We start from the raw sequence: 114,058 nt of genomic DNA, 5'->3' as shown, positions 1-114,058 counted from the left end.
CTCTCTCTTCCAGGCAAACGTCCCCCCTCTAATCAACAGACTACGGACTAGATTAGCATTTTGGGACACTTTGTCAATTTCTTTAATTGGCAGAATCAATGCGGTTAAGATGATTTTCCTCCCGCAGATATTATATCTATTTTGAAACATCCCTTTTTTTCCATTTGTCAAGCACTTAGACTGCTTAATAGTTCCCTTTGTGGGGATCTAAACCCCACAGAATAAGTAAAAAACATCTCTGTAGGCCTTAACTTGATGGAGGATTAGCGCTCCCAAACTTCAGCATCAGTGATTCGGACCTTTACCTTCAAGCTGAACACATCAACACCACTGTCTAATTGGTGAAAACCGGAGTAGGATGACTGCCAACTGTAGTCCATAGGCGCAATCCTACTAGCCCCAACTACAATTAACAAGTTATATTACAATAACCCTATTATACATAAGATGATTCGCACCTGGAAGCAAATTAGGTCTAATTTCATCTTAAACCTGTATCCCTTGTACTGCCCATTACCAGAAATCCCACCTTTGTCCCCTCCAACCTAGACGGAGCCTTCCATACTATGTAGAAGGTGCCTTTGCTTCATTGATTCAACAACAGAGGAAATATGGACTGGAGAATAATAACTTTTCGCTATCTACAAGTTTGAGATGACATACGGAAATATTTGAAAGATTTTGAAAATGAAACGAAATCAAAAAAAGATGATTGTCTGAAACTGTCATCAAATGAAAGTAAGTGTTTTCCCCCCACATTTACAATACTACTACAATACTGCCAATTTATTCCATTGTGTATATTTCATTAACTATATCCGTCCATTCTTTTATTGTAGGGGGTCAGAAAGCCGCCAGTGTCTTGTGAAGGTTTTCTCACCAGCGGATATCAAAACCCAGAAGTTTTAGTTGAAGTGTCCAGGTTGAAAGTCAGATTTTCCGTTAAATAAAAGTATAAAATAGAAAGTATCTAGTATTTTGTGCATCTCAGACCTAAACTGTCTTATTACAGGACACTCCCAAAATATGTTCCAGTGTTTGCATCCCTGGCTCCCGCACAATCTCCAGCACCTGGGAGCATTTCCTGTAGCGTGTGCATAAAACCCTGAAAGTAAGACTGTGAGGTTTTTTTGTTCAGAATGAATGACCCAGTGCTGAAAGTAGTTTTAGGGTCCTACATGTCAGAGTTTAACAAAGATAATATATCCAGATTATGACTCTTATTTGATATCATTTAAAGTTTTGGATTCTTCTGTGCTCATCTGCTCAATATCTATTGGACAGCTAGTTTATTTAGTAACACACAGCCAAGCTACAGTAGTTATTGTTTAGTACATACAGTTAAGTATGTCAATTTACTTTTTATTTTATCTAGGGAATAGCCACTAGGGGGCACAACAGACATACAATCTCATTTTCCACTATGTAGAATTAGAGCAAAAGTCTGAACACTGATGCACTGTCAGACATATTGTGCAGCTGTTGTGACACTCTGTATTAATAAATGTATATTGCTTATACAGTCAAAGTTACATTCTTATATTTATTTATTAATTACATTCAAAGTTGGTTAATGTTCACAGTTATGACTGTATATAATTGCAACAGACAAAAATATAACGTAGCATTTATTAGTTTAAGTTTTGTTTCCCGTCAGAATCATTATTTAGTCCTTATGTCACACACACACACACACTTTCTTGCCGTGCCACAGATGTGCAGTAATAAGGCAGCATCCACAAGACTTGATCCATTAACTTTTAATTGCTCATGCATCTTTGATGGTGGTCATGCATGAAATATTGATTTAAAAAACATCTGATGGGTTTTTAGACCTGTAGATGTTTAGAAAATTGTGTCAAGTTCACAAATGGGTCCAGATTTGAAGAGTAAATGGTGAATGTCCTGCTGTTTGGTTAGTTTTTGTAAACAGTACCATCACTCAGGGCATTTGGCCTTTCATAGACTAAATAGTAGGTTAATTAAATAATAATTATAATAATAGTAATAATAATAATCAACAATCTGTCAACGCAGATGATGACTATCTCTAATATGAAAGAGGTTGTTTGTAGTTATTAACCCACAGATAATTATCACCAACTCTGAACTTTCCCTCAGCTCTGTGGAGCTTTTCATCTTCTCTTGACTCATTGTTTTGGTTCACTCTCACAGCTCTCATCAGTTTTCAGTGAGCTTTAAAAACTCAAAGGGAAAGGAATATTGAATATGACAGTTACTACGTGGACATCACCACGACTCCAAATGAATGTTAACGTTGCTCTGTATCTTCTGGATGTGTAAATACACGACACTTTGCTAACAAGCGTGCATATTATTCATATCATCTCAAAAGGTGATAATATAGGTCAGTGTTGTATTTAATGCACGCTCTGTTTCATGTGTTTTGCCCTCTTGAGGGGACACTATTGGTTTACTGCATTAAAGGAATGCCTCATCCGTGAAATGATCATTGTACATCAGGTACTCACCCTGTGGTATGTTGAATTCTTTGAGGAAACTTTTTCTTGCATGCCTCTATGATGAATAAAGAATGCAAAAATGAATTTAAGTCATAGGCAACTGTGTTTAAAAACAGCGAAACAATATCAAAACATCCGTTAAAAAACTTGCATACTATACTTGTGCAGTATAATCAAAGACTCATTTATCTAGTCGTATACTGAGTGCTTCCCAGCCCTTTCCAATGGGGAACTGAACCAGAAGTAAAACTTATCTATGCTGTCTTTAAAGCCAGACTCCATTGACAAAACCAGTAATTCTACTTCGCTAAACATGGGAGCTTTTCGTCTACCACTGCTTTGATCAATAGATTGTAATATTGTATAGTTACCCTTATAGCCCCAAAATGACACGATAATGTCAACTAACTAAGGGGCTGTGCATATGCTGTGTCTTCAATTTCCTAGAAAACGCATGGTCGGGCACTGGGTGCTACTCGTGTGCCTTTTCTGTGCCAGCTTTCAAGAGCGTAGCAGCAGGTTGCATCTGAAGCTGCTAAGCAACTTTAACAAGCACCATATTATTGTCTATTTACCTGAAATCCTGAATGCAGAGCTGATCTTCTTCTAGCTGCTGTTTTTTAAGTGTGTAGGCCTAAAATATTGTCCACGAGACAGATGTAAGTCTCAAGGTAGCCCTGCACTAAAATGATCAACTTCTTTTCCATATTTACCACAAACTGATATTTATGGATGGATTTATGGCCACAAAATAATAGAGATCTATGATAATCTCTGTGTTTATGCTCACCAAAACCAAGATTTGCAGAAGTACTTAAGGATCTAAATATGTTAAACTTATTACGACAGGTGTGTCACCTCGAGCACACTCACCTGTCCCCCAGCACAAGTCTAGAAGGTGTGATCCGTGTCTCACCTGTGGGAATTGCCAACCGTGTAATGGAATCATTTTGGATGTGAAAAATGAGCTCCACTCTATTATTTAATGAGGCTGTGAGGTGTTTCTCCACACAGTTTCCAGCTCTGCACACACAGTTAGCTGCTGTCAGTCTCCGCTGCAGGTTGGCTACACCTGCTGGGTTTCCATTTAAAACGTCTAAACAGAACAATACTGCAACTGCAAGGTCATCTCTGGGTATTTACTGTTTGTCTAATGAGGCTCGCATAGAGAAACCTATACCTTCATTAAATCTTTAGGGCGTCTGGTCTTCTTCTGGTGTGTCTGTGTGTGTCTGTGTGTGTGTAGTCTCCAGTAACAAGATGAGTGAGAGTGTCTACAGGCACTTCATTTGATGTGCTCCTTTGGTCATTTAGGAACTACAAAACACTATGAAGCCTAGATTAATCAAGCCACACTGACTGCTGTTTTACTTCTAAGAGTCAAAGACCTGATATGAACCACCTGTGTGACCCACAGCTGTATATGTAATGTAATTCAGAATAAAATATAAATGCCCCAGCTCTCTGAGAATAACCCAGCCTTTCTACCTTTTAAGCCTCAGCTGATCACCTTCAGTTTCCAGAATTCACTGCACCTATCTGAGAACACCTGTTGAGAGAGGGTCACATGCAGCAGTCGTCATAGTGACGGCACCGTCAGATACCTGAGTTGGATGCTGGCGGGGAGCCGAGGCAGAGGAGAAGCGACCTGCTGGGGGTGAGACTGGGTGAACGCTGCAGAGGACTCAAAGGAGTTTTTATTTTTCATCATGCCGAGAAAAAGAGACACGGATGATGGTGAGTGGAAGATGAAAGGATTAATTTGTTCTGTAGGTTATGATGATTTAAGTTGTGTAGGTGTAGAAAATTGTTTTTATCATAACAAATTTGTAAGTATTATTTGTGTTGTAACATTAACTTCACTTTGATATGGGCATAAATCACTTTAGTATTTTGTTATTGATCTTTAGCACCACACATTTAGGGCCCTGTGCATAAGCAGTCTCTGTGGGCCCCTGTCCTTCCTCTCTTGATCCATGCATCTCTCAAGCACCTTTACTTTCTGTCTGTTTCCCATTCTTGGGGAAAGACATGACAGTGTGCGTTGGTGCTCCGGCAGCAGAAGCAGTCGCTCACTCGGCTCTAGCTGCATTCAGAGACGAATCCTATTGCACGGGCAGACTAAGCCATTTTGAGCCTACCTGCCCTGTTTGGTTCAGTTCAACCGAACTCAAGTTTGTTTGCCCCCTAAGTGCGGTTCAATAGGCAGGTGTGAACACAGCAATCACACTCAGGTGCGCACCAAAACAACTGGACTGAGACCTTCTTGAAGAGGTGGTCTCAGTCTGGTTACAAACGAACTCTGGTGCGGTTCGTTTGTGGTGAGAAGGTGTTCCGTCCTGGATCTGAACCAGCTGCAGTCACATGACACATTGTGTGGGTTAAACATGAGCATGTTACAGTCCTGGAGGATTATTAATGTGCACCTCCTCCTGTACTGCCTTAATATGCACATTCAGCACATCCAATGCATCAAAACATTGTTTTCTAGTTGGAGCCGCGCCTCGTTTTCAAACTGCAAACAAAACCAAGGACCCCCCTCCTGCCCTGTGTAATTAGTCCCACTTTTCCCCCCACTAAACCACCCCTGCTACTTACAGACTTTGTACAACATTATATGCTTCAGTGCCAGAAGCGTATTCAAGTCATGTGACTTCTGGTACTTTTCCACGAGCAGAAACTTAATGAATTGTAACATAGCCATCATTTACAGGTTCTGCTTTTGTTTCCACTGGGCTATGTTGGGCTGAGTTCCAGGACCTAATGGAAATGTGAACTTGTGGTTATTAGAGGTCGTATACATGATATGCTTGGCGTCCAAGTTGTTAAGCAGTGAGAACACCACTGTTTGGCAATGGCATCTAGAAGCCACTAAGGCTAAGAATTTAGCAAGCTAGCGAGCGGGTAACGCAGGAAATCCAACAGCATAATGACAATGGAAAAAAAGGGGCCACTGGGAAAATCAACATTTTAGTCAGACGTGTTATGAAATTACAAAGAAAAACTTTATATGTCAAAAATTAAAATATCATAACACACCATCCACCATAAACTGTCAAGGTTTCCACCATTTCTGAAAACATCAGTAAGCACTTGTGAACTTGGAGCTTTCAGAAAATTCCTTTGTACAAGATCATTTAAGCACAAGAAGAGGGTGTTCATATGGACTCATCTTGTGAACACGGTGAACACTACATCATTTGAAGGCAGCTTAAATTTGGGCACAGTTAAGGATGATACTAAATGCAGGTTCCAGGTACTTTAAGGGGATTAGGGTTTAACAAACAAGTACCCAGTTACAGAAAAACTGCTCCGGAGCACAACGAAATGTGAAAAATTCCACAGGGAATACACAGTGACTGCTAACATGCTTCAGCAAGTTCAGCGTGTTAGCATGCTGCTAATTAGCACTGTACGCAAAGTAGGCTACAGCATGGTTAACGGGAATGGTATTAGTTCCTCAGGTTTTGTTCATGAGCAAAATTATTAGACACGTTGAACTTTCCAGCCTTTCTTTCATCAGTCTTTCTGAAAAGATGTACAATGTTCATGGCATTTAAACATGTCACAGTAATGCTATAACACCTTTTGTGACAAGTCAAAATGTTTGCTGTGAAAAAGACCTACAGAACTATATACTCAGTAACGATATTGTAGATATGTAGCAGTTAGTGTTTACTTTGTTTACCACTTTTTTTTTAAAAAAAACATGGAAATTTATTTTAAGAACATGGAAAGAAGGCAATGGACAACTAAAGAAGAAATGACCCAAAAAATTTGCAAAAATTGAAAACAAGTTAGTGGAAAAAAAATACGCGGAAAGAAAGAAAGTTAAAAAATAAACAAAGGAAAGAGTGCTTAATAATTCTAATACAAAATAACAAAATATAAAAATGATCATTATACATATATTGTAGTTTTTCCTGACTTTTTCCACCAGTTTTCAAAAAAAAAAAAAAATTCTAAATTTTTTTGCAATTTGTGGGACATTTCTTCCCAAGTGGCTCAATACCTTTTTCCCCATATTTTCTTTAAACAAATCACACCAATTTGCTCAGGGTTCAAAGGTTTAAATACTTGCGAAAGGCCAAAGAAAATGCAAAAGAAAAGTGATGTGACTCTAGGTTTCAAAGGGTTAAAGGGATTTCTGAACCAAACTAACTGCTTAAAATTTTTAAAGTTATTACAGTAAATCCTGCTGACAACATAAATGTCTGTACAAAAATTACCTAACATTCCATCCAGCAGTTGTTGAGATATTTCAATCTGGATCAAAGTGGTGGACTGACTGACTAATTGACATTGCCATCCTTGGAGCTACGGCAGTAGAGTGGCTAAATAAAATAGGGAACAAGTTTGTTGAAAATGTATTATTTTTTATGATTTACTGTAGAATTAATGTTTTTTTGTGTGTGTGTCTTTTCTCAGTTGAGATAGAGGTTGACGCGGACAGTGACAGTGATGGTGAGTGGATAAAACCACATGTCATGGAACTGATTTAAAAGGAATAATTATCTAATCTAATGACCCCAGTACCAAATAGTTTTTTTGTGTTTTATTTGGTCTTAACGTAGACGGCACCACCCAGAGGAGAACAAACAGAAGACAGGGAGCTGGAAAAGGAGGCGCAAGGGGAAGAGGGAAAAAACCAGCCAGTGAAGACGAAGATGAGGACGATGAGGATGAAGCTCCCAGGGGCCGCAGGGGGGCAAACAAGAGGAAGCCAGCCAAGAAGCGTGGAGGTGGAGATGATGATGATGATGAGAGTGAAGATGAAGCGCCCAAAAGAAAGCCGAAAGGAGCAGCCAATAGGAAGAAAGGAGGCAAAGCTCAGGACAGCGATGAGGACAGCGATGATGGGAAAGGAAAGAAGGGAAAGAAGGGGGGAGGAAAGAAAGGAGGGAAAGAGGAGGAGGACAGTAAGGGTAAGAAGGGGGACGCCAAAGGGAAGGACAAGGGGAAAGACAAGGACAATGACAAAGACAAGAAGAAGAAGAAAAAGAAGGATGACAGGTAAGAAGTCACTTACCTCTACCTGTAGAACTGTTGACTGAAGACTGACAATTCAAGCTTTGCTAGCTGGAGGGTGCATCGTTCATTACAGCCCATAATATGAGAATAATGTCATAATGACATTTGTTCATCCTCTGGGAAGCATGAACGTATTCGACAGTCTTCGTGTGTTTGAGAACAGTTTCCTTGCAAAGATTACTACCTTTTAGATTTTGATATTTCTGTACACAAATGGCAGTTTTTCCTCAATGGAAAGGTCAAGATTATTAGGAGTCATCCTCTGGGGAACATGAATACCCCCAGCATAACTCATGGAAATCTGGTTAGTAGTTTTTAGTATGCAAAGTGACATTTTTGGTCTAGGGGGAGTGCTTTCAGAAAACTCATACAGGTGCCAAAATAGAAAGGGTTATCATCTGGGGAGCATTAATATTGTGGTGTGTTGGGGCTAAATGGGTGGAATTTCCCAGCATGTCATGGGACAGTGTGTTTAAGGCCATGAGCTGAAGGAAACTGTGTTTGAATGTGTTCTAAATCACTCATATGTTACCTTTTACACAGTGATTATTATCAGTTATGTATTTCACAATGGGCGTAATGGGTTACGGTTAATGTTGTGTTAAAAGATATATTGCACCTCAAGTTAAGTTGTACACATGGTTCGTGACCTCTCGTCTGTTTAAGTATCACAGAGTCAAATGGGTAGATGTACTATGGACTACTATGGAGCGATTCGTGTAGAGTTCATCTTTCTGCTGTCTACTTTTAAACAAGAGACGCCAGCTTGCCACAATATACACAAGAAATTCCACGGCAAGCTACTCAATCATGCTAATAACAATACTTGCAGTTAACTACTTTCTTGACCTAACATTCCCAAACTGTTTGATGTGTGACCCCTCAAAGTCAGGTAATGTCTACTTGTGATCCCCCCAGGGTTTTTTTTAGCCAATGTAGCATTGTTGGTCAGTTGGTAGGTTGGTCAACAGTGATATGGATTGCCATGACAGTTTGATTTTGTTGTTTGTTTGACATTCATGGTTCCTAGAGGATACATCCTACAGACTTAAGTGATCTCTTGACTTTTCCTGGCACCATCACAACACTGACATTTTGTCTTTTTAATGAAATTTCTCAACAACTATTGGATGGATCGTATATAATTTGGTACCGATGTTCATGGTGCCCAGTGGATGAATCCTACCGACTTTAGTGCTCTCTTTAGTATTGCTTAAGCGCCACCATCAGGCCAAATTTCAAATTTCTCTACTTTGGTGTATAATTGAATGACATTCCCATCAGCCTCAGCTGTACTTTGTGTTTAGTGCTAATTAGCAAATGTTAGCATGCTACAGTAATACACAAGACAGTGAACATGGTAAATACTCTGCTTGCTAAACATCAGTATATTGACATTAGCATTTAGCGTAAAGCACCACCGTGCCTAAGTACAGCCTCGCACAGTTGTTAGCATGGCTGTAGACTCTTAGTCTCATTTTCTCTGTTTGATATGGCCTGAAGCAGTGAAACAAGTAATTCACAACTGTGTTTCTGTCTTCATCTCCATCTGTCTTCCCTCTTCCAGTTCATCTGATTCCAACACGGACTCCGAGGAGGAGGAGTCCATGTCAGAAGGAGAGATGGCTCGGCTGATGGAGGAGGTGGAGGAGAAGAAGAAACTCATCGCCAACATCAGGAACAAGCCGTGGAGGATGAAGCGGAGGCTCGTACACCTAAAGTAATATCTTACACTTGTCCTGGTTTCCAGCTGGATATGGAATAAAAGTTCTTCACCTCAGCCCAGAATCACAGAGCCGTAGATCAAGGGTTGATGTGAAAAAATACATAATTTTTACTCATATTTGGGGTAATTTTAGTTGTCAAACACACAAATACAGCTCTTTTTAATGGGCATTTACCTCACATGTGACCTTATTGTCTTCTCAGGGAGGCTCAAGAGTTTGTGGATAAGTTTGAAGGAGCTCTGGGCAAAGGAAAAGGCAGGAAGTGGTACGCCTACAAAGTGATGATGACAAAGGTTAGGCACAGAATTCAAAATGTCTCTATCCTCTGTGCTTTCTTCTTGTGTGTGTGTTTTACTTCTCTAAATTTCGCTGTTTTTGATCTCAGAAATGGATCAAGTTTCAGAGGGATTTTGAGAACTTCAGAACAGCCTGTATCCCCTGGGAGAGGAAGATCAAAGAGGTGGAAAGTAAGTACACACGGTGGTGTTTACCAGCTAAACAGCGACCCCCAGTGGACAGATGCTGAGCTTAAAAATCTTCTCAATGTCCTCAGGTCACTTCGGGTCATCTGTGGCATCTTACTTTATCTTCCTGCGCTGGATGTACGGCATGAACCTGGTCCTTTTTGGTTTCACCTTTGGACTTGTGGTCATCCCTGAGGTGAAGTGATGTCCTGTGTCTGAATTTAAAAGCTGAAATAAAATCTATTCATGTTATTTTATTAGTATAAAATGGAAATTATTAAAGATCCAGTAAAATATAACATAAATCAATTCAGTTCATTAAATAAAATAATCTTATTTATTCTCCAGGTCCTGATGGGCCTTCCCTATGGGTCCATTCCCAGGAAGACTGTACCCAGAGCAGAGCAGGACACCGCTCAAGACTACTCTGTCCTCATGGATTTCAATGTGAGTCTTATGTGCAGTATAATGATTTAAATGTCAACCAATCCATCAATCAAACGTATTTATATAGCACTTTTCACACAAACAGAATGCAATGTTGCTTCACACCATAAAAACAATAGAACAAACAAATAAGGATAAAAACTCAAAATAAAAAACAATTTTAAATCTGTCAATAAATAAGTAAATCAATAAGTTAGAATAAATAAATAAGTAACAAAACAGAAGAATATGCCAGCTAGAAAAACAGATTTATACATATAAATAGATAAATACACAATAACAATCAATACAAAATAAAAAAAGACATTAAGTTCAACGAAAAGCCATGCTAAAAAGGCAGGTCTTGAGTTTGCTTTTATTTGCTGTTTATGCCCAGCCCACACTGGTGTCAGTGCACATATTTTCAAGAGTCCAAAAATAAAGAAAATTGGGTCACATCTACAAGAAAGTTTATAAGTTTGTAATTAAGCATACATATACATTTGTACCCTACAGGGGGAATCAAATTAATACTGATTCAATAGTCCATCTTGCTCTGATATCTCCCCATGCGTGTATGTGCATGGGTCCAGTTTGTGCATGTGTGTGTATTTCAGGCCTGTGAGTGTAATGCGTAAAAACTAGAGAATGTGATTTCTGATGAAATTGCGGGTGTGAATGCTGCATGTTGAAAAGTTTATGCTACACTGCAATTCTCGCTTTAAATGTTGAATAATACCATTAATGTATGAATGCTGTGGAATATTTTAATATATCTCGTCTCAGTTAACAGTGAGTTCAATGGTTAGTGGTGTTTCTTTCACTTTCAGGCTCACTGTACCAAACGTCTAAGTCAGTTTTGACCAAAAATGATGTATGTAGAGTAAAAATTGTGGGCAGGACAGCGAGTTAAGGAAAAATGTTTAAGAAGCTCTCTGCACTCTGACAGTTGAGTCCCTAACTCTAACTTTAAACATTCCATGCAAGTCTGAATATTTCAGAAAGTTTAAATGGGATTTTAAAGTTGAATATAACCTAGAATGTACAAAAAAGGTGTGGAATATTTTCAAGTTTGAATGGAGTTTCTATGTGAATGTATGAAAGAGGAAACAAGCTTTGAAAATGCCTGAAACACCTTGAATTTTGTCATATTTGAACATTCCTCCAATCATTTGAATGGGGGAAAATTGCCTAGAAACTGGTGAAAGTTTGTAAGATATGTATAATAAAAATACAAGCATGCATATCCTAATTGAGCTGAATATTTTGATGTTTGAATGGAGTTTCTGTGTTGAAACTGTGAAGGGCGTAGCATGAAAAAGAATGGGCAGAGTGTACAACTGAACTTCCCATTGAGATCAATGAAGTATGTTCAATAAAAATAAAAGAAAAAAATCACTGTTTCATTTTAAATGACATTTAATTATCTAGAAAGTTCTCTGACATGTAATCCTGGTTTTCGAGAGTATCCTGGCTAAAATGGCAGCACAAATATGATGCACAAATGAACGAAGGCACTAAAGGAAGATGAGAGAAGGAAAAAAGTCATGATAGCATCTCTTCTTTTCTTAGGGCTACTGCAAATATTCAGTCCTCTTCTACGGATATTATAATAACCAGAGGACCATCGGCTTGCTGAAGTTCAGGCTGCCTCTGTCCTACCTCATGGTCGGGATCGGCACCTTCGGCTACAGCCTGATGGTCGTGATACGCACGTGAGTAAAAATGTGACAAAACAAAGCAAGACATAAGGTGTAAGGACATCAACATAAAATAACTGTGTGAATTTGCTGGTTAGTGATGGAAATATCACAATTAATTTTGACAATATGCAGGTCTGTCTGCCTACATGTTCATTAGGAAGTCTTTTTTCCCCAGAATGGCCAAGAACGCTGATGTCGGCGGTGGAGACGGAGACGAAGGAGAGTTCACATTTGCCTGGAAGATGTTCACCAGCTGGGATTACCTCATAGGCAACTCAGAGACCGCTGACAACAAATACGCCTCCATCACCACCAGCTTCAAGGTAACCAATGGCAACAACTTTACAAGAAACATACATGCACGTGTGCTGTATTTTCAGTACACCTGGTTTCATTTGAGCTCACTGCTATGCCGCTAACGCAGTCAATGGCAGATGAAGTTCTCTGCTGACTGTAAATCCTTCCTCTTCCTGTTTTGACAAGAACAGGAGTCCATTGTGGACGAGCAGGAGAACCAGAAGGATGAGAACATTCACTTGCGGAGGTTCCTCAGAGTCCTGGCCAACTTCCTGATCACCTGCAGCCTCGGCGGCAGCGGATACCTCATCTACTTTGTGGTGAAGAGGTCTCAGGAGTTTGCCAACAGGGACGACCTCAGCTGGTACGAGAAGAACGAGGTAATGATGGTCAAACGGTTCTGCATTGTTGATAATGCTGACGCTACTAGTTATTAAATAGATGATGTGAATGTTTTATTGGTGGCTGTTTTGGACAGTTGGAGATCATCATGTCTCTGCTGGGTCTGGTGTGTCCTCCTCTGTTTGAGACCATCGCTGAGCTGGAGGACTACCATCCTCGAATCGCCCTCAAGTGGCAGCTCGGACGCATTTTTGCCCTCTTCCTGGGAAACCTCTACACCTTTCTGTTCGCGCTGTTTGACGAGGTCAACACCAAGGTATGGTAACGACTGGACAGTTTCCAACAGATGGCCGTAGTGATGATAACTTTGCCGAACCCCATCAGACAAGCTTGGCCCAATATTGTTATTTTTAACTTCTGTATTTAAAACTTCAAAAGTGGTAATGTCATGAAATTTCCTCAGCACATCCAGGCACCTGATTTGGGACTCTCCTCTAGTACCACACATGGACCAATATGTCGCACAAGATCTCTTATACATTTTACACCAGTGGTTCCCAACTGGTGGGACGCAGGTCCATTCTGAATGGATCACAAGGGACTCGCAAACGTGTCAAGTTTGTGAAGTACAGTGAATTTCCTGCACAGAGCTTTCATGTTGAAGTGTCATTTCCTGCTGTAGAGTGAGTGACTAATGGACAGCTGATTGACAGAGACAGCAAATTAGCTTGAAAACATGTCCAAATGCCAGTTTGATGCTAAATATATTAAACTCTGTGAACCTTTAACTAATGACTGAGGAGAAATCTGGACCCCATGGATTGACCAGTCGGGAACCATTGTTTTAAACTATTCTAATTTCTGTAACCCAAAGATCTTTTCTTTTCCCCAGTTCTGTTTCCACTTCTTTTGTATTTGTTTATTTTCCTGCAATTACCCAGTGTTCAATGAGATTCTGCTTTTAAGGGGAATGTCAGTAGTGTTACCAAGCATACAGCCCCTTAAAGGAATACTTCACTCTCCAAATGACCATGTTGCAGCCTCTCTAACTGATAAAGGCTCAACCTGAGACCGGAACATGTGAATAGACGCTAGACGCGGTTTGCAGAAGAAAAAAAGCAAATGAAGTTTTACTATTAACAAAAACTAGTCCATACCCATTGGTAGCTTTGTCACCTTCTACCTATGCCAATCCTCAATGCCTATGCGCAGTTTCACATAGACTGACCACGTCAGTGAGTAGAAAAACGTGGGACAGACAGAATGACACACTGACAGTTTCTGTGATTATGTACAGCATACCATACCATGACTTAGTCATACCAAAAATTAGAAAAGAAAAAAACCATTGGTCCACAGGGGGAGCCACAGCGATTGGTCGCATTTTAGCCATTTTTAAGCATTTTTCTGTTGTTATAGCGCCACCCAGTTGCCAATTAGAGTTAAATTTCTCCAGTCACCTTGAGGCGTCCTGTTCTACATATCTACCAAGTTTAGTAAAAATCCATATGGCAGTTAGGCCTAGATAAGAAATTAGCTCTCTAGCGCCCCCATTTTGTTTGATGGGGTCAGTAATGGAGGGGTCCCTCAGATTATGTGTGGTCATATGCCTACAAAGTTGCGTGGTGATGGGTGAAACCCTTGAGATGTTATACACCTTTATGTGATGAACCACGCCCTCCGCAATATTCATTGCCTTATAGAAGCTCAGTTTGAGGAAGTTTTCCAACTTTTGCCAAGAGGGAACTTTAGATATTGGTCCCTAGATTATGTTCACCCAGTTTCATGCAGATCGCTCAAACTTCCTAGGAAGAGATGGATTTGAAGTGTTTTTTTAAAAATTCAAAATGGCGGAAAATCTATATAAGCGGAAGTTATGGGTTCTTGTGGCAGATTTGTTCTTCATGAGGAGAGGCATCTCTGTGCAAAGTTTAATGTCTCTATGACATACGGGGCATGAGATATGCCCATTCAAAGTTTGCAATTTCAATCGGTTGCTATAGCGCCCCCCTTTGGCCAATTGATGTAATATTGCTTCATTCGCATCCTCCCATGACCCTCTACCACTGTGCCAAATTTCACATGGATTGACCAAGTCTGTGAGGAGAAAAACATGGAACAGACACACACACACACACACCCACACACACACACAGACATAGTTTTCGTCATTATATAGTAAGATGGAACCATACTTACAACTCAAAGGAGGAAACAAAAGGGATTGGAGATCCCAGCTGAAAGAAGCAAAAGATGGGGAAGGCGGGCCCTCGGACTCAGCTCATCCCCGTAGCTACCTAAACTGAACTAAACTTAACCAAACAAATTCTGAAAACTCAACTACCGGTAATCTCCAACCCAAACTTAAATAGCAAAGCCCAACAGTCTAATCCATGTTGGGAACAAAATGGGAAGAAAACCATCCACCCCGCTCCGCCCCTGAGCTCCCTTTTCTCCCCATTCTCTTGCAAAGGGGACCAAAAAACAGCAACCACACCCACAAGGGTGGACAGTACACACAGTGCAATACAGGGCCACATGTAACAGTATATCAATTGCTCACCTCATGTTACGTTCAGTCCATGAAGAAAATGTGTTTCTCTCATGCCTCTGGTGAGCGAAGAATCCAAAAACTGAGAAAGCTCTTAATAAATTAAAGTAAAAGGGGTCCATGTTTAACAACAGCAAAACTATATCAGAACATCTGTTATCAAACTCTCACACAACTTGTGCAGTATAATCCAAGTCTCATTTATCCAGTCGTGTGCTCAGTACTTCCCAAACAGACACATCTCTCTGGTGGGGAACTGAAGAGAAAGTTAAACATATCTAGTCTTTCTATTCTTTCTTTAAAGACAGACTCCATTGACAAGAACAGTAATTTGGTCTACTGCTGCCTCGATCTCTTAGTTTGTTTGTGTTATCATCTGACTCTGGTGACTCCAAAGTCACACAATAACACCAACAAACTAAGAGATCAAGGCAGTGGTAGACCAGCAGCGCCCGTGTTCAGTAGAAATAGAAACTTGTGTCAATGCTGATTCCTTGACTTCTTTGTGTCTCGTAGCTGGTAGAAGAGGAGTCCATCAAGAACGCTTCCATCTGGGCCATGAAGGAGTATTACGCCAACTACTCACGTATGGTCAATGACAGCGAGGCCACACCACCCCCCATGGACCCTTCTGATGTCATCAGAGGACCTTGCTGGGAGACCGCTGTTGGCATTGTAATGAAAATAAAAACTGCTTCACTATTTTATATGAGACAGAAACACAAGCCACAAGTCACCTTCTGCCAAAGTGTTCTCAACAGTGTGCGAAGTGAGAAAGAGACGTCATGCTGTCAAACTTTTATGTCCCCGTTTCACTTCTCCTGAATGTGTGTCGTTCCAGGAGTTTGTTAAGCTGACAGTGTCGGACATCCAGGTGTCCTACCTCACCATCCTGATCGGTGACTTTGCTCGAGCTGTCATCGTTCGCTTCCTTAATTACTGCTGGTGCTGGGACCTGGAGGCTGGATTTGTGAGTGTGACAGCTGAAGCATTTCAGTTTTAATGGTTTACTTTGGGTGTGTCTAAAACTCAGTGAGTAGTGAAGGTTTTTCCAGCTGTGATGGAAAAGCTCTCCAACTTCTGTATGCACTGTGAGACAAGTGTCGACACTTACCAACAGTGTTTCTCACAGCAATCATTTTGACGTGTCATGGTAGGAAAAGCACAGGTGTTAAAGCCTTTGCACACTAAGCTTGACCTCTGGTGTGCCTTGGGTGCAGACAGTTTGAAAACCACTGGTCTGCAGTCTCCAAGTGCCCCTCTAGTTTATACCTGTGATTTCTCTACAGTTCAACATTTCAATTTGGCTGAAATTTTGGTTTATGACCAAAAAAAGAACAAAATTAATGACCATCTCATCAGCCACTGCAGCACTGTGTTTTTATTTTTAATTAGCAGATCTTAGCACACTAATAAGTTAAATTGTAAGTATGTTGCAGTGCATTTGCATTTAGTGCAAAGCACTGCTGTCCAGCCTCACAGAACTGTTAGCGTGGCTGTAGACTCTTTGCTTTGTTGTTGCTGACATGATATTGCTAGTCTTCTTGTCACAGGTGTAACACAGTAACTTCAGTTTCAGATCTCTACTGACCTGGGGACTCATTTAACTTTTCTACTGCAATCATTTAAACTGCAAATTAGGGACATTGGTGGCTTAGTGGTAGAGCAGGCACCCCATTTACAAGGCTGTTGCTGCAGCGGCCCGGGGTCGACTCCAGCCTGTGGCCCTTTGCTGCATGTCACTCCCTCTCTCTCCCCCTTTAACACTTGTCTGTCCTGTCAAATAAAGTCTAAAAAATGCCCCCAAAAATATCTTAAAAAAAGCAAATTCATTTTTATCATTGGTAAAGCTTTCAATAGATAGGAAGTGATCCTTGTCTCTGTTCACTTCCAGCCCTCATATGGAGAGTTTGACATCAGTGGTAACGTACTTGGACTGGTCTTCAATCAAGGGATGATCTGGTACGAACATTATTTCTACTTACACTGCACATGCTCAGTTGCAAGTGCGTTCCTGTGTATGCATGTGTGGTTTTACATGTTTATATGTATGGGTGCATGTTGCTGTTTGTATCTAATATCACCTAATGGCATCACTGAGCGAAACTATTGGTTGGATTGCCATGACACTTGCTGCACACATTATTTTTCCCAAAATACAAAATGTCCGTATGTCGTTCTCCAACTTTTTTTTTTTTACTTTGTCCCATTGCACTAGTTTAGTAAAGTAAATAAAAATAAAATGATATATAAGCAATTTTCCGATATTTATTAAGGATCAAACACCTGCAAGAATAATGAAACTCACCACTCTCTCACCACAGTCTCATTAATGGTCTGATAAATTACGCCGAAATGTGGTGATATCGGACACATTTTCAGAGACTAACATTAGAAACTCAATTCAAATTTTTATACACTTATTATGGCACTGCAATCAATTAAACATAATAAAAAAGCTTACATATTGAATTATTTGTTACACATAATCTGATCACTGTACATGCTGTCATGTTCTGGTGTTCTTCAGGATGGGTGCGTTTTATGCTCCTGGGCTGGTCGGCATCAACGTGCTCCGCCTCCTCAGCTCCATGTATTATCAGTGCTGGGCTGTAATGGCCACCAACGTCCCCCACGAGAGAGTCTTCAAGGCCTCCAAGTCCAACAACTTCTACATGGGTCTGCTGCTTCTCATCCTCTTCCTCAGTCTGCTACCTGTCGTCTACACCATCATGACCCTGCCACCTTCGTTTGACTGCGGACCCTTCAGGTAAGTAAAAGCACTTATAAACAAAACTCATGACAAATGATGAATTATAGGAGCATGTGTTGAGCATGCTGATGTTTGCAGTGGGAAGCCGAGGATGTTTGATGTGATCATGGAGACGATCGACCTGGACCTGCCGGCCTTCATGGGGACGCTTTTCAGCTACGCAGCCAACCCAGGCCTCATCATACCAGCTGTACTGCTCATGGTGTGAGTGCACATTGGATTGTTGTTTTAGAGGGTGTTTCTTTGTAGCAGCTAAACTCACAAATCCTGTCATGTCTCCTTCACAGACTGGCCATCTACTATCTGAACTCAGTGTCTGAGGCCTATCAAAACTCCAACATGGAGCTGAAGAAGAAGATGCAGATGGTGAGTAGAGTGTGGGGATAAGAGTAATGTACGCTGTTCCAAATCGTACAAATACAAATGTGATGTGACTCATTTGGATCACAATCTGTCCTCAGTGTGTTTTAAGTGCATTTACACCTGTACTTTCACTTTTGTGGTCAAGCACTATCTGATTCCAATCCCATCACCCAAAATGCATTTTAATACAAAGTGTAAAGGGATCAATAACAGCACATTTGATATAACAGTTTCGTGCCTCCTAATGATTTTCTCTGTCTTCCTGAATGTCTCTTTGTCTGTTTTTTTATGTCCACCTCTCTCTCTCTCTCTCTCTCTCTCTCCTTCTGTCTCTCCAGGCTCGGGATGAGGAGAAGAACCGGAGGAACAACACCGACAGCACCAACCAGGTCATGAAAGACCTGGAGGACCTGCTGCCGAACAGATCCCTCATCCCCCCTGCTCCTCCAGAGCCTGGTCAGTTAACTCCTCAGCAGCTGATCGTCCTATACAGATATTAAATAAATGCTATTATGTGTCTTAAGATCAAATATATTTTCTGTTTTTATTATTGTAAAGTGTTAAAATTAATACTGAGAAGTATCTGTGTATCTGTCTGAACAGAAAAGCCTCCAGAGCCGGAAGCAAAGCCAACAAAGACAAAGCCCGGCTCGGCTGGTAAAGGCGTAAACCTGCAGAAAGATGTGGCTCTGGCGTCTCCCAACCCCAACGCTCGAGGGCCGGTGAGCCGGCCGCCCGGGCCGAGAGGAGCTGGACCAGGGCCAGGTCCGGGTGCTGGACCGGGCCGAGGCCGTGGGAGAGGGCCCCCTCCAAGATAACAGTGTGAGAAAATCCTGCAGGCTGTGTTCAAGCCTCAGACAATCTCTGTTCATTTCACAGCTGGAGACATAAATAAGCACAAAACAAGCTGCTGAGATTGTGACCTTTGTTAAGTCTTCATATTTCCTTACTGCGTTCAAAAGTTCACCAGGGGTTAATTTTGAAAACTACAGCTCTATAAGCTTTAACCTACAGAGCAGTTTCGCAACACAGTTCTGTAAAAACCTCAATTTTGTCTTCAGTATCTTATTATGTATTAAGGAAGACTGTGTTTTTTATAGCAACAGTGCCTCTGATAAGATAAGCTACAGTCAGACAGAGCTTCATTCATCCCAAAGGAAATTTCTGTGCCTGAGATACACAGTATACACCGGAGCTAAAAAGTTTGACAACCATGTAGATGCCTTTGCTGGAGCTTTTAACACAGTCTAACACAGTCTTTCTCAGTGGACTGAATTTTCTCAGTTGTCATAATCACCACCCGTATATATGGCAACTCAGCAAACAATTCTGCAGAGGAATGAGGTGAGATGTGGCTGAAAGTCCCGTAAAAAGTTAGTAAGTAGACCTTGAGTTAATTTTTTTTTGTGTCAGGCTTATTATAAATTGTACACATAGTGTTTCTAGTAAATAAAAAATATATAAAGTATAAATGAAAGTGCATTATAAACAAGGAAAGAGAGATACAAACTTTGAATCAAAAGACCATTCAAACACAGACTATTATCCTTGGGCCATGTTGTAAGCACAATAGTACTAAAAGTAATTTCATTATCAAGACACCTCATTGTGTATTTTCACTTTCATATTCAATATTCATTACTCATGTTATTGTGTGGTCATGTCTGTGGTCAGGCTTTTTGTTTTCTGTTCTCTTTACACCAACTTTGTAATTCATGGTAGAATTCTGACGTTAAATAAAGTTTAAACTCTTTTAATAACATATTTGTAGCATCACAGCTTATATCCATTTAATTTTTTTATTGTATTTTATACAACTTGTATGTTATTTTTGTTTCTTGCTTAAATCCACAAAGGGAAGGGATGCACTTAGAAATCAAAGTAAAAAAGAAATTAATCAATAAGAAATACATTTTGAAACCGGGAAGTCCTTTCCCAAAAGTTCCTAACATTCCTGATACTTTGAAAGAGTACCCCACAGATTTAGCGTTGCACCTCTGTGACATTGTCACTCACAATGAGAGGTTGAAAAAGGACCAAAATCAACTCAGCAGAACCATAAATATTTTCTTCTTCTTCTTTTTTTTTTTTTTTTTTAATTTCCACACCATTTTTTCCACTTTTGTCCTTTTAAAACCTGAGTGGATTTCTTGAAAACTTGGTATTTCCAAATTTTCTGAGTAAATTGTTATTGCCAGTGATATTCGAGCAAAATATTGCTAGTAGCAATCAACAAAGCTCTACTCTCTAGGAACTGGGTTAAAGAAACACCACCAACAAAGGACCATTGGCTGACAACTGTGGAAGAGATTTTTTTAATGGAGAAGCTGACACACATAGTGAGACAACAAGAAGCACAAAGAGAAAGAAAATGGGAAGAATGGACTCTATACAAGACTCAAAAAGATGACGCTGGACTGGAATAATAATTTGTTGAAATTAAAATGTGATCAGGTTTTGGACCTTGTCCACCTTTGTGTCAGGAGACTGACTTGGCAGAGATGGCTGCCATCTTGTTTTTACATGGATTAGTGTATTGTGCTCTTACTACCACTAGATGGCACAACAAAGTGTCAACGAACGAGGACAACAGGTCTGAGTTAGGTAGAAGGTCATGTAAAACCAAAATGTGATGTCCTCATGAGGACGCAGGGTCTCAGGAGGTTATACAGGAGTACTCCCTAACAGTGTTGGGGTCTTACTTACAACAAGTAATGTATTACACATTACTTGTTACATAGCAAAAAAAGTAATGCATTGCTTTACTTATTTACTCCCTGTACAAAGTAATTTGTTACATTACCTTTGCGCTACTCTTTAACGTCACCTGACATGCACACTAACACAAGTAATGACATAATTGTTGTGGTTAGTAGATGTAATGTGATTACAACTACTTCTAGAGGCATTTACACAGATGTTGGCGTGTTTCCCTTTAGCAGAATCAACCAGAGAAAAATGCAGAACATCAGGTTCAGTCATGTAATTGTGTAAAAACCACAATGTGGAGTCTCAGCTCAGTATTTATTTTTGTTTACTTCACCAGCTCCTTTAAAAACACAAACTACAGCCAACTTCATCTCAGTTGTTACCGTTCCCTCGATGCCAGTGTAAATGATAAGTTGTTTGATTAAAGGGTGAAGCTCTTACAAATTACAATACAAGTCTGTGCAGAGGAGTCACCCAACCTGTCAGAGGCACCCGAACCTCTGGGTGTCACCTCGCAGGAATGCAGTCTCTGAGAGGTGGCAGACGATTGGCTGATCCTCTGGTGCAGGTGAAAATAAACCTGTCTGAAAACCATCTGCACAGTGATGGGTGGAGACACTGCAGGGTGAGGTAAATACTGCGACTGACACCTGAGAGCTACGAACTGGAGCGTGAAGACCATCTGCAGTAGCACAGGTGAGTTTTTTTAATATGTTTAAAGTATGTATAAACATTTAAATCAACTTTAAATTCATAATTTGTCTTTATTGTTTCCTTTCTTGCCTCTACAGCGACAGGTTTGTGGATCTAGTTATAACTTTCCATCCAAGTAAACATGTCCGTCTTCAAGAAATTCTTCAAAGATATCATTCGTGACAAAGACAGAGATGATGACACCGTCGTAGTGAGTATCAGACCACCTAGAAACAATTAGTCATGAGGAGAATACACCTGTTAATGGCCTACTGACAGCTGTCTGTAGCTCTGTCAACCTTCAGCTCTGCACCTTACCGTTCTCTCCTCCATCCTTCCTGTCACTCCGCCCTGTGATGAAACTGGAACAAATCAAAAATCATATTTAAAACTGTAAATCGTCCACAGCTTTGAGTTTCTGGTGGCTTGCAGCAGCCAGAGGTAGTAAAACTTGTATTTCTGGTTTTTGTTACAGGTGAAGGGGAAGGTGAAACCTAAGTTTTATGGAACAGTCGCCCCGTATCCGAACTTCAACGCCAGCAGTGATGCGTCCACTCTTCAGAGCGCCATTGACAGTAAAGGTGCGTGTGCTCACTCATGTTATCTTAAGAAAGTTCTCATGCTTGTAGGGCTGGGTCATTCTTTGCAGATGATGTGCAGTTTAAAGTTGAAGAACTCAGCAATACTTAAAGGAATACGTCACTCTCAAATAATCATTTGTATATCAGTTACTCACCCCATGTTACTTTGAAGTAGTTAAGAGAACTTTGTTTTTCTCTCATGCCTCTGGCAAACAAAGAATCCAAAAACAAAGAATGTTCTTGATAATTGGAGTCAAATCTATATTAAAACATCACACAACTTGTGCAGTTTAATCCAAGCCTCATTTATCAAGTCATTTGCTCAGTACTTTCTAAACAGACAGACATTTTCCAGGGAATGAAAAAGCCAGACTCCACTGACGAAATCAGTAATTTTAACTCGCTGAACACAGGAGCTGTTGGTCCAACACATTCTCACTCTGACCTCGTCACATATCGCTGCTTGGTCGTGGATTTTCCACATCAACATATGATGTGCAAATTAGCCTGGGTGCGTTGGTTGTTGACGTTGCAGCCTGTTACATGCATTGCGTCTTTTCAAAATACACCTCCGTTTTCACAGGAAATTTACAGTTTGCGTAGTCTCATTCAAAATTAATGTACTACGTAAGTACAACACTGCAAATTTATGTTTTTTTTTTACCTTCAACAACAAACACACATAGTTACATTTAGACACACAAATGTGGTTAGGTCTAGAAAAAAAAACAGGGTTTGGCTTTACATTCATACAGGAAGCAAATACCGGCCTCCTGGGTGAAAGCTGGTGATTGTTGGACCCATCTACCACCCCTTGCTTTCCACCTGCCCTACTTGGACTTTTCGCCCCGTCACTTACGTTTTTGTCCCGCTGCATTTCCCCTGATGCCTACTGGCGCCCAGCCTGTATGATGCTGACCTAAAAGGACGGCTTTTTTCATCAGTGTCTGACATGGAAGTCACTACCCAAGCACCATCGTCCGAATGGCACCCGCTTGGTTGGTCTACTGCTGCCTTGATGAGTTATGTTGTATTTGTGTGACTTTGTTTTTTAAGCAAACTACCAATCGAGGCAGTGGTAGACCAGCAGCTCCTGTGTTCAGCGAGGCAAAATTACTGTTTTTGTCAGTTGGAGTGATGAGTTTCGTCTTAATTTCAGTTCCCTGTTGGACAGGATTGTCTGTTTGGGAAGTACTGAGCATATTACTGGATCAATGAGACTTGGATTAAACTGCACGAGTTTTGTGAGCATTTGTAAACATATGTTTTGTTATAGTTTTGCTGTTTGGATTCATTGTTCAACATGGAGGTATGTGAGAAAAACAGTTTTCTTCATGAAGTCAGCGTGACACAAGGTAAGAAATTTACATACAAATGGTCATTTGGAGGCTGAGGGATTCCTTTAAAATATGGTTGATGTTTCCTCCATGAAAATGTGGAAAAACCTGATTGAACGCCATTTTGATCTGCATGCAAGTCAAGCTACCCCTCTGGTTTTCATCATTTTAATGTACTTAGGAGTCATAGATCTTCTTTCAACACTGCACATTTCTGATCTAAAGGCTATAAGCACTTTAAAGACTGTAGGCTAAACTACGACTTGTCCCTTTCAGAGGTGGACGAGGACGTGATCGCTGCTGTCCTTGTGAAGAGATGCAACGAGCAGAGACAGAAGATCAAAGTAGTTTATGAGGCGTCCACTGGAAAGGTGAGTTTCTCATCATCATTTCTCATTAAGACAGAGTCGAGTACAGTCAAATGATTATAAATCAGCTACAAGGTGAACACAAGCCTGGTGAAATACAGAAACAAGTCTGACAATCCTCCTCTGACCTCACTATGTAAAGTGCTTTGAGCTACGACGGATTTGCAACACAAATGAGCAACGAGTCATTAAATCCAGATCCACTGCTCTGAGTTAAAGGTGCTATTATTAGACAGTACCTTCACAATGGTATCCAAAAATTCCCATAACAAGCTGGGTCCTAACAGGCACTTAAGCAGATAAAAAATACTCACATAATGGTTTTAATTTTCTGCAGCAGTCATTTTGAAATGCTTGATTATGATCAGCAGTACCTCATCTCTTTGTGTGGCTGCTCTCTGTGTGTTACAGCGGCTGGAAGACGGTCTGAAGTCGGTTCTCAGGTCAGATTTAGAGGACATCTCTCTGGCTCTGCTGATGACGCCCGCACAGTTTGACGCCTACCTGCTCAGGAAGGCCACAAAGGTAAATATCAGAGAAAATGATTTCCACATGTTACTCTTCATGTCACTGGTTTGTCCGGCCAGCAGGGCCTGTCCAAGGTTAGTAATATTTTATATAATATTTTGCGGTAGGCAACATATTTTCGGGTTGTTCGTCTGTCCCATTCTTTTGAACATAATATCTCAGGAGCACCTTCAGGGATTTCCTCAAAATTTGGCACAAACGTCCACTTGGACTCAAGGATGATCTAATTAGAATTTGGTGGCCAAAGGTCAAAGGTCAAGGTAATTGTGACCTCACAAAATATGTTTTTGGCCATAACTCATTAACTAATTATGACAAAATTTCACACCTATATTTAAAGATTTGTTTACTGTCGTGGCTACATATGACTCTAGACAGACATGGATGTAAACTGTGACTGCAACTTGACTGGTTCACAGAGGCATATAACCACAAGGCAGTAATTCTAGTTTTCATCTACATGTCTCTCTTCCATTCAGAGATTTTTATAGCTGGGTCCTCTTCTCTACATTAACAAAATCAAAGAAACAGTGGACTTTGAGCTGACAACCTGGTCAAAATCTGGTGATTGGGCAGTGACTTGCAGCATCAGACACTGATGAAGAAAGCCGTCCTTACACGGCCAGTTGCCGCTCTAGTTTAATGGCGTTTGGCGATGTCAGGCGCAAACGTGGCGGGATAGGAATGAAAGTTAAGGTGCTGAAAGTCCAAGTGGGGTGGGCGGAAGGTGTGAGGGATGGGCCCACCAAACATCAACTTTCGTCCAAGAGAGCGTTGTTCGCGTCCTGTACGATTATAAAGCCAAACCTTGTTCTTTTTTCCCAAACCCAACCATGTGCGTTAGTTGTTGGAGGAAAAAAAAAAAGTCAAATTGCGGTGTTGTACCGACGTAGTGTGTTTATTTTGAAAGAGATGTATGTAAACAGCACATTTCCTGTTATAATGGAAGAGTATTTTGAAAGAAGAAGAACAAATGTTACCCTTTAATGTGTTAGATTTGGTCACTCCCTGCATTTGCTTTATTCCAACAGGGCTGGGGCACAAATGAAGACGTCCTGACGGAGATTCTGGCAACGAGAACAAACGAAGAGATTCGAGAGATCAAGCGGGTCTTCAAACAAGGTTTGACCCGATACAGTGCAGTTAGTCTGTTATTTATTTGTTGGTGAACATGTTGAGCTCTGACCTCCTGAAAGGTCTTCACATTTTACACAACATCTTAGGATGTTTACCAGACACTCTGTCGTGTCTCCGGTGCACACAGCAGCAGAACAGCACTGAATTCCCAGACAGTGCAGCACTGTAATCACCCTGTAATGAGGACTGTAAACCTCTAAACAACAGCTCTAAGCACTGCAGTCATACTGTGGTCCATTGTCTTACTGTAAAGTCTGTTATGTTTGTCCCCCAGAGTACGAAACAGAGCTGGAGGACATTATCAAGTATGAGACCAGCTCTGATTTCACCACGGCTCTTCTGGCCATGTTGAAAGCAAACAAAGATGAGAACACGGAAGTCGACACGGATCTGGCCGAAAGAGACGCAAAGGTAAAATAAAAAAATCTACGTATAAATGATAAGCCTGACGTCACTGAGTGTTTTTCTTAAAGGTATACTATGCAGGAATTATCAGGTACTACTTTGTAACAACCTGGCTCTTAGGCTGCAACAAGGATAGGAGACGAGACAAGTTTACAAAGAGTTAAATGAAGACCCTCTGCCTTGACGCGCACACCTAGTGGAGTGTAGGGGTCGTCACAACTTGTTAACACAACATTTAAACCTGGGCCCTCCTTACACTGCTTGTATGTGCACTGCAAGCTACTATACTATTGTAGGAACTTTACATTTGTTGTAATGGGTAAAGCTAATATTTTAGCAGGCTAACTAAGCTAACATGCATTGCTCTTTATTCCTATGGTCTTGTTCAGTGCTCAGCAGTGAAAGTTACAGCCACCGCCAGATTCACTCTTGCTTTGGAACGCGTTCTGTCTCTTGGCTGTTTAACCTCGCTATATTTGCATTTTCCTGGCACTGTGTCCCCGATTTTAACAGCTTCCTCGTGCTGCTGCTGCTACTGCTACCTTTTTCTTAAGCCCTAACCTTAACTATGTGCTGTTATGGGCCAGGGGCTACATCATGCCCCAGAACATCCCCAGTACAGCAAGTCTCTGCAGATAAATACACTTCTAATGGGTTATCAGTGATGATTGAGAGAGATTTTACGAGTCATTGTTTTGGTGAGAAAATCTTGCATAGTAAATTTTTTTCTACTGAGGAAGCCCCAAGCCCATTGGCACCAAATGAACACAGAAATATTAAATTTGGTTCACAAGTTCATAGTTAAATTTGAACAAAAGGCTCTATAATTTCCTTAAACAGCTGGGCACTGTAGTTTTTAATCAAACGTCACTCAAACAGGAGTGAACAATGCATTTGTTGGGGACTATTTCCAGTGGGGGATTGATACAGATTTGGTGCTCAAGTGAGTATTTGCAGCAGCAGGATGATCTATGTGTGATTGAGTCAAAGATAAACTACAGCGTGTGTGTTCATGGTAATGAAGGACAACACAGAATTAGTGTTGGCATTGTACGTTTCTGCAAACCACGACTGGTACATTTTTAATTTATTATGTAGGGAATATGTAGAAACTTAACATTTCAACAGCACAATGTGTGGTTATGTTTAAGCACAAAAACCCTTGGTTAAGGTGAGTAAAAGATTATGTTTTGGCTCTGAACACATGATTTTGGTTGCACTATCCCGGCTGGAGACTCAGTGACAGGTTGCTAAAAAGTGATAATGTTTGGTGGAAAAAAAGGTGGAAAGATGCAGCAATGACTCGCTAAAACACAACCAGTTTTGCTTCTTGTTGGCCTCAAACAATGGTCTGCATCTTGGCAGGTGACCTTTTCTTCTGGCCCTGACCTTTGAAGGAACATGTCACCCAGTACAACACTGTGGCTCACTGGTGGGCTTATGTCAGGCTTTGGATACGCAGAAAATACTTTGTAGGATCAGTTGCTGACAATAAGAAACATTTAGAGTATTGTCAGAGTTATCCTGTATACTGATGTAAAAGTCTTCAATATAAACTGGTAATGACATGTTGTTGTTATGTTCCTGTAGGTTCTGTTTGAAGCTGCTGAGCATCCCGATGGAATCGATGTTTCCACCATCATCGACATCCTGACCACGCGCAGCGGCCCGCAGCTCTCTAGGAGTGAGTGCTTGAAATGTGTGAATGCTGTACCTGTTACGTTTGACTCATCAGAGCTGAATCAGCCAATCCTCCATTTCAAAGAGAAAACACACACAAACACACAGCTGGAAAAACAGGTGGAACCACACTCTGCAGGTGTCAAGTTGAACACACCCAGCACTGTGGGAACAATACGGAGCAAAGTCAGCCTGATTATTCAAATAATTTTTGATTAAACTATATCTTCATCATTCATGAAGTCGTCTGTGAGCTCATGTGAAGAAAAATTAAAAACAGCTGTACTCTGGATGAGGTAATAGAGAGGGTTTATTGAACCACACATAGTCTTTCTTCTTTGTGATCAAATTTTTATCTTTTTAATACTGGAGGTGAGTATAACAACAAATTATCAGCCTCTACATATATTTGTAATACTGGATGTATATTATGACATTAATCAGCTGCCCAACAAAGGACTGTTTTTAGTCCCTCCAGTCTTTAAAGTCTCCCTCTTCCCTACCCCACCCTGGATGGAACATGAGTACTACAATCCTAAAACAACAAGACTTAAAATAAAATAAAATAAAATAAAATAAAATAATACAAAAACCTTAATATGCCCTAGTATATAAAGTAAAAATATAATGAATAAATTAATAAAACAAAATAAAAATAATTGAAATAAAAATAGAAATAATCTAAATATGCCCTGGTATATAAAGTAAAAATATAATGAATAAATAAATAAAATAAGATAAAATAAAATAAAATAAAATAAAATAAAATAAAAATAATTGAAATAAAAATTTCAAAAAAAATCTTAATATGCCCTAGTATATAAAGTAAAAATATAATGAATAAATTAATAAAACAAAATAAAAATAATTGAAATAAAAATAGAATTAATCTTTATATGCCCTAGTATATAAAGTAAAAATATAATGAATAAATAAATAATATAAAATAAAATAAAAATAATTGAAATAAAAATAAAACAAAATCTTAATATGCCATAGTCTATAAAGTAAAAACATAATGAATAAATTAATAAAATAAAATAAAATAAAAATAATTGAAATAAAAATAAAACAAAATCTTAATATGCCCTAGTATATAAAGTAAAAATATAATGAATAAATAAATAAAATAAAATAAAATAAAAATAATTGAAATAAAAATAGAAAAAATCTTTATATGCCCTACTATATAAAGTAAAAATATAATGAATAAATAAATAATATAAATTAAAATGTTAAATGTTCTAAATAAAGTAAACTGTTTTGGAAAATTGGTGTATGTGTGAAAGAGCACATACTCTGAAAGTGACGATGCTCCATGTCTTTGTGCTGCACACTTTAGATGACAAGTTGAATAAAGCAGCAAATGACACGTCTAAAAACAAACTCCAAAATATGCTTCATGTGTGATGGCCATGTATTTTATTTAAGAATTGCAGTTATGTACAGTTACAGCCTCTTAGGTGTTTACAGTAATTGCAAAATTCCTCTTCGTATTTAATACTTCAGCTCAGTATTCATTTAGAGTGTGAGTTCTGGCAGCTCGTGTCTAAAGAGGCTTTCAAACCAGCTGAGGCTGTTTTCTAAATTCCAAAAATGCTTGGGATAAATGCAATAGTCGCATACCTCGACTACAAGAACTTTTTAGAGAGACATTTGCTTTCTGTCTGGCAAGTTTAACCCATAAAAACCTGTTGTTTGTCTTTTTACCTGTCAGCGTTCCATCACTACGCTGCAACCAGTGACGTTAAGTTACCCAAAGCCCTGCAGTTGGAGCTGAGTGGAGACATCGAAGACTGTCTCATTGACATTGGTAAGGAGGGTTTCTTCATCACTTTCATGATTTGATCAGATTTGGTTTACTTTTAGTGAATAAGTTCTCTTGTTAGGATTGGACTGAGTTTTCAGAACAAATTTGAAAGACCCTGAAAATCAGCTTCTCACTGTGAGCAGTGGGGTCCTGCATATATTTGGTTATTTCACAAGAAAGATTCCTGCATTTGTGTTTCCCTCTGTGTTTTTCTCACTGGTTTTAAAGTGGCAAAATCAGTGCATGAATCAGCATTTATGAATATATGATAGCCTATATATAACAGTAGTGGGCTGTTGGCTAATGCTGCCAGGCCGCTGTCAATCAAACCTGATCAAAGCACACCCACACAGTCTTAATGACGCAGATTAGTTGAGCTACTTAGTGTTAATCCTCTAATAAATGATAACTCAGGATGTTTTTTCCAAACTATAATCATGATTGTTGCACATTTAAATAGTTTTCATGGATTTTAAACACGTATTTTGTCACAGCTAAGTGTTGACTATGGTGTTGCTTGACTGATGTTTATACGGAGGAGCGGTTAAGAAAAGTTCAGGCTGGGATGTTAATCCATATAAGAGTCAACAATAGAAACAGTGACAAAATGAGCGACAAAAACACACTGAATTTCCACACTTAATTTAAGGGGAATCTACAGAGGGGTGGGTGGATGATCTGACTGACGTTGTCGTGCTTAAGAAGCAGCTGGACAGATGGATTTACCAAAAGGGCTGAACTCTCCAAAACATACATCAACATAGCTTCACTGTTAAGTCTCAGTCTTGCAACATGTGGTGTCCAGAGAGAGGGCATCCATAAAGAACCAGAGCAAAGGTACTGCACCTTAAAGGGACAGTTTACCCCAAAATACAGCCAATATCTCCAGCACTCTGCAACTCACACCAAAACAAACTAATCTGATCAATAGCTCTACGGGTAAGAGGGAAATATGTATTTTTGGTTTGGAGGTGAACTGTCCCTTTAAATGCATACATAAGAAGTGAAGAGTGAGTGCACTAGATAGACCCATTCCCAATATTACTATCTATATATTCTAGCCTCCAGCATGTGGTGCATCATGACCTCACACCCCATGAGATCAGGGGGCGTCTAAAACCTTGTCTGGATGACTTGAACCTGAACGCACAATATCATGAAAGCAAATAAGTGTGAGCTGTGAGACGCAGCAACATCTGGACGGTGCATATTTTCAGTAGGAATGTTTGTGTGTCTCTTTGATGTTTAGTGAAATGTGCCTGGAACACACCGGCTTTCTTCGCTGAGAAGCTCCATAAGGCGATGGAGGTGTGTTCTCTTTCTTACCATATGTCAGAGTGCACATGTGTGTATGTATGTGTGTATGTGTGTGTGATGATACCACAGACTTTTCTGCTGAGTGAAGTTTTCCTTTTCTGTTTTGCTTATGTAATTTAGAATAATCCTTACCCACTAACATGGTTTAGATTGCTTGTAATCTTGCTAACAAATGCAATTTAGTTTTAGTTTTTGGGTAACTGCACTATTTGTCCTTCTCACTCAGAGTCCCAGATGGCCATGGATTTCTTAATTATCACATTTGAGTCTTTCTTTCAAATGCCTGCCTCGAAAATTTGTTTGAAATGGGACAAGAATGAACACGTCTGTCATAATTTGCTGCATGCGCATTAAAATAACATGCAAAAACTGACTTTACTGATCAGCATTGAGCTTGTAAATGAATCCTTGTTTTCCAGCTGACCCTCAAATGTCAGTATTTGGAGCTCTGGTCACTTAAAAATTGTCAGCCTCTGCAAAATACTGCGTAAAGGTCCAGTGTGTAGGGTTTCGGGGGATATTTTGGCAGAAATTGAATATTTTTAGCATGTTTTCTTTAGTGGATCATCACCTGAAAATAAGAATTGTTGTGTTTTTGTTAGCTTAGAATGAGCTTCTACTGGGATTGCCGTGTTGCACCACCATGTTTCTGTGGTGTCACAGAACAGACAAACCAAACTGGCTCTAGATAGGTCCGTTTAAGCTACGTGTCGGCCATCCTCTGCCATGGGAGCGTTGGAAAAACATTGATTTTTTTAATGTGAAACTGCTTTCAGTGTTTTAACCGGTTTAAAACACCAGGCCCATTTATTTTGGAGAGGAAGAGACCTCTGCAGAGAATTTGGCTCCTGCTAAAACCCTCCTGAACATCAGGGGCTGTATTCACAAACATTCTGAGAACACTCTCAGAGAGCTTCTAACTTAGACTAAAAACTTTTGGTAAGGAGTCCTAGCTTAGGAGTAATTTAGGAAAGTTCTCAGAGCAGCTCTGAACTAAGATTTACCTTAGTGAGCAGGTGTGGTTGACCCCATTGTTAGGAATGATGTATTATTTTAACAGATGTGAGTGATTGTCAGAGACACACCCATTGTAAGCCTGCAGGATAAGAAACTCTTAAACCTCTGAAAAGTCCTCCTCCCTGCTCTAAATAGTTTTTCACCTCAGGAGCTCTTTTGAGGTCTAAGATGCTCTGTAAATAGCTTTTGTCTTTACGTGGACCTACTCTTAACTTTAAGGGGAAATTCTAAGAAAACGTCACAACTCTAAGAACTTTCTTATAATTTCGTCACAAGGAGCAACTCTTAGCGCTAGGAAGCTTTGTGAATACGGCCCCTGGATTGTAAGTTTTCAGAGAAAAAATGTGAGCACAGATTAGTAAGTGCAAGGCTCATGGCCTGTTTCTGACAAGCCAAACAGCATCAGAGAAACAAACAGACCAGTTTAAATCACTGTGTCTGTTTGTTTTGGAGAGCAAGAGACCTCTGTGGATGATTTGACTTCTGGTATAAACCTCCTGAACAAAGAACTTTTAAGGAAATTCTAACCGGGAGAAGTTTCAGCTGGTTGCAATCTGCAATCCTCTCCACTAGATGCCACTAAATCCCCCTAACTCTTATACCATTGACCTTAAACTGAAGTGATTGTTTGTACAATCAGTCAGATTTAGTATGTAGTAATGCTACATAACTATACCTTGACATTATACAAATATTGAATAAGAACACACAGTGTGTAGTAAACCTGCAGGGGGAGGTGATTTGCATGCTCTCTACCCGTTCAGCAATGACTCCTCTGCTCCGTTCTCACAGGGCCACGGCACATGTGAGGACACACTCATCAGGGTGCTGGTGAGCCGCTCTGAGATCGATCTGAAGAAGATTGTGCAGGAGTACAGGGCCATGTTTGGCATCAGCCTACAGGAGCACATACTGGTACTTTTTGATTTTTTCCTGAATGGCTGCCTTCATGTTCTGTTTTCACTCATTCAGTACAGAAACAAAGACAGTATAATATCTGGGTATATCAGCTGAACAACTCTTTGTCTCTGTTCCACAGAGGGAGACTAAAGGACATTATGAGACCATCCTGCTGGGACTGTGTGGACCTCACTGAAAACCACTTGAAAATGGAGACCAGCCATTTGATGTCACTGAAATCTCACATCTATCAAAAATGATTACGGATGACGTATCTAATCTGTTTTATCTTTTTGATGTAATCCCACCAACAATAAAAACCATATGATACATAATCATATCCTTCCTGTCTGTTGTTTGATGTTTCTCTTTTTGCTTTCATGTGTTGTCAGTCTTTTTATTTTTAACAATGAATCCTCTCTACTTGTATACTGAGCTGTAGTTCATAACATGGTTCCTGGTTCACTGGTTAAAGATGTGAAGATGAATGAAAAGGAAGCTGGAGCAGCAGAAAAAAAGGCTCAGAAAGTTTGGAGTTTCAAGTTTTAAATGATTAACATTGAAATACTTCTTGGTAAAACAGCTTAGTTAAAATTGTGAGACACTAAACTGACATTATAAATTAAAATTTGGACTTTAAGTTCAATCATAATAATCATGAAATACCAGTGGTGGAAGAAATACTTGGATCTATTACTTAGGTTAAATTAATATTACTGCAGTGCAGAAATACTCTGTTACAAGCAAAAGTCCTGCATTCAAGTGTGTAAGTGAGTAAAATGCAAAAACATACACATCAAAATATACTTTAAGTAAAAATATACTTATCGTGTTCATCACTTTAATGTTGCAGCTGGTAAAGGTGAAGCTCATTTGTTGGGCAGCTTAAACTATATTAATACACCATAATTTATTACTTTTTTGTATTAATTATCAGAATCTGTGAAGTAACTAAAGCTATCAAATAAATGTAGAGGAGTAAAAATAAAATTTTTGTCTCTAAGATGGAGAAGAGTATAAGTATAAAGCACCAGAAAATGGAAATACTCAAGTATGGTATACTTCAAAATTTGTTATTAAGCACATTACTTGTGAAATACCAAGTTTAAATGTTTGTAATCTTTCGAAATGAGAGATTCAGTTTTTGTTTTTTTTTTTAAAAATAAGATTGAAAGATATGAGTCACATTTTATTGAGATAGTCAAACTATTAGAGAGAAGGTTGATATTTTGACTTAAAACAAAATTATGAGATGCTCAGGTCAATATTCTAAGTAATTTTAAGTCAGAATCATGGCTTTAATGTATCATAACTTGGATTTCGTATATAATTTTCACTGAGTGATTTTGATTTTATTTTTGTCATGCCTAACACGTCATGTATTAATGTTTACTGGTGTAAATCAGCTTGATAATATTTTGATAAAAAATAAATGAATAAACACGAAGAAAATACAAATTTAATGAAAGATTGTGTATCAGAATTCAGCCTGCAAGTGGGCCAGCCTTTAGAGATTGTTTTACAATTAAAACAATAAAGTAAAACACAAATGTGTAGCGTTTTTTTTTTTTTAGATAATTTTGTACATAATGCACACACAAAACTCTACATACAGAGAAAAAAATAAAGGAAAATAGCCTATAATAAAATAAAATAATAATGATAAGAAATATTAATAATAATAAATAAAAAGTAATACAAATCCAGAATACGGTATCATGGGTTCATATAAAATTAATCAAACACACAGAATTAGTTTTAATTGTATCATTTTTCTTAAGACCTCTTATTGTGGTGCCATATGAGGTTTTTAGTAGAGAAGTCCAAAATCATCTCTTCTTGTAAATGTACTTTTGTCAGGAGAATAAAATTAACTGGCCACAAAATGTATATTTTTCCACTTCATTGCTTAAAAATAGCTTTATTAACTTAATTACCCAGTCCTCCTATTTATATAATGTTTAATATCCATCCAAAATATTTTCATAGCCTGTACATACAGTTGTTTCTTCTTCTACTTCACATGAAGTACAAAAATATTCAGCCTGAATTTAAAATCTCTCCATTTTCTTATTTTGCTGAATATATTTAAAGCAAACCTCGCTAACTTTTTTCAGTTTCTATACACAGTGACGTCATCACCGACGCAGAACCCTGAACTGCGCAGGAGCAACGTTCACGAACACACGCACGTGACGTGGACTATTTACCGTGTCCGGAAGTGCTGTGGCTTTTTTCTGTGTGTCCAGCTTGGCTGTTTTATCTTCACATTACGGACTCTAGCTGTGATTGTGACGAGCTCAACATAAGAATTAATAATTATTTAGCTCTCACGAGGCGACCGCATGTATTTGTGTGACACAGAGGGAACACAGAGGACGTGTCGCGGGTAGAAAGTTTGTAAATCTAACTTAACTGGCATGCCGGATGGCTAACGTTAGCTAGCATGCTAACAGGCTGAGAAAGCTGCCAGCTGACTGTAGGTTTATTTCTGTGTACAGAGCATTTTACAGATTTAATTTAAACGGAAGGATGAATAGGAGTCAGGAGGAGCCTGGTCAGACTCTTCACCGGACTGCGGTTTAATTTTAATATTGAGGTTACAGTGATGTTCAGGATACTGGGAACATAAATACTGGAACTGGTCGAGACTGGGCGACTGAAGATGGAAGATAAATACAGTAGCAACGTACTGTCAGGGGGGAAACTGGGGATGGTGGAAGTGCCCAACTCTAGGTAAGTGTCTGATATTAATCTGAGCTTAATCTCATCCAGCTGGTGTGAGCTATTGTTTATATTACCTTGACATTAAATCAGTCAAGCCAGGTCACTGTAGCTGTATGTTAGTCTTTGTTCAAAATGTGTTTATCATTGAAACTAATACCTCCAGTAATTTTTTACAGTATACTATCATATTGTTTTGTCTAAAAGTGTCCCTGTACCTGAGCTCCAACTAGGTGACGTTTGTAAGTTGCTTGGTGTGCCCAAACTACACAAGTATACAAGTACACTCAATTTACAATAATATAAACAGAGAAACAACCAATTCCTCACATTTGAAGAAGCAGAAACAAGTGAATGTTCCCCCATTTTTGCTTGATGAATAACTTTAATGGTCAGTTAATAATTAAAATTGTAAATGATTGATTTCTTTGTCAACCTATCAGTCAACTGGCTGATTGTATCACCACTTATTTGGAATACTGGTGCAAAAAATAGGTCAAAAGCTCATTAGGTGTGCATAATATTTAATAGATTTAGATATCAGGTATTTATTTCTAATGGAAATATATCTTTAAACTCTGACAGGTGGAAAGACAGAAGGAAAGGATTCTACGTCCGGCTATATTTTGTTTTTCAGTACTGTTGATAATCAAATGTACGTGGTAACTGTCAATTGTCATATCAGGGTATACCATATTAGTGTTAGACTTTTATGTAACTAGGTTAGTCTTGTTGAGATCAGCAATCTCTTTTACAAGGGAGACCTGGCCAAGACAGCAGCACACAAATAGTTACAGCCAAACAACCACACAATAAAAACATAAAGATACACAGCAACTTGTAGAAATATTAGAGCACCTGTGCACAATGACAAGACCCAACCGACTCATTCATCCTTGTACTTGAGTTTTATATGAATGAGTGAAATGAGAGTTTTAAAATCAGGTTGAGAGACCAATTCATGTAGTTTCAAGTGAGAGGAGCAGAGCACATACAAGCTTTCTCTCCCAGCTCAGGCCCCGCACAAGGAACAGGCAGCAAAACTATCTTCAGATCTCAGACTGCAGCTACAGTCATCTCTGTTCAATCAAAGTACAAATGTACAAAGGGAGTTTATTCAGCATGGCTTTATAAATTAACAAATAATAGCGACTGAGCCTACGACAGGTCAAAGACGGCCAACCAGCCCTGGAACAGCCCTGTTCTTCCAACTACAAAAGCTGTTTGTTTGCCACATGATTTTAGTCAACACATTGTCTCTGTTCAGCCCATCTGTGTGTCTATCAGCTGTGACAACAAGTGTCATGGGGTCCTCCAGCAACAAGGGCACTTATTTTCTGTCTATTCATTATTTGATGGGCCATAAGTGTTTGTTAAACCAAACAAGAGTTGTCATAGTAGAGGTGTGAAAAAATTAATATCACTTCAGCCTAAATAGTGTTGTCAAAAATCTAAATTTGCCGATACATGTCAATTCTGAATATTTAAAATGGTTTCAATGCTCATATTCAGCCGTATTGATAAACCAATATCAGCTGTGCTTTCTTGCTTTCTTTTATTATGAATGTTCAATACAGTCATTCTGCTGTTTGCTGCTACTAATCAAGAAAGAGAAGTCATCATCATGTTTGATATGTATTTAATCAAACCTTTAAGTTTTTTGCCCTCAGTGTCAATTTTAACCATGATATTGAAAATAGTATCATATATCGATAGTCTTCGAGGTGTTGTATTAAAGTTAGAAATTTCAGTATTGTGACGACACTATACCGTGTACCACTGCAGCCCTAAATAGGATGTTGTTTTTCTGTATCACTCATCTCCAGCACTAATATATTTTTTTGTCCTTTTCCATTTCAGGTTAACCAGATACATAGTTTTACTGGTTATCACAAAGGTCCTAAAGGCTCTTGGGATCTTTGAATCTTACGATATCCTGAAGGTTGTTCACATCGTCCAGTTCATCTTCATACTAAAATTAGGGTAAGAGCTCTGACGCTTTTATTTTTTATTTTTTGCTTAGGCTTCATTTCAGCCATTCTGTTCAACTTGCACTTGTTAATTTGTATTATTATTATTTCTGTATGTTTTGTATTTATGGACGGTGAACACATGCTGACAGTGATCTCTCTCCTTTCTCAGGAGTGCTGTCATTCTGCTTTTCTTTCAAAAGCCTTTCTCCTCTGGCAAAGTCATCTCAAAACGACAGGTTTGTTGGATTTCTTCCACCTCTGCTTGTGCGTGATCCAGCTCTTGCTTCATTCTTGGCTCAAAACTTCCTCCGCCGTTTCTCCTTCATTCGACTTAACAGTAGGGACACAGTGTTTGTTAGATCTTTTACCCACCTGTGAGGGCTAATCAGTTGTCTCTAGTGTTTTAAGCAATTTTAAGGTTGAGCTTTGTAGTAGTAAGATATATTTTTTTCATGACAGACACAGTATCAGTGCCACCGTAAAGCCGTGGTGTCGACCTGCCATAGTGATTAAACTGTCTTCTTGTTCAATCTGTTTTCTTTGCAGTGGATAAAGTTACTAAAGCATGCTGTTTTCAGCTGTGTCATATCCCTCCTGGGCTTCTTCGGTCTAACTCTCTGTGGACCTCTGAGGTAAAATGTCACCATAAATGAGTGTGTTATTCAAAGCTGTTAAAAACAACAATGCTTTGTGCATGCATGTGAGCATGTTGTTTTAAGCGTGGGTGTGTTTGTGTCTCTGTGTATTTGTGCTTATGCACAGGGTATGATTAAAACCTGGCTTGTGTCTTTTTACAGGACATTGTTGCTTTTTGAGCACAGTGATGTGGTGGTCATTGCTCTCCTTGGCGTCCTGTTCACAAGCTCAGGAGGGGGGCCGTCCAAGGTAGGAGACCACGAATTCACAAAACTGAAACTTATTTTTATGAAAAAAAGAAGCAAAACAATGCAGGGAGAGGCAAAAAACCCGGAGGGCTTATTCTTGCTGATGCACAGCCCTGGTGTCAGCTCTGTTTTGGTTCTTTTTAAAGGAACATTTCACCCAAAAACACTACAAAACAGATTGCTGGTTGCAGCTCATGGCAGTAAAATGTACTCAATAACATTTGGTCAAGGTCATTTTGACACTGCCTGAAATGAAACAGCAGTTTTAGACTGTGTATACTGCCTCAGATTATCAGTGTGGAAGATATATGTAATGTGCATTTGTTTGTCTGTCTAAATGTGTGCAGACCAGAGGCGCTGCTCTCTTCATCATTGCTGTGATCTGCCTCCTCCTCTTTGACAATGACGATCTCATGGCAAAGATGGCAGAGCACCGTATCCTTTGCTCCTTATAAAGGCCATTTTTTTTCCACTGTTACTGACCTGATCTGTTTGTGTTCATCATATCTCTCTGTTTTTATCATGTTTTTAAAAATCATGCTTTTCACCCCTCTCTAGAAGATGCAGTTTTTGCTACATGGCATAATCTTGGCATAAAGTCATTTAATGACTTGTACATTCAAGGAATATTTGCATCCTATGAACAGATCTCAAAACAATTCAATTTTTCAAATAATTATTTATTCAGATACTTTCAGATTTGCAGTTTTGTTCAAAATATGACCCCTTAATATCCCTTTGAGCCTATAAGCCGACCCATAGATGCTTTTTTACTACCACCCCCTACACTAAAGGGTACAGTTTCATGTATATATGAGAGAATTTTCTCTCTTCAGAACTCTTCAATTCTTCCTATCAAAACTGCATGGGAGCAGGATTTAGGTAAAGAAATTAACAATGACTTATGGAAGGATAGTCTTCTTCGTGTCCAATCCTCGTCCATGTGTGTCAAACAGGGCTTAATTCAATGTAAAATTGTGCACCACACACATTGGACAAAACTCAAACTCATGTTTACCTTGACTCGTCTTACTAACCAGCTGAGGGACATCATGACAGCGCGCTCACTCATTTCCTCTACACAGCCATCGCGTTCTTAGGGGTTGCAGATCACAAAGTAAGCAAAACACACTTTAAATTTTACATTTATTGCTTTCTACAGAAGCATAATCAAGTGTTTGTTTTGCTTTCTACATTCATTTCCTCACTCTTGTCTTCCCACCAGGGAGGCGTTGTGCTGCTGGTGGCCTCCCTGTGTCTGAAGGTGGCTTTCCACACGGCCTCCAGGAAACTGTCAGTGGAAATCGGTGGTGCGAAACGCCTCTATGCTCTCGACAACCTGGTCTCTGCTATGGTGCTGCTGCCCTGGGTCATAGTGCTTTCAGCAACCACAGAAGTAAGTGCACAGACCATGTGACAGAATAAGGAATGTGTGAAGTCTGTTTTGTCCTTTTGGAGAAGAGTGTAGAATCATAAAGCTCACAAATTCTGCAGAATTACGCAAAATAAGTTAGAAAATTACAGAGACATAGTGAGCTGTTCTCATTCTCATTTAACTTTGCTTACTTTGTAACCAACAAAATGACCAAACTAGAGGTGCTGTTTTAATGATAATTCAGGAGAAAGGCTGCCTCAGTCATTTCATCCTTAATTTTCCCTGCTGATGCTAGTCTCTCTCTTGGTCTGTCCAACACTTTGATCCACAAAAAGATATTTACTGGCTAGCTTGCTATAAAGTTTTGTGTCGATAGACTCATTTTTGTCTTTTGTAGGGGTCACGGGGATGTTAAGGGGAAGATAGCAGGTCAGTATATGCCACACAAAAGTGGTAGACATAATCTGAAAGCTGGGAACCTGGTATAAAACAGTTCACAGGATCCATACTAAAAATGTTCGTACGAACAAAAGCCAAAAATGGTGTCTGCAAATTTTTTTTTGACAATGTCTGCAATCAGGCTTCCACCTTACCAACTGCGGCACCAATTTCCTGTCTCCAAAATGTTCGTAAGCATGGCAAAGCAAAGTTTCTCCCATCAAGTCTGTTTTTATATATCACAACTTTTGCGTGGGAAGTGGTGTACGTAAATATGTATAAACATTGTGTTTTGGTTTGGCACCTATTCAGACATTTAAAGTTTGGAGTATAAAGAGGCTTTGAACATTTATGATTACAGTATATGATGTCTATTCCCATGCCCGATTATATCACCATTATGCACAAATTTGGTACTAAATGTAAGCTTTTTTGGCCATTTGAGGATGAATAGAAAGGATTAACGCATTAAAACACTGAGACCTTGAGGAGCACCTCAAAAAATCCATGCAGTGATTTGGTATCAAAAACTATAGAAACTTGCAGATTTTTGTAAGACTAGCATTTTTGGCCAAACACTTCTGTTCTGGAAACTGCTCAGAAACCATCTTATTGTAAATGTATCTATGAAAACTAAACATCCTCTGAATGCTCGAGGTCTGTAGTTTGTGGTAGTAAATTTTCATGAGGCTGTGATTATCTTCAAGGCCGCAATAGGTCGTTTTATACAGCGATGTCCATTTAAAAAATGGTCACACTACAATGACATGGCTTCTATGGGGGCTAACATCATCACACATGAATGAAATTGGGCTCACTGATTCCACAAGTCTTAGTTTTCCAGTCATACCCAGTTTATGCAGTTCCAACACTGTTTATAGGCCTCAGTATGCAGAAATATTCAAATGTAATAGGCAAAAATAACACATCTGCACTGCACGCAAAAAACTTCATGACCTTTGCCCAAAATTATACAGGACTACCATAAATTGGGCATATCTGTGAATGGAAGACTCGTGGGTACCCATGGAAGTCATTTTCCTTCAGATATCTTGAGGTGGGAGGTCAAGGGACCCCTGTGAAAATGGCCATGCTACTTTTTCCCTCTGCAAAATTAAGCCTCACTTTGGAGTGTTATTTAACACCCTTTAAAACCTTGGAAAGACAGTAATGTTGGTCGAAGATGCCGACTTCCTAAGGGGACTGGAAGAGGTTAATTGAAACTATGTCTGTTTATGCTCAGTCCCTTGGGTAATCTATTTGACCTCTTCATTGACTATTTTTTGTCTCCCCACCAGAGTAAAGTAGAGTCATGGTCGGCCCTCATCCTACCGTTCGGGATGATCATCTTCTCCGTAATGATCCTGGAATTTTACGTTGAGGCCATCTGCAACACAAAGATGGAGACGCAAAGGTGCGCCCGCTACAGTGCCATCGCTCTCTTCCTCAGCGCCCTGCTGCTGGCCAACTTCTGGACACACCCACTGACAGACCAGCTGCGCTCCATGAGCAAACCGCCCCAGCAGGTCAGCACGGAGCATGTGCTCTCTGGGGGAGTGCTGGTCAGCGCCATCTTCTTCATCATGTGTAAGTAACGGCTGTGGAAGTCAGCAGGATGAGTTTACTGATGATGAAGCTGAGTTGAAACTGTAGTCATGCTGTAGTTCTGCCGTCATTTAAACAAGTTCCTCTTAATCTTCTGAAGTCAAAATGTGGATTTATTCTCATTACTGTCCGTCCTTCCTCTCTGCAGCATCCAGTATCCTCTCGTCTCCGTCAAAGAAAGGTCAGAAGGGCACCTTGGTGGGTTACTCACCTGAAGGGACCCCTCTGTACAACTTCATGGGCGACGCCCTGCAGCACACATCGCAGTCCCTCCCACGGTTCATCAAAGATTCTCTGAAACAGATCCTGGAAGAGTACGACTCCAGGCAGATCTTCTACTTCCTGTGTCTCAACCTGGTACGTACAGCATCAGGGAGAGAAAACTCACAACTGACCATTGCGTGAAAGATCAAAGATATCAATGGGATGTGCAATTTACTGAAAGCACAGCACATGTTTTTGGAGATACAATTAAGCATACAGGAAAAATTACGATGGTAAATAGTACTTTAAAGGGATAGTTTGAATTTTTTGAAGTATTTATCCATATTCAACGTGTTACCTACAGTAGATCAGTTGGCACACACCCCCAGTTTGGGGAGGCAAACTGGCAAACTGCAACACGGAAGCAAAGCAATGTGCTGCTGTGGACGGGGACAGCAACAAAATGTATTTTAGCCATCTTGGAAAAAAAAAATAACAGTTTAAGTGTCATGACTGGGAGCGTAGGTGACCAGAAGCTCAGCTATATAACTCGGTGCTAAACCATGTTAAGCTTTAAAAGTTATTAAAAGAATCCTAAAATCAAGTTAACTAGCAACCAACAGAGAGAGGAGAGAACTGGGGTGATACGTGACCTATGAGTTGTCCCAATTAAAATACAAGCTGCAGCATTCTGTACTGGTTGAAGCGGAGCTACTGAAGATTTACTGAGGCATGTAAACAGTGCTTTACAGTAGTGGGGGTTGTGAGACTACAAAAGCGTTTCTGCTTCTGTTCTGCCTTTAAGAAACTGCAGTTCTGAGTTTGTAAAGTCTAATAATTCCAGATTGATAAACCAAATTAAGACAGCTATTACATCCACAAAATGCTCCTGCTCTCCTACAGCATCTTAGTGACAGTTGTGTTTGAGAAAGATATTCACAACTCAGAAACTCTGAGTCAGTGCAGCAGTGACAGAGGACACTGATGGTATGTCCTCAGCATTTTAGGGGTTTTATTGACCTCAAGAGGACTTTACATTCTACAATTACACACACAGTGCAAATAATGGTCATTTAAAAGTCGATATTTCTGATATTTTATAACTAAACATACTTAAATTTGAATACAATGTTTTCCTAAAAGAAAGCCTTAGGAAGTGCAGAGCTGTCTTTGAGACACAGGGATGTCAAATTTCTCAGATATATAACTGGACCTGTTAGATAATTAAATACTTCAGATTTATTTTATAGGTTATAATTGAATTTTAGTTGTATTGTCAGAAAATATTCATGACTTTGACTCATTCAAACTCTTGTCTAGACTCAGGTTGACTTTAAATTCTCTTATAATTTTGGGTAAATGTAATGCTCTGCATGTTTCAGGCTTTCACCTTTGTGGAGCTGTTTTATGGCGTCTGGACCAACAGTCTGGGACTGATCTCTGATGGCTTCCACATGCTCTTTGACTGCTCCGCTTTAGTCCTTGGCTTGTTTGCTGCCCTCATGACTCGCTGGAAAGCGACCAGGATCTTCTCCTACGGGTAAAGAACATGTGGACAGGCTGGTAGGAGATAATGGAAAAATTTAAGGCCTTTAAATCTGAGCTGGATGTTTAACAATCGACTCCTGTTTTTTTTTTTTTCCAGGTATGGTCGTGTGGAGATACTTTCTGGATTCATCAATGGCCTGTTCCTGATGGTCATCGCTTTCTTTGTCTTTGTGGAGTCTGTCACACGAGTGTTGGATCCTCCTAATATAAACACAGACATGCTGACTGTGAGTAAACTGCGTCTGTCACTTCATGTAAAGGCTTGTGACTGAATGTCCTGATTTAAGTTAAGTATCTGCTAATACAAAGTCTTCCTCAGATATGTAGATTTTCCTACATGCACACTGAACATGTGAAATATTATTTCAGTTTAGAATTGAGTATTATTGTCAGTGTAAAAGCTTTGAATTGAGAACAAATTACATGCATCATTCACTCTTAAATCCAACTCCATTCTTGCGTCTCAAGTTGCTAATCAGTTTGTAAACTGGCCAGCACACAGGACAGGGAAGTTGCCCCCAGAGGCTAAATCGTCGTCGGACTGATAGCAGATTGGTTCTGAGATTGATGTTAGGGAACATCTGTGTGCCATCAGTTCTTAATGGTCTTTCATCGAGTCACTAGACATCGTCAATCTCTGAACTGTTTTTGTCCCCTGCAGCCGGTGTCTGTCGGAGGCTTACTGGTCAACCTGGTGGGTATCTGCGCCTTCAGTCATGCTCACTCCCACGGTGGCAAAAGCTGCTCCTCACACGACCACGGTCACTCTCACCACGGCCACTCCCACAGTGAGCACAGCCATGGAGGCCACGGCCACTCTCATGGAGGACACGGGCACGGTGGACACGGTCATGGCGGGCACAGCGGACACGGGCACGGTGGACACGGGCACTCCCACGGCTCAGGGGGTGGAGGCATGAACGCTAACATGAGAGGTGTGTTCCGTTGATACCCCCCAAAAAATGACTTTTTAGAAAGGAAGCTGTAGCCAGATGAAATCCTCATGTTCTGTCTTCCAGGTGTTTTCCTCCATGTCTTGGCGGACACGTTGGGCAGCGTCGGCGTGATAATCTCCACCATCCTCATCCGTCAGTTCGGCTGGTTGATCGCCGACCCTATTTGCTCGCTCTTCATTGCTACGCTCATTTTTCTCAGCGTCATCCCTCTGCTTAAGGACGCCTGTGAAGTTCTGCTCCTACGAATTCCTCCAGAAAATGAGAAGGACCTGAACAGTGCTCTGGAGAAGGTGAGGAGTCAGACACGATGAAGTCACTGCAGCTGATGTTGTCATTCGTTAGAGTGCAGAGGTTTTTGACCCAGGGAAGCGCAGTGTCGAGTGTGAAGTAGTTAAGATTAGCGGTTCTTGGGAAACAAGATGTCCCTTTTTCTTGAAACAAATGATGATCTATTATAATGTAGTACCCACATCAAGATTCAGGAAGATTCTCAAGCATTATCATTTTCCTTAGCAGCAGTGAAACATTTCCACACCGTCAGCAGAAGCTGAAAAAGCTTTTGTGGTGTTAAGTTTTCTGAGTGTTATTTCAGATCGAGAAGATTGAAGGAGTGTTGTCGTACAGAGATCCTCACTTCTGGAGGCATTCAGCCAACATGATCGCAGGGACCATCCACCTCCAGATCATGCCAGATGTGGTGGAGCAGAGGATCATACAGCAGGTCTGTACAAACAGTAGAGTCAAGAGTCAGCCTCCTTGCTCTGACATCTCTCCATTTAATGCATGTATAGGTCCTGTTTGTGCATGTGTGTGTATTTCAGGCAGGTGTGTATATGACAGCAGAGTGAAAAATTGAATTTCCCCTTGAGGATTAATAAGGTATACCTTCTTCTTCGTAGGTGACGGCCATTTTGAAAGACGCAGGGGTGAACAATCTGTCGATCCAGGTGGAGAAGGAGGCTTACTTCCAGCACATGTCTGGACTTAGCACAGGATTTCAGGAAGTTCTGGCAATGACGCAGCAGATGGAGTCCATGAAATACCTTAAAGACGGGACGTGTATCATGTAGCGACCATCTGCTGGACCAAATGAAACTTTCCTGAGTCAACCCTTTTTCATTGAAATGTACAGTATATGTATGTATGTGGTTAAAATAAATCTGAATATATTGGTTTTATTTTCGTGTCTGCTGCGTTTTGTATTTGTGTGCAGAAAAAATACTTTATTTTTCTGCGCCAAACATTCGATATTTAACAGACTTACTTGTACCAACGCAGAAAATGCCTTTAGATTGTTGCGATACTTAAAAACTAAAAACTCATTGCACTGAGAAAAACATTTAAATATAAGTCCAATGAAATGGGTCGATGGCATGTTCATAGCAATAGCTGTATGACACATTAATAGGAGATGTAAAAAGACAACATACTTACAGTTAATATGTCACTAAAATCATAAAGTGCATTTTTAAGAAGTGGTCTTAATGTGTAAGGATGCAAATCTGCATCTTATAGTAAAGGCAGTGTGGATATGTGCACTGTCATGGAAAAACTTAAGTATTAACATTAGCAACCAAAAGGCAGCACTGTCACACTAAAAGTCAAGGTTTGCTTTACCAACTAATCAGTGTCATACTTAACATAATCAGCCCTTCTGTGTCTGACTGCTTGCCTAATAGTTCAAAAGAAATGCATTTTACTTTCTAAGGCACAGCTCTAATCCGTGGGGATTGTAGCTGTCACCTCCCACCCTGCAGGCCTAAAATTACCTGGATCCAGTAACTGCAGCTTACTGCTGCTTCTGACCAAATCCAGCTTTTAGTGGTTCAAGCCTGAAGGGCTGAAACCCTGTTGCTTTTGTGTGTATTTGGTTTTCCTAATCTTCTACATAAGTGTTTTTGCAAATTCCTGTGAGGTGGATGGAATTTTCGACAATGATTAGAAGTTGTGCGCAAATGCACAAAAAATATGGAGGCACTATAATTAAAGGTAAAAATTTTGAACTATAAAAATATATACCCTATAAAAGAAACTTGGTACAGATGTTCATCTATACTCACTCTACGAATTTGCCTCAAGAACTACAAAGTAAACAAGATTTTCCACCGTTTTGAATTCTTTGAGAATAGGTTTGATTTGTACCAAATTTTCTGTGGATCATTGTTGGAACAAACTCGTCAAAAAATATCAAAAGCTTGTTGACACTTGATCAGTGAACTTTAAAGGGCTGTGTCTCAGCACATTTATAGACCAAACTCCGTAACCGCTAAGCCAATCATCACAAAATTTGTTGGAGATGCCTACATAAGAACCTGAAACATACCCTGAATATTTTGTTGTAATTGGCCACCAGGAGGAGCTACAAATGGAAAAAGAAAAAAACAAAACAAATCAGACTATAAATCAGAACGTGATTGTCTAATCAGTTCAGAACTCGCAGGATATGTTTCATAATAACATTGAACCATCTGTGTAAAATAATTTTAAAATTGCTCAATAGGGGGCGCCACTAGTTCCAAACATGCATGGGCCTGGCGCAGTTTGGCCATTAAACAATTACGGTTTGTCCAAATGTCACCAAAATCTGAGGATGATTTTAAATTCAGCTGTTAAAACATGTTTTTGAAACTGACCAACTGGGGGCGATGGTGTTGCCAAAAAAGTGTGTAACCCAACTTTTGATTGTAAATAAACGACCGTCTGATTGTCGTAAAACCTGTTCAAAATTTTTAATGCAGGTGTCAGAAACTGTCAAAGGTCTCGATCCTCCGAAGCTTTTAACTTTTAAAGATCTGTGTAAGTTTGAATACTAAAATCACAGCTTGCAGCTATATTTATTTTTCCTTTTTTTTCCTAATAATAATTTTTATTGTCATGTGTTCGTGACCAAAGAAAAGAAAACTAGAAATACCGTTGAATAACCTTCTCGTTTTATTTAAGCAATGAGCATTAATCTAATGCATATAAATGTGAAGAGAAACACAGTTAAACACACTCTCTGCTACTACAGTGAAGAGAGAAATACTGACTATGACACAACTGATATGTGTTACTCCATGAAAACAGAACTACGTGAAAAGTTTCCTTTTACCCACAATCCTGGATGTTCAGATTGACACGCAGGAGTCAGGAGTCTGTAATGTGCAAAAATAAACAAGGGTTCATGCATCCTACGCAGCTGATTTCCTCCGGCCTTCTACTCGATCTCATTGGAGGTTAGTACGGGGGCCTTGATCTCCATCGCTGCAGGGGAATCAGAGAGAAATCAGAGAGCTGTTACAAACCTCAAGATAATTTACTGTGTGTGTTTTTCTTTAATGTTTAATCTTTAGCTATGTGATCACCAAAAATCTTAAAGATTACCTGGGCAAGGTCCGCCTTCCAAGATAATGTCATCAATGGCGATATCACTCCTTACTGATGTACCCCTGGTCGCTTCAAACACAATCTGGGAAAGAGAAACAAAGAGAAACAATTGCTTCAAGGCCCTGAAAACATTCGCTCTCAATCAGCTTCTCACTGTAAGTGATTGGCAGTGGGAGAAGAGGCACTCAGATCCTTTGAAGTATCTGTCATGTACCAATATGGCAATGAGACAATATGTCATAAGATAAAAGTTGTGCATTTAAAATCTGACTTTAATAAAAGTACACAAGTATTATCAGCGATTTTTTTGTGTGTCTAAGTGACCAGTGGAGACAATAGTTTTTTAAATTGGTATTAAGCAAGCCAATAGTGTCGAAATGGGCTGCAAAGTAACGTGAACAAGCAAGTGTGCACCATCAGAGTATGTCCAGTACAAGTTTTTCTTTTTGCCACTGACAAGGCTCAGATTGTTTTTATAAGTGTCACCATTATACATGTGATCCTTACAGAGACAGACCTTTTTGTTAAAGCATAAGATCCCTTTTTGTTTAACCAGAACAAGCCCCGAAATCGCCATCACAAAACCCACCAGCCTCGATTAAAACGTAAAATACACATCATTTAAAGTTGTCAGAAACAAAATAAAACTCCCAAGTAACATTTCAGTTTATCTTTCCACTGATCCATCAATCACCAACTCAGTTTTTTCTTAAAATACACCCTTAATCCACCCAATGAGATGTGAAAATCCACTGCCTCTAGACACACTAAAATGACTGCTTAATTAATGGAGTCTGGTGGGTTTGGCGATAATGATTTCAGAGCTCTTTCTGGTTAAACAAAAAGTTCTGTCTCTGTAGGGATCCTTTCCATAATGTTGTCGGACACTTGTAATAATAATCTGAGCCTGTCAGTGACAAAAACACTTTAAGTGGACCTAAATTGTTGGTGCACAAATGCCCAGAGTGGTTAGAGTGCAGTGAGTTTTGCTGCTGCCACCTGCAGCACACATAAATGTCTCCATAAAACACTGAGACACAAAAACATGGGAAAATAGGGTCGAGGTTGAAAAATAACAATGTTACATTATAAGTTTGTGTACCATAAAGGTTACTTTAACTATCAAAAAGTACTTGTTCTGCAAAAAAACACCCCTGTGACTCATTAAATAATACATTAATTTGTTAATGCTGATGCATACAGATCTAGTTTTAATTCCTTTGCATATAGTCAGGCAGTTTAGTCCAGGGGCTCCCAACATAGGGTCCAGCCCCCTTTTAAAAGGTAAACTTTTTTTAACTATATTTTTTAGAGGTTATGGAATTGACATCGTGGTTGTAAATTAATCAAATAGCCAATTAACAAAAATAATCAACAGTTCTGATAATCATTTAATCACTAGGACATTTATCTGGCAAAATATAAAGAACATTCTCTCTCTACAGCTTGTTAAATGTGAAGATCTGGTTGTTTTTTGTTTTTGTTTTATATAATTGTAAGTAATGTATGTTTGGGTTTGGACTATTGACCTATTGACTATTGTTCTAGGATCTCGTGATAGAAATTTTTCACAATTTTCTGATGTTTTATAGACTAAATAAAATAAATGAGAATAGTCATACACTAATTGTTACTCAAAATAATCATTAGTTGCACTATCGGAAAAGTTATTCTTTAAAAACAGTCTTTGTAAAGTGATATAAATGTCCGTCTGTCAAGGTCGTCCATGTGTAGCACACAGATTTTAAATCTAAAACACAGAGGAGACATTTTGTTGGACTCATACCTGATGCTGGCTGTCACTCTGGTACTCCACTGTGGCCCTCAGCCAGGCGACGCTCTGCTCGCCGCTCAGTTGCCACAGCAACACATCCTCTCCGTCTTTGTGGAGGTGGACGCTGAGCTGACCTGTGCCTGAGCCATACATGTGGTAGTAGAAGCGCAGACACTGAGGCCCCCTGGAGCCCCTCAGAAGTCGGGACAGCAGCCGGACACTCTGACCAGGCAGCATGGGCGACGCCTCCATGTGCAGGTAATATCCTGTTAACCAAAAGTCAACAGGTTTGTGTCATTAAAGCTGTGATAGTTTTAAATGACTTTTATTGATGTGTGAGCACCACCTGAAGAGTTTTTTTTCTCTTTTTGAACATGCCCATGTTCTGTGTGCATTGACACATGTAGGCATGTGTTGTGAGCCCTCACCGAGTCCCGTGGTGTGGTCTCCTCTTGGCCCGGTGTACGAGGTCGGGGTGGGCCCTCTCCTCCACTCCCAGTCAGCCCCGTCGTTCTGCTTGTCCTGAGTGTAACCGCACAGGCCCGCTTCAAAGTCACAGTGTCCTGGTAGAGACGACGACAACAAACCTGCAACAGCAGCATGAAAGACACTTTCTGTCAGGTAAGACTTGACTGTGACAACTATCAACTATCAACTAACTGTTTGTGGCCGCACCTCTCACCATATTATTGTGGGTAACTCTGTAAAACTGAATCTGAATAACTGTGCATAAAAGCTGCACCCAGCACTAGATAACAGTATCAGTATCAGTGTTACAGGTATAGGTTAGAAGGCTTCTGCTACTCTAACAGAATGCCATTGTCACCTTATTAAATGGCCTTTGGGAAAACTTAACGTTTCTTTATGTTTAAACAACACTGTGATTAATGTGTGGTTATGTGCAGGGACACTAATCACTTGATTGTGATTAGGAAAGGTCATCTTTTGGCTTAAAACACCCATGTTTGGTGGCACAAAAGCTGCTTGAAACACCGCAATGTGTCCCAAAAAACACCTATAATTAGGGCTATGTTTGGGGGCACTGAACGCCTCTGAAATGTCGATGTTTAGCTAAAAAAACCCAAACACCTGTTTGGGGGCACTAAGTGCTACTGGGAATGCTGTGATGTTAAAAAAAAACACCCACAATTTGGAGCATTAAACACCGAAAATTCTGCAGTATCTCACTAAAAACACCCACATTTAGTGAAACACAGCAACGGGTTTCTAAAAACCATGCAGATCCAAATCCACGTATGTGGGCACTAAATGCCACTGGAAACTTTGTAATATCTCACTAAAAACACCCACACTAGTGAAATACGGCAATGCTTTGCTTAAAAAGACACCCATATTTGGGGGCACTAAACGCTGCTGGAAACTCTGTGGTGTGTCGCTGAAAACACCCTTGTTTGGAGGCACTAACTGCCACTGGAAATGCTGCAATGGGTTGCTTAAAAAACAAACACGTTTTGGTGAAGAAATGCAGCTGAAAATGCAGCAACATGTCACTAATGGTGCATCAACTCGCTAAAAAACACCCACGTTTGGGGACAGACACACCACTGGAAATGTCTGTGTGTTGCTAAAAAACACCTACAATTGGATTGAATTGCCACTTGAAACTCAGCAACGACTCACTGAATATACACTCACATTTGGGGACAGAAACACAGGGGGCACCAAAAGTACAGGGACCCCTACTGATCCTTATAAAGGAAAATCTGCAACAAAGGAATCAAGGGCCAGAACAAACCTTGTTGTGGCCCTAAACCGACTTTCCACAATTTTTCAATCTCCATTTTGTGCAACTGATAAACTCCTCATTTGCTTGTTTGGGGCCCCTGTTGGCTGCAGGGGCTCTAGTCAGCTATGGGTCACACAGTAGTAATAATAATAATTATAGTGCATTTTATTTATAGATGCCTTTTAAAGCACTCAAGAACACCTGCTTTTAAGTGGCACAAATTACCTAAAAAAACTGACAACTGATCGAAGTACCCAGTGACATCTTATAAGGGGCCCCTGGCAGTCATGGAGCCCCGGGGAGGTTGCCTGTGTTGACGTGTTAAATATCCGGCCTTGGCTCCCAGACTGGATTTAGTTATCCTTTCAGACATCATATCTGTCCAGCAATTTATGTATGTTAATGCAAATACATTTCTAAAATAAAAAACACATTTAGATGAGGGGTTGGTAGAGATGGGCTCTCTGAGTGTTTTTAGTTTGACAGTAAAGTGAAAGCAGTCCCTGCCCTGGCTGTTGGCAGCATGTGGGTACAGACTGTTAGCATTTAAATAATACAGATAATTGTGTTATTTACCCGTTGTCAGCTCACAGTCTCCGAGGTTCAAACTGATGTCGTCCAAAGCCACGGAGCCGCAGTCCCAGAAGCTCCTGCAGGTGCTGACGAAAACCACCTGAACAACAAAGGTAAAGAGTTCATCAGATTCACCACCCCAGAGACTTTACACCCATTCCTCATCTACAACATCAGCTCTTAAAAGAACCAAAACCACAAACACTTTGTTTCAGAGCAGAGCAGCTACAACACTTTGTTGTGGCTGGTGTTTGTGAGACTCCCAAATCCCTCTTCAGGAAGCGCAGAAATCATCAATCAAAGGCTGAGCGCTTTAAAACGGTTCAATATGTATAATAGGGAACAAAAGGCCAGTGTGGAAGAAAGCCTCGGAGCACTTTGGCATCTGGATGAATTAATTCTTATCATGCACATGAACACATGATGATGATACTGTGTCTTCTGACAGTGTAGTAAATAATATAAATCACAGATCTGATCTTTTTAAGGCTCCGACATCAGAGCAGGAAGTTATTTGTTTCTTTAGTTGTTGTTTCAGCTGTTTGTCATTTTCTCTGTCCTGCATTCTTACATGACCTGCTTCCTTCCTTGTGTTTCCCCCCTTCTCTTCTTATTTTTTGACTCATCCCTGGGTTTATTTGAGTTTTTATTTGCTTGTTTGTTCCTTAAATTGTTCCTAAATCGGGTCTTCTGGAGTAGTTCCTTCCCTTTTTACTGACACTACAGCTACACCATCATATTAGCGTCACAGCTGTATTGTTGGTTGGTCCACCACTCCGCTTCAGACTGAAATATCTCAACAACTATTGGATGGATTGCCATGAAATTTAGTTTAGACATTCCTGTTCCCCAGAGGATAAATCTCTGTGGCTCCTGCGATTCTCTAAATCTTTCCTCTAGTGCCACCATGAGGTTGATATTTTTGTTTTTAAGTGAAATGTGTTAGCTCAGGCAGCTCACATCCCAGCTACATCAGCTGATCTCAAACAGCCCAGTCACCTGATGGAGCAGCTGATTGATAGAAGGGAGTCAGCTGATTGATCACATGATTCCTGTCTATGCAACCAATTGGCGAATCTTCTTCAGGGCACCCTATTTAAACTGCTCTGGCCTGCCTACTGTTGCTGCTTCCTCTGCAAGCTGCTTTGCAACCCGCCTCCACCCCAGCTCCTCCTTTTCATGTTGTGTCTGACTTATCAATGTCATTTCTGTTTGTCATTGATGCTGCTCTGTTCTGTTCCCGGGGGGTCTTTGCTGCTGCTCTGCCTGTCTTAGGCTTTCCATGTAGGTGCATGGAAGGGCAGGGAGGTTTGCTCTCTCTGCCTCAGGCTTTCCTCGTTTGCGCATGGAAGGGCAGAGAGGTTTGCTCTCTTGCGCTCTTGTGATTTTCACACTTTTCATTCTTATGTACACATGTTAATAAGTATTCTTTTTACTATAAAAATGAGTCTCTTCTGATTTTTTGCCTCCTTTTAGATGGCAAGAATGAAAACAAGTCATCTTCAACAGTTGTGCTGTGGTTTCAGAGTGATGAAGATAGTTGGAGAACAGTTAGACACAAAATAGGATTGAGGCTTTACATGATAAATGTTTTTTCCCTTGGCAACTGTCATGTTTTTCCCAAACGGTGTACAGATTTTTAGGCACTCTGTTATCTCAAATGGCTTGAGCCTGAATTTGGACTGAGCCTTATGACTGTTCATATCTAGCCCCGCCCCTGGGCAATGCATCTTTATTCCTTTCAGTGTTTCTTCATTCATTCATTTTGTGATTTACTTGTTAGTTCCTCACTTCCTGCATCTTTCTTCCTTGATCATTCATTCATTTCTTGCCTTATTTTTGGATTTTTCTTCCTTCCTTCCTCATGTATTCATATGTTCCATTTGTTCCTCCCTTCATTTCTATCTTTCTGAAGTCATTCATTTATTCACACATTTTGCTTTGTTTTGCTTTGTCACACGCTTTGTTTATTTATTCATTTGTTCTTTCCTGCCGTCCTTAATTCATTAATTCTTTGGCTCACTCCCTGTTTCTCTCCTTCCCTCCCTTCCTTCCCCTTTTCATCCTTTTATTGGTTCTTTCCTTCCCTCTTTCCTTCTCCACAGTTATTCTAAGTGGTGAGATGTTTCCACTTCCTCTCCTCTGACCTTGGCAGGCTGTGATGTCTGGAAGGTGACGTCCGTGGTGATCCAGATTCCCCTGGACCTCTCCCCCTGCGTCCAGATCTTCTCCTGGCTGCTGCTCTGCTGCAGCGGCTGCAGATACACAGTCAGAGCCTGGTCCGTCTGGTTGAAACCTGCAGTTGCCAAAGTTATTTCTGCTCAGTGAGTCAGTAAAAATAAATCACAGCACAGGATTCACACTCAGACTTAAGCACACAGGAGTCTTGGCAAATATCCTTTCATCCGGAGAGTTTTCAGGGTGCCACTCACCCCTCAGGGAGAAGTAGAATCTCAGGCAGTACTTCATGTTCCCGGGCAGAGTTGGACCGATCAGACGGCTAACGTAACCAGAGCGTGGGCTCAGCCGGGAGTGAGCCAACAGGAAATATCCTGAAGGAGAGAAGACAGCTTTTATTTTCTCGCGAATCTGCTTGCCATGAGTGTTCCCAATTCCCATCACGACTCACACCTGTTACTGATCTTAATTTCTACTGTTGTCAACATTTTCAGCCTCAAATCCTGCTTTGTTTCACAACATCCTCCTCCAGGGATTTCTTTATTTTTGAAGCTGTGTGGCTTCATTTTTGACAACAAAAGGGTCAGAAAGAATCAAAGCAACAAACAAATCACTGGCTTAAAAAGTTGCATTGCTAATATATTATCAATATGTTATATAAAAGTGCCTGCTTCTGGTGACAGTATTAACTAACCAGTGAGTAAATGAGTCAAAACAGTGGGTTAAATTAGGCTCAAAAGCTCCGTAGAGCTGCAGAATCATCAAATAATCTTCCACAATTTTGGCTCCATGATTGATTGATTTTCTCTCTTGTAGTTCCCAACCCTCCTGGGTTTACAAGACACCAAAAGCACAGCTGCAGTGGTCCAACTTTTCGTTACTTTTTGTTTCATTTCACACACTTCTTAAACAAAATATTCTGCCTTCTCTCCCTTGGCAAATAGAATATGCAACGACAAAACAGAAAGGAACCTCATTCTAAATTTCACCTGCTCACACAACAAATGAGCATCTCTACAGTCCCACCTGCTCCTGTGGTGTGGTCTCCATTCCTAAATATGTTGGGCTTCACAGACACTCTCCTCCACAACAACCCCGTCACCTGGTCCTGGATGTAGCGGCAGTTACCGGACTCAAAGTCACAGTTGGCGATGGAGGGGTCAAAGGTCGGCTCTGTGGGATGAATATTGATGTCACTGGATGAGCACTTCAGTGTCTCTGGTTTTCGTACTTAAGATTTATTATAAAGAGGGACATTTGTTTTGGGTATTTACAGTCCCTACAGATGAATCCTCCTGACCTTTCCTCTCATGCCGCAATAAAATCATGATCAAAATTTTCCCTCTGAACAGCACAGAGGAAACATTCAAATGTAAACCTCACGTAGCTATGTCATGTAAAGAACACATTCATAGGGCTGAAACCTTTTCGATGAACCCACTGTCCATTCTCTAACCTATCCCCACAACATGTGATCCTCTAAAGTTTTCTTAGTCCTTTTAAAATCCCAAGAATGTTAATATTTCTGATGTTCAGCCAGAAAGCAATAGGTCATAAAAATGACTCACCACTGTCTTTGCTGCAAAACTCTGGAGAGAAGGAAATGTCATCAACTGCAACACGTCCGCCTCTTGGACTGTTAAAGGACACTTCAAAGACCACCTGGAGGAACGGACAGACACACATAAACCAAGATGCATGCCATTGTGTGCACACATGTATGACCTCGCACAGATGGAAAATGTACAGACGACATAGGTAAAGTTTTGAGGTACGAGCACTAACAATTCCTTAGTCGTTCTGCAGAAGCTAGGTCCAGTAAACCTGTGGTGCCACTAACAAGGCTTAGTTAGTGATCTTATGTAGCCACACATAGATACACAGCTGAAAACAAATGCACCCGCTAGCAAGATCAAGAGCTTTACGACACAAGGCATGGAAACACTACCGCTTTTGTCCACAGGGGGCGCCACAATCAATATCAAATGAAGGTTCCTTGTAGTTGTTTTTAACTCTTCAGCAGTATATGGGTCAGTTAGACCACATACAAAACTACTTAACTTAAAACTAGTAAATCTAGTACATTTCAATATCTATTTCTCTAAAAAATCATCACACAGAGCTTTAAAATGCTACACAGGCATGACATGTTCACACTGACCTGCACAGAGTACGGTGCCTTCAGGTCCACCTGCACAGGGATCCATTCCTCCAGTGTCCCGCTCCACTCGTTCTGGCTTTCTGTCTCCGCCCTCCACAGCTCCTGGTACTGACCCAGCTTGTCCTTGGTGTAAACAGAGAACAGGTTCCCTCCCTCTTCACTCCGCTGGTACTGAAAGCTCAGGCAGCCGGACATCGGCACCGTCGTCATGGGGGACACCAGCTTGGCCACTTCTTTGAAAGTCTTGGCGTAGATGGAGTCCACGTACATCAAGTGACCTGAGAGTGAGTTTAAATTTGAGATATTATCTTCTTAAGTCAGAAGTTTCAGAGTCAACAAGTCTCTGTTGAGTCAGGTCTAACATACTGACATTAACTATTATCCCATGGTTTGGTAACCTCAGTGTGAAAAACAAAAACCTACTGGGAACATTTTAAATATATTTTTTTCCTCTTATCTGTAGTGCTATTTATCAACCTAGATTGTTTTGGTGTGAGTTGTCAAGTGCTGGAGATATCAGCTGTAGAAATTCCTGCCTTCTCTTCAATATAATGGAATGAGATGTGGTGCCAAAAAATACATTTGAAAAACTCAACAGGAATGTCTCTTTCCAGAAATCATGACCCGGTTACTCAAGATAATCCACAGACCTTGTTGTGAGCAGAATAAAGCCTTCATCTACTCATGGACAAGAGGCTTGTGTTTGTGACAGTGTAAGATGTAAACATTAATGTCCTCTCCGGCTGACCTGTAAGGTTAGCTCGCTCAGTGGTGCTAGGTGAGCTAGCAGTAGATGCACACTTCCTTCTGCGCAGTGATACAGTTGGCGGGTGTAGTTTGGTTGACGGAAAATAGTTCCTACATAAAACTGCTCACAACAAAGTCTGTGGATGATCTGAGTTAACCGGGTCATGATTTCTGGAAAGAGACATTGCTGTTGAGTTTTTCAAATGTATTTGGCACTTGGAGCACCACAAGCTGAGTGCCATCTAGTTCCATTATATTCAAGAGAAGGCAGACATCTCTACGGCTGATATCTAACACTCTGCTACTCACACCAAAACAGTCTAGACTGATAAATAGCACTATAGGTGAGAGGACAAATATGCACCCTAAAAATTAAATTAAAAGCCTAGTCCCAATTTACTGCCCAGTCCCTTTTACTAGCCCGGTGTAGCTACACATTTTGACAAATACAGACCTGTCTCAATTAGAGGCCTGGTCTGGTTCATTTTTATAGATGTTCTTTGGATGTTTAAAACCAAGTTGTTGGTTACCCACTGGAGCTAACATTAGTTAGCTGTTTAAATCGCACACACAAATATAAATGTTTAAACTTAAAATTATTGAAACCATGAACACCAGAGGAGACAAATAAACAATGTGATCGTATTTTCCATCTTTGCTGAGCAGCAGTTTTGTGTAAAAGGAATTAAAGGCCTGTGCCAAATATAGGCCTGTTGAGTTAAGTGATTCAGCAAATAAAAGGCCGGGCTACTAGTGAAGTTTTACAGTATTTTTGATTTTGGGTGGAAGGTCCCTTCAAATTATGTTTGCTACGTGAAAAAAGTCAGAGCGCAGGTCATTAATAATGGACTCCAAACGCTTTTTACACAATGAATTCACCTTCACCAACAAATATGTAGCAATCTGCATCTGAAAATAGTCCCCTAACAAATGCGCAATTTACTCCTGTTAGTGTCACGTTTGTTAAAATCTACAGTGCCCAGCTGTTTTGGGGAATTACCAAGCCTAGATTTGAAAGGTGATACTATATCTCTATGACCCATTTTTACATCTCAGGTAAGAAGGAATGGGCTTGGGACTTAGAGCCACAGATAAGTACGAGACTAACTAATACATTTTGGTTTCATATCTGATAGAAAATATGACAAAAACTATGCAAAATACGAATTTCTTTAACCAGCATTTACCTGCTCTTGTAGTCCAAAATGAAAACATGCAGGGCTCCAAGTTTCTGAATAAAACGCCCTTATATGAATAACACTCACCTGTCCTGTTGTTGTACGTGTGGTCATTCGGTATGTTGTTGTGAAGCAGCTGGGCCCCGCCTCCTCCCACATACCAGTTCACATTGGCGTTCCACTGATTGCTGTATCCACACAGGTGAGACTCCTCAAAATCACACTCTAGACACAGATAATGAGAAACAGACCCAACATTATAGGCCTGGGCGCAAAAGGCTTTTAACTTTATAATGTACCAAATATGTTCATATGTGTGGGCGAGTTTAAGAACAGAGCACACATGGTCTGTGTCCAGAGTTAAATGCATATGTGGATTATTTTTGTCTTTTTAAGAAGGAAGTGTGAGTGATGTATGTGTGAAGTCACTGACCCAGGCAGTATCCGGGGCTGATGTGGATCTCAAAGACGGCCACACTGCTCCCAGGGCTCCCTCCAGGTTTACCTTCGATGACAACCTAATCAAAAACACATGTCCAGTGATACCCTGCAACCGTGATGTGGAGCGACATGGGAATGACATCATAGAAGGTGAGCGAACATATGGAGGGTCAGAGAGAGGGCAGGCGTGAAATGCACAGGAATCTAATTTACTTTTAAAGCTCTGGTGAGCAGAAGGTTTTATGTAAAATGACAGTTTAGAAGAAGAAACAACCCACATTAGGGCGGAGAAGAAACACGCTCGTTAAAACATGAGGTCAGGGCTTGTACATGTGTACATGTGAGTCTGTCTGCAATCAAGCATGATCTCAGAGGTAATTGATGTTTATTCAGATGAATAAATGGCATACTCTTTATTATTATGTGTGCGGCTCATCAAAAAATCTCTTATGTGTTAGCAAACTGTTTATTTTAATGTACAGCAGACTAAAAGCAAACTTCATTTTGAGCTGTTTTTGTATCTGTCTGTCGAAAATTCATTCCTTTTAGCTCTGATTTGGTCTCCACCAACTCCTGAGAAAATATCTGGCTCTTAAGCTCTATCTGTTCCACTTTCTTCTCCATCTATCATTAGTTGCTAACTTTGTCTGTTGTTTGGTGCTGGATAGGTGGCACACAGTGGATTTATCAGAGTTTGTTGGCTAAAGAGAGCACTCAAATTGAACTATACAATAAATGTGCCGTAAAATCAAAACTACGGTCTAAAAGAGGCTAAAAAGCTCTGGAGCTAAATGTTGCTGCCTGGGGCACGTTGTGTATTAATGATACTCGTCAAGATTGGAGAAAGATATAGGTTTCTTCCCTGTTCCAAAACCAAAATCAAACCCTGAAAAGTGTAAGGTTAGCTAGCTAGCTACTGAAGATATAGCCTACTGAATGTATACACAAGCTGCTTTTGCTTTGTAGTGATTATAACAGTGAAACAAAGACCGACTCTGCTGTACGGGAACCAGTGAAGGGAAGCAGGGAAACTTTGCTGATGTTCAGCTGTGTGTCATCACAGTGTGCGCAGATGAACGCTGTTTGACTTCCCCTGGAGATCCCTGGCCGCCCGGTGGCGGAGGTCCAGGTGCTGGCAGCAGCCAAACACGGTTCATCTGCACACACTGTGATGCCACACAGCTGGTTGAATATCAGCAAAGTTTCCCTTTATATTCATTGTCTTGTGTGGCGATCAGCAGTGATGTGGTGGTTCACTTTTACACTGTGATCTGTAGCCTATAGTTCGGCTTTAGCTTCTAACTATCTTTGTCTTTTTAACCTGTTGTTGCTGCTGAGTCAGTTTGACATCCTGGATATATCCTTCAAACACAGACTGTAGACCCCTCTGTCTGCTTCTCTCTGGAATCACTGTTTCATTTCTCCAAAAATATGATCATATGTCTTCAGGGAGTGCAGTTAGTTAACAGTATGGGCTCCATGCCGAGGGCATGTTCTCGCATGCCTTCGGTGAACGAAGACTCCAAAACTGTATCAAAACATCTGTTCACAAACTTTCACACATCCCATCATATGCTCAGTACTTCCCAAACGGACGCTTTCTTATGGCAAACTAAGCAGAAAAAAATGCTCTCTGCTCATTCCAAAGCCAGACTCCATTGACAAAAACAGTAGTTTTACCTCCCTGAACACAGCAGCTGCTGGTCTACGGCTGCCCTGATCAGTTAGTTTACCTGTGTTATTGTGTGACTTTGGTGTTTTAAAGGGTAATTTAGATTCACCAAAGTCACACATTAACACAAACTACCTGTTTGAGGCAACAGTAGATGAGCAGCTCCTGTGTTCAGCAAGCTACAATTACTGGTTTTGTCAATGGAGTCTGGCTTTGAAGAGAACATAGATAAGTTTGAATTTTAGATCATCTGTCAGAAAGGTCTGTCTAACTGGGAAGTACTGAGCATACGACAGGATAAATGAGACTTGGATTATGCTGCACAAATTCTGAGAGTTTATGAGAGTTTGGAAACGATGTTTAGATATAGTTTTGCTGGTGTTAAACAAATCTAGACCCCTGTGACTTAAATTCATCAAGAATTTCCTCTGTTTTTGGATTCTTCATTCCCCAGAGACATGAGAAAAGTTTTCTACACAAATTCAGTGCAACACAGAGGGAATAACTGATATAGGCCTTTAAATGGACTCTTTGCAAAATGTTAAATTATTCCTTTGATGGGAAAAAAATGATTACAACAGTTTTACCCCAATCAGCAGCACACGGTCATTCACTGTGACGGTTATTTTTTAAATGTGGAAAATAGAGCCACCACTTTTGTAAGGGCGCTACAGCTATAAAGGAATGAGATGGTGGGTTCGTGTTCAGTGAGAATAAAGAGTAAACATTTTATTACTCAGTGTGCCGTCTAAACCTCTGACATTTTTCCACCTTGGTTTGGACTGAAATACATTATAAATGCACCGAGGGGCCCACAGACCCGTCTCACCATTATGTAGGTCGCGACCCTGTCAGAGTCAGCTCTGCCTCTGCATATAATCTAAACATGTGCTGTACTGTTCCCACACAGTGTTTAGATGATCTGTGTGGGCGGAGGTGTGTGTGTGGGTGTGTGTCTCCCCACACACTTCATATTGGCCTTAATTTACGCCTGCATGTGTAATGTCAGCCTATATCTGTCCTCCTGTCAGCAGCATGAAATGTTGTTTTCTGCACCTCCAACTAAAACGGGATGGAAAAGCAGCCTTTAAAAGAAAGTGTTGTGTTTGATTACATTTTAAAAACAGTGGATTTTTATATTTTTAATGTATCTTGATGCTCTGTGCTTTTAGAAAAGGGAGCCAGTTATGCTGTTATGTTGCTTATGAACTAATCAGAGGAATTTGTTTTTTATTTGAACTTGATTTGGACCTCTTTTCCCTTATGATAAATTATTTGTTTTGCTTGGGAGCCCATCACTGAAGTTCAGATGATATTATGACTTTATGCTCCTTATATTACAACCTTATTTTGAAATATTATCACTAGCAAAATTTGATCACGGTGGCCTAGAGGTGAAGCATGTGAACATTTATTGTAAAAAAGGTGTAGGTTAATTGTTGTTACTGTAATCTGAAGCATTCTCTGGCACAAGAATTTCCTTCGGGATAAATATAGTTGAATTGAATTGTACTAAACTTTAGCTCTGGAGGAGCTCACTGGATCGGTTAAAAACATAGTCAATTTGCTAGCTGTATTAAGTTCGTGTGAAGTGGAACAGATTGGTACATTGATGAAGCCAATGTCACCGGTGGATGTCACTGCCAGGGTAAAAACATGACAAATCAACTGACTGCCAGAAAACATATCAACATTGGGCGTGAGAGTCCTATGAGACAGAGTCTGGGCTTCTCCAAAGTGCGTTCTCAAGTTGTTTTATTCATTGTAGAACAAAGTGGGCATACCGTATTGCACGATCCAAATCTGCCAAAATGTGGCATTCTCAGCATTGAAGTTGTTAGCTCAGAAGTTGTTTCTCGTAGTGAAGGGGATTTTGAAAACAGTAACGTGCAGATAGTGGAAGGAAGGGAGAATGTTGGCCTAGATAGCCAGCCAATGGCAGGCTAATAGGCAAGGTAAGGCAAGACACATTTAGTTATATAGCACATTTCATCCCCAAAGGCAACGCAAATTCCTGTACAGATTAGTCAAGTCTAAGTTCACTGTAGCCTAATCACAAAGCGTGTCTCAAAGGGCTGTACAAATAGTAATTTTAATTCAATTTCAATATCAATTTGATCTATAAAGTCCAATATTGCAAATTGCAATTAGCCTCATTCCTCCGTCCTTGGACCCTCACAGAGGATACAGCCACAGTCTACATCTGATGAGTCAGACTGTTTGTTTCCTACTGGATTTATAGCTGTGCATAGCTGTTATTTTTATATTTCTTTTGAACCTCTGTTTGAATATGTTTGAATCTTTTGACAGACTTTGTGCTTCAGTGCTTTTGTTTGGGGTATTTTGCATGATTCAGAACCATTTAAATCCCCTTTTGTCTATGATATTGCACCAACTAAAGATCACAATTACTCTTGATTTATAAAACTTGCTGTTGATATGTATTTTATTTATATTTATTTATATATATTTATTTTTACCTAAGTGGGCCCCACATGAGTTGTACTATGGCTACTTTGGTACCAAGTGGGTATGGGCCCAAAATGGGCATCTTATATTGGGCCTACTTGGGTAAAACCACCCATGTGGGCGCATTTGGCATGGGGTCATTACAGACAATCCCATGTAGGGCCCACTTTTTAGCTCATTTACCACCCAAATGGGCCCCACATACAAATGTCAGCTAGGTGGTAAGGCTCTAAGAGTTCAATTGTCTATATGCTTTTTGTTTGACCCAAAATGTCTGTATTAGGATGAAATATAAACATTAACAGGCACCTTAGAAGAACTTTGGATTTTGATTGTTTTTTATTTCAAGCTAGTCCCTTTTTTGACAAAGATTAGATACTAATGTAAAAGGTATCTTACCCTGTACGGCTCTGTATTGTTCTGCAGGTCCATGCTTGAGATGACCCAGCTGTCAGAGGGTGATTGGCTGCTCCACAGCGGCCTGTCAAAGCTCTTCCCCTCCGTGCGCTGCAGGACCTCCAGGCTTCCCGACCCGATGATCTGGTAGACAAGTCTCAGGCAGCTCCACTCGCCTTGCTCCAGAGCCGGACTCAGCAGGACCCCTCTGATCTCCCTCTGTGGGCTGTTATCTGAACCTATTTCAGCATCCTGCTCATCACTCATGGCTGCCTCCACTGCAACAAAGCGACCTGAAACAAAAAGGTGTGTGGCATTTAGAAAAAAACATTTTTGCTGTCAAGTTAAATGTCTTTGATGATTTCCATTCATTTTCTCTGACATCTATTACTATAAAAAGTGAAATGAAACTACTCATTATGATTATTCATCGTCAGCGTCGTGACTGCATCTAATTTTGTCAGTGCCTCCACCACAATGCAGATCAACAGGAGGTTGAATGCCACTTAGCAGCTGTTGTCAGCTATAAATCAGATCCAGTCGTCAGCAGCTTAATTTATGAGCTTTCAAAGAAAAATGAAGTTCTAAAAAAAGCATGCGGCTGCACCAGCTCAGCAGAATAGCAGCATATGCTGACACTAATCTTCAGAGATATTAAAAGTAGGCTAACTGGAATGTGGGACTAATATGACCCACCTTTGTGGCACTGTTTGCAGCGGTGCATTTCTCTTTGTTTGAAGTATTTTCATTATTTTGTCTATAAATTCTCTAGATGTCTGTGAAGAAAAAGTTCAGTCCTTTTCATCACAATGTAAAGTTTGGAAGTAAACTTTGAAGCTAGAAAATTTTTTGCCCCCAGGAAGATGTTGGTGAAGATTCTCAGTCATTCAGGTAATGGTAATCATAAGTGCAAATCATATCGTAGGCAACTGGACTTGCTTTTGTTTCTTGAAGAGCAAGAATCCCACCAAGAAATGCAAGCAAGTCCAGTTGCCTACGATATAGCACTTATGGCCCCCTTGAAGTGCGTCTGGCTTTAAAGTCAATTTTTGTAAAGGCAAGATGGTGTATTTTCATCCATCACATGATGCCAAGAGCCAAAAAAAGACTTCCCTTAGACTTACATTGCAAAAGAGACATCTGTAAATTCAATTCAATTCAATTAAAGTTTTATTTTTAACGCCCAATATCACAAATCTCATTTTGCCTCAGAGGACTTTCATACTGTCTTCACACTCATACTGTCTGTATCTCAAATTGTACCTTGGCAACATTTACGACCGGGCAATCGTTAAGTTGTGATTGTTCTTGGGGGGGGGCCTTGAAAAAGTCTTAATCCTGGGGCCCATGCTACGTTAATGCGGCCTTGCTCATGAGAGATCTGCAGATCTAGGGTTACCATCTAGCTGCGACCAGTATGGCTTAGGCCGATGGGAATGTCATTACTTTTGTAGGTCTTTTGATTGAAATTTTAGCCTGATGATGGCACTAGATGAAAAGTCAAGGTCAGGATGCTGCCTCTAAGGGAACCTTTATCTGTAATAGAATGCAAAAAGCTTAAATTAAGGGAATCAGGAATGACACATCAGGAATTCAGCTCCCACCACAGAGCGTCTCTTGGCTTCTTTTCTGCTCCAGGGGCCTCTGAGCTCTCCTTACTCCTCTGTCTTTTATTATTTGTCCCTGTGGAATGCCATGCTGCCTTGGGGCTCCTATATCCTAACACACACACACACACACACACACACACACACACACACACACACACACACACACACCAGAGCCGGAGCTTATGTCACCTTTAATGTGGTCAATTCAAGATGTTTTTCTTCTGTTTTTGCCAGTAATCTGCAATTATTTGCAAATGTTTGTATTTAAACAAATTGACAAATTGAAACTAAATTGATTAGAACTTTGCCGCACACTCAAGCCGACATATTGTCTCGATTGAATCATCCTGAAAAGAAAAAAAGTCCATAAAAAGTGCTTTATGTATTCGACATGACCTCACTTCTCTTACAGCCTCAGCTCTGCTGCACAGAGCGCAGAGAGGGAAAACAGGACTGAGAGAGGAGAACAAATGAGCAAGAACTGAGCGCACCATTAATGCACCAACTACACTGACCTTTTTAACAAGCTGGAGGCAATGGCAACAAGGATGGAAACAGGAAAAGAGAAAGGAGTTGACGTATCCCAGAGGGAAGACTGACAGCGAGACGAGCTGCAACGGCAGAGCAATTTTCAGACAGGTACAAGCAAGAATCACAGTGGGAACAAAAAACAGTCTTAATGAGGATTCTTTTCTAACGTGGTCTGTCTGTGGATAGAGATGCTGCTGGAGCAGCAGGTCATGCTTGGAGGAAGTCTGCCTCACCAATCAGATGAGAGACGGTGGGGGTAGTGAGATAAAAAAGAATCATACACCTCTCACTTGTGCTGAGGCAAATAGTCAATGAAATGGTTGGTCTACAGTCATCAAATTCATCTTTTTAAAGGTCCAGTGTGTAGGATTTAGGGGGATATATTAGTAGAAATACAAAACAATACAATAAGTATGTTTACCTCAGTGTATAATCACCTGAAAATGTGGGTGCTTTCAGACCTAGAGTTGTCTTGCTTTGGTCTGAATCAGGGACTCATTTTGTTCCAAAGTTGCATAATTGTCTAGAGTTGGTTCGTGTTCTCACGGCAGCATTTACAAGTGGACCAGATAAAATGCCTTGTGCGAGAAAGCTGCTCTTGATTGGTCAGAATTTCCACGTGGGAAAAATCCAGGAAGTAAAGCAAACGTTGAAGAAGAGTACACTTGCAAGATAAATGTGACACTTTCTAATGTCACAATGGAGGGACAACTACGCAGGTTGATTTTAGCGCTGCTCATCGTGGACTATATTGCTGTCATTGTTCATTTTAGTCAAAGCATACAGTTTGAAAACGAGGCGCGGCTCCAACTAGAAAACAATGTTTTGATGCATTGGATGTGCTGAATGTGCATATTAAGGCAGTACAGGAGGAGGTGCACATTAATAATCCTCCAGGACTGTAACATGCTCATGTTTAACCCAAACAATGTGTCATGTGACTGCAGTTGGTTCACATCCAGGTCAGAACATGTTCTCACCACAAACGAACCGCACCAGAGTTCGTTTGTAACCAGACTGAGACCACCTCTTCAAGAAGGTCTCGGTCTGGTTGTTTTGGTGCGCAACTGAGTGCGATTGCTGTGTTCACACCTGCCCAAGCAAACTGCACTGATTGAACCAAACCACACAGGGTAGATGTGAAAGCACCCTAAGAATTGTCATGTTTTTGTTGCACCAGCATGTTTCTACAGTAGTCCAGAAGTTTTGGAAGAAACAGATTTTTTTTATTTATGTAAAACTGCTTTTTCAGTGTTTTTACAAGTCTAAATCATCAGAGCTGTTTGTTTTGGAGAGGGAAAGACATCTGCAACACCTCTGAACAATAAACACTGGAGGAATTCTAATGGGAGAAGTATAAACTGCTTGCAATCTGCAGTCCACAGCCCTAGATGCCACTAAATCCCACACACACTTCCTATCGGCCTATTATCGTCTTAAAAATATAACAAGAATTATGTCACAACTCGATCTAGAAAAGCTAATTCATGCTTTTATTTCCAGGCAGTTACACTACTGTAAAAGTCTTTTCTCAGGTCTCTCACAAAAACATGTCGGCAGCTACAGCTCATTCAGAACACTGCATTGAGAGTTTTTACAAAGACAAAGAAAGCTGAACTTTTACACCTGATCTCAGATCTCTGCATTGACTACTGGTGTCTCACACGGTTGATTTTAAAATATTGTTACTTTTCTATTAACCTGTTTAAAGTTTAGGGCCTCAGCACATCCCTGACTTGCTTCTACGCTATGAACCCTCTGTACCTCTCAGGTCATCAGGCACCAGTCTGCTTTGTGCTGCTGGGACTGAGACAAAACAGGATGAAGCTGCATTCACTTATTATACTGCACATAGCTGGAATAAACTTTGGAAAGATCTTAGATGTGTCCTAACTCTGGCAACTTTTAAAAAGCTAAAGACTTCTATGTTTACTTCTGCTTTTAATCACTGCTTATCACTACACACTGACTCTTAAACGTACTGTCACTGTCTGTAGAATTTAATGTTCCTATTCGTCTTATACCTCTTATCAGTGTATGAAATGGCCGTCGTTCCCCTTCAAGTTCAAGTTGGCACACTCTGATGTGTTCTGGCACTGCAGGACCGAATGTTTTCTGGCTCCTGCCCAAATATGGGATTTATGGATGTGGGCCCATTTCATGTGGGAGAATAAAGTCCAGTTAGCAGCACCTGGGCCAGCTTTTGGTCAGTGGGTGCCTGGAATCAGACCAGTACTTGGACAGATTTTGGTACATCATTCTTTATGAGTCTGTTATAGCACGTCTCCCAGATTTAGTTGTAAAAAATGTTAAGTTTAGAGATAGGGATTGGGTAATTAAAACCAGGTCAAAGATATGAGTGCTTTGTAAGGGCCCTGACGCTCCAAGCTGCTGGTCGGCCGCCGGTCAATCAGTGTCTGTCACCCTAGTTTTTGCAGTGTGTCCTGCACCGTTGACACTCTTCGGCCCTTGTCAGCCCTTGTCGTTTATTTTTCAGCTGATTGAAGGGCCAACATGTACATGCGATAGTCAGCCTTTGTCGACCCTTGTTGGCTCTTGTTTTTTTATCGGGTGATTCAACAGGTTGAATGTGAAGGCCCAACATGTTGAATGTGAAGGCCCAACATGTACATGCACTAGTCGGCCCTTGATGGCCCTTGTCATTCTTTTTTTTAGCTTAGTCAACATGTTGAAGGTGAAGGAACCAACATGTACATGCACTAGTCGGCCCTCGTCAACCCTTGGCGTCCGTTGATGTTTTTTTTTCGGCTGATTCAACATGTTGGATGTGAAGGTCCAACATGTACATGCACTAGCCAGCCCTTGTTGGCCGTTGGCGACCTTTGTTGGCCCTTGTTTTTTTTTTTTTTTTTAGGTTTTGTTTTTTTTTTTTTTTTTACATCTGATTCAACATGTTGAATGTGAAGGCCCAACAACAACCAGCGTCAGAGACAGCAGAGCCCATCAGTGAATGTAATCACTCTGATTGGCACTTCAGCTCAGTGGACAAGCTAAGAAATGGAAGTGAGGAAAGCAAAAACAGCTGAAGGGCGTGAGATTGAAACAAACTTATTATATTAGGTAAAGTTATGTTTTTAGGCACTGAGCTCTTTAGCAGAAACAGTCTGTAATTGTTTGTCATATTGTCTGATGGCGCACTGTAAATATGAATTATAATTTGTTCTTTCAACATTAGGTTGTGCTGTTAATGTGCTAACTGGCAAACTAGCATCTTGAATCTGTCCTGTTAGTTTTCCGTTTTCCATTTTTGAATGACATACAGACTACTTCTACCTGCTGCTATGCAGAGTTATTTCTTCATGCAGGTGCAGAACGTACATGCTAGTTGGCCGTTGAATGTAGTCTTTGCAATGTATTCATGTGCAACTTTCTGGCTGAGACACAGGCAACATGAGGCGGCGCAACAGTCAGCCTTCGTCGCCACTAGCTCTCTGATGTCAGTTTGGTGTGTCAGGGCCTCAGCATTAACATAAACTCTAGCTCTTAAAGCGGGCCGCACTTCATGTCACAATTAACTTGACAGGTTTCTGCTGGTAGTGCAACATGAGCCATCTGTCTCCAGATGTATCTGCAGCTAGACCCTTCTCAGTATTTCGTGCAAGGCTTTCCACACAAGAATCTGTACGTGTATGAAATCTGCCATCAAATGAAAATGTTAGAGAAGTTGGCAACGGTTGTGCAGTCTCTACAACAGTGTAATGTACAAATGATCTAATCTGAATTCATCTGTTGGCTTTGATCACTTAACATAAATAAAGACTGACATAACTCAGATACGGGTGTGTACTGTACTCATCTGTATCAGCTGCAGTACCAACCCACAGAGAATGCCTAAGTGTGTTATTTCACTGACTCCAGATGTTCGGAGATGCTGGAATCAATGCAGACCAGATGGCGTCTTTTCCACCGGAGTGCTGCTGTGGTGTGGCCAAAACCAGCACCAAAACAACTGCGACGTCACAGCTAAACCTGCAACTGCTGCCAAAAGAACCACTATGAAGCATGCGCTTAGCACTCTCAACTAAAAATGTGTTAAAATTAGAGGCATGAAGATGCTGCATGGTGTCTCCCAGTACCATCTTTGTGCAGAGTCCAGCTTGCGAAGTCTGCATCTGACGTGTATCCGCAGGTGTTGGACTCAAAGTTGCAAGAGCCTGGCAGCAGCTGGTTGTGGGCTTGGATGGTGACTTTGGGCACACAGAAAGAAAAAAGAGAAGGGAGAAAGTGGAGAGAGTGAATGGTAAGAATGAATCATAGCAATTGGCATTGACAGAAATATGCCCTCATGCACCAGCACTGGCACGACCGTTAAAAAGTACTCACCAGCAAAAGTCAGGAGGTAGAAAGGAAGCATTGCGGCTCTCTCTGGATATAACTAGACCCTCAGAGGAAATAAGAAAAGCAAAAGTAGGTCCCACACTTGTATCCAAAGTCGGGAAAAATACAAAAAGTTGCAACCAAAGTTTTGTTTTTTAAGATTCCTCTTGTGTGTGTCGTCTGAGTGTCTCTCCAGCTCACAGACTGGCAGCACACTGCAGACGCTCCTCGGGGGAAGTGTGTGCGTCTGGACAGCAGAGCGGGGAGGAGGAGGAGAGAGAGGGAGAGAAGGAGGAGAAAGAAGGTGAGTGATGAGATGGTGGGAGGCCAGTGAGGGAGCAGGATAAAGAGGGGAAAGAAGGAGAGGAGGGCTGGGTGGTGGAGAGAAAGAAGTAGGAGGTAGAAAAAAGAAATTAGAGAGTAAGAAAAGGTAGGAGGATAACGACTAAGGGGAGAGGAGTAGGAGCTTTTTTTTTTTAAAAGTTAAATGCAGGAAGCGTTCTCAGGAGAAAACCATCTGGTCCAACTTACTGATCAATTTAAAAACATTACATGGCCTTGCCCCAAATTACATCAAGGATTTACTGACCCCCTGTGTGCCGCGGCGTTCCCTTAGATCGGTGGAAGCAGCTCTCTTGGTTGCTCCTAGATCTCGGCTTGTGACTAAATGGGGACCAGGCCTTTGCTGTTGGAGGCCCCAGACTGTGGAACACTCTGCTTACTGAGATCAGACAGACTACATCTGTAGCATCTTTTAAATCCCTTCTTAATACTGTCCTTTATAGGGAAGCCTTTATGAATATTTAATATGTTGCTGGGTTTTATTGTCCCTGCTCGGCCATTTTATTTTCCTTTTTTTAAACTTTATTTTATCCCCAGGTGTTTTTATGTTTTTATGACCCCTCTGTTGTTTGTATTTCATTTTATTGTTCACTCTTGTAATCATAGGGGAGCCTGTTTTAGCACTATATGACACCCATCTGTTTAAAGGTCCAGTGTGTTTAGGATTTAGGGAGATACAGTGGCAGAAATGGAATATAATAAGTGTGTATTCTTCATCACCTGAAAATAAGAATCATTGTGTTTTTGTTACCTTTGAATGAGCAGGTCTTCGTCCGCTGAGTCCACCATGTTAAACTGCCATGTGCAACAGAGTAGCCCAGAATGGACAAACCAAACACTTAACTTCAGATAGGACCATTTTCGCATCAGCCAGTCCCTCCCCAACAAGAGTGTTAATGTGAAACAGCTTTATTCAGTGTTTTAACCCATTTAAATCAGCGAGTCTGTTTGTTTTTTAGGAGGAGGAGACCTCTGTGGGTAATTCCCCCCCTGGTAAAAACCTCCTGAGCGTCTGGCTCTAAAGTGAGCAGGAAAAAAAGGTGAGCACACATTAGCAGTTGCTGGGCTAACAGCCCATTACTGACATGCCTAACAGCATCGGAGAAACACTGAAACTGCTTTGTTTGGTGTTGTTACAGGTTTAAATCACAGGATGCATTTGTTTTGGAGAGGAAGAGACCTCTGCGGACAATCGGCTCCAGGCAAAAACCTCCTGAGGTGAGCACACATTAGCGGGCTGTTTGTGATGTGCCAAACTGCATAGAAGAAACACTGATTTGTAACATGAAACTGCTTTATTCAGTGTTTTTACCAGTTTTAATCACCTGGTCTGTTTGTTTTGAAGAGGAAGAGACCTCTGCAGACAATTCGGCTCCTGGTAAAAACCTCCTGAACAATGAATGCTGAAGAAATTCTGAGACGTTTCAGCTGGTTGCCATCTCCCCCCCAGACGCCACTAAATCTCCCTAAATCTTACACACCGTTCCTTTAAAGGTGTTTTCCAGTGAGCCCTTAGAGGTGCACATATAGTATTGTTTTTAAATTTTTGAGTGTGAATGATGCCATAGGGATGAGTCAATATGCTTCTAAATGAGACTTTCACTTTAACTCTGAATGATTAATAATCATTTCTTACAAAATGCTGGCTTATTAGACTCAGAATTCTTCACTAACTACTTACTGAGAAGCACAGTATGTTATCTTTTCAAACATGGAATATTTCTGTGCACATGGAGGCAGAAAGGTTGAAAGTCACTGCTTTGATGTGTTATACTCAAGAAAAACACTATTTGTAGGCTATTTTTATGTAGTTTTTATTCTTTCCCCAGTAAATTGAATCTAAACTAACTCAAAGAACAATACAGGCTTTAAAAGTTCTTTGTATGGCAGCAGTGCTATAAAGGGCCTTATTATAATTACACAAAATAAGTTTACATTAAGTTTAAGGGTTTTTTCCTCATCCTGGTCTCATCAATGGTAGAATCTTATATATAAAGAGGAACAGGAATGAAAACTGTGAACTCCCACACACTGTTACTACAAAAATAACCAGGTCCATCCAATATGATGTGGAAGAAGTTGACTGGTGTGCACACAACCCTGACCTCAACCCCATCCAACAATTTTGGGATGAACCGCAATGCAGACGGAGCAAATCCCTGCAACCAGGTTCCAGAATCTTGTGGAAAGCCCTCCCTGTAGCATGGAGGCTGTAATAGCAGAAAATTTTTGGAAAGACATGTTCAGCAATCACATATGTGTGATGAGTGTTCACATAGTTTTGGTATATACAGTGTGCTGGAGAAAGTTACTTTGAAAGCTTTTCAAGCTACCAGTGACTTCACAATGGAAGAAATGACAGCAAGCATCTATTCATCCTGTAAGGAGAAATCTACTTTGGTTCTAAAGCTGCTTATGTCAAATTGACAGTGTATATCTGTGATACCATAATACAAAAAAGCAACATACAACTAAAAATGCCACTCAATTGAGTTTATAGCAAAAGTGTCCACATTTCTACAAGGCATATTTACCTTTACTGTAGATTGACTTTAATGAAAACATGCCTTTAGGAGGCGCTGACTCTCATCCCGACCGCTTCACACTCAGCTGCAAACCGTCCCAGTGCGTGCTGGAGGTCACGGTGTGATGAAGCCAACAGAACCACATCATCTGCAAAAAGCAGAGACGCTATTCTGAGGTCCCCAAACTGGACCCCTTCCTTCCCCCAGCTGCACCTTGAGATCCTGTCCACGAACGTCACTAACAGGATCAGTGACAAAGGGCAACCCTGGCAGAGGCTAACAGTCACCGAGAACGTGTTTGACTTTACAAAGTGTATGCAGACGCAGCTCTCACTTTGGTCATACAGGGAGCGGATGGGTGGCTGGGCTCAGCCTTAGAGATAAGGTGAGGAGCTCGGACATTTGGAGGGAGCCCAGAGTAGAGCTGCTGCTCCTTCACGTCAAAAAGGGTCAGTTGAGGTGGTTCGGGCATCTGATCAGGATGCCTCCTGGACGCCTTCTGTTTGAGGTGTTCTGGGCATGTCCCACTGGTAGGAGACCCCAGGGTGGACCTAGAACACACTGGAGGGACTACATATCTCATCTGGCCCGGGAACACCTTGGGGTCCCTCAGGAGGAGCTTGAAAGCATTGCTGGTGAGAGGGACGTCTGGGGTGCTTTGCTTGGCCTCCTGCCCCAGCGAATCAGGCCCAAATAAGCGGATGAAAATGGATGGAAGGATGCCTTTAGGACCCTATCTGGATGCTTCACTGTTTAAAGAGAGGGCTTGATTACCCAACTGATCCACACTGTTTTACCAAACCTGCAGAGTCAAAATATTTTGCAACCATCTAAAATATTTTCCCTGGCTTCAGCCTTAAACAGCTTGTAGCCATTCTGAATTTTTTGTGAATATGAACATTAAGCTGCTGTAATCCTACATGTGCAACTAACAAAAGTCTACAGACATTTCCATGGAACTACCCCCAATTTGATTTCAGTTCAAATACACCATGTGGGAATTTTACTCTCCCCACAACAAAGACAGGATCTTCAAAGACTAATAATTTGGGAACGTGACTGTTTACGTTCCCACTGTGACCAAACAAATGCAAAAAATTAACTTTTTTGATCAGCAATTGATAGAAAAAATATATTTTATTTGAATTATGGACATCATCATTGCAGAAGGGAGGTGGAGCAGAAAAGAATTTAGCATGTTGGATACGGGACACCAGACTTTGTCGTAATTGTTTTTTCTTTTTTCAGAGGGAACACTCTCATCCACATTTGTGATCCATCTGTGAGACCAGCTTTCTCTGAGTCAGTGTTTTTCTCCCTTTCTGCAGTAGTCTTACATGATCCATCCCTTTACTTCCTCTCACTTTCGGTCATGAGCGTTTCAACGAGGTGCCATAAAGAGTTTAAGACCAGATGGGGGGACGAATTGTCCGGAAAGCTTTACTGCAGCTATACATGTTTTTTCTTTAGAACACAAAGAGGATCAGAGTTTCGAGAGAAATTGACTCGTAAAATAATCATGTTAATGTGCCATTGCAAACCATATAAATAGTTTTGTCAAGAACAGTGATCAGGAAGAAGATCGTAAATAGTCATGCCTGTGTTCAAAGCATTGTGTGTGTCCATGAGTTTCTGCATTTACTCATTTCCGAAGACTATTTTAGTTTTCAACTGGTTTGAATTTCCATCACTCATCTGTTTGATATTCTGGTTGTCTGTGTCTATGTAAACAACAAGGTGGAGCCTCAATAAATTACTAATGGATGCCAGAATGTGTCATGTGCAGAACATGCAGAGGTCATTGTTTTCATGAGTTATGACATGTTATCCTCAGTATGTGATTGGCTGCCAGAGGGCTCAGCAGGTTACATCCCCCCAGGCCCTCCACCCTTCCTCTGGGAACACTTTGCCTCAGCCCCCAAAACTCTGAACCTTTTTACATGAGAATGTTTGACCTTTACAAAAAGCTTGATTTTAATCATTAATGTGGACCTGCTCTGTCCTCAGGGGTGGGACAGGCCAGATTCATTTGTCATTGTCATATTTGCAACTGGGATTTCTCTGTTTGCAGAACAAACATCTGTCTCAGATGTTGCACTCATACTCCATCTGTTGGGTGCTTTAGTAAGAGTCTGACTACGCCTCTGGTGTTTGGGGTTTCCAAGAACATACAGGTTGTAACACAGTGCATTAAAGAGCAACTCGATCCTTCCTGGGTGTCCATAAATTTATTCGAGTTTTGGCCATTCGTGGAGATATGGGATGGGAACCTCCAAACATCAGGCATAAATGTCAAATGCTTCGGCTTTGGAATAGACAAAGATGTCGGATCAGAGACTCACTAAAAAGATTTTTAATTGGGACATCTCCCACTGTCATCCCTGGGCTAATGAGCTGTTGTTTTCGAGAACATTTTAACCTGTGATATTCAGAATATTAGGAGTGAAATGTTTCACATGTTAAGAGAAAAATAATCTGTTTACATATGGTATAAACCAAAAGCTACGAACTTACTGTCTCATAAAGAATAGCTTGAGTGTGGAACCTAATGTGAAATATAATCTAAACCAAAGACAAAGATCCCTGTGTGCACAATTGCGCCAGGAACATTACCGTTAGCCTTAGAGACTGGGAGGTTTAACGCCACCCAGAGGAAGCCAGAATTTGATTGTTATGTAATTTAGGTGAAGTTGAGAATTAGGTTCACTTCTTGTTTTACCGTCCTGTATATGAAGACATGAGGAATTTACTTTTCAGTAAGATGGCCTCTATTTATGTTGATTTCTTTTGGTTAGATGATCATGAAACATTTGAGTTTTGTTTCAGAAAGGGAACCTTTTTAGTTGCTGACTTTCTTTGCCAGGCCTGGAATAGAAGGCAGAGTATTCTGTTTCTGGACTGAGTAGTTAAATAACATGTACTTTTGATTGTTGCTGCAACGTCATTGTAATGGTGTCTTGTAAACCCATCAGTCTGGGACACAAAAATCAATCATCAATAATCACTTATAAGTCATTTGTTATGCAGACCCAACATGTTCCACATTGAAAACATTATAAGACACTACAAAAAAAAAAAAAGATATCAGAATCAGAAATGGTTTATTGCCAAGTAGATTTGCACATCAAGAATTTGACTCAATCATTTGGTGCATAACAATAGACAGTGTGAAAGTATAAAGACATAATATAAAGTGGTGGCACTAGATGGAAGGTCAGGGAATCTCCAGAGTTACTGGGATTTATCCTCTGGGTATCATGAATATCTGTGTCAAATTTCATAGTAATCCACAAAGTAGTTATCTTGACGTAAAGTCGGGATATTGTCAAAGTCAGTACGATTAATCCACTGGTGACCATGAATGATTTACTAATGATTTCCAAATGATTCTAAAAATATCAATACTGAACAGATGTAAATGGCTGATTTGTAAATGATAATGTATCATTAATTGATTATAAAAGTGAACGTGAAGTGTGAGAGCAGCACTCTTTTTCATTACCCCCACTGAAGTGCCCATGAGCATTGCCATTCCTGCTGACGTGTGCCACCTGCAGTCCGCCTGAATACACAGACGCTGGGCAGGTAAACATGGGGCCTGACTGTCTCATGAACACACTGGAAGCGGCAGCGTGCCTTTTGAGACACTGTGGGTTTTCTGCGTGATAAGAGATAACTCTGTAATGGGCTGCGATGAAACATTAATGTGCATTAATTCCAGTAATGGGTTCAGTCTGTGCTCATGGGGTGCTATATAACCAACGACAAGACGCGTACAGTATACCTTCATCCATATATGCAGAGAGGGACACAAATTATTGATGTCCTCTCTGGAAATAGACCAACAGTAAATTGGACTTGGGGCATAAAATATATGTTGTGTGACATGAAATCAGCAGAGTGATGATGCTGTATATCAGATACATTCTGGTGACCTCATTCTGGATTTTGCACTCTATATTTTGGAGCTTTTTGATTGGCTCAGGACTTAAAATGTGTCACACATGCCTCCAAAGTCAGCCAAAAGTTCACAGCCTGTATTTTACACAGTCATGCAGGCTGTTTGTGTAGGATCTAAGCTGTAGGGCTGCTAAGATACAGTAGCAATCACAGATTGGATGCCATGGTTACTACCCCACACCATCACCATCCTCCGTCACATATTGTTGTCACGGTAACGGCTGCTCTGGCAGAAGGGCACACGTGACTTAGGTGAGAATGCGTTACAGGGGCTCAACAATGTGCACACACAGGCCCTATTGATCTACTCTACCAGGTCTTGAGTGCGACTGAAACGTGCCTGGATTACCATGCCAGGAGTCCCACAAACAAAACCTCCCCTGCTTCACACTCTGCTCTGCGCATTGTACATTAGCTATGATTAGTTACTGTATTCTCTATTGGACAACACAGTCATAAAACAAGACCAACTGGCCTAAGTGAAAAGGTTTAAAGTGATTTTTACATCAATGAGGAAAACATTTCTGTATAAATTTGCATTTCAATGTGGAACATCTGATTTTATTGAAACATAGTGCTGGATAAAAACAAACATATTTCACTCATGAAATCAAATAAAAAATGTGCCATTACTGTAACAGCTGTTTGACATTTGTCATATTTGTAAGGCTGTAATGTCACTTTCTGCCTTTTAAAACTTTTAAATTTAAACATTACATGGATGTCAGACGATTAAGAATATCTAGACAACTCAATGAAAGGCTATGCTATCTCTATCGGAGATTCCTCAATGACTCTTTGGTTCAGTCAAACAAAGATGATGGCAAAAAGTTACTTCTCAGTCATCTTGTGGGTTATCAGATTAATTTCTCTATAATCATCTTAGGCTGTAGGCTATTTCCCCCAAAACTTTATTAGAACATGTGTATCACATATAGAACAACAGTGACAGAATCATGACATCCACAAGCCTTTGTCGCAGCCGACATTTCGACATGTCATGCTAGGAAAAGTACAGGTGTTAATAAGAGTCACTAATAAGATCATTATTCAAGTGTTCCACTAAGCTAAAATGGACTGTGTGAGAAAAGGCCTATGTCATCATTATGACCATTTATAAGAATTATTTTGCATAAGTTATAAAGGATAAATTATCATCTGTCATAGCTAGACTTATCTGAAGAAGGTCCGGCTGCTGAACCCATCATAATACTGCACTAAGGGAGAAACCTTTAAACCAATTACAATTGTCTGGGGCAGTGCTAAGCCCAAGAAACAGCAATGGTGCCTTTGCAAAATAGTGTCAGGAGGGAACAGTCATTAAAATGGATGAATACCTGCAAAAGAAAACCCCACATAAAACATTAAGAGATGTTTCAGTGTGTAGACTGCAAGCTTGGAAGTTGTTCTTTCATGCACAGCACTAAAACAAAGTGTGGAGATAGGTCTTACGCAGATAGGCAACTGTTGATTTGCTGGTTTACCGTCTATTAATGAAAACACATTAGTTGGCATAGTTCTGGTGCATGTCTACAAACTGTACGATGATTTTTCCACCATTTTAGTTCATTTGTAGTAACTCTTGATCTTATCTTACTCCTATTGTTACTCTGTTGGACACTGGTTTTTGCTTTTGCTTCTTGTCTTATATATTTGAATATTTTGCCAGATATTTAATACTGTATTGTTTTTAAAACTGGGCCTGACCTGGGGAACCAAGTGGTTGTCTGGTTGTTACTGGTTGTAAACGTTAAATTGTGGTTACTGTAATTTGAAGCATTCTCTGGCACAAGAATTTCCCTCAAGATAAATAAAGTTCTACTGAATTAAACTAAACTGAATTGAATTTTATTGTCCTGAATTTTTTTTAATTTTATTTTAAAAAAGCAAAGCAATCTCTCTTGATTAACCAGTATTGTGTTAATCATGTAGTATATGTTGAAAAATAAAAAAACAATAAAGTAAATAAAGTGTAAAATAGATCTGCGGGCCACAATTGGCCCCTGGGCCAGACTCTGGACATGACTGGTTTAAATGATAGTAGTATGAAGTATTTGGACATTAGAGCAAAAAATTAAAGAAAATAAAAATAAAAATAAATAATAATATAATAACCTGTCTCTTTAAATGAGTCCTGAGGCTGATTCATGATATACTTTTCTAATTATTGATAAACTCAAGAAACTCAATGTTCTTTCAAAATTCAACGATTAATTATTGAAACTATGTCACTTCCGGCCGCCATCTTTGATTAGCCGGAAATGCACCTGCTGTTCCTTGTCACTTTATTTTTAATTTCACAGCGGTTGGAATATTATTTCAGCTGGAGAGTCTTTGAGGAAGCTGGAAATGTTCTCACAACGGAGGTGTGGTGTCATTACACGACCTGTGCTTTTTTTCCCGTTAACATAATTTGGAAAGAAAGATTCAATCTAATTTTAGCTAACATTAGCTTAGCTGGCTAATTTTCGTTTACCGTCTGTGTTAAGCTAGCTAACTGAGAGCTAGCTGTGAGAATTTGTTCTTAACTAACAGATGTGAGGACCATTTTTTTCTCCTTGTCCAGCTCCTTCAGGTGTTTCAGTAACTCAGGAGCATCTTGATAACACCAGGAAGATCCTCAGTCAGATAACAGCGACACCACCGACAGACCGTGGGAACATAACAGCTCAGGGTGTGAGTGTTGCAGCAGGCGGGCAGAGGCGCAGCGGCACTTTGCAGGCTGCTGCTGATGGAGAAGGTGGGATGAGGCTCCACTCATGGCCGTTGTAAAGAACTGTTTGTGTCTGCAGCGCCAGCATCAGCAGTGTTTGTAAAGGCGCTTTGTGCATCGCTAATCCGCTCTGATGTCACGGTGGAGAAGGAGGGGCTGAACGAGCTCTCCGCTTTAATCCGAGCAAGTTGTCTGGAGGGACAAGCCGAGCCAAGCCAAGCCGAGCCAAGCGAGCAGGCACGGGAACAGGGAGCGATGTGTACTGCAGCAGCCGAACCCGGGCCTCTCCTCCTCTGACATGCAGGTAAATGAGTGAATGTCCAGTGACGGGAAGCCGGGTTTAATGTGTGGGCTGGAGGGAACGTGTTAGGTCGTTTCTCCTGATGGCGGATCCGACACCTGCGAGATGTAATCTGGACCATCAGGAGGAAAACAGGGAGGCATTTAGACAGGTGACAGTTTGCTGCACTTTATATCCCCACATAGATGTCAGGCGCCTGAGGCATTGAGCTACAAGGAGAGACGGTGTATGTGCCTCCCAGCATGTACAGTACGTGTTTCATATCTAGTACAACGCCATGATCATGCATTAATTGTATTTGAAAGAGGAGGGGTGCTGGACTGATCAACTGATAATGAGTACAGATCCCTAAAGGAAAGGCTTTTGCTCCTTTTAACATAATAAAAAAAATCGGTCAAGGCCATGGGAGGGGATTTAAGAAGCCAGCAAGCCTTCAAAATAAAAGCACTTGCCAATTTGGCACTTGTTCTTGGATTAATCTTCTCCCCCTGGAGCAATGGCGTAGTCTACATGTAAACACAATGTAAGTAATGCGACTATTGATACATCCCACCATGGATTCTATGCCTGCTGAGTGACTGTGGATGTCACTGTGTGTGAGTGTGTGTGAGTGTGAGGGAGAGATGGAGGATGAATCATGCTGTCAGGAATAGAAAAGATGAGAATCTTCCAAAGTGAGGACAGTTGCAGCTAATGATGATTTTCATTATCGGCCAATCTGCCACTGCCAGGCATTTTCTAGATCAATCCTTTGGTGCATTAATTGTCAGGCAATGGAGAAACTGCCATCACAACTTCCTAGAGCCCATGGTGATGTCTTCAGATTGCTTTTTTTTTGACCCAAAGATCAATTTAAAAGAAGCAAAAGTAGCAAATCTTCACATTTGAGAAGCAAGAACTCGGTATTGTTTTCCATTTTTGCTTGAAATACATAAATCTAGTATTGAATTCTGTACATTTCTGCTAATTGACTGATCTATTGACCAGTTGTTTCAGCACCTGTTCAGATTTTAGGTCACTAAATTATAAGGTTTGTACAGTACTGAGGCCTGCATTCAGAGCAAAATTTATATTCTAGACTGAATCTATTTATACAGTCTAATATAATCTCTGATATGAGGCTTGATACTACCTGCGTAAAGCATTTGGTTGCTAATTTTGTGACCTTTCAGTGTTACCTTTTCCTGATCACTGCACCACCCACTTGAATAACAGTCTGTTAACCTCATCATTTTTAAAATAGCAAATTATGACTCAAAATAATAACACAGTCATGTCCAGGATCATTTTTATACTCTGCTTTCACCAGATGATTTTTCATTTTTGCTCCTCCTGGATCCTTGTCATGTTGTTTTAAACACGTTGTTGTTTACTGGTCTTGTTTACTGGAGCTGCAGGTGCAAATTAGCTTAAAGCTTATCCAGGTGGCGTTGCTTTTAATTTGGCACGGTCCTCGACAAACAAGCAATCGAAACTACTAAACAGAGTCATATGTATTAGTTTTCAGAGCTTATTTAATTATTGAGGAGGGTGAAAAATGAACAGTAAATGCTTGTATCTGTAGAACTGATGACTGTTTTTTAAAATTTACATTTCTTTTGTGTGCCTTTTTAAAGCAGCAATAGTCTAGTCAACCCCAAATTAGAGCTCCGGGAAATTGCGTTGGTAATTTTTCCCCACTTTACTGATATTGTTTTGACTAAATGTTTAATCTGTTAATGAATAAAATAACAGACAGGTACACTGATAATGAAAATAATATTAAATTGCATCTGTTACATTGTCGTTAAACCCTAGTTTTAGGTATATAGCTGAGAAAGTCAAAGGCTAGTGAATAAATTGAATCAGTTCTTCCAAGTACGTATAGCACACACGTGTTGTTGCCAGTGTGTGCCTGTCGGTCAGTATAAGATCAGGAGTTAATGGGCTAGTAAATCCCCCACCCCGCAGCTTTCACTGCAGCCTGACAGATGGAAGTGCAGTACTGGGCTTGCAGCTCTACAGGCCTGTACGTTTCACTGCCGCGCTGCCAAGGCCATCTGTGACCCGGGCAACCCTTCCTCCCTTGACCCCCACCCTCCGAGTTGCCCAACCATCGCCGTCCTGTCCTAAACTCCAGGCAGACAGGGACATTAGCCACCCTGGGGGCCTGCCCTCGCTCCTGCTGCGTCCCTTCGTGTTCCCTCAGTAGCAGTTGTGGTCCGCGCTCAGATTACAGGATCAACATTAACCTTTTGGCCTCCGTGTCTTCGCTCTGTCCACATGTTCGATCCTTTTAGAAGTCCAGAATTTATATATATCTGCTTATTTAAGATGACAACCACATCACTAAGCATTCTGCTACCTCTAAATCAAATTTGAAACGTGTTGATTCAAGAGGAGCTGCAGCAATTGACAGAAAGCTTATCATTAGTTTACTGAGATTACAAGTAATCCACTCACATGTATACAGTCAGATAGGTTGTAAACAAACTACTAAAGATGAAAACAGGAATGAAAACTCAAAAAGATAAAGCACGTTCAATTTTATTAGCAGTTCTTTTAAGATTTCCTCACAAAAAAAACCCCCAACAACAATGGTTTTGTTTCCAGTCAAGTATACAGTAAGTACAGAGTTGAGTTGAGGGATCTTAATGAGAAAAATCGAGATGTCTCGGGCATACTGTCCCACATTTATGCCTTCTGCTGATCATTAAGTCAGATAAATAACTTATGAAAGCGGCCTCAGTGAAACATATGGAGTAGCAATAATGAGAAAGGCTTTTAAGCTTTCATGCAGACGTGCATAAACAAGCTTTTGCTTTCTCCAAATCAGACCCTACAGTTGTCTCTATCGGTGACCTTTTCTGGAACCACTTTATTATTCCCGAAGCATCTAGTTTGATTACGTTCTGGTGTCCTTTCTCAGCGTGTTGACCTCGGACACGGTGACGCCTGTGATAACTGATGGGTACCCTGATAGCCTCGTCATATTAAATGAATATCAAAACTGGGCTTCTCACTCACAGAGGGCATTTATTATTCAGATCGCTGCCCTATCCATCGCTCTCTGTCAGGTCTTATTTGATACCACAGAGATGTCCCTCCTTGTCCTTCTGCCCTGCCGCCTTCTCCTCCTCCTCGTCCTTTTCTCTCTTACCGTCCCGTGCCATCTGCCAGCTGTCGGTGGACGGATGAATGTGGTGCAGATTAGAGTGCACTGCACACCCAGATGAATCCCTTAGGATTTAGGTTTCCACTATTAGCAATATAAAGACTGGGAGTTCCCGGACTGATATCCAATATCCCTGTATTATTTTCTTTTTAATGTGTATCTATAATCTCAGGTTGGAGAAATGTTGCTTAAAAAGCCTTAAATGTTTTTTAAATACTAGGCCTTAGAAGGCATTAAACAGTCTAAAATTTCTTCATTCTTTTAATTCATTTTTGTGAAAATGATTCTAGCTCTCATTGAAGGCCACATTTCTGATGCTGTAAATCTTCAAACCTGCCACTTAGGTTGTGCAAAATGCCTGTCACAATATCCCAGATCCAATGTCATGTCTTTGTATTGCTTGTTTTGTCCAACCAACAGTCCGAAACCTAAATACATGCAATCATCAATAATAAAAAGCAAAGAATCACAGCAGATCCTCACATTAAATGGCAAATGGCATTTGAATTTTAGTTTTCTCACATTCTTTAGACTAAATGTTTGATCAAAATCAACTGATTAATCAATTAAAATAATTGTTAGCTGAGTCCTAGGTGTCTTAAAGGAATACTTCACCCCCCAAATGACCATTTGTATATCAATTACTCACCCCATGTTACGTGAAATTCTTAAAGAAAACTTTGTTTTTCTTGCATGCTTCCACCCACCCACAGGTCGCAGAAGAATCCAAAAACGGAGAAAACTTTTGATGAATTGAGGTCATAGGGGATTTGTGTTAAATAACATCAAAACGTCACTTTCCAAACTCTCACACACAACTCGTCCAGTACAATCCAAGTTTCATTTATCTACTCGTATGCTCAGTCCTTCCCAAACGGACAGCCCTTTTCAACAAATAAAACTTATCTATGCTCTCTTCTAAGCCAAACTCCATAAATAGAAACAGTAATTTTACCTTGCTGAGCATGGGAGCTGCTGCTGCCTCGATCAGTTTGTTGTATTATTGTGTGACTGGTGTTTTAAAGGTTTAGTTCAGATTCACCAAAGTCACACAATAACACAAACAAACGAAGTGATCGAGGCAGTAGTAGACCAGCTGCTCCTGTGTTAAGTCAGCTAAAACGATTGTTTTTGTCAATGGAGTCTGGCTTTGAAGAAAGCACAGATATGTTTAACTTTTGGTTCAGTTCAGCTTCAAAAAAGGGCTGTCTGTTTGGGAAGTACTAAGCATGAGACTAGGATTATACTGCGTGTGTTGTGTGGAAGAATTCATACTGGGATTTCGCAGTTTTTGGATTCTTCATTGACTGTGGAGGCATGCAAAACAGTTTTCTTCATGAATTCAGTGTAACACAGGGTGAGTAACTGATATATAGATTGTCTTTAGTGGTGAGATATTCTCTTGACACAATGCAAATGTCCAAGAATGTTGCCAAAATTAAATTCAGTCAAAAATTAACCATATTAAACAAAATATCTGCTCAAAGCAAGACTGAGAAGCAAGTATTCAGTGCCAATAATGTTCAATATCCAGCCTTAATTAGGTTTCTGTTTTACACGTGAACTTAAACCTTTCCTTGGACCTCTTGTGCATGTCATTAATCCCTGTTAATATCCTGTCTCCGTCTCTCCCAGGCCGTGCTATGAGCAGGGTTTTCTTGGAGACAAGAGGAGCATGTTCTGAAAACTGGAGTCGGATCACACCCCAGCCATGAGCCACAAGTATCAGGGAGAGTCGTCCGTGGAGGCAGGTGAGGAGCACAGGTTGCCTCCGAGGAACAGGCAGCCCAACGGGACGTCACCCGGGGAACCTCCTGTACGTCGGTCCTGGAGGCCATGTCAGATGCTCAGCCAGGATGGAGAACTGAATCACCATCACCATCATCATCATCACCATCATCATCAGCCACATCACCAACACCACCCACCCACAGGTCGCGGACCTCATCGGCATCGCAGGCGGCCTCCATCAGGGCAGGGACAGGGCCAAAGCCAGGGTCAAAGCCAGGCTCAGAGTCCAGGTCAGGTCCCGGCAGTAACTCCTCCCAGGCCAGACAGGGACGAGAGTCGAGATGCTGAGCCTCGTCCTGTCCAGCAACCCCGTCCTGCTGTCACCCGTTACCGCCGTCATGGCGACCCTAACCCCAGGCTCAGAGGTCACAGACACAGGCAGCCAGTCAAAGAGATGCAGGACCTTTCACCTGGTGCAGATGAGAGAGAGGGTCCAGCAGAGGTGAAGGCGCAACAGCGCTCCTCAGAAGATCCTGTAACCGACCAGTTACAGGACAGAGGATCTCCTCACCAGACTCCTGTTGCAGTCGTCACCCCCACCCACCTCTCACCTGGTCCTGCAACCTGTAACATACAACTTCCTGCCAGTCACACTCCTCCTGTTGAGGAAGAAGAGGACCTCCAGGAGCATAAAGCAGAGTGTGAAGACGAGCTGGAGGAGGTAAAGGAGAAGGACGAAGAACCAGAACAGGTGGAGGATGATGATGGAGACCACCACTTGACCACAGGTCACTCCAGCTGCAGCCATAATGACACGAAAACAGTCAGTGACGAGGCAGAGGAACGTGCAGAGAGGGTGGAGGAGGATCAAGAGGAAGTGATGGATGACGTTGCGGAGGACATCGCAGCTCAGGGAAGTGAAATCACTGATCTCTGCTCTGACACTGAGAGCGCCGCCTCGCTCAGTATGGATGGGCCTCTCCACAGCCCGCCGCCACTCCACTCCCCGACTCCTCCTTCGTCCCCTGATGTTCCACCTTTCCCCCAGCTGGACCACTTCAGCGAGGACGCCAGTATGAGCCCTCTGCCCGACAATGACCTGCTTCCTGAAGATGAAGATGATTGCTCTGAATCATGCTCGCTGTCTCACCCTTCCTGCTCTGACTCTTATCCTAAAACCTATGCAGACTTTTATACGGAGTCCCACCAAAAATCGTACCCAGAGCCTGTCTACGATTCGTACTCAGAGCCAAAATCCCATCCTAACTCTTTCCCTGAGCCCCTTAAGACCTCCTACCCCGAGGTACACAGAGAGCCTCGCAGGCAATCTGGTCGGAGGACTGAGTCTAATGAGGCCCAGCAGGAGTCCCGCCAAGAGCCCCGCCAAGAGCCCTTTACCAGCCATAGACAGGAGAATGTACAAAAGGGAGCTCCATCCTCCCCCACCAAGGGCTCCCATTATGCCCCAAGGCAGGGCAGAAACCACAGCTCGCATCACGCCCCGCTGGACCGCTCTGTTGGCTGCAGGTTGCACCACTATGACGGGCAATCTGATGGCGAGGGGGACAGCACCAATCAAAGTCCCATTCCCAAGAGTCGTAGGCAGGCACCCAGAAAAGCAGAAACCCAGGCCAAGAGCCCCTCGTCTGGGCAGAGCAGCTCAGGAGAAGCCCAGGAGGAGCGAAGTGCGATGGGTCTTCAAGGGGAGGATGGTACGAGGGGCTCAGGAGACGCCATCAGCATGGCAATTAAAGACATTAAGGAGGCAATCGAGGAGGTGAAGATTAAGACAATACGCTCCCCTTACACACCTGATCAGCCTGTGGAGCCGATTTGGGTGATGAGGCAGGAAGTCAGCCCCACAGAGGAGGCGTACCCACTGCAGACTACAGCCGGCCATGTAAGTATGATTTCACTCATCCTTAAAGCTCCCAAAAGACTCGCAGCACTGTGTCATCTGCTCCTGTTAGAATTTCTTAAGAGCCTTTTTGGGGCTAAGTGACTAATGGAGACAACAATTTAAGAAATTGGTCTAGTGTTGAGTGTGACGGCTGCAGACGGCAGCCGGGAAACAGGCTGAGATGTAACTACTCACCAAATGACCTCTTGAAATCCTCTTGAAGTGCTTGTTTTTGCCACTGACAGGCTCAGATTGTTATTCTAAGTGTTCAGCAACATTATGGAAAGGATCCCTACAGAGGTGGACCTGTTTGCTTAAGAGTAAGATCCTTTTTGTTTAACCAGAAACAGCCCTGAAATCGCCATCACCAATTTCACCAGACTCCATTTAAATAAGCATGTATAGGTCAGCATATTTTCACATGAAACTGGCTGAATTAAGGGTTTATTTAAGCCAACCAGACCTAGTGATTATTTAAACAGTCTTAAGAAAAACCAAGGTAGCTTTTGTGAGTTTAATTTTGTTTCTGTCAAGTTTGAATGAAGTGGGTTTTACAATTATTAAATCACTGTTTATTTAAATGGAGCCTGGTGCGTTTGGCGATAGCGATTTTGGGGTTGTTTATGGTCAATCAAAAAGGATCTTAGTCTTTAAGAAAAAGGTCTCTCCCTGTGGGTCCTTTCCGTAATGTTGTCAGACACTTACATTAACAATTGGAACCTGTCAGTGGCAAAAACAAGCACTTTAAGTGGACATAAATTAACAGCACTACAGTATGAAGCCTGTATTGCAGCTGCCGGTTGCAGCTGTCTCACTCAATACTAGACAGATTTTAAAAAGTGCAAGTCCATTACTTGATTAGACACGACATATGTATATATATATATTTTTTTTTTTACCAGTTCTTGATGTTTCTGTTGTCCTATTTTGCAGAGTTCAGTTAACAGGGTTTTCTCATGTTGGTGGCAGCTCAGAAAATGATTAATCAAACAGAAACTGAACTGGGTTGAATCCCCAAGAGTGCTGCTAGCTATTTTGCAGATCAGCCCTTGTGCTAATTAAAGGCAGTGAAACTACAGAGTATTTGTACTGTTAATGATTTTTTTTTTTGTTTTTAAATCAGATCTTTTTAATATTCAAAACAAGCTCCCAGATATATCTTTTCAGGAGCACTGCTAATTGTTGGGAGTCTGTATGAAGCAAGACATAAAAGAATAGCGAAACATTTTGGGGACTATGTTTTTTTGCTTTATTTCTGAGACTGAAATGAGAAGATCAATATCAGTAATGTCCCTGCGTTATGTATGTACAGAACATGTTTAGCATAGCTTAGTATAAAGACCAGAGGCAGGAGGAGACTTTGCTACATCCAAAGTGAAACAGTATGCATACAAACTGTAAGCTCTGAAGCTGTCTTTATCTTTTTATATCTTGTTTGATTAACACAGGAACATAAACAGAATAATAAAAGTTACAATTGTAGGGTTGTATCATTACCAAGATTTACTTCTTCTCCTAGTGCCATTTCTATTTCTCTCCCAAAATGGAGTACTGTACCTTTAAGGCTGTGCTGATGAGTGACATTGCCCAAGGAGTTTGGTCTGCAGTGTTGCAATAATTAAATTGGATTTCATTGCTTTCGGGAAGTTTACGACAAGATTTACATCCCTGGCTCTCATTTCATTTCGTATTACTTGGAGTGATGCCCAAATCCTGAATCATGTATCGTCATAAAAAGGTGCCAGCTGAGTTCCTGTAGATGCTTCGCAGTTTAAAAAGAATGATTTAAAAAAAAAATACTTTTTCTATTTTCTCTCTGTGTCCCTCTCTCAGTCTTCTCCTCACTCCCCTGCTCAGTCTGTGTCTGAGTCTCCGTCCAGATACGCTTCAGTCCCGGTTCGGGAGCCGGTCAGTCCACTGAGAGCCGAGTCAGCCAGAGCACTTCATCCTCAACAGTATCACCAACAGCAGCCCCAACACAACCATCACCACCACCAGGGCCACCATTCACAGCAGAGGGACACCGCCAGGCCGCCACAGACATACGCACAGCAGCAACCGTATGGACACGTGCCGTCGAATCAGCACCACCAACGTCAACATCAGCAGCAGATTCAACATCAACAACAGCAGCAGCAGGTGCCAGCTCAGCGGCCACGACCTCCAGCTCAGCCACAGTCGCCTCCGCAGCCACCGTCTGTCCAGGAGGTGAGAGTTTGCAAATAAACATCAAGAAGTTACAGAAAAAAGATTCTCCTTATACCTCCAGAGCTTGCCTGAGACTCGTCATATAAGTAATCCAGTGGCAGTAGTCTGCACGTCCACGGGTGCACTGCAAACAGGAACCTTCAAAAGCTAATTCCAGGAATTTTAATGCTGCCAATTTGTCAAAATGTAAACAATTACAGGCTTTAAAAAAAAAAAAAAATCCGGGCTCAAGTTGCAGACCATTGCGTAGCTCTGTGATGATAAATCCTGCAAAAACATTCATCATTTACAAGGTGTTTATCTGCCAGCAGCTAAATGGCTGACAGCAGTAAAAGTCTTGCAGAATTTAAATGAGTTAGAAGAGACCTGCAGTATATGAGTAGAAATAATAAGGGCGTCTTTTTCCTTTTTGTTCCTTCTCAGCTTCGCAGATCTCTTCCTTCATTCCCTACATTTGTGGATGGTGAGTGGACTCACGTATGAAAATATTAATTATTTTTATCTGTTGACATAAAGATGAATATTTGAGCATATTACATGAAACCATCTGTTAAGTTTTGTTTATTTTATGGTCAAAAATGTACCAATATTGTAGATATTGGGTGTGGTTTTGCCAGATCACTGTCACATGTTTGTTTGCTGGTATGTATACATGTTTATAAATGAGCCTAACGAGTGCATCTGGTCCACGCAGTCCCGGGACCATGCGACCCTGAGGACCTTATTGACGGCATCATCTTTGCAGCGACCTACCTGGGCTGCACCCACCTGTTATCAGAGAGGACGCCCACGAAGAGCGCCCGCATGCAGCAGGCACAGGAGGCCATGAGCAGAGTGCGGGTGAGAGCACACTACAGTTTATTTGATTTCATCATGCAGTTATATCATAGTGGAGGAAGAACAGGATAAAAATGACTCACTATAGACACTCAGTAGTTTAATCTAACGAGAGCAGAAAATTAAGATTTTGGACACTCATCAGTCATCGTCCTTTTGCATCATTTGCATTGTGAGATTGTTAGCAGAAAGTAGAATACATCCCTTGCACATCACCTCTTCTGCACTGTAGTAGGAATATTCGAGGGCACTCTATACAGTAGTGTTAAAAATTCATAGTCAGAATTTAGACACTCAGGTAAAATGGCAGGGGGTAAACAGTGCACTATGTAGTCAATGAGAGTGATTTCGGAAACAGCCTCTTATTTCAGAAGAATAGGCATTTTCAAGAGCTCAAAGTGAAACTGTGGTATTTTTCAAACTGGACCCTATTTTCCCACGTTTTTGTGTGACCAAGGGACAGGACAATTTCTGAAATTGGTTCAATAATGAGCAAGAGTGCTGCAATGCCACCACTTTGGACATGTTTCCACTGTTAACTTGTGTCCATAAAAAGTGCTTGTGTTTGCCACTTACAGGCTCAGATTGTTATTTTAGGTGTTTGACAACATTATGGAAAGGATCTCTATAGAGACAGACCTTTTTGTTAAAGAGTAACATCCTTTTTGTTTAACAAGAAACGTCCCCAAAATCACTATAGCCAAACCCACCTGACTCCATTTGAATAAAGAGTCATTTTGGCGTGTATAGAGCAAGCATTAAGGGTTTATTTCAACCAAACCACAGTTAGTAATTGTTGGAACAGTAGAAAATGAACCAGGACATTTGATGTGAGATTTATTTTGTTTCTATACACTTTAAATAGAGTGGGTTTCATGATAATTAAATTACTGTTTATTCAAATTGAGTCTTGTGGATTTAGTTTAGGCGCTGTTTCTGTTTTAACAAACAGGATCTTACTCTTTAACAAACGGGTCTATCTCTGAAGGGATTTTTTCCATAATATTTTCAGAAACTTAAAATATTCTGAATGTGTCAGTGGCAAAAACAAGTACTTTAAGTGGATGTAAATTGATGGTGTGCAATTGTCCATTGAAGTTATGTTGCAGCCTGTTTCACAGCTGCTGGCATTGTGCTCAATATTGGACCAGTTATAAAAGTTGTTTATTCCCATTATTCACTTCGACACAAAAACATGGGAAAATAGGATCTAGGTTGAAAAAGACCAAAGTTAACCTTTAACTTGTTAGAAAATACTCCATTATTAGTTTTTAATTTTACTGGTACAATCTCTGCCTATTTCAGGCTGAATTTTGGGAAACCAAATCTAGAGTATGCCTATTTTACTGGACCTTAAAAACATGGACTCTAAGGTTCAGCGTTTCACTAAGTATAACCATCATGTAGCCTCAGTATAGAGATGAAACAAGCTGACACAGCAGATATACATAAGCCTCGTTTCTGAGCAGTCCGGTTCAGTTCAGTTTGGTACACATTAGAACGATTATTTTTCTGTTTCCATCTTGAAAAGTTGTGGATGGTACCAACAGAACTTGGTCACCATTTTTGGTCCCTCCTCTGTTGGGGTACCTAGCACACAGATCTGGTACCAAAAGTTGGAGCTGTGAATACCGCAGTTCATTGATTGGTCAGTAGAGGACGGTCACTCTGCTCAGGGCTGAGTTGTGGCTGGTTTTGAAGGTTATGTAACCACTGTTCATACTGTGGAGAGTTTTCCATACATTAGTAAACTAACACTATAAAATGAAAGGATGTTTTGCTGCACCCTGCTGTTAAAAGGCTTCTGCTGACAGCTACTGGCAACTTTAAGGTGGAATGTTTTCTTGCATGTTACTCAGTGCATGAAGTGACGATGTGATGCAATTAACACACCTTAAATGTCAATATGACAACTATGACCACTCCATTTGTCTCTATGAGATGGGCTTTAGTGATGATTTGAGCCTTAAGCGTTTAAAAAATGTGAATACATTTACACTGGATTATGTGAACTGTGAAATCTATTTGCCCAGTTGGAGAAAAACATGACATTCAGGTGTCGTTCCGGTGAGCTCCGGTAGCTCTACACCCTGCTCTTGCCTGAGGCTCATTGCACAAACCCACTGTTTTTAAATATCCCATGGAGAGAGACTCTCACTGCAACCTGTCCTGTTTTGTTCTAAAAATGTCGGCATGCCAACCCTTTTCTGTGGACGATAAATGAGGTGCAGAAGTTCCTCTGTATCACTGGTGAAGAGGAAACGCAGCGAGAGCTGGATGGGGCAGTGAGTAAAAAAAAACCCTGCCTACATTTAAGAGTGCTGTCTGGGGTGGAAATGCTAAACGGATCCAGGGTCTAGGTACATGTCCATTAGGGTTACTTTTGTTTCTTAAGGTACTATACCAAAACATTTTGGTGGGGATGTGGCTTTTGTGATACTGTCAGACAATGTGGTGTAAGATAATTTTCACAACCAACATTTTTTAATTAATAATAGTGCTCTACAACAGATATCAGGGAGCTCAAAGATTAAATCTGCATCTCCTTGGTTTGGAGCTACATTTACAACACACTTGGACGAATCATCAGTGATGTAACTGAGGTTCACTTCATATTTGGGTCTTTTAAAGTCAGAAACCCTCAGCAGGCAGCACAGCCAGCGGGCGAAAAGTCTCCGGGTTTGTGCACAATGAATCATCCACACATCACCGCTCCTGATCTGCAGTCATACAGGATTTTCTCCTCAGCTCCACTCGAACGTTATATAAACTCTTGATCAAGGCTGCGAGACCCTGGAGACTGTAGACCCCGCTTTCTGCTCCAGTCGCAGTGCATGATGTCAGACACATCACGCAAAGGAAAAACATTTCTAACATCCATCACAGGGATTAAACTAAGTATATCAGTACATATAAATGGGACTTGTATGAGATATTATTTCACATTTGTTGTATTTTGCTGTTGACATGAGAAGAATCTTTGCGTTCCCTGGGTGAGTGCAGTTTGACTCAGCTGAGGGCCGGTGGTGTCAGGGAGTGAGTGTAAAAGATGGCTTACAGTGACAGTGTGGCATTCAAACACAGAACAGTGTGAGTGGGAGAAATGGGCAGTAGCACGTTGCCATTTCGAAGAGACGAGCGGCGAAAGTCAGAGGCAGGAAGAGGACACGAGTTGAGCCCAACTCTGCTTTCTGGATGGGTGACTGACAGATCCAGGACATCGCCTCCGTTAAGGTCTGAGAAACCTACAGGAAGGGAGAAATTTAAAGACGGCATAATGATGAGTGGGATACATAATAAGTCATTTTACTTTTTTCGAGTGGAAAGGACAGAGAGGAGGATTACTGTCTAACGGGCTGGGTGAGCTGGCATCTCACTTACAGGGATCTGACTCAAAGAAGGGGGTGATGCAGAGAAGCGATCTGATACCACTACTCCTTTTTTTCCACATTTAAAATCTGTAAGCCTGTGTCCAACTGAGGAAAGGATTATGGGTTTAAAATAAACTCATACATGCACCCTTACATATATAAAATACAGAGATGAAGAAATTGCCAGTACATTTAATATATATTGAAAAAATGGGTGTTAATGTTTAGATGTAAAAAATAAACTTAATAAGAGTTAATAGGTAGCTAATGGTCCAGACTGGAGCTGATAATTCTTAGCTCACAAACTCCGTTCAATTGTTAAACACAAATAACATAAAAGTCTGTGTGTAAAAATCTCTTTTCTGAACGAGGACACTCAGTTCAGCAGCTTAAGCTGACAGGAAGTTCCAGGACTGTATATAAAGAAGGACTCTGTTTGTTATATAAGATGTTGCCATATATGAAATGAAATAAAATACTTGAGGTGACATGGCTGCCCTTAACAGAGTGATATAATGTAGCGTCCACCACAGTTCAGCAGTTCATCCTGAGTTCATGATGATCAGCGAGCAGTGTGGTTGAGGTGACAAAAACTGTTGAGGTCGCTCTGTGCTCAGAGAGTGTCTGGGAGCGAGTCTGAAATAGGCATAAGACGATATGAATCATATAATAGATTAATAACCATAGAAATATTCTTAAAATTAACATTTAAAATGACACTAAAACACTTGACCTTACATTTTGTTAAGACATAAATTTATTGCATCATAGATACAATAAGACACATCTTTTTTAGTGAAAAGCCAGGCTCAAATTCAACATCAAATTCAATTTTTATTCACAAAAACAGATAAAAAAAAAATACAAGTACACTTTATGAGAAATAATGGAAATGTGAAATGGGACACCCTGATATGCTGGGATGTAAAGCTTGAGAATAGTGGCCCAGATATGACACAAATTGTGTTTTAAAATAAGTTTACTTACACGTGTCTAGATTTTAAAAAAAAAAGAAGGTGCATGTAAGATACAGGTGGCGCAATGGTACAGTGGTTAGCAGTGTCACCTCACAGCAAAAGGGTTCCTGGTTCGAACCTGGGGTGGGGTAGCTTGGGTTTTCTCCAGGTACTCCGGCTTCCTCCCACAGTTTAAAGACATGCAGGTTAATTGGTGACTCTAAATTGGCTGTAGGATTGAATGTGTGTCTCTACGTGTCAGCCCTGTGATAGTCTGGCAACCTGTCCCGGTGTACCCTGCCTCTTGCCCAATGTCAGCCCAGAACAACTTTCCTGACCACAACCCATGAATACTAGTTAGTAAGGTTGAGCAGAATACTTGGATGAAGCAAGTATCTGGTACAGATAATGCACTTTTTACGAGCAGGAGTATCATCTGAATAAAATGTGTCAATATCTGTACTTGGGATGAAAGATAATCTAACTTGTCTTACTCTTGTGTTATTACGAAATCTAAGGCTTAAATTTGAGGCTGATTTGTAAATAGTTTTATAATAGATATAGCAATGTCTTATCAACCCACATCAATCCCAGGCTTAGAATAGCAACCTCAGATGAGGCCCCACCTACAGTTTTAGTTTTTTGTGCAGTTTTAACCCCAGCCATTTAGAGTACAGATACAAATACTGACACAGATACTGGTGTGCTTGCTCATCCATTGTAGTTGGCATTATGTGTCAGCTTTAATAGAAGTCTGAATATCACCATTTATACATTTATACAGTTTTTACATTGCATACATGGTCGAGGGCAGCAGCTGTTGATTTTCTCCGTTATTGATTGACCTATCTGCACATTATTTTCTTGATTAAGCTGTAATTGTTTGGTCTATAAAATCTCAGAAATTAGCAAAAATGCCTCATGTCACATTTTCATTTTCAACATACTACGTTTAATACATTATTAATGCCTTAGTAACTCCTTTGCTTATCCTACTGCAACAAGTCAAAATGGCTGTTAACATATTAACATTAACAGTGATTGATTACATCTGACTAAATTTGTGACAGTGTTATATCCGGTGGCTGTTGGCCAAAATGTTCACACAGTTCAGTCATTAAAAGTGCAGCTTTCGCAACTTGAAAATTACATCTTTAAAAATGCAATTTTAATATAACAAGTCTAAATAGTTTGAGCCTAAATAAAGCTTCCACAAAGTGTGCAACATATAAGCGCCATCTCTGTTGAAATAAGATGTAGTCTGATCCAGGTAAAAGCTACAGTCCTTTTTGATTTCACAGATTAAATCCACTCTAATCACATCCCTGCTGATGAAGGTGAGCAGACAGATTTGGATTATAAACCTTAAAACAACACAGACGCAGTTTAGAGAGGAAATGGTGGCACAAGCCAACATTTGTAAACACAAACCCTGAGCTGTCAGGAGGCGTCTGGCACACACACATGCGACCGCTTGTCTGTCTTCAGGGTTGTTTGTGTCACACTGATGAAGAGGAAACTTTTGATCATGTTGGCTGTAGGGGCCTCTGGCAGCCTGCTGTTGTCAGATGTGATAGACAGCAACATCACCATCTCTCAACATGCACACACACAACGTACACCTTTAAGGTCCTTTTGTCCCTTAATTTGTCATTCGGAATGGAGGCGGTGAATGAGGCGATTGGGTTGTTGTCGATCCACTCTAAGCTATTTTCTTATGCTGTTGTCTTGATGTGTTGTTTCTATTCTGCTTTCTGATCACTGCAGGCTGCACAGAAGCAGGCGAAAAACAGGAAGAAGGTACGCTTGTTCAGTTTGTTCTCTTCGTCTCTCTGTAATTGTATGTTTCATGTACAAGATGTCTTAAATGTACAGAAATTTAAGGGTCAAACGCTAACGATAGACGAGGGGAACATCCGTGTAGGTGTGATTGACATTGATTGTATTCTTTTGCGTGTAGATTGCGTGAGACATCTGTGTTTTTCTTTCATTAGTCTTATCCGTAGCTGTTAGATTTGATGGCTCTTGACAGTTGTGACGCCCGCTCTGATCTTCTTCGCTGTCGTTCGTCAACCTGTTGCTTCTTCTTTTCACTTGTTGTTTCTTTACGGTTGTACAGAGCCCCGACAGCGAGGCTCCGTCCACTGCTGAGGTCGATCTGTTCATGTCCACGCAGAGGATCAAAGTCCTCAATGCAGACACTCAGGTATAAAAATAATAACATGCAATTCTGACCCTACTTCATCAACATATACCTTAAATCTCTTAGTAGCATACAAAGAGAGACGATGATTAATTAAGATGTCTTTTTTGGATCGTCAGGAGTCTCTAATGGACCTGCCGCTGAGGACGATCTCCTACATAGCTGACATCGGTAACATGGTGGTGCTGATGGCCCGGGGGAAGATGGTGCGCTCCCGCAGCGCACAGGAAAACCTGGACCACACAGCTGAGCAAACCACCATGAACCACGACGACAGACGGCTGTACAGGATGATCTGCCACGTCTTCGAGTCTGAGGATGTGAGTTATTAATTATTAATCTGTTGTTGTAGTTGTATTATTTGAATCTACTAGCATATAAATCATACTGTTTGGAAGATTGGGTGTATTGCTTGCCACTGTCTGGGCAGGAACTGAAACCAGGAAATCTACATTTGTGAGCTGAGGTGGGATGAGCTAACAGAAATCCCCATGGTTGACTGTGGCATTACTAAAACAGCACTCAGACATATCTTCTAAATACACTAGAGATTTGTGAAAAGTTATTCTGGACCTGAAACTCTTCTCATCTCACTCCCAGCAAGACAAACACTGGAAGCAGGTAAACTTTCTAGCCTTCATCAAAAGCAAAAATACACCTTTCCACAGCTCATTGTTTACATGTTGTTAGCTCATGAGCTTGTGAGCTAGTTGCATGTACATCTACGAATCACCTGGATATTGTTTAGAGTGAAACTGTGAACTTAGTGATTAGGACAGGACTTCTAGGAGTAGTTAAAGGGAAACACCACGTAAATTAAGACTTCTAGTGTATTATTAACATGGCCTGGGGAAGTTAGAAATATATGTGAACATGAGCTACTCTCTTGAAGAGGAGGAGGAGTAAATCTCAAACTTGTGATGTCCTACGATATAAAGTCTGGAGCTGCTCCTTAATCAGTGAATGGGAGACTGATTTTTTGGACCCACAGAATGTTTGTTTTCTTTTTTATACCCAAATGAGCTTTATCCTATTGTAGTGTTCTCAGCTCTGAAACACAAAATGTCCCCATATACTCAGAACATTCCCCTGGGTGCTCTCAGTGTCAGCTATAACATCTTTCCCACTTCATTTTCTTTGGAGCAGTAGTAGACTCTATACCCTATGACATCCCAAATTTAAATTTCAGCACTCTAGTTTTTGGATTTGGAAAAAGACGTATGTTGTTAACAAAAAGAGTCTTAAAGAGCGTCTGAACTTAAACGTGATAAAACGCATGTCAGTGTCTGCAAAACATTTTAGAAATGGAGAGAAAATGTTGCTAATAGTTTAACCTTCTGTTAACCGGAGCCAAAGCCTCACAGCTCTGGCTTCAAGTTCATGTTTAAATAGCTAACGTTAGCTAGAACATCTAATCAGTGTGTCCCCCACCTCACTCTTCATCACTACAGACAGGAGAGTGGGCCCTGGAGACAGACCCTCAGTCAGTGGCTGTAGCAACTCAAACTAAGCCAGCACAGGGGGACTGGTCAGCTCAGACTCTGTTGCTGCTGTTTCACAGGTTAGACCCACAGTCACCAGCCCGCTGTGACTGCTGAATTTGTGTTAACATGGCCCCTGTCCAGCTGCCCACCCCTTGTTAAAGCAGTCCACAGTGGCGGGAAGTGAGGCAGAGGGACTCTGGGGTAGCTAGCTAGTTAATTCTTGTCTCATTTGTTGTCTGATAAACACAGTATATGAAGTGCATGAACATGCCCATACTTGTGTGGTGGGACAGGCAGAAAACTGACTACCCCCCCTTTAAGTCACAATATCAGATTTTCAATGTCAACTTGATGAGAACAACGCAGTCCCAGAACCCACTGGCAGTCAGTCTTAGAACAATTCAGCCTCTGGGTGCATTGGGGTTCTGGTGTAGCCTAGACTTCATCTTCCATGTGCTGGTCTTTATTCACGGTCAGATTAATAACTTGAGATGAGAGATAACGATTCTCTATAAACAGGTATCTACTTATGAATACAGACAATTTAATTTAAAAAAAATCCTGCGCAGACGATAGATGATGGGTTCCTGGATTGCATTTTGGTCCAGGCTTTTTGGTCTCCACATGTATGATTTACTTACATGCTACCAAATCCTGCTCAAATGTGATTGCTCAATACTATTTGGACTACAAAAGGAAATCAGAACACTTATGATACCAAAACTTTGTCCTATTGCTTACACATTTCACATTCATATGCAGATACCTGTTGACAGAGATGAAGTATAACGTGTAAATATGACAGCTGTGGTGCTGTTAGAAGCCATGTTTGATAAGTGAAGTTAGAAATTCCCACTCATTTACACCCGAATATCTGCTACTCTGAAATACATTAGCAGTAGGAGAGGCACTCCTGACACCCTAAATTATTATGCATAAAAATACTCAGTCTGTTCAATCTGTTCTGAGAGAGAAGGTCAGAGAATTTGGCCTTTGGAGGAGCTGCAGTTTAACGGATATCCTGGTGTATTATAACCTTGGTCTTATTTTTGTAGGTTTGTCCAACATTCCCATTATTAATAATAATAACATAGCACTTACTAAGTTAGTTGCTTAAATCTAGGAATACATGCTCATTGCTAAAAAAACCCCAAACATTCTTCTGTTTTATTTATTTAGAGGTTAACACTCAGAAACTCAGCTATTCCACTTCATTATGTGTTGGTGTGCTCTGCCAACATAAGTAAACAACTCGCCAATTAGTGCATGGAAGTACAGCGTGTGACATCCCATGTTTTTTTTAGTTTTCACAGCCCAACTTCGCCCACTTAAAAATCAGTAAGGAGAGCACAGATGGAGAACTTAGATGAAATATCCAAATCTGTTCTAACGTTTGCAGAATTCTTTTCATGTAGGACCAAGTCCACACAGCAAGAAGCTGTTTGAGAAAGTGCGTCGTCAGGGTCTTTAAGACTCGATTTTAGAGATGAAGTTAGAATAATGTCTAGGTTAGGGTGAGGTAAGATGAGGACAATTAAGGAATGCATCATGTCAAGAATGGTCCTCCTGAGCATGGGGTGTAAACAAGCCTTTTAAACAGGAGATCTATGCTCAGTTTGTCTGTATAGGGTCAATTAAAGTTACCGTCATTCACAAGCTCTCGTCCTGATCTTCCTCTCTTTCAGGCCCAGCTGATAGCTCAGTCTATCGGTCAGTCTTTCAGCGTTGCCTACCAGGAGTTCCTCAGGGCCAACGGCATCGACCCCGAAGATCTGAGCCAGAGGGAGTACAGCGACTTGCTCAACACTCAGGACATGTACAATGACGACCTCATCCACTTCTCAAAGTCAGAGAACTGCAGAGATGTGAGTGAACCAGCAGGTGGCAGCACAGTCACAGGAGTTTTTAATTTACTCTGTGTGCCTAAATTGAGTCTCTTCTCAAAACTAAACCGCTGCTGTAATTAATACAAAATACCACTCCACATATTGACACCCTTTTATATGTTGTGTGATATCTAAACCTTCTGTACATGTAAAAACAACACATCCCCTCAGTTCAGGTCAAGTCATGTTAATTAATATTTGGATGCTAATGAGCCAGTGCCATTATTTTTCTGCTCAACCGACTCTGCTAGTTTGCCTTCCAGTGGTTCAAATGAGCAGCTGGTTTTGGCGTCACAGCTGTGTGACAGTTTTAAAAAATCAGATGTCATTAGCCCCATTATGAAGGTGAATTAGAGATGCTCAACCTGGTCTGACCTGAGACCCCCCCCATCACACTGCTTCAAACGCCTCCCGTCTGCTCACATTTTTCAGAATTGTGCAGTCGTCTGCGAAAAGCTCAGAGTGGGCTCAGCGTCACTGTTTCAGGTTGTTTGGATGACTAATTCAGTAAGAGGGATTTTAAAGAAATACTTCACCCCCTGTATGACCATTTGTCATCAGTTACTTACCCTGTGTAGTGCTGCATGTATGAAGAAAATTCTGTTTTTCTCGCATATCTCCGGTGGTAGCAGAATCCAAACTTCATGATAAATTGAAGTGAAGGTGCCACCTTTAACAACAGCAAAAATATATCCCAGTTATTGATATAAAAATGATCATTTTGGTGGTGATATATTCCTGAATTTGAACTGTGACTGTTATGTTTCCATAGTTTATTCATCAAGACAAAAGTCTTTTCAAAATGGTTACAGTACAAACAATTACTTTGCGATGAGTTCACTGTAATCTGTCTTTGAAAAGTTGTACGAATAAATCTGTACGCGGTTCTCTGCAGGTTTACATTGAGAAGCAGAAAGGAGAGATCCTGGGTGTGGTGATCGTGGAGTCGGGCTGGGGGTCCATCCTCCCCACCGTCATCATTGCCAGCATGATGCACGCTGGTCCGGCTGAGAAGTCTGGTCGACTAAACATCGGAGACCAGATCATGACCATAAACGGAACGAGTTTGGTGGGTTTACCGCTCAGCACCTGTCAGAGCATCATCAAGGTAACAGGTCACTGGCGTTACAGTTACTTAATTCTGTTGTTTGTTCGTTTTTATCTCTGACAGGTATGAGCCTGGAGGGGATCATGGGTTGGGTCATGAGTGTATCTGTCTGTCTACAGCTAATCTTGCAAACTGCTGGACCGATCAGCCTAATATTTTGTGTGCACATTTATGACTGTAAGGTCAAGGACCTCTCGTAGCTCACGGTGATCCACAACAGTTCAAAAAACTAAACTGTTTTATTGTCTGCTAGCTCCTCACTCCTCCTAGCCAGCTGAAAGTGGCTGCAAGATTTGTGGAAATTGTCTCGGCTAAAAACAACGAATTTTATGTAGTCTGATGAAGGCCACATTTTGGCTTTCATTGTGTCTCAAAAACTGACATCCATAGAAAAGTTTGGTCTCCTTTTAGCCTGGAGCATCTGCAGATTATTTCCATGCCCGATATGTTATGATCGACTAAAGTTAAGCACAGTATGAGATAAATAAATCCCCATTTTTTGTTGTCTTTGCCGCTGTTTTGACTGTAAGGGAACCTGGAGGGACCGTTTCAGTGGCCCCAGCTCTACTGGCTCCCCCAAGTCCCCCAAGTGTAGACCTTCAGAGTTTGTTGATGTGGCCATGTTTGGCCAGGCTGTGTTCTTAAATGCTTTATTTTTTGTCTGTTTTTTGTGTTTATTGTTGTTTGTCCTACAAAGTTCATGGTACCATTACAAATGACTGCATTCTACATACTACATTCATCCTCCTATTTACCTTGTAGGCTATCCATAGGCCTATTTCACATACCGTGCCTGTTAGCAGGACAAATATTTTGTGGTATTGGACGGCCCTTTAGTCTCGTTGTAACGCGGGTACATGGTAGCCCTAACTATCTCCTCATCTTCCACTGCATGTTTTTACCTTTGTGATGTCTGTCTCCTGTAGCTAATGAGACTCTGTCTCTCCTCAGGGTCTCAAGTCTCAGTCCAGGATCAAGATGAACATCGTCAGGTGTCCTCCTGTCACCATGGTGCTCATCCGCAGGCCGGACCTCAGATACCAGCTGGGCTTCAGTGTCCAGAATGGCATAGTGAGTGTGGCGGCTGATCACCTCCTTTATAGCACACACACACACACACACACACACACACGCAGAGGATGTGGTTGATTTGTGGTCCTGCTGTGGAGTAATGTGCTCTAAAACCAGTGCGAGTTTCTTAGCAACAGACATAAAGTAGTGATTGTTACACATTTACAGTATTTTCATGATTAGTCTCAGTGACTGTCACTGGGAGTTTAAATATTATCCTCTGCTATAGCTGTCTTTGCTGGACACGGCCAGTTTGAGTCCACTTCTCCTGAGTTCATAATGTTCTCTGTGTGCAGATCTGCAGCCTGATGAGGGGAGGCATCGCTGAGAGAGGAGGCGTCCGTGTCGGTCACCGCATCATTGAGATCAACAGCCAAAGCGTCGTGGCAACGCCTCACGAGAAGATCGTTCAGATTCTGTCTAATGCCATGGGAGAGGTAGGAGCTCCGAGTGTCTCTTTAAAATCAAGATAAAGACTTTCTGAAACATACAAAAACATTTGTTCCTACACAAAGTCTGCCAGTAAGTTCTACTTTTTTTTTTTTTTTTTTTTTTTAAACATACTGTACTATGGGTCATTTTGACTTCTTTTTTTTTTTTTTTAAATTACTATTCTATGGCTATACTATGGTCCTTTTAAACATATGTTATAACATGACTTTTATAACTTTTGTAACATACAATACTATGATCATTATGTTTTTTATAACATAACTATTAATAACAAACTATAGTGTGACTTTTTATTTTTCGGTTTTTATAACATGCTATACGTTGATTTTTTTGCAGCATTTTTTTTAAAATCATACTATGGTATGATTTATTATTATTTTTTTAAATATTTATTTATTTATATATATATATTTTTCACTATTTATTATATTCTATACTATGGCCATTTTTTAAGCATTCAATACATTGAACTTTTTGGGGGGCATTATTTTATAACATACTATAGTATAACTTTAAAAAACAACTGTATACTGTACTATGGCCATTTTATAACATACTAATATATATATATATATATATATATATATATATTTTATAACTTTCTTGGGGCATTTTTTATTGTATGACTTGTATGACAGCTATGACTATAGCTGTTTTGGGCATTTTTATAGCATACTATACTATACTAATATTTTGACATATTGACAGTTTGTAACACTTTTTAAAACATTTGTCAAATGACCATGATCACATTTGTAACACTATATTGTACTATTTTTTAATTTTTCACTATGCTATGGGTGTTTTTGACTTTTTTTTAATAATATATAACACATTTTTAAAAAATACTATTACTTTATTTGGAATTGAATTAAAGTAAAGGTGGGTGGGTTTAATGACATACTATAAATTTTAGATCACATTGTTCTAACATACTATACTATGAATTTTTTGAAACATTTTTTGAAGCACGCTATACACAGATCTTTTTTTTCCCCACATTTTTAGAAAATACTATGACTTCTATTTGAAATAAAATTGAAGTAAAGGGGGCTGGGTTTAACAAACATACTGTACCATGTAACATACTACACTATGACTTTTTTATGACATTTGTAACATACTATACTGTGAGTTTTTCTTTTTTGGTAACATTTTTAGGACATACTACGCCTTCTTTAATATTTTCAATAACATACAATACATAGAACTTTTTGGGCATTTTTTGATAACATACACTATGACTTTTTAATGACATTTTTATAACATCCTATACTATGACTCTTTTGACACCTTTTACAGCATACCTTACTATGTTTTTGTTTTTGTTTGTTTTTACATTTTTATAATTTTCTATAACTTTTGTAATTTGAATTGAAGTAAATGGGGGCTGGATTTAACAACATACTACACAGACTTTTTAAAACATTTTTTATGACATACTGTACCATAACTTTTGGCACTTTGTATCATACTGCACTGTGACTTTTTTCTGATATTTTCTATAACATACTATACTATGACTTATTTTGGACATTTGACACAATATAAATAGAAAAAAGAAACAGTCCTGCATGTTCAGATGCAGACACTTTAATTAGCTTTTTTTTTTTCCAAGCAACGTCTTTTTGTTGTGTTGCTCGTTAAATCTTTGGTTTCTTTCTGCTCCAGATCCACATGAAGACGATGCCTGCAGCAATGTACCGTCTGCTGACAGCACAGGAGCAACCTGTCTACATCTGAACTCACACTTCTTCACATTACTCTCCATCTTTACTACCGTCCATCCATCTTTTCGTTGTTTTAAATACCTTTCTCCTCTCTGTATCCTGTTTGATATCACTTGACTTGCCTTAATCTGTACAGTACACTGTCATGGAAACATGTACATCTACAGTATGACAGCAGAAGACAGATTACCACACTAGGCTGAGTGTTAACGTGATGTGTTATGTTTGACCAAAGAAAAATTGTGGATTTTTTTGTGAATATTTAGGTGGCAAACAGAGTAAATATTACCTTTGGTTTAATAGCTGTAATATCTGAATGTACTCTAATCATGTTGGACCTATAAATTGTCAGGGTGACCCAAATGATAAAGAACTTTTAAACTGAACTGGTCAAGTTGAAGGGGATATGCATGTACAATTCTGCTGAATAAACTCTGAAGAAAAAGCAGTGGTCAGTAAAGTCATGTTTGTTTTATTCCCAAGGATGTGACCTGAATGTAGTTGGCTGTTAATTCTGATAAATGAGTGAGGTTCCAGTTCAAGAGCAAAAAGAAATGACTCTAGCAAGGTAGGCCAGAAAGCTTTGAAACTCAGTCATTATCCTGCTTAAAAAATGTTCAGAATGCAAAATATTACTATTCATTTTACTGTCTGTGCAGAGGTGGGACTGTAGGCAGGATTTTGAACTCCTGAGCTCACCATGAATGCCCCAGAGGAGCGAATGTGCACTGCTTTGCTCATTTGAACACTTACTGCATCTTGTGGCTCACTGTGACAGCACATTTTCACCTGCTTTAGTGGGTGGCAATATGGAGCAGGTATAACACTTTAAAGGGATAGTTAACTCCGAAATCAAAACTACATATTTTCTCTATAATTATTATAAATGTAGATTGTTCTGGTGTGAGCTGCCGAGTGTTGAAGTTGCTTGCCATAATTTACCTTCTCCTGAATTACTTTTTTTGGACATTTCTTACAACATATGAAACTATGACTTTTATTTTTAGACATTTTTCTTTTTTTTTAAAAACACAACTTTTTGGACATTTTTTACAACAGACTGTGACGTTTTTTATGTTCTTTTTATATATATTATATAAAATATGTCAGACTTTTTTTTGACAGTTTTTAAAGCACTTTCTTTCATGTTTTTGGACGACATACTATACTATGACTTCTTTTCATGATTTTGGACGACACATACTATACTATGACTCTTTTTTCATGTTTTGAGACGACATACTATACTATGACTTTTTTTCATGTTTTGGGACGACATACTATACTATGACTTTTTTTCATGTTTTTGGATGACATACTATACTCGACTTTTTTTCATCATTTTGGACGACATGCTATACCATGACTTTTTTCATGATTTGGGACGACAAACTATACTATGACTATTTTTCATGTTTTGGGATGACATACCATACTCTGACTCTTTTTTCATGATTTTGGACAACATACTATACTATGACTTTTTTCATGTTTTGAGACGACATGCTATACTATGACTTTTTTTCATGATTTTGGATGACATACTATACTATGACTTCTTTTTATGATTTTGGATGACATACTATACTATGACTTCTTTTTATGATTTTGGATGACATACTATACTATGACTCTTTTTCATCATTTTGGACGACATACTATACTATGACTCTTTTTTCATGTTTTGAGACGACATGCTATACTATGACTTTTTTTCATGATTTTGGATGACATACTATACTATGACTTTTTTTCATGATTTTGGACAACATACTATACTCTGACTTTTTTTCATGATTTTGGACCACATACTATACTATGACTTTTTTTCATCATTTTGGATGACATACTATACTATGACTTTTTTTGTCATTTTGGACGACATACTATACTATGACTTTTTTCATGTTTTGGGACGACATACTATACTATGACTTTTTTCATGATTTTGGACGACATACTATACTATGACTTTTTTCATGTTTTGGGACGACATACTATACTATGACTTTTTTCATGTTTTGGGACGACATACTATACTATGACTTTTTTCATGATTTTGGACGACATACTATACTATGACTTTTTTCATGTTTTGGGACGACATACTATACTATGACTTTTTTTTCATGATTTTGGATGACATACTATACTATGACTTTTTTTCATGATTTTGGACAACATACTATACTATGACTTTTTTTCATCATTTTGGATGACATACTATACTATGACTTTTTTTCATGATTTTGGACAACATACTATACTATGACTTTTTTTTTCATCATTTTGGATGACATACTATACCATGACTTTTTTCATGATTTGGGACGACATACTATACTATGACTATTTTTCATGTTTTGGGATGACATACTATACTCTGACTCTTTTTTCATGTTTTGAGACGACATACTATACTATGACTCTTTTTTCATGATTTTGGACGACATACTATACTCTGACTTTTTTTCATCAATTTGAACCACATACTATACCATGACTTTTTTCATGATTTGGGACGACATACTATACTATGACTTCTTTTCATGATTTTGGATGACATACTATACTATGACTCTTTTTCATCATTTTGGACGACATACTATACTATGACTCTTTTTTCATGTTTTGAGACGACATGCTATACTATGACTTTTTTTCATGATTTTGGATGACATACTATACTATGACTCTTTCATCATTTTGGACGACATACTATACTATGACTTCTTTTCATGATTTTGGATGACATACTATACTATGACTCTTTTTCATCATTTTGGACGACATACTATACTATGACTCTTTTTTCATGTTTTGAGACGACATGCTATACTATGACTTTTTTTCATGATTTTGGACCACATACTATACTATGACTCTTTTTCATCATTTTGGACGACATACTATACTATGACTCTTTTTTCATGTTTTGAGACGACATACTATACTATGACTTTTTTTCATGTTTTGGGACGACATACTATACTCGACTTTTTTTCATCATTTTGGACGACATGGTATACCATGACTTTTTTCATGTTTTGGGACGACATACTATACTATGACATTTTTCATGATTTTGGACAACATACTATACTATGACTTTTTTTTCATCATTTTGGATGACATACTATACTATGACTTTTTTTCATCATTTTGGACCACATACTATACCATGACTTTTTTCATGATTTGGGACGACATACTATACTATGACTATTTTTCATGTTTTGGGATGACATACTATACTCTGACTCTTTTTTCATGTTTTGAGACGACATACTATACTATGACTCTTTTTTCATGATTTTGGACGACATACTATACTCTGACTTTTTTTCATCATTTTGGACCACATACTATACCATGACTTTTTTCATGATTTGGGACGACATACTATACTATGACTTTTTTTCATGATTTTGGATGACATACTATACTATGACTCTTTTTCATCATTTTGGACGACATACTATACTCTGACTCTTTTTTCATGTTTTGAGACGACATACTATACTATGACTCTTTTTTCATGATTTTGGACGACATACTATACTCTGACTTTTTTTCATCATTTTGGACCACATACTATACTATGACTTTTTTTCATGATTTTGGATGACATACTATACTATGACTTTTTTTGTCATTTTCGACGACATACTATACTATGACTCTTTTTTCATGTTTTGAGACGACATGCTATACTATGACTTTTTTTCATGATTTTGGATGACATACTATACTATGACTTTTTTTCATGATTTTGGACAACATACTATACTATGACTTTTTTTCATGATTTTGGACCACATACTATACTATGACTTTTTTTCATCATTTTGGACGACATACTATACTATGACTCTTTTTTCATGTTTTGAGACGACATGCTATACTATGACTTTTTTTCATGATTTTGGACAACATACTATACTATGACTTTTTTTCATCATTTTGGACGACATACTATACTATGACTTTTTTTGTCATTTTGGACGACATACTATACTATGACTTTTTTCATGTTTTGGGACAACATACTATACTATGACTTTTTCATGTTTTGAGACGACATGCTATACTATGACTTTTTTTCATGATTTGGGACGACATACTATACTATGACTATTTTTCATGTTTTGGATGACATACTATACTATGACGTTTTTCATGTTTTGGGACGACATACTATACTATGACATTTTTCATGATTTTGGACAACATACTATACTATGACTTTTTTTCATCATTTTGGACCACATACTATACCATGACTTTTTTCATGATTTGGGACGACATACTATACTATGACTATTTTTCATGTTTTGGGATGACATACTATACTCTGACTCTTTTTTCATGTTTTGAGACGACATACTATACTATGACTCTTTTTTCATGATTTTGGACGACATACTATACTCTGACTTTTTTTCATCATTTTGGACCACATACTATACCATGACTTTTTTAATGATTTTTGAATACATACTATAATATGACTTATTTTTATGATTTTGGATGACATACTATACTATGACTCTTTTTCATCATTTTGGACGACATACTATACTATGACTCTTTTTTCATGTTTTGAGACGACATGCTATACTATGACTTTTTTTCATGATTTTGGATGACATACTATACTATGACTCTTTTACATCATTTTGGACGACATACTATACTATGACTTCTTTTCATGATTTTGGACAACATACTATACTATGACTCTTTTTCATCATTTTGGACGACATACTATACTATGACTTTTTTTTCATGTTTTGAGACGACATGCTATACTATGACTTTTTTTCATGATTTTGGATGACATACTATACTATGACTTTTTTTCATGATTTTGGACCACATACTATACTATGACTTTTTTTCATCATTTTGGATGACATACTATACTATGACTTTTTCATGTTTTGAGACGACATACTATACTATGACTTTTTTTTGTCATTTTGGACGACATACTATACTATGACTTTTTTCATGTTTTGGGACAACATACTATACTATGACATTTTTCATGATTTTGGATGACATACTATACTATGACTTTTTTTCATGATTTTGGACAACATACTATACTATGACTTTTTTTCATCATTTTGGATGACATACTATACTATGACTTTTTTTGTCATTTTGGACGACATACTATACTATGACTTTTTTCATGTTTTGGGACAACATACTATACTATGACTTTTTCATGTTTTGAGACGACATACTATACTATGACTTTTTTCATGATTTTGGACGACGTATTATATTCTGACTTTTTTCATGTTTTGGGACAACATACTATGACTTTTTCATGTTTTGAGACGACATACTATACTCTGACTTTTTTGCATGATTTTGGACGACATACTATACTATGACTTTTTTTTCATGATTTTGGATGACATACTATACTATGACTTTTTTTCATGATTTTGGACAACATACTATACTATGACTTTTTTTCATGATTTTGGACCACATACTATACTATGACTCTTTTTCATCATTTTGGACGACATACTATACTATGACTCTTTTTTCATGTTTTGAGACGACATGCTATACTATGACTTTTTTTCATGATTTTGGATGACATACTATACTATGACTCTTTTTCATCATTTTGGACAACATACTATACTATGACTTTTTTTCATCATTTTGGATGACATACTATACTATGACTTTTTTTTGTCATTTTCGACGACATACTATACTATGACTTTTTTCATGTTTTGGGACAACATACTATACTATGACTTTTTCATGTTTTGAGACGACATACTATACTATGACTTTTTTCATGATTTTGGACGACGTATTATATTCTGACTTTTTTCATGTTTTGGGACAACATACTATACTATGACTTTTTCATGTTTTGAGACGACATACTATACTCTGACTTTTTTGCATGATTTTGGACGACATACTATACTATGACTTTTTTTTCATGATTTTGGATGACATACTATACTATGACTTTTTTTTCATCATTTTGGATGACATACTATACTATGACGTTTTTCATGTTTTGGGACGACATACTATACTATGACATTTTTCATGATTTTGGACAACATACTATACTATGACTTTTTTTTCATCATTTTGGATGACATACTATACTATGACTTTTTTTCATGATTTTGGACAACATACTATACTATGACTTTTTTTCATCATTTTGGACCACATACTATACCATGACTTTTTTCATGATTTGGGACGACATACTATACTATGACTATTTTTCATGTTTTGGGATGGCATACTATACTCTGACTCTTTTTTTCATGTTTTGAGACGACATACTATACTATGACTCTTTTTTCATGATTTTGGACGACATACTATACTCTGACTTTTTTTCATCATTTTGGACCACATACTATACCATGACTTTTTTCATGATTTGGGACGACATACTATACTATGACTTCTTTTCATGATTTTGGATGACATACTATACTATGACTCTTTTTCATCATTTTGGACGACATACTATACTATGACTCTTTTTTCATGTTTTGAGACGACATGCTATACTATGACTTTTTTTCATGATTTTGGATGACATACTATACTATGACTCTTTTTCATCATTTTGGACGACATACTATACTATGACTTTTTTCATGTTTTGGGACAACATACTATACTATGACTTTTTCATGTTTTGAGACGACATGCTATACTATGACTTTTTTTCATGATTTTGGACAACATACTATACGCTGACTTTTTTTCATGATTTTGGACCACATACTATACTATGACTTTTTTTCATCATTTTGGATGACATACTATACTATGACTTTTTTTGTCATTTTGGACGACATACTATACTATGACTTTTTTCATGTTTTGGGACGACATACTATACTATGACTTTTTTCATGATTTTGGACGACGTATTATATTCTGACTTTTTTCATGTTTTGGGACAACATACTATGACTTTTTCATGTTTTGAGACGACATACTATACTATGACTTTTTTTCATCATTTTGGATGACATACTATACTATGACTTTTTTTGTCATTTTGGACGACATACTATACTATGACTTTTTTCATGTTTTGGGACGACATACTATACTATGACTTTTTTCATGATTTTGGACGACGTATTATATTCTGACTTTTTTCATGTTTTGGGACAACATACTATGACATTTTCATGTTTTGAGACGACATACTATACTCTGACTTTTTTGCATGATTTTGGACGACATACTATACTATGACTTTTTTTTCATCATTTTGGATGACATACTATACTATGACGTTTTTCATGTTTTGGGACGACATACTATACCATGACATTTTTCATGATTTTGGACAACATACTATACTATGACTTTTTTTTCATCATTTTGGATGACATACTATACTATGACTTTTTTTCATGATTTTGGACAACATACTATACTATGACTTTTTTTCATCATTTTGGACCACATACTATACCATGACTTTTTTCATGATTTTGTTCGACATAATATTCTATTACTATTTTTAATGTTTTGTGATGACATACTATACTCTGACTCTTTTTTCATGTTTTGTGACGACATACTATACTATGACTCTTTTTTCATGATTTTGGACGACATACTATACTCTGACTTTTTTTCATCATTTTGGACCACATACTATACCATGACTTTTTTCATGATTTGGGATGACATACTATACTATGACTTCTTTTTATGATTTTGGATGACATACTATACTATGACTCTTTTTCATCATTTTGGACGACATACTATACTATGACTCTTTTTTCATGTTTTGAGACGACATGCTATACTATGACTTTTTTTCATGATTTTGGATGACATACTATACTATGACTCTTTTTCATCATTTTGGACGACATACTATACTATGACTTCTTTTCATGATTTTGGACAACATACTATACTATGACTCTTTTTCATCATTTTGGACGACATACTATACTATGACTTTTTTTTCATGTTTTGAGACGACATGCTATACTATGACTTTTTTTCATGATTTTGGATGACATACTATACTATGACTTTTTTTTCATGATTTTGGACGACATACTATACTATGACTTTTTTTTCATGATTTTGGATGACATACTATACTATGACTTTTTTTTCATCATTTTGGATGACATACTATACTATGACGTTTTTCATGTTTTGGGACGACATACTATACTATGACATTTTTCATGATTTTGGACAACATACTATACTATGACTTTTTTTCATGATTTTGGACAACATACTATACTATGACTTTTTTTCATGATTTTGGACGACATACTATACTATGACTATTTTTCATGTTTTGGGATGACATACTATACTCTGACTCTTTTTTCATGTTTTGAGATGACATACTATACTATGACTCTTTTTTCATGATTTTGGACGACATACTATACTCTGACTTTTTTTCATCATTTTGGACCACATACTATACCATGACTTTTTTCATGATTTGGGACGACATACTATACTATGACTTCTTTTTATGATTTTGGATGACATACTATACTATGACTTCTTTTTATGATTTTGGATGACATACTATACTATGACTCTTTTTCATCATTTTGGATGACATACTATACTATGACTTTTTTTCATGATTTTGGACGACATACTATACTATGACTTTTTTCATGATTTTGGACGACATACTATACTATGACTTTTTTTTCATCATTTTGGATGACATACTATACTATGACGTTTTTCATGTTTTGGGACGACATACTATACTATGACATTTTTCATGATTTTGGATGACATACTATACTATGACTTTTTTTCATCATTTTGGACCACATACTATACCATGACTTTTTTCATGATTTGGGACGACATACTATACTATGACTATTTTTCATGTTTTGGGATGACATACTATACTATGACTCTTTTTTCATGATTTTGGACGACATACTATACTCTGACTTTTTTTCATCATTTTGGACCACATACTATACCATGACTTTTTTCATGATTTGGGACGACATACTATACTATGACTTCTTTTCATGATTTTGGATGACATACTATACTATGACTCTTTTTCATCATTTTGGACAACATACTATACTATGACTCTTTTTTCATGTTTTGAGACGACATGCTATACTATGACTTTTTTTCATGATTTTGGATGACATACTATACTATGACTCTTTTTCATCATTTTGGACGACATACTATACTATGACTCTTTTTTCATGTTTTGAGACGACATGCTATACTATGACTTTTTTTCATGATTTTGGATGACATACTATACTATGACTTTTTTTCATGATTTTGGACCACATACTATACTATGACTTTTTCATGTTTTGAGACGACATACTATACTATGACTTTTTTCATGATTTTGGACGACGTATTATATTCTGACTTTTTTCATGTTTTGGGACAACATACTATGACTTTTTCATGTTTTGAGACGACATACTATACTATGACTCTTTTTCATCATTTTGGACGACATACTATACTATGACTCTTTTTTCATGTTTTGAGACGACATGCTATACTATGACTTTTTTTTCATCATTTTGGATGACATACTATACTATGATGTTTTTCATGTTTTGGGACGACATACTATACTATGACATTTTTCATGATTTTGGACAACATACTATACTATGACTTTTTTTTCATCATTTTGGATGACATACTATACTATGACTTTTTTTCATGATTTTGGACAACATACTATACTATGACTTTTTTTCATCATTTTGGACCACATACTATACCATGACTTTTTTCATGATTTGGGACGACATACTATACTATGACTATTTTTCATGTTTTGGGATGACATACTATACTCTGACTCTTTTTTCATGTTTTGAGACGACATACTATACTATGACTCTTTTTCATCATTTTGGACGACATACTATACTATGACTCTTTTTTCATGTTTTGAGACGACATGCTATACTATGACTTTTTTTCATGATTTTGGATGACATACTATACTATGACTTTTTTTCATGATTTTGGACAACATACTATACTATGACTTTTTTTCATCATTTTGGACGACATACTATACTATGACTTTTTTTCATCATTTTGGACCACATACTATACCATGACTTTTTTCATGATTTGGGACGACATACTATACTATGACTATTTTTCATGTTTTGGGATGACATACTATACTCTGACTCTTTTTTCATGTTTTGAGACGACATACTATACTATGACTTTTTTTCATCATTTTGGATGACATACTATACTATGACTTTTTTTGTCATTTTGGACGACATACTATACTATGACTTTTTTTGTCATTTTGGACGACATACTATACTATGACTTTTTCATGTTTTGAGACGACATACTATACTATGACTTTTTTCATGATTTTGGACGACGTATTATATTCTGACTTTTTTCATGTTTTGGGACAACATACTATGACTTTTTCATGTTTTGAGACGACATACTATACTCTGACTTTTTTGCATGATTTTGGACGACATACTATACTATGACTTTTTTTTCATGATTTTGGATGACAT

General features: G+C 39.7%; 5 protein-coding genes across 7 annotated transcripts; 4 read left to right on the top strand and 1 right to left on the bottom strand.

Moving 5' to 3' along the window:
* The first annotated feature begins 4,081 nt into the window (after nt 1-4,081).
* On the top strand, nt 4,082-19,771 carry tmc2a (transmembrane channel-like 2a). Its single transcript, XM_049604292.1, has 20 exons — nt 4,082-4,220; nt 6,912-6,947; nt 7,058-7,496; nt 9,082-9,234; nt 9,444-9,534; nt 9,627-9,708; nt 9,795-9,901; nt 10,054-10,152; nt 11,704-11,846; nt 12,010-12,157; nt 12,323-12,511; nt 12,610-12,789; nt 15,541-15,699; nt 15,866-15,994; nt 16,919-16,986; nt 17,555-17,794; nt 17,876-18,001; nt 18,085-18,163; nt 18,499-18,616; nt 18,764-19,771. The coding sequence occupies exons 1-20, from the start codon at nt 4,193-4,195 to the stop codon at nt 18,976-18,978; spliced, it is 2,829 nt and encodes a 942-aa protein (XP_049460249.1). The 5' UTR covers nt 4,082-4,192; the 3' UTR covers nt 18,979-19,771.
* A 1,692-nt stretch (nt 19,772-21,463) lies between these two features.
* Nucleotides 21,464-32,977, top strand: LOC125905920 (annexin A1-like). The gene is made up of 12 exons (XM_049604237.1): nt 21,464-21,565; nt 21,661-21,773; nt 22,038-22,143; nt 23,757-23,851; nt 24,260-24,373; nt 25,408-25,498; nt 25,788-25,924; nt 27,509-27,602; nt 29,316-29,411; nt 30,658-30,716; nt 32,535-32,657; nt 32,782-32,977. Exons 2-12 carry the CDS (start codon nt 21,705-21,707, stop codon nt 32,836-32,838), a joined length of 1,041 nt encoding a protein of 346 aa, XP_049460194.1. The 5' UTR covers nt 21,464-21,565; nt 21,661-21,704; the 3' UTR covers nt 32,839-32,977.
* A 1,875-nt stretch (nt 32,978-34,852) lies between these two features.
* slc30a5 (solute carrier family 30 member 5) lies at nt 34,853-45,527 on the top strand. The gene is made up of 16 exons (XM_049604562.1): nt 34,853-35,378; nt 37,227-37,349; nt 37,509-37,575; nt 37,886-37,971; nt 38,137-38,224; nt 38,571-38,658; nt 39,264-39,340; nt 39,449-39,619; nt 41,335-41,623; nt 41,790-41,998; nt 43,228-43,385; nt 43,491-43,620; nt 44,055-44,328; nt 44,413-44,639; nt 44,942-45,070; nt 45,249-45,527. Exons 1-16 carry the CDS (start codon nt 35,308-35,310, stop codon nt 45,417-45,419), a joined length of 2,358 nt encoding a protein of 785 aa, XP_049460519.1. The 5' UTR covers nt 34,853-35,307; the 3' UTR covers nt 45,420-45,527.
* A 1,722-nt stretch (nt 45,528-47,249) lies between these two features.
* Nucleotides 47,250-69,803, bottom strand: LOC125905715 (MAM domain-containing protein 2-like). The gene is made up of 15 exons (XM_049603882.1): nt 69,537-69,803; nt 69,290-69,400; nt 63,055-63,344; nt 58,507-58,591; nt 58,161-58,298; nt 56,149-56,426; nt 55,556-55,649; nt 55,014-55,160; nt 54,242-54,361; nt 53,957-54,105; nt 51,813-51,909; nt 49,918-50,076; nt 49,502-49,755; nt 47,713-47,797; nt 47,250-47,592 (listed from the first exon to the last, which is right to left on the bottom strand). The coding sequence occupies exons 1-15, from the start codon at nt 69,565-69,567 to the stop codon at nt 47,546-47,548; spliced, it is 2,085 nt and encodes a 694-aa protein (XP_049459839.1). The 5' UTR covers nt 69,568-69,803; the 3' UTR covers nt 47,250-47,545.
* An 8,815-nt stretch (nt 69,804-78,618) lies between these two features.
* LOC125905714 (amyloid-beta A4 precursor protein-binding family A member 1-like) lies at nt 78,619-103,930 on the top strand. 3 transcript variants are annotated; one of them, XM_049603879.1, is made up of 14 exons: nt 78,619-78,725; nt 78,924-79,374; nt 84,161-86,156; nt 87,990-88,364; nt 88,788-88,827; nt 89,059-89,204; nt 95,296-95,328; nt 95,648-95,734; nt 95,851-96,051; nt 98,901-99,080; nt 99,997-100,209; nt 101,161-101,280; nt 101,577-101,717; nt 103,405-103,930. In XM_049603879.1, exons 3-14 carry the CDS (start codon nt 84,237-84,239, stop codon nt 103,474-103,476), a joined length of 3,528 nt encoding a protein of 1,175 aa, XP_049459836.1. In that variant the 5' UTR covers nt 78,619-78,725; nt 78,924-79,374; nt 84,161-84,236; the 3' UTR covers nt 103,477-103,930. The 3 variants fall into 3 exon arrangements, with proteins under 3 accessions (XP_049459836.1, XP_049459835.1, XP_049459838.1); XM_049603878.1 differs by having other exon boundaries at nt 78,620-79,374; XM_049603881.1 differs by lacking the exons at nt 78,619-78,725; nt 78,924-79,374 and adding an exon at nt 79,775-79,894.
* Nucleotides 103,931-114,058: the final 10,128 nt, after the last annotated feature.

The sequence above is a fragment of the Epinephelus fuscoguttatus genome, linkage group LG18 (assembly GCF_011397635.1).
Source record: "Epinephelus fuscoguttatus linkage group LG18, E.fuscoguttatus.final_Chr_v1".
Classification (NCBI taxonomy): domain Eukaryota; kingdom Metazoa; phylum Chordata; class Actinopteri; order Perciformes; family Serranidae; genus Epinephelus; species Epinephelus fuscoguttatus.
Note: the sequence above shows the minus strand (reverse complement) of the source record. Positions and strands in the feature narration are given on the sequence as shown.

Coding starts and splice junctions, on each gene's coding strand:
- tmc2a (XM_049604292.1), top strand. CDS start 4,193: ATGCCGAGAAAAAGAGACACGGATGATG. Junction 9,535..9,626: donor ACAAAGTGATGATGACAAAG/GTTAGGCACAGA, acceptor TTTTGATCTCAG/AAATGGATCAAGTTTCAGAG. Junction 9,709..9,794: donor GAAGATCAAAGAGGTGGAAA/GTAAGTACACAC, acceptor CAATGTCCTCAG/GTCACTTCGGGTCATCTGTG.
- LOC125905714 (XM_049603879.1), top strand. CDS start 84,237: ATGAGCCACAAGTATCAGGGAGAGTCGTCCGTGGAGGCAGGTGAGGAG. Junction 88,365..88,787: donor AGCCACCGTCTGTCCAGGAG/GTGAGAGTTTGC, acceptor GTTCCTTCTCAG/CTTCGCAGATCTCTTCCTTC. Junction 89,205..95,295: donor AGGCCATGAGCAGAGTGCGG/GTGAGAGCACAC, acceptor TGATCACTGCAG/GCTGCACAGAAGCAGGCGAA.
- LOC125905715 (XM_049603882.1), bottom strand. CDS start 69,567: ATGCTTCCTTTCTACCTCCTGACTTTTGCTG. Junction 56,427..58,160: donor CACGTACAACAACAGGACAG/GTGAGTGTTATT, acceptor ACTCACTCTCAG/GTCACTTGATGTACGTGGAC. Junction 54,362..55,013: donor AGACCACACCACAGGAGCAG/GTGGGACTGTAG, acceptor TCTCTCCTTCAG/GATATTTCCTGTTGGCTCAC.
- LOC125905920 (XM_049604237.1), top strand. CDS start 21,705: ATGTCCGTCTTCAAGAAATTCTTCAAAGATATCATTCGTGACAAAGAC. Junction 21,774..22,037: donor GAGATGATGACACCGTCGTA/GTGAGTATCAGA, acceptor TTTTTGTTACAG/GTGAAGGGGAAGGTGAAACC. Junction 22,144..23,756: donor GAGCGCCATTGACAGTAAAG/GTGCGTGTGCTC, acceptor TGTCCCTTTCAG/AGGTGGACGAGGACGTGATC.
- slc30a5 (XM_049604562.1), top strand. CDS start 35,308: ATGGAAGATAAATACAGTAGCAACGTACTGTCAGGGGGGAAACTGGGG. Junction 38,659..39,263: donor GGCAAAGATGGCAGAGCACC/GTATCCTTTGCT, acceptor CTTACTAACCAG/CTGAGGGACATCATGACAGC. Junction 39,341..39,448: donor TAGGGGTTGCAGATCACAAA/GTAAGCAAAACA, acceptor TCTTCCCACCAG/GGAGGCGTTGTGCTGCTGGT.